Source organism: Staurois parvus, unplaced genomic scaffold (assembly GCF_062004578.1).
Source record: "Staurois parvus isolate SC_StPar_1 unplaced genomic scaffold, SC_StPar_1.0 ptg000096l, whole genome shotgun sequence".
Taxonomy (NCBI): domain Eukaryota; kingdom Metazoa; phylum Chordata; class Amphibia; order Anura; family Ranidae; genus Staurois; species Staurois parvus.
In genome coordinates this window covers 6,415,053-6,559,231 of record NW_028317892.1, presented here as the reverse complement: position 1 = coordinate 6,559,231, position 144,179 = coordinate 6,415,053, and the positions used below count along the sequence as shown (strand labels likewise).

Here is a 144,179-nt window from a genome sequence, read left to right as displayed (position 1 = left end):
AGCCAGTGGCCGGAAGTGTTGGAGACATAATCTGCATGTTTATGGGAATCTAACCAATCCCAGGTTTGGAGGCCCTGGTAGAGTGGTGAGACCAACCCATAAATATGGGAGAGTGAGGCTGGCAAGGGAGTGGGGTGGAATATGGAGTTCTGAGGAGACTGTCAGTGGCTTGGGAGGAGTCCCCTAGGTCTAGGGGGGATGGACTCCAGGCTGAACCTGGGCTGGCTCAGTAGGGTCCATTCAGCATCATGGCATGAACCAGCCTGGGAGCAGTGGGAGACCTTCAGAGCAGCAAGGAGGGCTGGTAGTGTCTGCAGGCTGTGGAGCTGGGAGCAGTTCTACAGGGGAGAGGAGACATCTCTGTATGTAGTTTACAACAAACTAAGCTAACATTCAGGGGGGCTGCGAGTCCCTAGCCTGTAAGGTTCAGTTGCTACTGATCCATAATGACTGACCACTTTCAAGGAAAAGAACAGTACAGAATCTGTTTCTGTAAATAGGAAGGAAGTTGTCCCCATGCATTGATTCAGTCAAGCTGGACATCCCATAATCCCTATTACCCTTTCCAAGTTACATCCCCTAATAAAATAACAAAAAACCAAGCTCATGGACTGTTCACTGGCTGTGAATGTAAGGGTGGAAAATGCATGTGGCCTGGCTGTGTGAAGATTAGAGGGGTCCAGAAACACAGCGACCCTCAAGAAGTCTACACATACTAGGTGACTGAATACATGGATATAAGGGAGTTGATTAGTCATGACAATACAAACTGCAGTTACAACATGCGATCCATCATTACAAGGTAAGGCATACGGAATGTAGCTACCCTAGTACCTAGTTAAAACAACAAAATCATCTAAAAGTGTAAAATGCCTTTAATGGCTGTACAACTACTTAATAGCAAAGGGACTAACACTTAAATAATGCATGTATTTCTGCCATAAACAGATAGCTGAGTCTTCATGTACCCCTACATACAGAAATGAAAAGATGAAGACCCGCAAAACTGATTTTATAGGAAAAGAACACTCTTTAAGTCTACCTATGAAAAATGAATTTCTGCAAAGAAGACAAGGAAAAATAATTTTCAGAACGAATAGCGGTCTTCTTCCCAACTACTCTGGATATACTCCTGGTATTGTATTTATATGTATCTCCTTGATTCTCACTGTTTAGAATCTCTTTATTTTTAATGCTAAATCACAAAACTGTATTATTATAATGCTAATGTGTGACCATGTGCTACCCACTAAACTTCAAAACTTCCTAGGTGCATGTAAATATACACATGAAATAATGGGTGGCAGCAACCAATTGACAAACAAGGGAAAGTATGATGTGAAAATATGAGGTGCCTTACATCTAATACAGAAGGTAGTAGTGAATACTATTTTTCACTAAAACAAACAAACAAACAAATAAATAAATAAAAACTAGGTAAACGTAATAAAATAATCCTGGGACATGTTTTAGAGCAAAGTATGGGTGTACATTTGGATACTTTGGATATTTGGATTACATGTAGGTGTAATCTGGGGCGGACTGACCATTTGGAAACTCGGGCACTGCCTGAGGGCCCGGGGTCAGTAGGGGGCCCCATGAGATGCCCCTGGTACCTTTTTCATAGGCTTTTTTTGAGTTTGGGCAAGGACACAGGGGCCCAATGATCCCCAATTGCCCGGGGGCCCCATGAGTTGTCAGTCCGCCCCTGGGTGTAATATCTTATGAACAATCTTATTTATTTTTAAGCTGCATAGTAATGCATTGCTTTACACCTGTACAGGAAAAGGGCAGATTTCAGCTGTGCTTCCCATATGTTGCTATAATGCCAACTTTCTACCGACATTCTGTAACTTTGCTGCTTTTATTTTCTGGTTTGAATTGCCTTACCCTAAATCCGTGGCCTATATTGTAACTGTATAATATAATGTATCACATACGTATATAAATTAGCTATATCTAATATATATATACATTTTTATTTATTTTTTGTTACAACAGGACAAATGTTTCTTATTGGAAACACGTGGGGAAGGAGCAGCGTGAATGCCCTAGGAAAGCTTAGAGAGCAGAAATTTCAGTGGACATCTCTCTTTTAATGTTTCCAAAATGATTTTGTCAACTAATACCCAGTGTTCTGTATAAAGTCTTCCAGAAATGATTTACTGTTACTGCAATGGATTATTTTGTTAAGACTTATCATTTTAAATTTGGATTCCATCACCAAGCATGTAAATAAAGTACTGATTGTTTTGCAATTTGTAACGAGTTTAACTTAAAAGCCTGGTTCACACTGATGCGGTGCGGAATTTGCAGCATTTTCTGTGCAAATTCCGCACTGCATCAGAATCGCACCCCATTCATGCGAACCGCTGTGGGTGTGTGTTAAGTTAACAACATCTCGAAAGCGGTCCGCAAAACGATCCGGTGTAATGTGCAGAATTGGATTACATAGGTGTGAATACCGATGCCATCCGATTCTAGTGCGGACCCAAAAAAGGCTCCAATCGCAGCGCACACAAATTGCATGTGATTTGCACAGGAATGTGGTGTGGTTCCTGTGCGAATCACATGCGATATACTGCATATATATGAACACAGGCTTAAACCCAAAAGCAAACATATCCCTGGATGTGTCTGTAACATGGATCATTATTTGGCATTGCTTGAAGATTGGTCAAAAATTGAAAATTTCAGTTCAATGTTTCTAAATGTAAAATAATGCACCTAGGGAAAAGAATCCATTGAGAGTGTACAACATTGGGGGTACAGTGTTTACCAGCATTACAGAGGAAAAGGACTTAAGGTTACTTATTTCAGATGATTGTAAAATGAGCAAACAGTGTGACCAGGCAGTGGGGAGAGCAAATAGAATTCTAGGATGCATCAGTAGAGGGGTCTCCAGCAGGAGGAAGGAGGTCCCGATTCCCCTATATAGATCTTTAGTTAGACCTCATGTAGAATACTGTGTCCAGTTCTGGAAATCTCACTTACAAAAAGATATTGATAAGATAGAATGAATCCAGAGACGGGTAACAAAAATGGTGAAAGGTCTGGGGGATAAAACATAGCAAGAGCGACTTCAGGAACTTAACATGTACAGTCTGGAGGAAAGAAGGGAAAGGGGAGACATGATTGAAACCTTTAAATACATCAAGGGGGTGAGTAAGGTTCAGGAAGGCAGTATTTTCAACACAAAACCAAAATCAGGAACACGGGGACATGACCTTAAACTAACTGGAGGAAAGTTCAGAACTAATCTCAACAGAATAAGCTGTTCTGCACATGTAGCAGTTAGAGGTTTGAGAAAAAACATTTACCACTGGCAGGGGTACAATGGTCAGCATTTGTTTATTTATGCAAAACCTTTATCCCAAAAGGAAAACAATTGTTACTGTAACTGCTTAAAAAGTGTTGGCTGGAGTTTGGCCTCAACTTGTTAGTGTATCTAAATCTGCTAGCACATCTAATGCTGCCCCTCCAGGCTGACAAAACTGCTGTTCAAATGTCTCTGTTGCTTAATCCAGAGTGGGGGCACTCTGGATGAGGCGTGCTACTCACCTCATCAGATCATCAGGTGAAAACAGAGGAGTAAAAAACTAAAAAAAAAAAAAGAAAAGAAAACGAATGCAGCCACATCTACTGACTGGTAAGTTGCAATGTACTACATTTTTAATCTGGGGTTTAATACTACTTTATGAACTGACTCAATGGTGTTAATATACTAAAGGAAAAGAGACCGTTCACTTACACTTTACTAAGCTTAGTAAATAAAGGTAAACTGTGTTCACTTCAATCAACCAGTCATGTGCTAGCAAAAATCCTGTTATCTAAATCGTACAGTACAGGACTGGCATTCATAGCTCCATTTATTATTGGCACCTACCTTCAGGTGATTGTACAATGGCAAAAAAACATGCTAGGGCTGCCCCTAGTGCAAACTCATATGCAAACTAAGAATTCTGTGAGACTTCTGTTTCTTGCTAGTGTCCTTAGGTCATTGACCTGTTCTCTTCTGGAGAAGTATTTTTCTTTTTAGACATTTCAATTTTTTTTTTACATCTATCAAGATCTAACTGACTATTGCCCTGGGCTATCTTGTAGTTTCTGGGTCAGTTATTCTTGGTGTGTACCTTGGGGACCATACATGGACTTTGTGTGGGGATGGCCTGTAATATTTGCTTTAGGCACTGGATGCTGCGTTAGGTGCTAAGCTTGGTACAAAGTTCAACATGTGGAGTTAGCCATAGGGTGCTGTACAGGTTCAGGACTGTGGTCCAATTCTATGGTTCCTAGACCCTGAAGACCCCTTTGCGAGTATGAACACCATAACAGGCAAAGCATGAACCTACAATAGGCCCAGCATCATGGATAAGGTAAGGCAGGGTTTCCTTGTATGTTGGCTCCAGTTCCTGACTTTTAATATCACAATCCTCAGCATGTAGCACACTATGCGGTTTTATAGGCAGAGGATTTGGTAGTCATTCCCTTTATCGTGATACCCCCTGCAATTTTGTTCCTGAAGTAACTGGTCCATGCCTAATGGATGATGGATTTTTTTGCTGCCATCCCTTCAGAGGCTGATCACAGGTGCAAGGTATCTGGAACAAAAGGGTAGAAGCTTTGCAGAAAACCTACAGGAGACTTGAAACACCACTGCAGGTGATAGCGGTTTCCTTGTCCCAGAGAAATGTCCTATTATGGCATCATTCCCTGCCTCTGACTCTAGCTCCTTCTCAGGCATCCATCATGCGGCCTCTCAGAAAAAAGTAGATTTCTCTGCCACTATGTCTGAATCCTTTAGAAACATTTTCGGCACTTCTTCAATATTTGGTTTTCAGAGGCCAGAAGCACTTCACATCTTTTGTTCCCCCTCACCCTGTTCAGAAATCAGAGTAGGAACCTGTTGCAAAAACTGCGCAAACCACAGTGGAGTATGCAGTTCAGCCATTTTGTAGGCACCTCCATCTTGTACCGAGTATATATTGTGTCTCTCATTTCTCATTCTCCTTCCCCCTCCCTTCCTGAGAGGCACAGTGACAGATGTGTGTGTGTGAAAAGTGTCACTGGCAGGTAGAGCAGCAGGGGGCCCAGAGCTACAAAGCCCCCCCAGAGAGACAGAGCCTAGTTGTCCAAGAACATGTGTAATTTCTCACTTCGTAACTGAGATAAGACAGCTTTTCCCAGGAATTGAAAGAGATTGTAACCTCATAAAACCTAGCAGCATAGGTGACAAAATTAAATGAACATTCCTCAAGTCAGTTTGTCCCCTATGTTTCATATCATGGATTATGACAGATGTTGGTTCTAATTCAGAGTCTGCCGGACGGTCCCTCCCTAAACAGAGTATTGGTCAGTTACTCAGAGCCACCCCCTGCTGGGGGACTTTAAAACACAGGCTAGCAGGCCTAAAAAGTGAAGTTGAAGACATCTCCCAATTGTAACATCAATATATCACCTGGGGAGACCCTTTGCTCTGAAACTTGGATCTGCTTACGGCTAAGGCTTAATTGGCAAGTAACTTAACCCTTTAACTTCCTCTCTGATATCTCTTTGCTGTGCTATGGTTCTTTGTATGTATATATATATCTTAGTTACATCTTTTTCTGTAAATATTTTATTGCACCTGTTTGACTCTTTCAGTAATAAATCTTTCTTTCTGAAAGTGTTAAACTGTTTCTAAAGCGCTTAATTGCAATTTACGAATTCCTGCCTCTAAAGAGACGCTACTGTGTTTGTTTAATCCTCTGCCCAATCGGCCTGCGGTGACCGTAATGGACAAACGACTTTTCAACCATTACAGTGTATATTTGATAAAGAGAGTTTCCCCTTTCTCTGTACAAAAAGCGGTGGTGGCAGTGAAGGGTTAGTTGCGTAATTAACCCGACCCAGTAACAAGCGCATCCAGGCTGCAGGCACAGATTGAAATCCATTAGCTTGAAAATCGCTGTGTAGGGTGCAGCTGGGTGTGGCATTGTTACGCATGTCACATCGCGGTTTTAGATCGGCTGGTCCTTCGGTCATGAGTTTGGTGAGAAGGTCTGGGGTCTGACGCCGCGATCGTGACATATTGGTGGCAGCGGTCGTGAGATTGTCGCATGTTGGTGGCGGCGATCTTGCGCCCGTGACACAATCTTCTTTACTTGAGGATATTATCAAGGAGCCTAACATTGCAAACGGGCATATTTACCATAAGGCAAACAAGGCATTTGCCTAGGGCAGCATTTTTCAGGGGGGCAGCAGCATTTGTTAGGGGGCAGTGCTGCCCCCCTGAAAGAAGGGTTGGAAGACAGGACACACACAGTATGGGGAGCAGGTGGGATCTGAGAGAGGCTGTGGGCTGCTTGATCGTGTATGCAGAGCCTGATTGGGGGTGGTGGTAGTGGAGGGCTCTCTTGGGTGTAGGGGGGTGGTGCTGGGGTGTTGTTGGTCAATGTCATGCTCTTTTTATGGGGGAGGGGGGTGTTGGTCGGTGTCAGGGTCTCTCCGTGGGGATGGGGGGGAGATGATTTTTGTATTGCCTAGGGCTGCAAGAAACCTAAATACACTACTGATTGTAATCAACAATATAGGGACTTGTAGAGTGCAGGTCTAGTATCTTGTTCATTCACTACTTATTCAGTATCTTTTTACCACTGTAGTTCTGTTACCCTTATAACCCTTGAAGACACAAGTGATTTTCACATTTTGAACATTTTAAAACAAGTTCTCAACAGGACAACAGCAAGTACAACTTTAAAGTGCTTCAACTGATGTACAGTCATGGCCGAAATTGTTGGCACCCTTGATATTTTTCCTGAAAATCAAGTATTTCACACAAAAAAGGTATTGCATTAACACATGTTTTGCTATACACATGTTTATTCCCTTTGTATGTATTGGAACAAATATAAAACAGAGGCAGAAAAGCAAATATGACATAATGTCACACAAAACCCCAAAAATGGGCTGGACAAAAGTATTGGCACCCTTAACTTAATATTTGGTTGCACACCCTTTGGAAAACATAACTGAAATCAGTCGCTTCCTATAACCATCAATAAGCTTCTGACACCTCTCACCCGGAATTTTGGACCACTCTTCCTTTGCAAACAGCTCCAGGTCTCTCTTATTGGAAGGACACCTTTTCCCAACAGCAATTTTAAGATCTCTCCACAGGTGTTCAATGGGATTTAGATCTGGGCTCATTGCTGGCCACTTCAGAACTCTCCAGCGCTTCTTTGCCATCCATTTCTGAGTGCTTTTTGACGTATGTTTGGGGTCATTGTCCTGCTGGAAGACCCAGGATCTTGGACGCAAACCCAGCTTTCTGACACTGGGCCCTACAGTGCGACCCAAAATCCTTTGGTAATCCTCAGATTTCATGATGCCTTGCACACAGTCAAGGCACCCAGTGCCAGAGGCAGCAAAACAACCCCAAAACATCATTGAACCTCCACCATATTTTACCGTAGGTACTGTGTTTTGTTCTTTGTAGGCCTCATTCCGTTTTCGGTAAACAGTAGAATGATGTGCTTTACCGAAAAGCTCTATCTTGGTCTCATCTGTCCACAAGACGTTTTCCCAGAAGGCTTTTGGCTTACTCAAGTACATTTTGGCAAACTGTAGTCTTGCTTTTTTATGTCTCTGTGTCAGCAGTGGGGTCCTCCTGGGTCTCCTGCCATAGCGTTTCATTTCATTTAAATGTCGACGGATAGTTCGCGCTGACACTGATGCTCCCTGAGCCTGCAGGACAGCTTGAATGTCTTTGGAACATGTTTGGGGCTGCTTATCCACCATCCGGACTATTCTGCGTTGCAATCTTTCATCAATTTTCCTCATCCGTCCACGACCAGGGAGATTAGCTACAGTGCCATGGGTTGCAAACTTCTTGATAATGTTGCGCACTGTGGACAAAGGCAAATCTAGTTCTCTGGAGATGGACTTGTAACCTTGAGATTGTTGATATTTTGCCACAATTTTGGTTCTCAGGTCCTCAGACAGTTCTCGTCTCCTCTTTCTGTTGTCCATGCTTAGTGTGGCACAGACAGACACACAATGCAAAGGTTAAGTGAACGTCTCTCCTTTTTATCTGCTTTCAGGTGTGATTTCTATATTGCCCACACCTGTTACTTGCCCCAGGTGAGTTTACAGGAGCATCACATGCTTGTAACATTCTTATTTATCCGCAGTTGTGAAAGGGTGCCAATACTTTTGTCCAGCCCATTTTTGGAGGTTTGTGTGACATTATGTCGAATTTGCTTTCTTTCCTCCCTTTTTTTGTTTTGTCCCAATACACACAAAGGGAATAAACATGTGTATAGCAAAACATGTGTTAATGCAATACGTTTCGTGAGAAATACATGATTTTCAGGAAAAATATCAAGGGTGCCAACAATTTCGGCCATGACTGTATATTAAAGTGAAAATCTAGCACCACAGCTTCTCAAAAAATATAAATTTATTTAATCCATCACATAAAAGAGGAAGCAATGCCAGTGCATATTGACACATTTCAGCCTCCTACAGAGATCTTATTCATAATAAAATTCAACTGATGTATGTATTGTGACTAGTATAACATATTTTGCTTAGAATAAAGAGCCCATGTAAGGTTTTCATGGACATTGGAGCTTTGTCACAAGAAGTCAGGTAATTGTGGTCATAGCCCATTCATGCCTGGTGTACTGAAAATGATGCATAGTAGATGCTAATAGGTTAGCTGGAGGCACAAAGAGGCTGTATATATTATAGATCCATTACATATAAGCCACCTTGTAGTGAAATATTGCACAATATTGATGGGAGATAATATGCAACTTGTACTTAAATCCTATATGAACCTGAGTATGTGGATGAATAATAATAACTGATGAGCCTAACATTCAAAGCATTAAGAGATATTGCTGTACAAGGATGAAGAAAAGTAAATCTCCTTCTTTGTTGTAAGAAAAGCTTAATATATTCATGAAATCTCATAATAGTATTAGAGAAGAAGAGATGGCCATTGTATCCTCACATATATGTTTGTGCAATGAAAGAAATAAAGAAGTATAAAAAATAGAGGGGTTTATTTACTAAAGCTGGTTTATTCAGAATCTCATGCACTTCTGCACAGAAGCCAATCAGCTTCCAGGTTTTATTGCTAAATCTCAGTTGAACAAGCTGAGATTAGAAGCTGATTGGCTACCATGCACCCCAGAGTGTTGTGGAAGATTGTCTGTCTTGTAAAGGATACAAGTATCATGTAGCATTGTGGGTTTCAATATTATACATAGCAATATTACGATAGCCTAGTAGCATATGCTTGCAGTATGATTGTTGGGAACCCCATGGGTGGCTTTAAATGACAGATCTGTCATTTAAAGCCACCCATGGGGAGGGTTATTAACCTCCCTGGTGGTATTCCCGAGTGTAGCTCGGGGTAAAGTTTCAGTACCACAAGCGGTAACCCCGAGCTACACTCGGGAATACCATGCGGTGCTGCTCCACGATCCCTGTATCACTTACCTTGTCCTGAGCTCCCACGATGTCCCTCCTGCAGTGTCCCCGGCAATGTAATCCGGCGGATGCCGGCATCTGTCATCTGGGTTCCGTCCCCTGTGAGCGTCGAGACGTACGGGGGACGGAACGGCGGGAAATTCAAAAATGACAAAAAGTGACATTCACTAAAATCACTAAAATCTCATAGTATTCCATTACTGTGTCAAACCATTTCACATACATTTTGTCCCGAGTGCTTTGTCCGGCGCTCTGCCTGCATTTTTACTGTTCTTATTGCCTGGAAACTGAGAAACGTCCATGGTGTCCAAAAAGCATCCCTTTAGGTCAAAAGCGGTTTTAGACCAGCTAGAGAACAGCGATAGTAAATCAGAACCACTTGCAGAATTGAGTGATAATGATTTGTGGGGAAATTCGTCATCAAACAGTGAAAACAATTTTGCGACTTTGCTCAGTGATGTGCGAACTTGGCGCTATATTTCAAATTTAAGTGTTTTTGGTTTGATTATATTATTAAATTAAATTTATTTATTATATCTCGCAGTCCGACGTCCCATTCTCCCACGGGATCGGCTTCTCGACCTCCGCCGCTCCAGCCTTTGTGGACTACTCCATCGTCTAAGAAGAAGGGGTCCCGGAATCCGCCCGGGTGGACTTCTTAAACTTTTGTGTTCTTTTGGGGACTTTTCGCTGGAATATGTTCGTTGATGGCGGCCTTTCTGTGGCTCTTCGGAGCATTGGCCGCTGTTGTTATATTGGTTTGGGGGGATGGGCTGGGGGTGGGACTTAAGATGTTAATTACATTTGTTTGCTGAATATCATTTCAGTGGCTCTGATTGCTTTGTTTTTTTGTTTAATGCACTGTGCGTTTGATTTATTGTTATTGGGTTGTAACTGCTGTTAGTGCCGGAGAGTGTCTTTGCGCTCTCCCTGATTGGAAGACTCTTCCCCGGGAATGTTTCTCTGGGCAGACCTATTCCACCGCAGGGCTATGGCTCTGTATTTCCTGGTACATTGTTTCCTTCATTTTCTGATACTGTTTTGTGTACCGCGGTCACTTGGCATTTGGACTTTTGTGATCCGAATGTTCTCTTTTCTTTTTTCTGTTTTTTTCTGTCTTTTTTCTTTTTGTTGTTTTCTGATTTTTTGGGGGGTCAGCTGGCGACATTTAGGGACTTATAGGGATCTTCTTACTTTTAAGGAACGAGGGGTCTTTATTCTGCTTAGTTCTATAATTATTTGTCATGTCTTCCGTACGGTCCACTAGCGGAGAAATTCGCTTCCTTTCTCATAATGTTCAGGGGTTCAATTCCCCATCCAAACGTATACAGGCTTTCAGCTCATACTACTCCCTTGGGGTGGATATAGTTGCCTTACAGGAGACTCATTTTCCACCCTCCTTCTCTCCACGTTATATTCATAAAAATTACCCTCTCTGCTTTTTTGCTAATGCCACAGAGAAAAAGCGGGGGGTGGCCCTTTGCTTTTCTCGTCGAGTGTCCTTTGTTGACTCTAAAATTATCCGGGACAAGGAGGGGAGATATCTTTTGGTGAAAGGCCACTTGGGAGGCGACCTTATCACTTTTATAATTTATTATACCCCCAATACCAATCAGGTTGAATTTTTCCAATCTTTGCTAAGCACTCTGGTAGGAGAATTTGAGGGTGAAGTTATTCTAGCTGGTGACTCTAATTTAGCATTGGATCAGACTCTGGATCGTTCCCAAACCGCCACGCTTCAACCTCCTTCTAGACGGAGCCGTAAATTGGCTCAACTTTTATATCGCTATGATCTTATTGATGCATGGAGGGAGGCTAATCCTACTTCCCGAGACTACTCCCACTACTCCAGGGCTCATGATAGTTATTCTCGCATTGACCATATTTTTCTTCATACATATTCACTCCCCAAACTTGTCACTGCTAAAATCTTTTCCACGCCCTGGTCTGACCACGACCCAGTTTCTATCACCTTTTCGTCCGAGACTCTTGGTAAGACGGCTTTTCATTGGCGTCTTAATGACTCTATTTTGGGTAATCCATCTCATTGTCGGGAAATTTCATCGCACCTACAAATGTTTTTTGATTTTAATAAAGCAGAGGACACGAACCCGGCGATTAATTGGGCAGCTCATAAGGCCTCAGTCAGGGGCTATATTATTCAACTCTCTTCTCGTTTAAAAAAAGCCCGAACTGACCTACTTGCTACTAAAACTCAGTTATATATTGACCTGGTTGCTCAACATAAACAACATCCCAGTTCTGATTTGTTACTTAAACTTGACCAGGCCCGACTGGAACTTAATTTATGTCTTACTACCACTGCGGATAAACAACTTCGTTGGTCTAATCATAAATTCTTTACGTGGAGGGACAGACCTGGCACCTTGTTGGCACGCAAGCTGACTCCTAGACACTCCCAGACGGCCCTCCCCAAGCTCAGACTGGACAATGGTTCGTTATCCCAGGACCCGGGTAAGATCCTCCACAAATTTCAGTCTTTTTACTCTCAGCTTTATAGTTCGCCCACGGGGGGCTGTTCTTCTTCCTCTCTGGAGGCTTTTTTGGAGTCTATCTCCTTTTCCCCCCTCCAGGAGGCACATAGGGAGCTAATGGAACAACCTATCTCTTGTGAAGAGGTTGGGAATGCGGTGAAATCCCTGGCCTCTCACAAGGCCCCGGGACCGGATGGTCTTCCTAATACTTACTATAAAGCTTTCCCGGACATTCTGATACCCCATATGGCCCTGTACTTTAATTATTTGCGGGAGGGGGGTGTGGTTCTCCCAGAGGAAAAAAAGGCATTCATTAGTGTCATTCCCAAGCCTTTCAAGGATGCCGCTATGGTCTCCAATTACCGGCCTATTTCTTTAATTAATTGTGATTTAAAGATTCTTACTAAAATCCTGGCCTTACGGCTCCATAACTTCTTGGCCTTATACATTCATGATGACCAATCAGGATTCATAAGTGGTCGACAAACATCGGACCAAATTAGGCGGACTATAGCTTTGCTGTCAGCTGTGCAGTCCAATTGGGATGGATCGTCGCAAAGGGATATTTTTCTACTGTCACTGGATATTCAGAAGGCATTCGACAGTCTGTCCTGGGATTATTTGTTTAAAACGTTGGACAGGTTTGGGTTTGGCCCTTATTTTACGACGTTGTTGCGGGCCCTCTATTCTACCCCGTCAGCTCAGGTATCCATTCGTGGACATAAATCAGTTCCTTTTTCGATAGAGCGAGGAACTAGACAGGGATGTCCTCTTTCTCCGTTGCTCTTTGCATTGGCGATGGAACCTCTTGCGATTGCTATTCGCGCTGATTCCTCTATATCGGGTGTTATCTGTGGTCAAAGGGTTCATAAATGTGCCCTATTTGCCGATGATGTTCTTATGTATATATCTGATCCTCAAACGTCTCTACCTGGTTTCTTCCATCTGTTTCATCGTTTTTCTGAGGTCTCCGGTCTTACGCTCAACTCCTCTAAAACTGTTGCTTTGAATATCTCTTTACCCGATTCAGAGGTTCGCTACTGCCGGGAAAACTTTGCTTTTCAGTGGGCTCCTGGTTCTCTCCCCTATCTGGGGATTCTTCTTACGAAATCTGTATCGACGCTATACCAGGCCAACTATATCCCGCTTTTCAAGCGACTTAAGAATGACTTATTAGCCTGGCAGGATCTTTCTCTTTCCTGGTTCGGTAGAATTAATTCTATTAAAATTACCTTCCTACCTAGATTATTATACTATTTTAGGACGTTACCAATTCTGATTCCCAAACGAGAACTAGTCTTCCTGCAGGCTGCAGTCTCCAGATTTGTTTGGAGGGGAAAGCGCCCTAGGCTGAACAAATCTACCTTGTTTTCTTTGAAGAGGCATGGTGGTTTGGGACTCCCTAATCTTTTCGCATATTTTCAGGCGGCCCAAATAGCACAACTATCTTGTACTACGGCCAGGGGATATGTCCCCCAATGGGTTGGGATTGAGGCTCTTTCGTGCCGTCCATATGCTATTGGTACTCTCATGTGGCTTCCCAATAGATTGCGCCCTCCTATTTTGTGTCCTACTCTATCTTATTCATTGTCAGTGTGGGATAGATGGCGAGCTCGTAAACCTTTTTTCTCTCCGCATACTCCGTTGGCTCCGGTGTTTGGTAATCCTGAGTTTGTTCCGGGTTTGTCTTTCGCGGGGTTCCAATGGTGGATTAATAAGGGTTTGCTACGTATTGGTGATTATTTAGATGGGATTCGCCCTCGGTCTCGTCAGTATTTTGTGAATTTTTGTGGGATGCCTCGTGGAGAGATATTTCGTTACCATCAACTTCGCTCTTTTATTGATAGCAAACTTAGACTACTCACAGAACCTTGTGCGCTTACTTCCCTCGAGGTCTCCTGTGGGGCGAGTGGGGTAATGCGGGGTCGCTTGTCCATTGTTTATGCTTTGTTGGTTGATCCTCTAACAAAATTGTCTTACATGACTTTATGGGAGCGGGATTTAAATAGTTCATTGGATTTGGATACCTGGCGGACGGCGGCCCATGCCTTATCGAAGATTTCGATTAACACTGATCTTGTTGAATCTAATTACAAGACGCTACTTCGGTGGTATTTGGTCCCTGCTCGCCTAGCCATTATGTATCCTTCCGTTTCTTCTGCCTGTTTCCGACGCTGTGGTCAAGAGGGTACTATGTTCCATGTCTGGTGGAAATGCCCAGTCATGAGTAGGTTCTGGATCCGCATATTTAATTTTCTTTACTCAGTGACAGGAATTAATATCCGTAGATCGCCGGAAGTAGCCTTGTTTAATATACTACCCTCTGATGTTCCCAAAAGATCGATTAAATTAATTGTATATATCTTATTGGCGGCTCGCATTACTATAGCTAGGAGTTGGAAGCAATCTTTGATCCCGCTGGATAGGGTGAAACAAAAACTGAACTGGATAATGGTTAATGATAAACTGACGAGTATCGTCTCTGATGATGTGTCCAGATTTGAGAGGACTTGGGATCCTTGGATTGCTTATATTACTGTATCGTGAGTGTCTGGCAGCTGACCCCCCCCCCCCCCCCTCCTTTCTCTATTTTTCCTCTTTTTTTCTCTTTTCCTGCTATTTGTTAAACATTTTTATTTTTCTTTGTTATTTTTGGTCTATTTTGCTATAATTGTTGTTTATTGATCTTTGAAACTTGTATATTTTGATGGCTTTGACTTTTTTCATGTGCATTGTAATGCTATTATCTGCTAAATTTCTTTTTTTTTTTTTTTTTTTTTCCTACCAGTATTATGTTTATGATTCTGAATCTGGTTCCATTTTGTTGGTGGGCCCTTTCTTTTTTTTTTTCTTTTCTTGTTAGCCATCTTGTTTTAATATGTTTAGTTCTCAATAAAAATATTGAAATATAAATTAAATTTATTATTATAATATTATTATTTTTATGATTATTTATTAAATTATAATTTATGATTTCATGTTTCAAGTTTTATCATACTCGGGATGTTTACTAGACTCTTGTTCGGACAGATTTCAGTGAGTTATTCCTAAAAATTACAGCCCTACATTAAAAAAAAAGATATTTCCATGCAAAATAATGGTACCGCTTTCAGCACCAAAAATCTGAAATAATCATACCGCCGAGGAGGTTAAGTGTTGTGTGATGTCTGTAAAAATAAACATTTTGTAGTCTTTTTATATTACATTAAGGAGCATTATTTTTTGGAAACAGGAACTTTTCAAGCACCACAATTTGACAACAAATATTTTAAAATGACAATTTATTGAATTCAATATTAAAAAGCCGTAGAAGAATTATTTTTACATGACATGACAATATGGTATCAGCAAGTAAAATTGACAAAGGAAAGAGCTTTGGCTGTATTCAAGAAAAAGGGTAACCCCTTTTCAGAGTATCAGTTCACCATGACCAAATCATCCACATCTATGGTGGTGAACTCTGCACATGAGAGGATTATCCATATCAGGGGGAAACACTTGGCTGAATCCCATATGCCTAATCATTTTCAGTTCCCCATGGCGTATTATTGTCTACCACTACCTATTTAAATCCTGAGGGATCACTAGAAGGTCCTTTTGTTCACGTGACACCAGAGGATTACTAGCAAGGCTTTGCTTTTAACTGACATATGGTTATAAGTTTTTTATTTTTGTTTAATTTTGTATTCTGCTGCCTACCCTGAAGAAGATTCAAAATATGAATTCTATGAATTGAAACGCATCGGGGTTACCCTTTTTCTTGAATACAGCCAAAGCTCTTTCCTTTGTCAATTTTACTTGCTGATACCATATTGTCATGTCATGTAAAAATAAATCTGCTACGGCTTTTTAAGATTGAATTAAATAAAATGTCATTTTAAAATGTTTTTTTTCAAATTGTGGTGCTTGTAAAGTCCCTCTTTCCAAAAAAAATGTATGCTCCTTACCGTTCTGACAATTGGGATATAAGCACCATATTTTTTTCATTAGGATTGACCAGTAACAAATACACATCTTTTTATATAGTTTTTTGAGTTTTTCCTTATTTTTCAGTCTTTGTCCTTAATTAAGGACTTCCCCATCCTGAAGCACCTGGATCTAGGAGCATGGCCCCTACATTTGGGGGTGTTGGGCTTTATTAGTTTGGCTTTTTTTTTTTGTTTAGTTGGGGGATCTAAATCTGTGTTAACAGCTTGGAGGTTTACTTCCTGTATGATCTATCAATGGATATGGAAGGTGTACTTCACTTGGTATGAGTCTTTGGGTTTCCACCCTTGAAGTTTTCTCTGTGGGACGAATCCTCTCTTTCCTGAAGCTGGGTATGGTTTCTACCCATTCTATCTTTTATGAGAGACTGATGCTCTTCACTTCCTTAACCACTTGGGCACTTTTACCCCCTTTGTGCCCAGGCCAATTTTCAGCTTTCAGAGCTGTCGCATTTTGAATGACAATTGCACGGTCATGCAACACTGTACCCATATGACATTTTTATAATTTTTTTTCACACAAATAGCACCTTCTTTTGCTTGTATTTAATCACCACTGGGCATTTTATTTTTTGTTGAACAAACGAAAAAAAGACTGAAAATTTTGGGGTAAAAATCCATTTTTCTTAGCTTCTATTATACGTTTTGCAAACAGGTAATTTTTCTCCTGCACTGTTGTGCATGGTGAAGCTGCACTGATGGGCACTGATAGGCAGCACTGATGGGCACTGATGAGGCAGCACTGATAGGCAATGATGTGAAAGTGGAAAACCCAAATTCTCCTGCGCTTAGGGATGGACTCTATGTCATAGAGATCACACAACGAATGTCTTGGAATATGTACGCCTTGCTGCCCTCAAAGAACTGGGGAGTCCAAAAGTACTAATAGAGAAAAACAAAATAGAGGGCGCACCAGCCTTGTGCATTACCTTTAAAAGTATGTTTATTCAATTTAAAAGAAGGTATTCTACTCACAAAAGTACATGAATATAAGCACATCATATGAGACCGCTCTGTCTAATTCACACTGCGTTTCTGAATGGTGATGAGAATGATGGACATCCAAAATGGCTGACGCGTTTCAAGGAATAGCCTCTTTCTCAGAGCCTAACCTAGCGGTCTCATATGATGTGCTTATTTTCATATTTTCAACATATTTTAAAGGTGCGCCCTCTGTTTTGTTTTTCTCTATTAGCACTGATAGGCAACACTGATGGGCACTGATAGGCTGCACTGATGTGGTTGCTCTGATGAGGCGGCACTGGTGGGCATTGATGAGAAGGCACTGATGAGGCTGCACTGATTTGTGGCACTGATAGGTGGCACTGATGGGCACTGATAGGTGGCACTGATGGGCACTGATAGGTGGTACTGATGGGCACTAATAGGCAGCACTGATAGGTAACACTGACTGGCAGCACTGATGGGCAATGATTGGCAGCACTGATGGGCACTGACTGGCAGGACTGATGGGCACAGAATGGCAGCACTTGTGCCACTGATTTTCAGCACTGGTTCATCCTGATTGGCATTGTTGGGCAGCACTGATGGACACTATTGGGGCTGCACTGATAATCGGGGCACTGATTATCAGTGTAGATGTCTCCTTTCAAACTTGCCGATTAACGGCAGTACTTTCCTCACGCTGTGACAGTGAGAGGAGAGTACTGCTGATAACTGGCAAGTGTGTTTACATCGTGGTCAGCTGTGATTGGACAGCTGATCATGTGGCTGATTGGCCCTTTACTGTGACTTGTGAGCAGCTGTGTCTGATCACATAGATCGCCGGTTGTGGTTCTGGAAGGACATCATATGAAGCCTCCCAGAACTGGATGACTGTGCTGTAGCTATCATTTGGCTATAGTGCAGTCAACAAGTGGTTAATTTAGACCTTGTACAGGGATTTCCTCAATGCAGCTCTCCCTATTTATTCCCCTGTAACTCTGTGGGATCTGAATTCTAGTTCTCTCAGTGCTTTAAAGGTCACAGTGTGAACCCATCAGAGTCACTCCCTTCTCTACTCTAGCCTCTACAAGGTCAGTGTTTGAATTGGTGGATTTATTCTGAAAAGAACCTCTTCTTTTTTTGCACAAGGACAAGGTGGTGTTGAATGCCGGGACTTCTTTCTTGCGTAATGTAGATTCTGCCTTTCCCCTCAACCAGGACATTGTTCTCCTGTTCCTCAACAAATAGAAATGTTCTTCCATTGTCTGTATGTAGTTTGGGCTGTGGGAGTCTATTTCTCAGCCACTGCTTTTTCAGGAACACTGATTCCTTTTATATTCTGGAGGGATCCTATAAGGGCACACCAGTTTCCTGGTCTGCCATCTCTAGGTGTCTTTGGCAGACCATCATCCAAGCCAAAAATGGTCTGAAGGATAGGGTTCATACAGTATCTTTTCTGTCAGGGTGCACGCTCCTAGATCTGTAAATGCTTCTTATTCTTTTCTGCATACTGCAAGTTTCCCCAGTTTGCAAGAATACTTGGTGTTCTATTTTCATGTTTTCAAATTATACTAGGTTGGATATTCAGGCCTAGTTTGATGGCTGCTTAGGGCATTGATTCTTCAGGCAACTCTTTGAGATGCGGTTAATCTATAGTTTTCTGTTGTTTTTCTAGCACCTGTTAGCCTTTGTTGCTGTGCTGCCCATCCTTTTGTACTGCTTTTGCATATTCCAACAGTCTAAGGATTCCTGTGCCCAGGGGCGGACTGACCATTTGGAAACTCGTGCACTGCCCGAGGGCCCGGGGTCAGTAGGGGGCCCCATGAGATGCCCCTGGTACCTTTTTCATAGGCTTTTTTGAGTTTGGGCAAGGACACAGGGGTCCCATGATCCCCTATTGCCCAGGGACCTCATGAGTTGTCAGTCCGCCCCTGCCCGTGCCCGTGCCCGTGCCCCTTGATGAATAAGGAAAAAAAAGGATTTGTGTACTCTTTCCTCAAAGCAGTATTAAACCCAAAAACAAAAATGTATTTCTACCAATTCTTAGTACCAATTCAGTAATAAAAATTATACCAATTCAATACCAATTCTTAGATGTGGTGGTTGCATTATTTTTCTATTATTAGGCTTTTTTCTTTTATTTTCACCTGGTGATCCAATCTGTTAAAATAGGTCGAATAACAACAGACTTACCCCCGGTTCACATATATGCGGCTCTGTGGGCCGTGTTTTGCACGGCATGAGAGCCCATTCATTTGAATGGACTCCCGTGTCCGTGACACGCAGGGAAGAAGTCCCTGCACTTCTTTGGAAAACACAGCCTGCATGGGAACCTCGGTTCCCAGTACAGTTGCGTTTTCCAGTGAACAAATGGCACCCGCCCGCGGGTCCGCATTTCTCGTGTGGATCTGCAGCGGCACCACCCGCACAGATGTGAACCTAGGGTAACTGAACAAGTTGTGAAGACAAAGTAGCAGTTGGAGAAATGAGACAAACCATTTAACACTTACAGGGGTGGTTACAATGATCAGCTTTTATTCATTTATGTAAAACCTTTATCCCAAAAGGGAAAAAAAAACAGTCTGCTGTAATTGCTTATAAAGTGTTAACTGGAGTTCAGCTTACATTTGTTAGTCAAGTACAGTTAAATCTACCCTCTCCTCAGACTGACAATGCTACTGTCCAAAGGTATCTGATTTACTACTTCATCCAGAATGCAGATACACTAAGGCTAGGTTCACACCTATGCAGTTTGTGTTTGATCCGTTTCTGCAGTGCTTTTTGCAGTGCGTTTTTGCACATGCGTTTTTGATGCATTTTGCTTTTTTCCAACTTGTTGCTGGGCAGATTAAAATGCAAAACGCATAAAAAAATGCATAAAAACGCACTACATGCATTTCTGCAATGTCTCCATTCAAGTCTATTTAACCAAAACATTTTGCGTTTAAAAAAGGTCCCTAACCCTTTCCAAAAAACTCACTGGGTGAAAACTTTGAGACGTGAACGTGTCCCACAGGAAATCATGTTAAATGGACTGTAGTGCGTTTCTGCAAAATGCTTAGGTGTGAACCTAGACTTATGCTAGGTTCACACCTATGCAGGTTGTATTTGAGCCGTTTCTGCAGTGCTTTTTGCAGTGCGTTTTGCGTTTTTGCACATGCGTTTTTGATGCATTTTGCTTTTTTTCCAACTTGTTGCTGGGCAGAATAAAATGCAAAACGCATAAAAAAAGCATACAGAATGCACTACATGCATTTCTGCAATGTCTCCATTGAAGTCTATTTAAACAAAACACAACATTTTGCATTTAAAAAAAGTCCCTAACTCTTTCCAAAAAACACATTAGGTGAAAACTAGAGATGAGCGAATTTTTCAAAAATTCGATTCGGCTGATTCGGCGAATTCCAGGAAGAAATTCGATTTGATGCGAATTAATTCGCTACGAAGTTAACTTATAAAAAGGGTTTCTAGGCTTCAGAGAGCCTTTAAATTAGTGCAGAACACTGTACCTTTAATTTAAATGCCCGTGGAGATGAGGAAGGAGAAGGAGAAGGATGAGAAGAAGGAGAAGGAGAAGGATGAGAAGAAGGAGAAGGATGAGAAGAAGGAGAAGGATGAGAAGAAGGAGAAGGAGGAGGAGAAGGAGAAGGAGAAGGATGAGAAGAAGGAGAAGGATGAGAAGAAGGAGAAGGATGAGAAGAAGGATGAGAAGAAGGATGAGAAGAAGGAGAAGGATGAGAAGAAGGACAGTTCTGTGACAGTTTCTGTCTATTTCTGACAGTTCTGGGACATTCACTCCATACAGCGGTTGAAACATTGTATCTATTTGTTTCCATAAATGACATTCTGCAGATACACTTAGAGGAGCTCTGCAGATACACTTTTTGCCGGCTTGGAATTATTCTTATTTTCATCCTACTTCTTCATCCTCATCCTCTTCTTCTTCTTCTGAGGATGAGGATGAGGATGAAGAAGAAGAAGAAGAAGTAGGATGAAAATAAGATTAATTCCAAGCCGGCAAAAAGTGTATCTGCAGAGCTCCTCTAAGTGTATCTGCAGAATAGAGGAACTCTGCACATACACTTTTTGCCGGCTTGGAATTATTCTTATTTTCATCCTACTTATTCTTCTTCTTCTTCATCCTCATCCTCTTCTTCTTCTTCTGAGGATGAGGATGAAGAAGAAGAAGAAGAAGTAGGATGAAAATAAGATTAATTCCAAGCCGGCAAAAAGTGTATCAGCAGAGCTCTTCTAAGTGTATCTGCAGAATAGAGGAGCTCTGCACATACACTTTTTGCCGGCTTGGAATTATTCTTATTTTCATCCTACTTCTTCTTCTTCTTCTTCTTCTTCATCCTCATCCTCTTCTTCTTCTTCTGAGGATGAGGATGAAGAAGAAGAAGAAGAAGAAGAAGAAGAAGTAGGATGAAAATAAGAATTCCAAACCGGCAAAAAGTGTATCTGCAGAGTTCCTCTATTTCTGACAGTTCTCTGACAGCTTCTTCACATGTACAGCGGTTGAAACATCTGTATCCTAAATGGAAACTAATAGATACAATGTTTCAACCGCTGTACATGTGTTCCTTCTGTCAGAGAACTGTCAGAAATAGCGGAGCTCTCTGCAGGGACACTTTTGCCGGCTGATCGGGAAAAATCCGATTCGCGCACCCGAAGTAGGCAAATATTCGGATTCGCCGCGAATCGAATTTTTCCTGAAATTCGTATCGAATTCCGGTTCGCCTGGTTCGATTCGCTCATCTCTAGTGAAAACGTTCAAATGTGAACGTGTCCCATAGGAAATCATGTTAAATGGACTGTAGTGCGATTCTGCAAAATGCAAAATGCTTAGGTGTGAACCTAGACTTAGGCTAGGTTCACACCTATGCAGGTTGTATTTGAGCCGTTTCTGCATTGCGTTTTGCATTGCGTATTGTGTTTTTGCATTTGCGCTTTTTACGCTTTTTGATGCGTTTTGTTTTTTTCTTTTTTTTTTCATTTTTCTTGTTGCTAGGCAGATTTAAAAAGCAGCAAAAATGCAATACATGCTTTTCTGCAGCATTTCCATTGAAGTCTATAGAAACAAAAACGCAACTTTTTGCATTAAAAAAAGTACCTGAATCTTTCAAAAAAATGCATCAGTTGAAAACGCGGAGATGTGAACCTGTCCCATAGGAAATCATGTTAAATTGACTGTACTAAGTTTCTGCAAAATGCTGCAGAAAACGCTAAGGTGTGATCCTAGGGCAGGACACGAAGTGTGTTACTGGTAGGATCACCAGGAGAAATAAAGGGAAAAAAGCCTAAAATAAATAAATGCAGCCACAACATCTAAGGATTGGTAAACTGCAATATATTACATTTTTGTTTTTGAGCTTAATATTGCTTTAATGTTATTTTATTTAAAACATTTATTTTCACTTTTTAGAGGTTCTTCAACTGATGTTGTATGCAGATCCCATTTTTGATCTACATATATGAAATAGTAAATACAATGTAACAATATATCATCACACTGTTTCGACATCTACTCCGGCTATGTAAGGCCCCTTTCACATGGGACTTCTGTTTTTTTCATCAGTTCAGTCACATTTTTTCCTAGAAAAAATGAATCAGTTCACATCAGTTTTTCATCAGTTTATGTTAGTTTTTCATCAGTTTACATTTGTTTTTCATCAGTTTACATCAGTTGTTCATCCATTTTTCGTCTTTTTTCATCCATATTTTCGTCTCTTTACATCCATTTTCGTCCAATTACATCCGTTTTTCGTCCATCTACATATGTTTTTGGTATCCGCCCTCTGAAGAAGTGTGTGCACATGAAATGCGTTAGGAGGAGCCAAAGACGCTGTGACGTCACGCCGCCGGTGCCACGTGGAGGCCCGGCGGCCATCTTGGTTACTGGATGGTCAGTCCTTTGCACGCTTACTGCTGCTCACTCTGCTGTATTTGGATATTTTAAATGATTGATTTACCCTGCTGCTTACTCTGCATATATGAAAGCCTATGCTTGATTATTTTTAACCCATAAATACAGTTATATATACATACTATAATATGGGCTTCTTCTATGGTCTCCAGCATGGAGCAATATTTTTTTTGGGCCATCTATGATCCAGCCTCCTTAGTATCCAGAGAGGGGAGTGCCTTTTCCAGGCTTCCATAACCCGTCCATCCCTTCAAGGGATCTCTGGCTAGCTGGACCATATCCCCATCTGTGAGCTCCTGAAAGCACCACCATACCCCAGAAGGAGGACAGCCCAGGATTAAGACCCCATCCAACATCTAGGCGAGACCTTTGCAGAGATATTTTATGCGTATTTACTTTACACATCTGGTGAGTGCATAATTCTTCCATACGATATTTGGAGCACGGTTTGAAGACTCTACAGCTTTTGCACACCCAGTCCCTAACGGATTACATCAGTCACTTTTTAATTTTGCATACTGTCACTTTATCTATACATGGACAATTTATTACTTGGTTTATTTTAGCGCTACACCTTTGCATTTATGTTATATGTTTTTGACCGTTTACATCCATTTTTTTGTCTGTTTACATCCATTTACATCACTTTTTGTCCGTTTACATCCAATTTTCATTCATTCCATTTTCTTTAACGGAAGAAAAATAGGGTTTCCTTCCAATCCAAAAAACAGATGTTAATGAATGCAGACATTAACTGATGTAACAGATGATCATCCGTTTACATCCGCTATTCCATAGAAATACATGGGTATCTGTTTTTCATCTGTAAATGAACAGATGAAAAACGGACATACAGAACGCCCGTGTGAAAGGGGCCTTTAGACACAGCAATTCCCAGCTGTCGGTAACAGCGGCACTGAAGTGGCAGCAGAGGAAGAGGATATGAAGGGAGAAGATACATCCTAGAAACTCTTTCGAAGTTTCTCAGGATGTAGCTTCTACTTTTCAAATCCTGAAGTGGATTTTTCCTCACTTGAGCTCTAAACCTTAACACAACCCCTAAATTAACACATACCCTTCCATCTAACACTTACAGCTGAACTTCAGGCAAACAGCTAAACACACAATTGAAATTCATGTATCAGTGATGGTTTACCTGCAAATTATACAACCTTAAAAAGTGATAAGTGAAACACATGCAAAATCCAGAGAAAAAATGTAAATGTTCTGTTCTATCCAGTTCTTAGATTTTCAAAGGTCTGACACCGAGCACATCCCTGTCTGGCAGGGCAGGGCCCAGGGGACCTGATTTTTCAGTGCCATAGTCAAATAACACTTACAGGTCTTGTCCTTTTCCTAGCCTGTGACTCAACCATAAATGGGGAAACAACAGACTGATAAACTAATCTACGCTAATTTGAAAAAAACAAAACTATCCCCTTGCTCATTGCAAAAATACCATTTATAAAAAAATATAATTAACAAATACATATATACAGCATATGTCATACTAGTGATATACATGAACAATCCATTAATCCAGACAAGTATGGACTTAACAAAAACAAACAAACATTTATACTCACCTAGGTGGAGGCAGCATCAGTATGATGCTGCATCTGTTCCCCGCTGGCTCTGTAGTGAGAACTGAGCGATCAAACACCGCTGATTGCTCAGTTCTCCTCTCTGCTCTGAGCAGAAAGTTGTGACTGTTAGTTACGACTCTCTGCTCTGCCCCTTCAGTGCTCACTGGAGCACTGGGCTGTGGAGGGGGCGAGGGGGCTGGCTCAGGCTCTCGACGGATCATTGAGAGGCTGAACCAGCTGCCGGTCCAGGCTTCACGGTGGATATGGTCAAGATTTTTTCAGAACCTGTGCCGCCAGAGTTACATCAGCTGACAGTGGACTTTAGCCCGCAGTCAGCTGAAAATGAATCACAGGAGTACAGAACGAACTGCTCTCCTGTGACCTACAGGAGCAGTACAGCCAAAATAACTTTGGCTATACTTCTTTAATTATACAACCTTAAAAAGTGATAAGTGAAACACATGCAAAATCCAGAGAAAAAATGTAAATCTCACACAGTTCTTCATAAATCCACAAAAAATCTTTCAATGCGTCACAAGTGTAATTTCCTTCACAACATGATCCACCTCCATGCTATACAGTGCTTTCAAAACAACTCACTCACCATTTGTGCAAACTGTGCAGCTGCTCAGGCAGAGGCGTAGCTAGGATATCTTGCACCCGGGGACGAACTATAAAATTGGCGCCCCAGCCCCCCTTCCCGTTTAATCACATCAGTGACACCAATGATGGGGCACTATTCCTCCCACTGATACCAATGACAGTTACCTTGCTGATCCCTGCTCCAGCCTAGGCTCCTTCCCTCTCCCATCCACAGCCACCATACCTGGTTGCAGCAGCACCATGTGCACGGCACACTTACCGGTCAGCTGTCTTCTTCACTTGCTCCGGCCGCTCCCTCAATCGATCTTCGCCCTGTCGCTCGGCTCCTCCTCTCCAAGCTCCACCTTCTCGCAGATGATTGGCTGCCTGTGTGCCTTTCCTGAGCTACAGTTCTGGGGCCCAATCACTGGTGAGGAGGCGGAGCTTGCAGAGGGAGGTACAAGCTGCCATAGGCTGTCCAGTGCTCCCAAGAGTGTGGCCAGATGACAGGGGCGGCATGTCATCCCGCCCACACATCGGGTCCAGGGAAAAGAAGACACCGGACCTGCGGACGTCTTTGCCCCTCCTCCAGCAGCACCTCCTGAACTGGATTGTCGTGGGACTGGGACACGGAGCCAGGTAAGACACAGCAGCCCGCTGCCCGCCCCTGTACTAAGTGTCCCTTCCATTGGCAAATATGCCCCTGGTTGTAAGCCTTATTTTGGCGCCCCTGTACCTTGGCGCCCGGGTACATATGTCCTGCCCCCCCAAGCTACGCCTCTGCTCAGGTTCCCTCTATACTAGATGTGGGTCAGATGGGTATTGGGACCTACTGTATTTCACTGTTGCAAAAATATGAAATAATTTCAGGGATAGATAAGAAGCCAGATGCATTCTTTATGATATCCTAACTGTTCCAGTTTGTAAGGTCCAAGTGGTTTTGGACAGAAAGCACTTTCTTCATGTTGTGCTTGACTGGTATTGAAAAATACAGACTGCCTTTCTCATTTCCTCTTCACACCATTTAGACTAGTGTTTCTCAACGGGGGGTTCCACAGAACCCTAGGGTTCAGCAAGAAGTCCCCAGGGTTCTGTCGCAATCTACCTGTCAGTCACAGACAGCTGATGGGTAGATCAAGTCTCAGCCAACACATGCAGAGTAGCGTGGGGAAGCGGGTGTCATAAGACCTTTCTCATAGTTCGAGCCTTCCCTTTGGCCCTCTATTCCTTCCATCCACCTCAGGTGTTGGGGCCTGTTGTGTGCCCAGTACTCTGCTGTGTCTCATGCCTTGCTGTTTGTCCCATACCCTGCTGTGTGCTCCATGCACTGCTGTGAGCCCCGTGCCATGCTGTTTGCCCCGTACCCTGCTGTATGCCCTATGCACTGCTGTGTGCCCCATGCCCTGCTGTGAGCCCTTTGATGTGCCCCATGTTCTGCTGTCAGCCACATGATGTGCTCTATGTTCTGCTGTGTGCCCCATGATGTGATCCATGTTCTGCTGTGTGCCGTGATGTGCCCCATGTTCTTTTGTTTGCCCTATGCCTTGCTGTATGCCCTATGATGTGCCCCATGTTCTGCTGTGAGCCCCATGGTGTTCCCCGTGTTCTGTTGTGTGACCCATGATGTGCCTCATGTTCTGCTGTGTGCCTTATGCCCTGCTGTATGCCCTATGATGTGCCCCATGATGTGCCCCATGTTCTGCTGTGAGCCCCATGATGTGCCCCATGTTCTTCTGTGAGTCCTGTGATGTGACCCATGTTCTGCTGTGTGCCCCATGATGTGACCCATTTTCTACTCTGTGCTCCATGATGTGTCTCATGTTCTGCTGTGTGTCCCATGCCCTGCTGTTAGCCCCATGATGTGCCCCATTTTCTGCTATGTGCCCTGTGATGTGTCCCATGCCCAGTTGTGTTCCCTATGCCCTGCTGTGAGCTCCATGCTGTGCCCCATGTTCTGCTGTGTGCCCCACATCCTGCTGAGAGCACCATGATGTGCCCCATGTTCTGCTGTATGTGCCATGATGTGCTCCATGGTCTGTTGTGTGCCCCATAATGTGCCCTATGTCCTGCTGTGAGCCCCATATTCTGCTGTGTGCCCTGTGATGTGCCCCATGATCTGCTGTGTGCCCCATGATGCACCCTTATATTCTGCTGTGCGCCTCATGATGTACCCCATGTTCTACTGTGAGCCCCATGATGTGCCCCATGTTCTGCTGTGTGCCCTGCTGCCCCCCCCCAAGTAATGTGCAATATTGTGCCCCATAATGTGCCCTGCTGTGCCCCCCCTATAATGTGCTCTGGTATGCCCCATAATGGGCCTTGCTTTCCCCCCCTGTATTGTGTCCTCCTGACCTTCTGTGGTCTGTCCTGCTGCCCTTGTACACTGCCTATCTCAAAAACACAAACAGAGTGCAAATGCCCAGTGCATTATCTTAAGCACTTTATTAGGTGAAATGAATAAAATTATACTTCACAAGCCCTATAGACTGAAAGCATCTAAACACACACAGGCACGGTACACAGATGTCCACTATCCATCTACCAATGTGAGCTGGATAGCGGACATCTGTGTACCATGTCTGTGTGTGTTTACATGCTTTCAGTGGATAGGGCTTGTGAGTATAAGTTTATTCATGTCGCCTAAAAAAGTGCAAAAGATAATGCACTAGGCGTTTGCGCCCCATCTGTTTGTGTTTACTAGCATTGAATTTCCCCTATTCGAGGAAGGCTGCACCACCTACCCTTCCAGTCTGGTTTGCATGACTCTGGCACACTATGCAGCAAAGGATGGGGTCCTCCACCGCTTTTGAATGCTGAAGTCTCAAGTTCTTTGTACATCTATACTGCTTAGCTCAAGTTAAACCCAGAATTGATCATCTGTGCATAAAAAAAAAAAAACAGCACAAGTTTCACATAAAATAGGTAAGTTTTATTATTCTTTTCAATTATTTACTGCTATTTCTTAAAATAATTGCTGGTATATCACAGCTCGCTGATCACACCAATGTTCCGTGAGCTGCAAATCTGAACATTATTTCAGGGGTTCCCTGAGATCTCAAACTTTTTGCCAGGGGTTCCTCAAAGGTAAAAAGGTTGAGAAACACTGATTTAGACTGTGTCCTAATTGTGCACCTGCATTGTCACTCTGTCATATTGACATCTGTTGAAGTAAGCTGTAAGTTAATGCAACACACTTTCTGCAGCCATGGTCCACTGTTGTCACCACCAGGAAACCTGCCCTGGAAAATACCATGCAGCCATCATTAGAATGCATGAATGTAGACAGCAAGTGGCTGCAAAGAGGCTGCAAGAGATTAGTAGCACTGAAATGCAACGAATATAACAAATTAAAACAAAACAAGGGTGAAAATTATTTTACTTTGCAAAAGCAGTTGTTAATCACCCGCAGCACTTTAGCAAATTAAAAGCCACTCAGCTGGGATTTCTTCTAAATTAGTCCTACACGTGGCATTATTCTGTTTTCACAAACAACTTCCTAGCAACAAAGAAAGCTGTTGGTGGCAAGTTGCCGTCACTTGATTTTAGTTTATGCAAGTGGCTGAGGCCACCTACAAATTGCTGTCTGTGCATAGCCAGCATTTTGAGCAATATTACAGATTTGCATATAGGCTACAGTTCTGAAATCTACAAAAATGTACAATATGAACTGATTCTCTTACATCATGTATGGTCTGTGAGAGTACAGCACTGAAGAACTGTCAAATACTTTCCTAAAAGCCCAATTCTTTGTCCAACTGAGGTATTCTAAATTACTAAAAGACTAATGCCACGTACACACGATAAGAAAATCGTACGAAAAAGTTTGCGGAACCACTGATCGAACGATTTTCTCTTCTTTGATGAGTAGGATGTTTTAACTGATAACGATATTGTGAATGAAAAAATCCGGTTGAACAACAGTGAAAAATGTAGTCGTTTCGCATACAAATGACTGATTTTCTATGCAGTGGTATGATGGTCGTACGAAAAAAATCTATCAAGCGCTATCATGCATGAGCGGAAACAGAAGATAACCCGGATGTTTATGTCCAAGGAATCTTCGTAAACACGAACAAAAAAACCAAATGTTAGAAGTAGATTGGCCTAATGAGATAATGAAAGCAGAATTCTGCATATTATATTTTATGTATCACTATTTATGTATATAGGTAATGTAATAAAATATATTATACTCATTGCTGGTAATTGTTGTGTATATTGCTTGTTCTGGCCGGAAGGGCGTGGCTACAAGGTCACATACACACTGCATCACTTCCACATGTACAGAAGATATCAACACTACGTATTGCCCGACTAACAATTTTTTTTAGATTGGTTAATGTAGGCCATGATTTCGACCAAAAAATCAATGCCTCTTGGTCGTTGGATTACCAATTGGTCGATTTTCTAATCGTGTATTCCCACCTTGAAACTGAACTCCAGGCAGATATAATTATACAAATTAGCACAGCTCTGTAATACATCAATAAATGTGCTGCTTCTCCTTTCACTGTGCAGTCAGAGATTTATGAAGATCCAGGGCAACCAATGTCAGAGGAAGTGGTATGAATGATGCTGAAAAAATGTACTGCAAAGGAATTCTCTGGATTGAAGTGAATATTGGAGCAAAAGCTAGTTTTATTTTATCTTTTACCTGGTTGTTTATTTTTATCTTGGTATTTTTTTGCTGGCATTCTGCTTAAGACTCCATGCACACTGGGTGTTTTGATAATGCTGGTAACGTTAGCTGTGTAAAGTCACATTAAAAACATGAGGTTTTCAGCTGTTTTTTTTTAGCATTTTTGCATTAGCATTTAGCTGTGTTTTGCTGCATTTAGCGGCATTTTCCCAACTTTGCATTTTTTTAGACAAAAAAAAAATTTTTTTTGATCAAAAAAAGTCCCAGAATTCCGGTTTGCAGTGTTTTACTGCATTTTTCAGCATTAGAGCATTTTTACAGCTAAAAACTCCTCTAGAAACCCACTAGTACTGAGTTTTTTTTCCAGCCAAAAAACGTCCCTGCCAAAAAACATTGATTACAGTTTATGTGTGCATGGATACATAGGATAACATGCTGGGGGGTTTACTGGCTCTAGAAAAAAATGTCAAAAGCCAAAAACAGCAGCTGTAAAAACGTCCAGTGTGCATGAGGACTTATTGTTAGTTTAAACATTGTGCTAGATGCAATATGACAACAGTCTGAAAATATGAATACAATCAGAAATATTTTTTTATAAACACAAAATTACATTATTATTGACAGAAGACAGTCAAATGTCTATGAATGCAGATATCATTCATTTCAGTGGGTCATTATTCTATCCCTGGAAGGAGGGGAATCCACATTGTCCCCATAGATGGGATGCATGCTTGGGAAAAACGGCGAGGAGCTGTAGTAATGGGATGGAACAACAACCTCATCTGGGTGGAAGTAAGCCACGGTCTGTAGAGTGAAAAAAAATAGTGTGTTAGTAGAGTTATAATTACTAACATTCTTTCTCTGTCATCGAATTCTTTGCATTTAGACAAATGCAGCAGGAAATCAATAGGAAAAAGGGTAAAAGTATTACAGTCTAACTCAAGGTTTCTCAATCAGGGTTCCTCCAGAGGTTGCCAGTGGTTCCTTGAGGAATAAGCAAATTCTGCCTCTCAGATAAGTTCTCCCTGACATCAACTGATCTTTTTAGAAATCTGTAAGGGGGTTAATCTTCCCAATGATCGCAAATGTTAGGAGCCATCACACTAATGTATCTTCAGTTGTAGTTATGGTAACTTTTATCAGGGGGTCCCTGAGGCCATAAAGTTATTTCAAGGGTTCCTCCATGTTGACAAGGTTGAGAAAGGCTGGTCTAACTGCTTGCAGTCTTGTTGAAAGGCACTGCACTCAAAACAAATATCAGTAAACAGTATAACATGCATCATGAAATTTCAAGATACAGTCATCAAAGGAAAGTCATTTTACAATATCAAGATCATTATTGTAAATTGATTATTGTTTTAACATCTAAATCTATGCAGGATTCTAGCTGCAAGAGTTCCTTCACTCTTTACAACTGTCACAGCTAGTGTTATACAGTTTCAGCCAAGTAACTAGTTAAACCCTTTTAGAATTTTCTATGTATTCCTTTTGAAAGCCAGTTGTAAGGGGTATGTATAACTTTCTAGTTGAAAAACAGAACCTTAACCTCCCTAGCGGTTTGATTATGTCCATATTTCTGTGCTCAAAGCGGTACATTTTTTTGCATGGAAATATGTAGTTTTTTTTATTGTAGGCCTGTCATTTTTAGGAATAACTCACTGAAATCTGTCTGAACAAGAGTCTAATAAACATCCCGGGTATGTTACAATTTGAAACACGAAATCATAAATTATAATTTAATAAATAATCATAAAAAATAATAATATATTGTAATTCAATAATATAACTAAACCAAAAACACTGAAATTTGAAATAAAGCCCAAGTTCGCACATCACTGAGCAAAGTCACAAAATTGTTTTCAGTGTCTGATGGCGAATTTCCCCACGAATCATTATCACTCAATTCTGCAAGTTGTTCTGATTTACTATCACTGTTCTCTAGCTGGTCTAAAACCGCTTTTGACCTAAAGGGACGCTTTTTGGACGCCATGGACATTTCTCAGTTTCCAGGCAGAAAGAACGGTAAAAATGCAGGCAGGGCGCAGGACAAAGCACTAGGGACAAAATGTATGTGAAATGGTTTGACACAGTAATGTAATACTATGTGATTTTAGTGATTTTAGTGAATGTCACTTTTTGTCATTTTCAAATTTCCTGCCGTTCCGTCCCCCGTACGTCCCGACGCTCGCAGGGGACGGAACCCAGATGACGGCATCTGCCGGAGGACATTGCCGGGGACACTGCAGGAGAGACATCGCGGGAGCGCAGGACAAGGTAAGTGAAGAAGAGATCCCGGAGCAACGCTGCATGGTAAGCCCGAATGTAGCACGGGGTTACCGCTTGTGGTACTGAAACTTTACCCCGAGCTACACTCGGGAATACCGCCAGGGAGGCTACGTCACCGGTCACACTGCTGTGATTTAAAATTGCACAATTTGTGTGTAATTTCAGCGTGACTTCATGTGCGATTTGTGAAGACTTTATTGCTACTTGTGAAGATTTTCAATGATTTTTTGCAATTTGCAATGTGATTTCCATTGCAGACTGTAAAGGTTTAGATCTCTTGCTGGGCTGCAGTACTGCTAACCTGCTAATACTGCTAAGACCACTCAATGGACAGAGCTTGTTAGCTGTGCTAAGATCTTGTGTCACTGTACAGAGCCAAGACCCACTGTTTGGAATATTATGTGATAAACTATTGGCAATTAAAGCTAGATTTTAGGCAACCAGCCAAATATACCGTGGGAATTTACATAAATGAACTGTCTTAGGAAATTGTACTTCTGTCCAGTTACTAATTTGTACACCTCTGCCAGATAGCAAAGGGTGACAACACCCTGTTATAGTTTAAAGCTGGTCATACATTATACAATTTTCTTGTACAGTTATCCTTTAGATTTACCAAAACCATATAATATGAGTTCAAACTGATACACTTTCAATTTGTATGTAATCAGGCAGGCCCTTGCACTACACAGTTGAAGGTAAATCTAAAGGAAATTGAACAAGAAAATCGTATAATGTAAGGCCAGCTTAAGAATACAGTGTTGTCACTTTCTAGCCCTCAGGCAATGGAGGAGCAGCAGCATACTGATAAGCAGCATACTGATAAGGCTGTGCATAGCCTGCTCTCTCCTCCTGTCAGTGTGTTTCATGTAAATATATGTGCATTCAGGAGCAGAGCCTGCACTCCAGTTTTAAGTGGTGTTTTTATATTTATTTTTATTTAAGCTTATGAAATGGAAAATATCCTCCAGCCCTTGTCCTTAGCTTCCTAATACACTAACCTGTGTACCCTTTCCTTTTCCAGGTCATAACTTAGCTCCTTTGGCAGCTACGACCTCCCATGCCGTCTACAGCCCAGATGGTAAAAACCTAAGGCCATCTTGCCTGTGCCTGTGCACTGACATTCCATAGACTTAAATGGAAGATAGCTCTGGTAGTATGGACATGGCCCACTCAGGTCTAGGGACATTAGTGTACAACTGTGGGCAGCCTGACACTAAATTCTTTGAGAGCATGGGAGGCATCAGCTGTCGGAGTAAAGGCCTGCAGGTAAGGAGCGGGATGGATTGTCACAGATTAGTGTACTGAGGAGGTGAGCTTAGGGAAAGGAGCTGGGGGATTTTCTCCAGTTCATGAACTTGGCCTTTAATGAAGAAGTATCATGCTGCACATGCATTGTGGTGAACAGTACTTCTACAGCTGAATTTGACTTCCACTGAACAGATACCATCATGGCAGAAAACTCTATACTGCAAGGTCAAGGCATAACACACACAAGCACTATAATGCTCCATCAGCACCAGGACTCAAGAAACCTCCTACAAATTGTTAACATGTTGGTATGCTACACCAGACAGGTTAAAGAGGTGGTTTCCCCAGACATCATGCTTATGTTGGCGCTGTGAGTCAGCTGAGGGCTCCTTGTTCCATGTCCAAGGCTTAAGGCATTCTGGGATGAAGTTCGAGAGTTGATCTACTCTAATATGGAGACTGCATTGCCCTTAACTCCTGAATGTTGCCTCCTCCATATTTCTGAGTGCTCGTTGAAATCGTACAAGAGATCCTTGGAGCGGCACCTTTTGCATGCGGCTAAGTCCTTAATTCCCAGACATTAGAAGACCACTCACACTCCCTCGATTCAAGACTGGATTAGAGAGGTTAATGTTATTACGGAATTGGAATGGACACTGACTATGACTGCTGACTTGGTTCCCAGGTTTCACAAATTGTGGTCCAGTTGGTATGCTTTCACTTTTTCGTAAAGATATAAAGGGCTGATGGGCAAATAGCTCTTTTTCTCTTTTGGACGTGTGGGTCATGCTGGTGAATTCTGGGTATCTCTTGTGGAGATGGATCTGTCCCTACTTATGCTATTTTCTTGCTTTCTTTCCTAGCTTTGTTCCTCTGTTGTTACTTTTCTTTCTATTAGACTTGATGATTGTTCCTGCAAATTGTGAAACGTTTTACTATGTGAATGCTTTCTAATGTTTTGATTATGCTACTGAGTTTGCTCTGAAACTAATTTGTAAACTGTGTACTACATCAGGGCTTAAAATTTCAAGTCCTGAGCTACTAGCCAGGCCTTAGAGTTACTCGCCACCAACAAACACACATAAACAGAGACACCTGTACACACACACACAGACATGTACACACACATACACACACAGAAACATATACACACACGCACAGAGACACATGTACACACACATACAGACACATGTACACACACACAGGCACGTACAGACACGCATACACACAGATACATGTACATACACAGAAATACACACGCACATACACACAGAAACATGTACATACATACACAGACACATGTACACGCAGACACATGTACACACACACACGGACACATGTACACACACACATACATGCAGACACATGTACAGATACACACATGTACATACACACAGACACATGTACAATTGTACACGCATACACAGACACACACAAACACACACACATGTACACACACACACCACCACCCCCCCCCCCATAAAAAGTTGCAGTACTTCGTTGTTCACTCACAGAGCTGGGTACTGCACTCTAGGGGGAGGCAGAGAGCACAGCACACACTCCTTGCTTTGCTTTCACTGCGCTCAGCTATTGAGCAGTCTGATGGCTCCCAGTGCCAATGACAGATCTGGTTTGAGCTCCGAGCCTGCTCAGCAAGACGGCCCTGGGGGACACACTCGCCCCAACCATAATTTCCACTCGCCATTAGAGAGCAGGAAAGTGGAAATTTCAAGTCCTGTACTACATGATATGATAATATGCTATGCTTTCTTGTAGCTCACTCTTGTTCATATATTCTGCTTTTTCTTTCTGAATAAAAGCCAAATGTTTTAAAAAAAAAGCACTATCAAATTTTTACATAAAAAACCCAGAAATATTTATTTATTATTATTATTTATTACAGGTACTTATATAGCGCCATCAATTTACGCAGTGCTTTATATATATATATATTGTACATTCACATCAGTCCCTAACCCTCAAGGGGTGTACAATCAGGCAAGATGATCTCTAGCACAGCAAGGGGTTGGATACTTTTGGGCTACATTTTAAAGTGACCTTCTGCTCTCAGCTGAGCTTCTGAAAAGTTACTTTTATGTAGCCTCAAAGCTGCAGTGCTGAATGAAGGGGATCTTGTAAGTACTCTGCATGTGACTGACATTTTTGTTTCACACAATTTGGACAAATGTAAATTATTTAAATTAATTTATCAAAGGAAGGTGGTATTCATATTTACTACACATATTTGTGTTATTTAATAGACAGAAAAGTTATGATGGTGTGTGGGACTTACCAGTGGAGGGTATTTATAGAATACTGAGTTGTTGATGTCAATGGGGTAAGTGCTCTGTATGTCTGCATCCCTTGCATTAACTAGGCGAAAATACAGCTCTGCATTTTCCAGCTAAAAAATAATAAATATATATTTACCATAATATAATGTAACAAAACAAAGTTCAAAAACAAGTTACAATTAGTGTATCTTTGTAAACTACTGTATATTCTGTCAGCAAAAAAAAAGACACAGATGGCTTACAAAGTATTAAATTAATTACCTGAGGCACCCCATTCAAGGCTCCTGAAGTGAGCGATGGTTTCACAGGAAGTGTACGAATTGGAACTTTCCATTGCCCACTGATAACCCTGTTCTGATAATCAAAAATGTCTACTTTTACCCATCCCCGAGGTATTAGACGACTGACTTCTTGCCCATAAGGATCATAACCACCAGATGCCTGTAGTTCAATTATTAGTGAAATACTTGGAGAAGGACGTACTCTGTCAAAAGAAAACAGTTTGGAATGCATAGATATTGATAATCAATTTACTGCTAATTTCACTTTATGTTTTCAGTTTTCAGCAGCAGGAAACATTTTGTTTTTATATGTCACTTACTTTTAACAGGGAAAGATCTATATGGTTTACAAACATAAAAACTCATACAAAACTAAAAATGCACCTAACCAGTTCTACTTCCTTTCCATTTATTGCTAGCACATCTGGCTTTTGTTCACTACATACTGTACTCTTGCTTTTTGGTCAATTGTATTTTATTTTATTAAAATGCTTAAACATTTATAAACTGATATAATTGTTACTTTTATTTGTAAAAATTCCTATTTTACAACTGAGCATTTAATTTAGTGAGCTGTCATGCTTGATCCTTCTAGGTCACAAGTTTATTTGTTATATATCTCATTAAGTAGGGGAGGGAGCATACCACACCTCAATACCTCTACCCAAATCACTTTTTCAACCATTGTATAGAAGTAAAAAAACATTGACAGATATCATTGACATACAAAATACTTCATTTATTAATTAAAATTACAAAGAAACACCCACAAAAAAAGTGATTTGGGTAGAGGTATTGAGTTAAATCGATTTTTTCCTTTTTTCCTACATACTGAGGATCTAGAGGGAACCATCTATACTTGATATATTTAAAAAATGGACCGCGCTAAGGTCACAAATAGACAAAATAAACCGAGCAATCTTTAAAGTGATAATACTGAGCAAGATACAAATAAAATATTGATATTCAGTCCCAACATGTGAATAATTGGTGCAACGGTGCTGTATCTTTAATGGTGATACTCCATACTGAAATGACAAGTGCTTCACTGTGTTCACACTGGTGCCCCACATAGATGTAAACTCACCGTAATTTCATGACCACCTATCTCTAGGTAAGTTACACTCGTTTTTTGGGACTATCCCAGTTTGCAATCCAGTCCTGATGGCCGATATTCCTTTGCCTTATAACCGTGGTTGCTGGTAATAACCAACAACTTTCCACTAGATTTGCATCAATGTTAGGCAACTCCTCTCCTCCACAGGCAGTATTTCATATTTTCAGCATAAATCAAAACAAAACCAGACATCCCATAGTGTAAAACTGTATAAAACATTAATATGGGGTCAAACAATAGAAATGCCACTCACAAAAAAAGTGTCTTTCCTGGCACTAGGTGTATTCAGCTTTGTATATTATGAATGGGAGTTAAGATGGCCTCCACATTCCAGCATGTGTTCCAAATCCCGGAAGTGACCTCAGCGGAAGTTGTGTCAAAAGCCCTCGACTTTTTTTTTGTGAGTGGTATTTCTATTGTTTGACCTCATATTAAAGTTCTATACAGTTTTACACTATGGGATGTCTGGTTTTGTTTTGATTTATGCTGAAAATATGAAATACTGCCTGGGGAGGAGAGGAGTTGCCTAACTTGATGTACATCTAGTGGAAAGTTATTGGTTACTACCAGCAACCACGGTTATAAGGGCGAAGGAATATTGGCTGCCAGTCAGTGCCGCCTATCAGTGCCAATCAGTGCTGCCTATCAGTGCCAGTCAGTGCCGCCTAACAGTGCCAGTCAGTGCCGCCTGTCAGTGCCAGTCAGTGCCGCCTATCAGTGCCATATTAGTGCTGCCTTTCAGTGCCCATCAGTGATGCCTGTCAATGCTCATCAGTGCCTCCTCATCAGTGCCACCTATCAGTGTCCATCAGTGCAGCCTATCAGTGCCCATCACTGCAGCCTCATTAGCGCATATCAGTGAAGAAGAAAAATCACTTATTTACAAAATTTTATAACAAAAACTAAGAAAAAAACTTTTTTTTTCAAAATTTTCAGTGGTTTTTGGTTTGTTTAAGAAAAAATAAAAAAACAGAGGTGATTAAATACCACCAAAATAAAGTTCTATCTGTCCCAAAAAAATGATAAACATTTCACATGAGTACAGTGTTGCATGACCGCACAATTGTCATTCAAAGTGCAACAGCGCTGAAAGCTGGAAAATGGCCTGGGCAGGAAGGGGGTATAAGTGCCCTGTAGGCTAGCGGTTAGAAAAGATCAAATCTTTGGTGAAAACATTGATAAACAGACCCCATAGTAGGTTAAGAAATTAGGACTGCAAAAATATTTTTGAGAATGGACTGTAAAACCATGTTTGCAGACATAAAAATACAAAGTCTTTAAAACCATCTGAAAGAACATAATTTAAATTTGAAAGTACCTGGGGACAGCCTGCTTTGTAGCCAAAATAGCGATATTCTGTCTCTTGTTGTCATGGAACTTGGATAAAGCAGTCTCACAATAAATGGGAGGGAGGGCTGAAGGATTTCCCATCTCCTGCCCCCCATTGCAGAGACTCACTACCGTTCTGCATACTCGATAAGATGGATCAAGGCCAAGAAGATAGTCGTAAAATACCACAAAGCCAGCACTGTAACAAGAGGAACACATAAAACTGTTAAGTTGCAATATGTTCTCCATGCTGCTTTATGTCCTCCATACTTATTCTTTATGTTTTACGGACATTTTATTATATTTGTTATCTTTGCTGAACTTGCACATTTGACTTTGGTGCAATAGTGTTTTTAACCTTGATAGTCCAAGCAGAAACGAATAAGGAGAGAAAAGAGAGAGAAAGCAGAATTCCCAGGAAGCCCAGGAAGAAGTTTACATTTTTATTTGTTACAATCCTTAGATATTTCTTTCATATTTTATTATGTTCTTTTTTTATCTTTACTTTATTGTACTTTACTTTAATCTTTATTGTATCTCATATGCTGCGTAGATCACACCTTATTAGTCAGTTAATAGAATTTAAATAGTATTTATACTGTATATTTATATAAGCAGCTTATTGACTTCTTGTGTTTTTAAAGAAAATCTTTTAGAATATATCATATTTATTTTTATACAGTACCACAGGTATGCCATATACTGACTAATGCACAATTCTGATGTATTTTTATATAGTATTGTTAGCGAGGATGAAGAGGGATCAATTAGGCCCCTAAATTGCGTTGACTATCATTCTTAGTTTCATTATGAAAAAATATGAACTGGACACTGAACCATATATCTGTCAATCCGCAGACTAATGCAGTGTTAGGTGAAGATATCCTCTAGAACATTTCACATCCTCAGGAAGACTGCATTAGGTATTCTGTATCATTTAAAGAGTGGCTAGACTGTAGAAGAAGACTGTTCTGAGGGCAATCAAAGGGAATCTGTGATTACAACAATCCTGATATTTCTTGTGTGATGTCAGCTCTTCTAGACTTGGGTCTTCACAGGGGTGAGGAACAATGGAAACTTTTCTAACCCTTAAAGTGGTTGTACAGGTCAAGGTTTTTTATCTTCATATATTCTATGCATTATGGGGGAAAAAACTTGTGTGCAGCAGCCCCCCCCCCAGCCCCACTAATACTTACCCAAGCCCCTCTGGATCTAGCGATGTGCACAAGAGCCTTGGCTGATCATGGACTCTCTCTCCTCATTGGCTGAGAAGCAGGAGCCACTGGCTCCTGCTATTGTCAATCACAGCCGGTGAGCCAATAAGTAGAGGGGGGGCAGGGCGAGCCACTCTCTGTGTATGAATGGATACACAGAGTAATGGCTCGGAAGCTAGCTTGCTTGGGTGCTGGGGGGGGGGGTGCAGGACCGCCAGTGAGGGACCAAAGAAAAGTAGGATCAAGGCTGCTCTGTGCAAAACCATTACACAGAGCAGGTAAAAATTACATGTTTGTTATTTAAAAAAAAAACCTTTACTATTACTTTAATAGTACAGCAATCAGTCTGTGTTATATTTACATAGTATTCAAGGATACCCAGCAGGGATCTAGTTTTCTAATAGTAATCATCCATGGCCACTTTTTGTTATATAGAAAAAGACATGATTCCTGCAAACATGAAAATCCGGTACTTACATGGGGTCATATGGTGCTGGCTCCAGATTATGACTGAAGGTGAAATACACTTTACCAAGATTGGGGGAGTCTGGTTTGTTCAATTCCTGCAACATTATTTAATTATGTCATTTTTTTGTATACAATATGTTTACACAGCTATTCTGACAAAAAAATGTTCCATATACACTTTTGTTACCAGTGGAATTACTGTATCCATCTGAGGTTTCGCTCGGTGAACAGAGGTTTTCAGACGACGTTTTAGTTTCTGAATTTCCATTTCCTGCTTCAAGACTTCCAGTTCGGTATTTAAGGTCTTTATATTTTGGGAGGTGGGCTCTTTCCTGAATCTAGGGAACTGCAGACCCTTCTCAAAATTGGATGCAAAATCTAATGCAAATAAACAGAGAAAAAAATTGAGCTATTTCAAGTAATAATATACAATGGAATGTTTGTACCTAACAAGGAAACGTATTTATAAAGTATAAAAGTATATCTAAAACCAAAACCAGGTGCAATCATTGGAAAATATCTCCACTATTTCTGTTGTGGAAACAATTGTGAATGATGACATTTTCCAAGTGACAGTGGTCATGGGGCACATAGCTTAAACATTTTTAGCAAGAACACAGACAGTAATTATTCTTATTATTATTTCTTTTTTAGGGAGCACTGAATCATCCAATATAATTATGAAGACTGAATTATACTAAGCATTAGCATTTCACAAGTTTTAAATTATACTCTAATCATGAAAAACTGAATAGTATTCTGAATATTGCATATATTACAGTATTGTACAGAATAGCATTTTACATTGAAAAATGTATTTTTATATAATAGCCTAATCATGAGAAATTGAATGTTACAATAAATATAGCATACACCACAGTATTGTGTAGAACAGTGATGCATGTTTTGCCACATACGGTGGTGCCATTAAGGGTTAACGATAGCCCCAAGTTTCTGCTAAAGAGCAGCACATTTTATCAGCAGGTCAGAAAGGCACGCAGTTTTGTGAGCATTCCCCACCGGCACAAGTGCAAACCAAGGTAGGGTTCTTACAGCACCCTGATGACCCCTCCCACCAGCCATGATCTGCCTGTATTGCACAGAAAAAGTTGAGACCTACTGATGCTATCATTGGGTCTAATATAAGGTATGTAAAATGTATTTAGTATGGGGGTGAAGAGAAGGAGGAACCAGGGAAGGTAAAGTTTCAGCTTTAAACTTCAACTTTAGGGCTTAAAACATTCTATGTTTCATATTTATCCATGTTTTTAAAACTCCTTTTTACAAAAAAACAGATTATAAATATTATGTGAATGACCTTTAGTGATCCTTCAATAAAAGTATTTTATGTAACAATGGCATACTAAGAGCATTTTGGGTGTCCCTGGCTACACAAGACGAACAACACTGAAATTGATATTTTGTTTGTATTTACAATCCAGGAGATATGTTGTGGTTGGACCCAAATGATCAAAATTTCAAACAATGATGGAAATGTTATGTTTGGTGGGATGATCATATTAACAAAAAATCTGTAAATAAAATCACAATGCAACTCGTAATTGCATACCAGAGATGCTAGTACAATTGTCTGGTTCAGCTGTATCTTGCACTTTTCTTAGTAATTCATAGAACAGTAATACATTTTGGAGTAGCCACATTTGTGTGCTGCACGTTATAATTACAGATAAATGTTTTGGTGCATTTCACTTAAACTTTTTTTTGTAGTTTGCACAGAGTGGAGAGGGATTACAACACCTGTCAGGATTTTATTACTCTATGTGCCCCCTAGAGAGATTCATTCACCTTATCCATTTTTTTTTTTGAAGTCCGCAAAAGTGCGAAAAACGAAAACCCGTAAGTGAACAAAAAACGTGCTAGTGCAAAACCAACACAAAAAAGTGCACTTGGTGTGCTTTGTCCACCCCCGAAGGGGTAAGATCTCTTCCCTGATCCCCCGAGGCACGAAGCTCCTGACAGGGACTAAGGTTCCCATGTGGTCCTCCTAGCCAAAAGGCCTAGTGGACCCCTTTCCTTGTGGCTAACCTAAGCCAGCCACCAAGTACCAGGTAAGGGGGCTTTTCCAAAGAGAAACCCCCTAGGGACAGGGGAGGAAGGAACTAAAAGGCCACACATCCTCCCCCTAGACTTCAGGGCAGGCCCGAGGACCCACACCCTACCATCCGTGAGAAAAAAAACACACACATAATTGAAAGTTAAACAAACGTGGAAAAAAAAATTAATTAAATAAATAAGTAAAAAATAAAAAAGTGGCCGTGCAATTGTGCACTGGCTAGGCCCTGAGGCCCGTAGCATAAAAATTGCCCTGGATTTAGCCAAAAGGTCTAGCCCTAAAAGGCGCAGTGCAGAAAAAGTGTTTGGAGCAGTGACCATGTGCACGTTTCACACACGGGATCCCATCCCCATGTTCTACTAAGAGCACCCCTGAGGCGACCACTCAGGGGGCACTGTTCTGCGGACTCTCTGCCTCCCTGGCCCCTGGCCAGACAAGGTAGATCACTTCAAACCAGGAGTAACTGGGCCGCTCTGGCGTTCCTGGGGGGAATTACTCCCGGGCTCCAACTGCCTGTGGGCACCTCGGTTTCTGTTCCGCCCTGTATTAACCATCAGGACCCGCATCCTACCAGCAGGGGTACTATACAACCAAACATCCCCGCTGGTCCATTTGTCATATTTACCTTTATCACCAAAAAAACAGAAGTCAAGGAAACTCCCAAACTTTGAGTTGTCCTGAGGAAAGAGGGAACATCTCCCATTAGGGACATTAGTTCTGGCAAACTTGTTAATAACCAGAAATTCCCTTAACTTGGAGTGATTTCTGCCCACTTATTTTATGAAGGAAAGTCTCCACAATGGAAAACAGATGGCGAAAAAAACCTTGACAGGATTTATAACAATCCCTTTCTTTATCTAAAATGAAAAATGTTTTTGCCAGTCAGTTCTACTTTAAATTTATGCAAATTTTGCAAGGTGAATTTAAATATTGTCTTTCGTATACTTCTCATTATCAGTTGTAACTACGGGAGTGCCTCACCTATGTTTGTATACACTATACCAAGTGTTGCTCTTATTGCGCCACTTTTTTTGAAACATTAACAATAACTTGAATTAATCTGCAGTAGTCACTAAGCATAAATAAACACTTCAACCATTTGATAATTTCTTTATCAGGACATTGCAAACACATGCTGGTCAACAGCCAACAGAGTGCTCCAAGGGAAATCTTAAGGCATCTATAGAGAATCTGTGACTAAGTAAAACACCTATGTACACTATCATTCTGTACCACCTGAGCTTCATATTTATTGGAGTATATTATGTGATAATAGTTTGCAGGAGAGTGTCAGAAAATGGTTACTTCCATCATAGAGATATTTTGTTAAGCGACTGTTTCATTTAATAGAGAATGTATAGTAAGCACAGTGGGTTGGTGGAAGTGGCAGCAGAGGAGCTTCTTCCCCTAGGAGGATCCTTATACTGGTTTTGTAAGCCCCTATTCTGGAGAAGTCCAGTCCCTGCTCATGGCTTTCTGAGATCCCTCACAAGGATCAGCACAAATGCTACTATACCAGTGGCATTCTGATGAGTGCACATCCATAAAAGGTGGTGGAATTCCATCCTGGATCATGAGCACTTTTGAATATCCCACTTGGTATTGCTGCACCTTGTAGTACCACAGATTTTTTCACTAGATGAAGAGCACTTATATACCACCAGGCATTTCTGTGATTTATAGTACCATGGAAAATTTATATTTATCACATAATAATTGATGATATTTGTAGTGACACAGATATTTTTATTATTTGATTTATAAGATTTGATATGCTTTATTAGGTCCATGGGCGGACTGACCATTTGGAAACTCGGGCACTGCCCGAGGGCTTGGGGTCAGAAGGGGGCCCCCATGAGATGCCCCTGGTACCTTTCTTAGGCTTTTTTTGGTGTGGTTTGAGTGTGGGCAAGGACACAGGGGCCCCATGGTCCCCTATTGCCCGGGGGCCCCATGAGTTGTCAGTCTGCCCCTGATTAGGTCCATATCACATTGATATTGTATGCTCACTTTATTCACTTAAGCACTGTATGATTGTATTGGAGATTTATATTTAGCGCTGCACTTTTATCTGTATTTAGTATTATGGGTTTCGTTACCTTTGCCCAATTTGTGCTAGCAGCTTTTATACTTTCTGCGCTTGCCTTACATCTTGGGAAAAATAATGATTTGATCCCCTGCAGATTTTGTAAGTTTGCCCACTTACAAAGAAATGAAGGGTCTATAATATTTATCATAGGTGTATTTTAAATGATAGAGACAGAATATCAACCAAAAATCCAGAAAAAACACATGATATGTTATAACATGAGTTGCAGTTCAGTGAGTAAACTAATTATTTGATCCCTATGCAAAACATGACTTAGTACTTGGTGGAGAAACCCTTGTTTGCAAGCATAAATTTAAGACGTTCCTTGTAGTTGTTTACAGGGTTTGCTCACATCTCAGGGGGGATTTTGGTCCACTCTTCTTTACAGATCTTCTTTAAATTCTCTGTCGCTTGGCAACTCGAAGTTTCAGCTCCCTCCCTACATTTTCTACAGGATTAAGGTCTGGGGACTGGCTAGGCCACTCCATGACCTTGTGCTTCTTTTTGAGACACTCCTTTGTTGCCTTGGCGGTATGTTTTGTATCATTGTCATGCTGGAAGAACCATCCATGACCCATCATCAGTGCTCTGGCTGAGGGAAGAAGTTCTCATCCAAGATTTTACAATACATGGCCACATCCATTGGCCGCTCAATGTGGCAAAGTCGGCCTGTACCTTTAGCAGAGAAACAGCCCCAAAGCATAATGTTTGCACCTCCGTGCTTGACTGCAGAGATGGTATTCTTAGGGTCATAGTCAGCATTTTTCTTCCTCCAAACACAGCGAGTCGAGTTAATGCCAAAGAGCTAAATTTTGGTCCCATCTGACCACAGCACTTTCTCCCAATCCTTCTCTGAATCATTTAGATTAGACATGTGCAAAACAATTTAGTTTCATTTCAATTCGAAATCTAAAAAAATTTGTGTAGTTGGATTCAGTAAATTTGTCCATTTTGTTTTCGGGATTCCTTTCGGTAATTCATATTCGAATTCAATTCAATACATTTCGAGCAAATTCTAAAAGTAGTTCACATTCGAAATTGGTTCAACCTAATTCGAAATTGATTCAACAAACTTCAAAAAGTCTTTCAAAAATCGAAAAGATTTTAACCGAATTCGAAAACATTCTACCAAATTCGAAAAGTAAAACTGGCCATACATGTGTAGATTTTCATCTGAGAATATTCACTTCAAGAATATTCTTCAGGTTTTCTTAGTGAGATTTTTAGACTGATCATTTCTTTGTGAGTAGGCAAACATTCAAAATCAGCAGGGGATCAAATACTTATTTCCTTCACTATACAGCTGTACTCAAAGCTTTGTATACCCTGGCAGTAATCATGAAATTTTACATTGATATTGAACATATGACTGCTCATGCCAATACAATGTCTTTTATATAAGGATATTGATCATATAAGGCCATTTATTATCACATAGTTGTTTGGCTACTTTTCAAATCAAAATGATAACAGAAATCACATAAATGGCCCTGATCAAAAGTTTACATACCCTGGAAGGTTTGACCTTGGTACATCCACACAAGGTGACAGACACGAGGTAAAATGGCAACTAAGGATTAGTTTTGCACATATGAGGCTTTTTAAGTTGCAATTAGTGTCTGTTTATAGTCAATGCTTTGTTAGCTCTCATGTGGATGCACTGAGCAGGCTGGATACTGAGCCATGGTGAGCATAAAAGAACTGTCAAAAGACCTGTGTAACAAGGTAATTAAACTTTATAAAGATGGAAAAGGATATGAAAAGATATCCTATTCCAAAGCCTTGAATATGACAGTCAGTACTGTTCAATCATCTATTAAGAAGTGGAAAATTCCGGGATCTTTTGATACCAAGCTAAGGTCAGGTAGACCAAGAAGGATTGCAGCAACAACTGTCAGAAGAATTGTTCGAGACACAAAGAAAAACCCATAGATAACCTCAGGAGAAATACAGGCTGCTCTGGAAAAAGACAGTATGGTTGTTTCTGGTTTAATATATTTATTGAATTTTCCAAAACAAAAACAACAAGCTCATGGTTCGCTCTCACAGGGGCAGAGCAAAACAGTCACATTTAACAACTATTACCAGTAGGCAATGAATAATGTTAAATCTGCAGAGGTGTGACCATATCCAGTGAGGACCAGTGGGAAGCCAACATTGCTATTATCACCAAACTGTCCTCTAAGAAGTGACAATCCCCGCTGACAAATATCAGCCAACGCAAAGGGGTGTCAGTCCTTAAGGATACTAGACATCTGCATGCTGACCATCATAGCAGTCATTTGGATTTTCACACCCTGAAATACAACCAAGGGAGTCTCCAAGCTTGAGCTATAGTGTGTTTGGCAGAGAAAAAAAGATAGAAATTCAATTGATGTTGGGATATGAAAAGGCCTGGAATAGGGTAATGCAAAAGAGCCAACCTGGCATCCTTGTGCACTGTCACATGAAACAAAGTCTGCAGCAATCCGAAGACCCTGGACCAAAAGACTATCAGCCATGGGCACGACCACCAAATGTGCAGGACATCCCCATGCTGACTGCAGTTCCTGAAACACCTGTCGCTGATGTTTGCATATGCATGAGCAATCTGAGCCGGGACCCAGTACTACTGCAGGAGAACTGTATAGGCGGCCTACAGGGTAGTGGTGTTGAATAAGCATTTTGCCACCATCTTCCAAGCTTTGCTCCAGTCCTCTCCCTCAATAGGTGACCCAAGATCTTGCTCCCATTGAGCTACATAGGAAAAGGATGTCAAGAAAACCCTGCAGTTAATTGAGGAATAAGGTGTGGTTGTTTCAAGGAGCACAATGTGACGATACCTGAACAAAAATGAGCTGCATGGTCGAGTTGCCAGAAAGAAGCATTTCTGCACCAATGCCACAAATAAAGCTTGGTTACAATATGCCTGACAACACCTTGACACACCTCACAGCTTCTGGCACACTGTAATCTGGAGTGACAAGACCAATATAGACTTCCGGTTCCGGCGCCGGATGCTGTAGAACGCGGGACCCGCGGCTCCCGGGATCCCGGCTCTATAAAGCCTGCCTACTGCCTCGGGGACCCCCAATATATAGCCTTGGGGTGCCCCTTACCTTCCTGCAGCGGCCCCAGCATGGAGCGGTACCTTTTGTCCGGCCATGAGTTGGCGGCCAGAGCAGAGGGATGCGGCTCTCCCCCTTCTGCAGCCAAGATGGCCGACGATGCCTGTCACAGCATGGACACAGGCACAGAGCGGGATCGCAACGTGGGAGCAGGTATGACAGTGCCTCTCCCCATCATCCTCACTGCCTCTCCACTCTCTTCTGGCATTGATAACACTCCTGAACAGTATGTAAAAATAGCTCAGGCAGTGTCCTCCATCCTGCTCCCAAACATTACACAGGCTGTAGATAGAGCTGTCAGCTTTTGCATGGAACAGCTAAGAAAAGATTTAGGCGATCATTCTAAACGTTTATCTGAGGCTGAGCAGTGCGTATCGGATTTAGAAGATGAAGTCCATTCAATGCAAGCGGTTACATCACAATCCAATCGTGTACAGCAAAGTATATTGGATAAAATCGACGATCTGGAAAATCGATCACGTAGGAATAACCTACGCATTGTGGGTCTCCCAGAATCCTTTAATACAGGTTCTCTCCCCGATCTCTGCTCAGCACGGATCCCTGCAGCTTTGGGCCTATCCTCCTCTTGCCAGGTAGAGAGTGCTCATCGCCTGGGCCCCCCATCTAACGAGCGTCGTGCGCCACGCTCTGTGATTGTCCGCTATCTCAACTATGCTGACCGCGTAGCGATCCTCACCTCTTTCCATAACTCCCGTTCTTTGCAAATTGAGGGTCACAAATTACTAGTATTTGCGGACTGCTCACAGGAAGTATCACGTAAACGGAAAGCATTTCAGCATGTTTGTGCCACTCTTTACCAGAAAGGAATAAAGTTCACATTAGCATATCCGGCCACGCTACGTTTCACTGCACCATCTGGGGCTTCTAAATCTTTCGTTCATCCTGAAGAAGCCCACCAATATCTGCAAGACCAACTAAATGACGGGGATCAGTTGCCGCAACCCGCGGGTAGAAATTTTGGTCCCAGAGACCAACGCAGCCCTTGCAAAGACCCCCCTAAACGTCAATGCACCAATCCAGGGTCCTCCAAATCTCGCCTGCCTTGAAGGTCTGAGAGGCCATCGGTCTCTTCTCAACTTCTTCAAGCCTTTCTCCTGGTCCGATTGGTTCATTTGGAATTGTTTTACTTTTTTTTTTTGAGTGGATTCTCTTGCTATTTTCTGATATGCTAACACACTCAAAAGTATGAGTCTATTGGCTGTTCAGCACGAGCTGTTTTTTTTTTATACTATCTGATGTTGAGGTGTTTCCTCGTACTCACCTGTTTCAATGTTACTGTTTAATTTACCTATATGTCTGATTTTACTACTTCCTTACTCCTGCATGTGCCTGGTTCCATATTTCAGCGGTGCTGTGGATGGCGGGGTGCTGGAGCCATTGTTGGGAATAAGTTTGAGGGACGCCCTTCCTCATCTCAACAATTCGTCTCTGGTCCCTGGGGCAGGCCCCTCCCCTGCTATTCCCGGTTACGCGGGTATTGGTGGAAACAGCATGCGGAATGACGTGAAGTCCTGTATACTGTACTGGTATATTGTATGCTTTGATTTTTTGTTGGGCTCACTCAGGGCCCTTGATCCTGTCTCTGTCTCCTCTTCTCTTCTTTCTTATCTCTACTTCTTGGGAGAACTCCTTTGTCCTTTGAGACCAGATTCCAATCACCCCCAGTAGTCCAACACAACCGCGCCATTAGTTCCTACATCTCTAATTGGTACGACTCTTATCCTTTTATTATATATATCACAACAGTTAAAATGACACGTATATTTTCTTGGAATGTTAAGGGCCTCAGATCTCCTCACAAACGCATGGCGATACTAAGACACTTGCGGCGATTACGCGCGGATATAGCTTTGCTCCAAGGAACTCATCTTACCCAATCGGATTTTGCCCGTATGCGTAAACTCTGGGTGGGTCATGTCTTTGGCTCCTCCTCCTTAAATAATAAGGCTGGGGTACTTATTCTTATACACAAACGGCTTAATCCTGAATTAATTTCCATGGACGCTGACACTGAGGGCCGTTTTATAGCAGCACATATTAAACTCGGATCCCAAGAGCTGGTTCTCTCCAGCTTTTACGCACCCAACTCCCCGACGAGACAGGTTTTCCAAGCCCTATCGTCTCGGCTGGCGGCCTATATTCACAAGCCACTCGTCATGGGAGGGGACTTTAATTCCGTTATGCAGGAGCAGGAGGATAAATCACAGAGTGTTGAACGTGGACTTCGCTCCTCTCAGGTCTCCCGTCCAACACCTACTTTAATATGTAGCTTCGTTGAAGCAATGCAAATTACAGATATATGGCGCTTAACCCATCCGGACGGCAAAGAATACACTTTCTATTCTCCCGTTCATCATTCTTTATCTAGAATCGATTATATTTTCGGTAACTCCGTATTACTGCAACATGTTGTATCATCTACCATACATGACATAGCCATATCGGATCACTCTCCAATTTCTATTACTATAAATTCTCTAGACCCTACGCCACATCCTAGGATATGGCGCTTTCCTTCGTTTCTGGCGAATAATCAGGAGCTCTCCTGGCAGTTACAAGACACATGGGCAGACTTCCAAACTACTAATGCGGCCCATATTTCCAATCCAAATTTGTTTAGGGATGCGGGGAAGGCGGTGTTACGTGGTAAAATCATTGCTTTTACGTCCGCTTATAAAAAAAGAATTTTGCACAATTTTACTGAGGCTAGTAACCTTCTTAGACTGACACAAAGAGTTTTGGCAGAATCCAATACGCAGGAAAACAGGAAAGCTTGGGCGGGTGCTAAAAACCAATTTGACACATGGGCGGCAGCTCAGGAAACACTATATCACTCACACCTTGACTTACAATATCATAGGTTTGGTAACAAACCAGGCAAACTACTGGCGCGCCTGTGTAGGAAGCCTTTCACCCCTACACAATTCACCTCTCTTAAAGGCTCCCAGGGGGCACTTAAACAATCTCCGGAAGAGATCATATCTATTTTGGAAAGCTTTTATGCAAAGTTATATGGGCCGGATCCTATTGACCACGAACAAGCGCACTCCTTTCTGGACAGTGTAAATCTACCTCAAATAGATCCAGTAGCACTGCAATCTCTAAATGCCCCTATATCACAAGCGGATATTTGTCTAGCTATTAGATCTTTAGCTAATGGCAAAGCTCCGGGTCCGGATGGGTACACCTCTGAATTCTTTAAACTTATGGACAAAACCCTCTCTCCTACTCTACAGCTGGTTTATCAGTCCATTCAGGAGAGTGGGCTTTATCTCCCATTGGCTTCGCAAGCCCATATTAAATTAATAGCTAAAAAAGGCAAAGACCCTTCGGATCCTGGATCATATCGTCCCATTTCCCTCCTTAACCTAGATGCAAAGATCCTTTCTAAAATCATAGCTAACCGTTTGGCCATTATTTTACCCTCGCTTATTCACCCTTCTCAAGCGGGTTTTATAAAGGGACGCTCGGCCACGTCAAATATCCGCAAAGTGCTTACAGTTTTGCATCAGGCTAAAAATAATCCTCTACAGGATCTAGCGATTGTCTCTCTTGACGCTGAAAAAGCCTTTGATAACGTCAGTTTTCAATGGCTCAAATTAGTTCTCGCTAAATTTGGCTTTTCCAATCCATTTACACAGTTAATTCAGGCTATGTATACTGCCCCAATGGCCCAGATAGTAGCGGCGGGAAAAATATCCAACCCTATTCTATTACCTAAGGGAACAAGGCAAGGGTGTCCATTATCCCCCCTGCTTTTCAATCTTGCATTGGAACCTCTAGCCCGTTTCTTGTTATTTCAATCACACCTCCATGGTGTTCCAATTGGTCAACAGGATCTTCGCTTAGCTTTATTTGCTGACGATATATGAATATTCACTTCCAACCCGACTCTAGATTTACCATATATCCAGACGGTTTTCTCAGAATTTCGGTGCTGTTCGGGCCTCCGTATAAATTTTGCGAAAAGTGAGGTTCTTCCCCTATACCATGCTCGACTTCCTGATTGAGCCTGCAACTCTCTCTTTAAAATTAATACTAATCATATTACTTATCTGGGTATTAAAATTGGGAAATTAGCCTCGGCCCTTTATTCTCTGAATTATTCGCCAGTCATTCAAAAAATTTTAGGGGAATTGGAAATGTGGAAAGACCTGCCGTTATCACTCATGGGTAGAGCCCATCTCTTCAAGATGACGAGTTTTCCGAAGCTTTTATACCCTCTCCAAACTATCCCACTCCTGCTCAAACATACGGATATAGTCAAGCTAAACAAGGTGATTTCTAGTTTCTTATGGAGGGGGCGCCGCCCGCGCATAGCTATACATAAGTTGTTTCTCCCTAGATGTGAGGGCGGACTGGGCCTCCCCAACATTAGACTTTATAATCTATCTTGCATTTTACGGGTGTGTATAGATTGGCTCTCCCGAACGTCTGTGTTCTCCAATTACCAACTTGAATTAGCCATGGTGAGCCCGTTCGATCTGTCAGCCCTTCTACATTCTAATTCCAACTCACTACCGGAACATCTTAAACATAATCCACTCATACGGGACACACTCTTTACATGGAGGGAGGTCAGACGTAGACTAGGAGTTTCTCCCTGGCTATCTCGTTTTCTTCCCATTCATCACAATCCTTCCTTCTCTGTCTCTCAACAACATGCAGCTTACGATCTGTGGTACAACCAGGGTCTTAGACTTGTCAGCCAATTGTATGACTTTGCATCAGGATCTCCCCTTCCAACAAATCCTTAGCTCGTTTGAGTTGCCTTCTCATCATTTTTTGTACATTTTACAAGTCAGGAATTTTGTGCAATCCATAGCACGGAATAAACCCACTCGTTTCTGCACAACTGTGATAGAGGTCCTTGTAAGGAATCAGAAATATAACATATCTAATATTTATAATCAATTGTCTATGCAATACGCAACACCGCTGGAATCCTCCACTTTCATCAAATCGTGGATCCGAGACTTTGACAACGCTTTCACTGCGGAACAACTACTCACAGGCTTTAACATGACCTGTGCGTTCAACACAAACAAATTTTGGCGGGAGCAGCAGTTCAAAATTATGCACCATGCTTATATGCCCTGTCTGTACTCACGTTCAGACTCAACGATCTCTACGTGTCCGCTCTGTGGTTCATATAAGCCGTCACTTCAGCACAGGTTCTGGAGTTGCCCATTGGTCTCTACCTTCTGGAACCAACTTTTGAACTTTATGCTCTTCATCACTACTCTGCCGTTACCTAGAGACCCACTGCTTCTTCTTTTCGGTAACTTGGAGGCTTCCGTCTCTGCTGCTCCACATCAGCACATTGCTATGCTCAGAACTGCCAAACCGTGGCTGTCCACATGTTTGATGGCTGCGAGAAGGTCTATTCTAAAAAAATGGGTTTCCAACTGCCCGCCAACCATCTCGGATGTCAAATTGGAACTTAACTTCATACTTCGTTTGGATCGGCTCAGCATCCATATCTCTCCATCCACATCAGGAGTGGAAAAGTTCAGCCGCAAGTGGGGTCAATATGTTTCAAGAATATTTCCTACCTCGGAGATCCAGCTCCCCTCCCAAGGTTTTCTAACCTTGTCCTAACTTAGTCTCTAGGCGATTCCTGATGCACTGTGTTTTATTTGTATTAGGGGGCAATTGATTGCTAAATTACCTTCTCTAAGTTTTCCTGGAACTTTACTCAACTATTTTGGCAATCTGCCCCTTTTTCCACCTTGGCTTCTGTTTTTTATTCTCTCTCTCTTTCATAATCTCGCTTCACTGTTGACTCTTAGTGAAGCGTCCCCGTAATAGCACATTTTCACACATAATGTAGAGCTGCTTCCTATTATATTATCATATTATCTTAATATCCTACCACCCTATTATCTTAGTCTCCTCATTTCTATATTCCGGCTTGTCCTCTTGGTCTTCTAGTCTCTGATCTTTGGTTACACAATTCCTTGTCCTCCTTTTCTCCTTCTTTTCTTTCCTGTCCGTATACTCCTTTCTAGGCTGGTTCCCTCAGCTCCTTGTTCTTTTCTCTTCACTGCTCTATCTCGATTTTCTATTCTCATTTTTCCTCTACTTCTTACCCATATACACGATGACCTTCCTCTTGGTCATTTGACAAATGGTCAACATGGAATACATGTGCGGATCTCTATTTTGCTCATACATACAAAGGTATATACATGTACCTTTCTAAATCCTGGATACTCTATTCTTAAGCCCTTGCAACCTGATACATCATACGATGTCTCCTTTCCTATAAGTAACTTTCTCCTTCCGAAATTCATCTGATTCCTCTTTGTCTCTCTCGGGGCTTGGGCAATTTGTTTATGAGAACAATTGTTATTTCTTGAATTTTTCACCTGCTTTGGCATGTTGCCACGCTATGAATACTGCATAAATTCACCGTTGGTTAATGTGTGTATACAATAAAACTAAATAAAGTTTATTTAAAAAAAAAAAGACCAATATAGAGCTTTATGTTCACAACCATAAGAGCTATGTTTGGAGAGGGGTCAACAAGGCCTATGGTGACAGGAATTCCGTCCTCACTGTGAAGCATGGTGATGACTCACTGATGTGTGAGCTCGAAAGGCACAGGGAATCTTGAGAAAATTGATGGCAATATGAATGCAGCATGTTATCAGCAAATACTGGCAGACAATTTGCATTCTTCTGCACGAAAGTTGCGCATGGGACGCACTTGAACTTCCCAGCATGACAATGACCCTAAGGACAAGGCTAAGCTGATACTCCAGTGTTACAGCAGAAAAGGGTGAAGGCTCTGGAGTGGCCATCAGAGTCTCCTGACCTTAATATTATCAAGCCACTCTGGGCAGATCTCAAACATTCATGTAAGACGACCAAAGACTTTGCATGACCTGGAGGCATTTTGCCAAAACGAATGGGCAGCTATACCACCTGCAAGAGTTCAGAGCCTCATAGACATCAATTACAAAAGAATGCACGCTGTCATTGATGCTAAAGAGGGCAATAGACAGTATTAAGAACTAAGGGTATGCAAACTTTTGAACAGGGTTCATTTAATTTGTGTACTTGTTGCCATGTTTTGTTTTATGATTGTGCCATTTTGTTATGACCAACAGTTTAAAATGAATCTGATAAGAAATAAAAGAAATATGTTTTGCCTGCCACTCATGCTTTCTTTAAAAATGGTACATACTGTATCCTGGGTCGGCAACCCGTCGATCACAGTCTACCTGGCGACTGCAGGCAGGTGACAGGTAGACCACGAATAGGTCCCTGCGCCACCAACCCCTACCTTTTAGGTGCTGGTCCCTCTCCTCCCTTACCCCAGCCTCCTCCGCTGCTGTCATCCTCAGTGTACAGAGGAGAGCGGTAGGCAGCACAGCTCAGGACGGAGGGCAGGAAGGGGAGCTGGCCAAATGAAATTTTTATATTAACCCGTAGGTGATTGGTTGCTAGGGCAGTCCTAGCAACCAATTACCAGCTTGTTAATATGAAAAATTAGTTTGGCCAGCTCCTCCTTCCACCCTCCTTTCTGAGCTGTGCTTCCACTCTCCTCTGTGCACTGAGGATGACAGCAGCGAAGGAGGCTGGGGGAAGGGGGGAGATGCCATCAGTCCAGAACTGTGCTATCTTCCACTCTTTTCTGTACAGAGTTAGGATAATGCTTGGGACACTGCTATACGAGGGAAGGGGAAGAGGCAGAAGAAACTCCACCCCCCCACTAGTGTCACCTGCCCTCCTTCCCCTCCCATGGACAAGTATTTTGAAAATCTGAATTCCCAGCAAGTGGCTAGGGATTGGGATTTTACTGCCCCCCTACCCTTGTGCCCTAAGGCAGCTGCCTAAGCAGCCTTATGCTGGCGCCCTGGGTGCCTTAGGGTGCCAGGGTGGGGGGTGGGGGGGAATCCAAATTCCCAGACACTTGTTGGGAATTCAGATTTTTAAAATACCTGTCTTCAGACGATCCCATTTATTGTCCTCCCGGAGTAGCTGAAAGTTAGCATCTCCTCTCCCAACCACCAGCGTACAGCTACTGCAGGAGGAAAATCCAGGGGATTGGCTCTAGTAAATGCCTTCCCCGCTGCCCCTCCTGTCCTTGTTCATCATTTTTTCTGCTGCCTTGCCCCTCCCCTTTCAACAGGGCTTCTAAAAATATGGTGAAAAAAAATAAATAAAATTGTAAAAATAAAAATAAAAACTACTGACACCATCCACTGCCCTACTGACACTGTCCACTGCCCTACTGACTGACACCATCCACTGCTCTATTGACACCATCCACTGCTCTACTGACTGACACAAACCTCTGCCCCACTGACCATGTCCACTTCTCTACTGACTGACACCATCCACTGCCCTACTGCCTGACACTGTCCATTTTTAAGGTAGGCTAGGCTTGTATTTTTTACAGTGACATTTGTTTTATTATAATGTTCTATATTTTCCTTACTTTTTAGTTAGGCTTTGCTAGTTGATTTTTTTTGATACTTTTTTTTTAAATGTACTTCGGTAATCTTTGAGCTCTTTCATGTAGTTTAAGTGGATCTCCACCTCTCAAAAGTTGCCTACCCCTGCTGTATACTGCATTACCCATTCTCCAAGGGTATGCAAACTTTTGAGCACAACTGTGTGTGTATATACAGTGAGGAACAGAAGTATTTGAACACCCTGCGATTTTGCAAGTTCTCCCACTTAGAAATCATGGAGGGGTCTGAAATTCACATTGTAGGTGCCTTCCCACTCTGAGAGACAAAAAAAAAATTCAGGAAATCACATTGTATGATTTTTAAAGAATTTATTTGTCTTGCACTGCTGAACATAAGTATTTGAACACCTAAGAAACAGCAAGAATTCTGGCTCTCACCCCACAGTCAGTCAGACGCCAACTACTACCATGGGCAAGTCCAAAGAGCTGTCAAAAAACACCAGAGACAAAATTGTGGACCTCCACAAGGCTGGAAAGGGCTACGGGGCAATTGTCAAGCAGCTTGGTGAAAATAGATCAACTGTTGGAGCAATTGTTAGAAAATGGAAGAGGCTAAAGACGACTGTCAGCCTCCCTCGGACTGGGGCTCCATACAAGATCTCACCTCGTGGGGTATCACCGATGATAAGAAAGGTGAGGAATCAGCCCAGAACTACAAGGGAGGAGCTGGTCAATGACATGAAGAAAGCTGGGACCACAGTTTCAAAGGTCACTGTCGGTAGAACACTACGCTGTCATAGTTTCAAATCATGCATTGCACGGAAGGTTCCGCTGCTCAAGTCATCACATGTCCAGGCCCATCTGAAGTTTGCCAATGACCATCTGGATGATCCAGAGGAGGCATGGGAGAAAGTCATGTGGTCAGATGAGACCAAAGTAGAACTTTTTGGTCTAACTTCACTTGTCGAGTTTGGAGGAAAAAGAAGGATGAGTTGCATCCCAAGAACACCAACCCTACTGTGAAGCATGGGGGTGGTAACATCATGCTTTGGGGGTGCTTTTCTGCGAAAGGGACAGGATGACTGCACTGTATTAAGGAGAGGATGAATGGGGCCATTTATTGTGAGATTTTGAGCAACAACCTCCTTCCCTCAGTCAGAGCATTGAAGATGGGTTGTGGCTGGGTCTTCCAACATGACAACGACCCGAAGCACACAGCCAGGATAACCAAGGAGTGGCTCCGTAAGAAGCATATCAAGGTTCTGGAGTGGCCTAGCCAGTCTCCAGACCTAAATCCAATAGAACATCTTTGGAGGGAGCTGAAACTCCGGGTTGCTCAGTGACAGCCCCGAAACCTGACAGATCTAGAGAAGATCTGTGTGGAGGAGTGGGCCAAAATCCCTGTTGCAGTGTGTGCAAACCTGGTCAAGAACTACAGGAAATGTTTGACCTCTGTAATTGAAAACAAAGGCTTCTGTACCAAATATTAACACTGATTTTCTCCGGTGTTTAAATACTTATGTTCAGCATTGCAAGACAAATAAATTCTTTAAAAATCATACAATGGAGTGCGCATGCGCGGCCGCCGGGATCGGATGTCCTGGCACTAGCTCCGCACATCTCCGGCACTAACAGCAGCCCATAAAAGGGCATAGTGCCGCTTCACCCCCAGGGCCCCCCCCGCCTCTCTCCGGATCTCGGGCATCTGCTTATATGCCCGGAAAGACGGCGATGAAGAGCCGTGGAGGCTCCCAGCTGCGGCTCTCTGCGGGGACTGGGAGGTCCAAGATGGCGGCCAGATCGGCCCCTGCGGGTCCTGGTGTCTCCTCTGCCTCTCTTGCAGCAGCACCTCTCCCTCGGAGGGAGAAGATGGGCTCCTCATCCCACGCTGGTCCAGGGAGGACTGCAGCAGCATCATCAGCTGGGGTGAGTGACTCCCTGCAGCCCCCCCAGTCACCCTCCAGCCCTGTGCCACTAGAGTCCCAGGCTTCGACCTGTTCATTGAGCCATGACTCCCCTGCATCCTCGCCCTTGAGCAGCAAAATAGCTGCCATTTTTTCAAGCCAGCATAGCGGTCCTGAGCCCGTGGATGATAGCCCGGCATCCTCGCCAATGATTCCTCCTGACCCGCCTCTATACTCTGGTGATGCGACTTTGATAGCTTGGTTCGCAGATTTGCTGCAACGCGAATTAGACAGAGCTACCTCAAAACTGGCGGCTGATTTAAAGCAGGATTTTCAGGCCTTGGGCCACCGTCTAGACAGTATTGAGGCTAAAGTTGATGCGACAGTCCAAAGTATCTCCCAAAATTCTAACATGATCACCGACTTGCAAGATCGCCTGGAGGAGGCGTATTCTAAAATTGATGACCTGGAGAATCGGGCCAGGCGATACAATTTTCGCATTCAAGGTCTTCCTGAGTCGGTTAAGGAGCTTACTAGCTGCGCACACACCCTCATGCAGTCTGCTATGCCTGCTATTGATGACCTTCACCTTGAGATTGATCGCATTCACCAGGCACTGATCCCCCCCCGGCAAGGGGGGCCTCCTAGAGATATCATCGTCAAGCCTCATTTTTTCCAGGTTAAGGAAGCGGTTATGCGGTTTGGCAGGGAGAATCCGGATATAGAGCTTGCAGGGCACAAGGTACAAATCTTTGCTGATGTCTCGTCGGCCACTATCCAGAGATGGCGATCCCTCAAGCCACTTCTCTCTCACTTGGTTCAAAAGGGCATTAAATATCGTTGGGCCTACCCTTTTCGTCTACAGTTCACTCTTAATGGAAAGTCCTATGGGTTTGCTACATTCCAGGATGGCGAGGAGTTGCTGCTTCAGCTGGGTATTATATCTCGCAGTCCGACGTCCCATTCTCCTACGGGATCGGCTCCTCGACCTCCGCTGCTCCAGCCACTGTAGACTACTCCATCATCTAAGAAGAAGGGGTCCCGGAATCCGCCTGGGAGGATTTCTTGAACTTTTGTGTTCTTTTGGGGACTTTTCGCTGGGATATGTTCGTTGATGGCGGCCTTTCTGTGGCTCTTAGGAGCGTTGGCCGCTGTTGCTGTATTGGTGGGGGGGGATAGGCTGGGGGTGGGACTTGGGGTGTTAATTACATCTGTTTGCTGAATACCATTTTCAGTGGTTTTAATTGCTTTGTTTTTATGTTCAATACGCTGTGCGTTTGATTTATTGTTGATGGGTTGTAATTGCGGTTGGTGCCGGAGAGTGTCTTTGCGCTCTCCCTGATTGGAAGACTCTTCCCCGGGAATGTTTCTCTGGGCAGACCTATTCCACCACAGGGCTATTGCTCTGTATTTCCTGGTACATTGTTTCATTTATTTAATAGTACTGTTTCGTGTACCGCGGTCACTTGGCATTTGGACTTTTGTGTTCCGAATGTTCTCTTTTCTTCTTTCTTTTTTTTTCCGATTTCTTTCTCTTTGTTTTTTTCTGATTTTTTGGGGGGTCAGCTGGCGACATTTAGGGACTTCTAGGGATCTTCATACTTTTAAGGAACAAGGGGTCTTTATTATGCTTAGTTCCATAATTATTTATCATGTCTTCCGTACGGTCCACTAGCAGAGAAATTTGCTTCCTCTCTCACAATGTTCAGGGGTTCAATTCCCCATCCAAACGAATACAGGCCTTTAGCTCATACCACTCCCTTGGGGCGGATATAGTTGCCTTACAGGAGACTCATTTTCCCCCCTCCTTCTCTCCACGTTATATTCATAAAAATTACCCTCTCTGCTTTTTTGCTAATGCTACAGAGAAAAAGCGGGGGGTGGCCCTATGCTTTTCTCGCCGAGTGTCCTTTGTTGAATCTAAAATTATCCGGGACAAGGAGGGGCGATATCTTTTGGTGAAAGGCCACTTGGGAGGAAACCTTATCACTTTTATAATTTATTATACCCCCAATGCCAATCCGGTTGAATTTTTCCAATCTTTGCTAAGCACTCTGGTCGGAGAATTTGAGGGTGACGTTATTCTAGCTGGTGACTCTAATTTAGCATTGGACCAGACTCTGGATCGTTCCCAAACCGCCACGCTTCAGCCTCCTTCTAGACGGAGCCGTAAATTGGCTCAATTTTTATATCGATATGATTTTATTGATGCATGGAGGGAGGCTAATCCTACTTCTCGAGACTACTCCCACTACTCCAGGGCTCATAATAGTTATTCTCGCATTGACCATATTTTTCTTCATACATATTCACTCCCCAAACTTGTCACTGCTAAAATCTTTTCCACGCCCTGGTCTGACCACGACCCAGTTTCTATCACCTTGTCGTCCGAGACTCTTGGTAAGACGGCTTTTCATTGGCGTCTTAATGACTCTATTTTGGGTAATCCCTCTCATTGTCGGGAAATTTCCTCACATCTACAAATGTTTTTTGATTTTAATAAAGCAGAGGACACAAACCCGGCGATTAATTGGGCAGCTCATAAGGCCTCAGTCAGGGGATATATTATTCAACTCTCTTCTCGTTTAAAAAAAGCCCGAAATGACCTACTTGCTACTAAAACTCAGTTGTATACTGACCTGGTTGCTCAACATAAGCAACATTCCAGTTCTGATTTGTTACTTAAACTTGACCAGGCCCGACTGGAACTTAACTTATGTCTTACTACCACTGCGGATAAACAACTTCGTTGGTCTAATCATAAATTCTTTACTTGGAGGGACAGGCCTGGCACCCTGTTGGCACACAAGCTGACTCCTAGACATTCCCAGACGGTCCTCCCCAAGCTCAGACTGGACAACGGTTCGTTATCCCAGGATCCGGGTAAGATCCTCCACAAATTCCAGTCTTTTTACTCTCAGCTTTATAGTTCGCCCACGGGGGGTTGTTCTTCTTTCTCTCTGGAGGCTTTTTTGTAGTCTATCTCATTTCCCCCCCTCCGGGAGGCACATAGGGAGCTAATGGAACAACCTACCTCCTGTGAAGAAGTTGGGAATGCGGTGAAATCCCTGGCCTCTCATAAGGCCCCGGGACCGGATGGTCTTCCCAATACTTATTATAAAGCTTTCCCGGACATTCTGATACCCCATATGGCCCTGTACTTTAATTATTTGCGGGAGGGGGGAGTGGTTCTCCCAGAGGAAAATAAAGCATTCATTAGTGTCATTCCCAAGCCTTTCAAGGATGCCGCTGTGGTCTCCAATTACCGGCCTATTTCTTTAATTAATTGTGATTTAAAGATTCTTACTAAAATTCTGGCCTTACAGCTCCATAACTTCTTGGCTTTATACATTCATGATGACCAATCTGGATTCATAAGTGGTCGACAAACATCGGACCAAATTAGGCGGACTATAGCTTTGCTGTCAGCTGTGCAGTCCAATTGGGATGGATCGTCGCAAAGGGAAATCTTACTACTGTCACTTGATATTCAGAAGGCATTCGACAGTCTGTCCTGGGACTATTTGTTTAGAACGTTGGACAGGTTTGGGTTTGGCCCTTATTTTACGACGCTGTTGCGGGCCCTCTATTCTACCCCGTCAGCTCAAGTTTCCATTCGTGGACATAAATCAGTCCCTTTTTCGATAGAGCGAGGAACTAGACAGGGATGTCCTCTTTCTCCGTTGCTCTTTGCGTTGGCGATGGAACCTCTTGCGATTGCTATTCGCGCTGATTCCTCTATATCGGGTGTTACCTGTGGTCAAAGGGTTCATAAATGCGCCCTATTTGCCGACAATGTTCTTATGTACTTATCTGATCCCCGAACGTCTCTACCTGGTTTCTTCCATCTGTTTCATCGGTTTTCTGAGGTCTCCGGTCTTACGCTCAACTCATCTAAAACTGTTGCTTTAAATATCTCGTTACCCGATTCAGAGGTTCGCTACTGCCGGGAAAACTTTGATTTTCAGTGGGCCCCTGGTTCTCTCCCCTATCTGGGGATTCTTCTTACAAAATCTTTCTCGACGCTATACCAGGCCAACTATCTCCCGCTTTTCAAACGACTTAAAAATGACGTACTAGCCTGGCAGGATCTTTCACTTTCCTGGTTCGGTAGAATTAATTCTATTAAAATTACCTTCCTACCTAGATTATTATACTATTTCAGGACGATACCAATTCTGATTCCCAAACGAGAACTAGTCTTACTACAGGCTGCAGTCTCTAGATTTGTATGGTGGGGAAAGCGCCCTAGGCTGAACAAATCTACCTTATTTTCTTTGAAGAGGCATGGTGGTTTGGGACTCCCTAATCTTTTCGCATACTTTCAGGCGGCCCAAATAGCACAACTATCTTGTACTACGGCCAGGGGATATGTCCCCCAGTGGGTTGGGATTGAGGCTCTTTCGTGCCGTCCATATGCTATTGGTACTCTCATGTGGCTTCCCAATAGATTGCGCCCTCCTATTTTGTGTCCTACTCTATCCTATTCATTGTCAGTGTGGGATAGATGGCGAGCTCGTAAACCTTTCTTCTCTCCGCATACCCCGTTAGCTCCGGTGTTTGGTAATCCTGAGTTTGCCCCGGGTTTGTCTTTTGCGAGGTTCCAATGGTGGATTAATAAGGGGTTGCTACGTATTGGTGATTATTTGGATGGGGTTCGCCCTCGGTCTCTTCATTATTTTGTGAATTTTTGTGGGAAGCCTCGTGGAGAGATATTTCGTTACCATCAAATTCCCTCTTTTATTGATAGCAAACTTAGACTTCTCACAGAACCTTGTGCGCTTACTTCCCTCGAGGTCTCCTGTGGGGCAAGTGCGATGATGCGAGGTCGCTTGTCCATTGTTTATGCTTTGTTGGTTGATCCCCTAACTAAATTATCTTGCATGATTCTATGGGAACGGGATTTAAATAGTTTGTTGGATTTGGATACCTGGCGGACTGCGGCCCATGCCCTATCGAAGATTTCGATTAACACTGATCTTGTTGAATCTAATTACAAAACGTTACTTCGGTGGTATTTGGTTCCTGCTCGCCTAGCCATAATGTATCCTTCCGTTTCATCTGGCTGTTTCCGACGCTGTGGTCAAGAGGGTACCATGTTCCACGTCTGGTGGAAATGTCCAGTCGTGAGTAGGTTCTGGATCCGCATATTTAATTTTCTTTACTGAGTGACAGGAATTAATATCCGTAGATCGCCGGAAGTGGCCTTGTTTAATATACAGTTGCAAGAAAAAGTATGTGAACCCCTTTGGATTACGTGGAGTTTTGCATGAATTGGGCATAAAATGTGCTCTGAACGTCATCTAAGTCACAACAATAGAAGAACACAGTCTGCTGAACATAAAACTACACAAACATTAGATGTTGCTATGGTTTAATTGCACATAACATGTAAACATTCACAGTGCAGGGAGGAAAAAGTATGTGAACCTTTGGACTTAATAACTGGTTGACCCTCCTTTGGCAGCAATAACCTCAACCAAACGTTTCCAGTAGTTGCAGATCAGACCTGCACAACGATCTGGACTAATTTTGGACCACTCCTCTTCACAAAACTGTTTCAGTGTAGCAATATTCTTGGGATGCCTGGTGTGAATCGCTCTCTTAAGGTCATGCCACAGCATTTCATACGGGTTGAGGTCAGGACTCTGACTGGGCCACTCCAGAAGGCGTATCCTGTGCTGTTGCAGCCATTGTTTTGTTGAATTACTTGTATGCTTTGGGTCATTGTCCTGTTGCATCACCCATCCTCTGCGGAGCTTCAGTTGGTGGACAGATGGTCGTACGTTTTCCTGCAAAATGTCTTGATAAACTCTGGAATCCATTTTCCCATCAATGACAACAATCCGTCCAGGCCCTGAGGCAGCAAAGCAGCCTCAAACCATGATGCTTCCTCAGCCATGTTTTACAGTGGGGATGAGGTTTTGATGTTGGTGTGCTGTGCCTTTTTTTCTCCACACAGTGTTGTGTGTTCTTCCCAAACAACTCAATCTTGGTTTCATCTGTCCACAGTATATTTTGCCAGTAGTGCTGTGGAACATCCAGGTGCTCTTTTGCAAACTTCAAACGTGCTGCAATTTTCTTTTTGGACAGCAATGGCTTCCTCCGTGGTGTCCTCCCATGTACTCCATTCTTGTTTAATGTTTTCCTTATTGTAGATGTGTCAACAAAAATGTTAGCATGTGCCAGAGATTTCTGTAGGTCTTTAGCTGACACTCTGGGGTTCTTCTTTACCTCATGCAGCATTCTGCGCTGTGCTCTTGCAGTCATTTTTACAGGACAACCACGGCTAGGGAGAGTAGCAACAGTGCTAAACTTTCTCCATTTGTAGACAGTCTGTCTTATCATGGACACATCAAGGCTTTTGGAGATACTTTTTTAACCCTTTCCAGCTTCATGCAAGTCAACAATTCTTGATCGTAGGTCTTCTGAGAGCTCTTTTCTGCGAGGCATGGTTCACATCAGACAGTGCTTCTTGAAACCAGTAAACCCAAAACAGGTGTGTGTTTTTAAGGGCAAGACAGCTGTCAGCAGCACATCCAATATCTTTACACTGATTGGAGTCAAGGTTGGCTCACTCCTGACTCCAATTAGCTCTGGGAGAAGTCATTAAGCTAGGGCTTCACATACTTTTTCCTCCCTGCACTGTGAATGTTTGCATGTTATGTGCAAATAAACCATGGCAACATCTAATTTTTGTGTAGTATTATGTTCAGCAGACTGTGTTCTTCTATTGCTGTGACTTAGATGACGTTCAGAGCACATTTTATGCCCAATTCATGCAAAACTCCATGTAATCCCAAGGGGTTCACATACTTTTTCTTGCAACTGTACTACCCTCTGATGTTCCCAAAAAATTGATTAAATTAATTTTATATATCATTTTGGCGGCTCGCATTACCATAGCTAGGAGTTGGAAGCAATCCTTGATCCCGCTGGATAGGGTGAAACAAAAACTCAACTGGATAATGGTTAATGATAAACTGACGAGTATCGTCTCTGATGATGTGTCCAGATTTGAGAGGACTTGGGATCCTTGGATTACTTATATTACTGTATCGTGAGTGTCTGGCAGCTGACCCCCCCCTCTTATATTTTTTTTTTCTCTTTTTTCTTTTTGTTTCAATTAAGAGTACTTTCCTTTTCGTCTTTCTCTTCCTCTCTTTTTCTACTATTTGTTGAAACACCTTTTTTCTCTCTGTTATTTTTGGTCCATTTTGACTTAATTTTTGTTTATTGATCTATGAAACCTGTATGTTTTGATGGCAACGACATTTTTTATGTGAATTGTAATGCTATTGTCTGCTAATTTTTTTTTATTTATCTATCAGTGTTATGCTTATGATTCTGAATCTTGTTCCACCTTGTGGGTGGGCCCTTTCTTTTTCTCTTTTATTGTTTGCCATCTTGTTTTACGTTTTACTATGTTTGTTTCTCAATAAAAATATTGAAATATAAAAATCATACAATGTGATTTCCTAAATTTTTTTTTTGAATTCTGTCTCTCAGAGTGGGAATGTACCTACAATGTGAATTTCAGACCCAACCATGATTTCTAAGTGGGAGAACTTGCAAAATCGCAGGGTGTTCAAATACTTCTGTTCCTCACTGTATATATATAGTATATATATATATATATATATATATATATATATTATACATATATACACACACAGACACATACAGTACTGTGCAAACATTTTAGGCAGGTGTGAAAAATGTTGTAAATGAAGAATGCTTTCAGATATAGAAGTGATAATAGTTTATTCGTATTAATTAACAAAATAGAAAGTAAAAGAACAGAAGAGAAATCAAAATCAAATCAATACGTGGCGTGGCTAACTAGGAACTCGGCAGGTAAGTTGTTTCAGACATCTTGAAAAACTAACCACAGATCTTCTGTGGATGTAGGCTGTCTCAAATCTTTCTGATTCTTCATGTAATCCCAGACAGACTCAGTGATGTTGAGACCAGGGCTCTGTTGGGGGCTAAACTATCACTTCCAGGACTCCTTATTCTTCTTTACACTGAAGATAGTTGTTAATGACATTGGCTGTATGTTTGGGGTCATTGTCCTGCTGCAGAATACATTTAGGGCCAATAACATGCCTCCCGGTAGTATGGCATGCTGGATAAGTATGTGCCTGTATTTCTCAGCATTGAAGACACCATTGAGCTTAACCAAATCTCCAACTCCATTTGCAGAAATGCAGCCCCACACTTGCAAGGAACCTCCACCATGCTTCACTGTTGCCTGCAGACACTCATTATTGTACCAGTCTCCAGCCCTAAGGCAAACAAACTGCCCCCTGTTACAGCCAAATATTCCAAATTTGGACTCATCAGTCCAGAGCACCTGCTGCCATTTTCCTGCACCCCAGTTCCTGTTTTAGTTCATAGTTGAGATGCTTAGCCTTGTTTTCACATTGGAGATATTGCTTTTTGGACGTATTCCTTCCATGAAGGCCACTTCTGGCCAGACTTCTCTGGACAGTAGATGGGTGTACCTGGGTCCCACTTGTTTCCGCCAATTCTGTGCATATGGCACTGCTGGACATCTTCCGGTGTGGAAGGGAAGTAAGCATGATGTGTCTTTCATCTGCTGCATTAGGTTTCCTTGGCCGACTACTGTGTCTATGGTCCTCAGCATTGCCTGTTTCTTTGTGCATACTCAAAAGAGCTTGAACAGCACATCTTGAAACCCTAGTCTGCTTTGAAATCTTTGCCTGGGAGACACCTTGCAATATAATTACCTTGGAGGTTAGTTGCTAAAACTGCATGGTGCAAAATCTGGTGCAGCTCTGCATATAAACCAACCAGCTTCCAAGTTTTATTGTCAAAGCTTAACTGAACAAGTTGAGGTTAAAAGTTGAATGGCTGCCATGCACTGGTGCACCAGATTTTGAGTTCAGCAGTTTTAATAAATCTCCCACCTTGTGTCTTGTTGCTGTTCTCAGTCTTGCAATGGTGTATGACCCGTGACATGAAACTGTCTTTCACAAGCTCACCTTAGTAGCAGAGTTTGGCTGTTTCTTATCCTGTTTTAAACCACCTACACATCTGTTTCTGTGTCAATTAAAGACTGTGTTTCAATATACATATGAAATTGATGATCATTAGTACTTGCTTGTATAATTGGTTAATCATACACCTGACTCTAATGCTACAAAATCCCTGACTTTGTTCATGTGTACAAATTGTGCAAGTGTAAGAATTCATTTGAAGCCAAAGGGTAGTCACACCAAATACTGATTTGATTCAGATTTTTCTTCTGATCGCTCACCTTCAGTTTGTAAATTGATAAAAATAAACAACTAAAATATATATTTCTGAAAGCATTCTTACTTTACAGCATTTCTTCACACCTGCCTAAAACATTGGGCACTGCTGTATATATGTATGTAAGTACAATATATTGTATAAGTCATAAAAAGTAAAATGTCCGATGATGAACTTGGCATCTGCTTATAATACCTTATTTTTGTTTTGCAGGTACACTTTTCCTGCATACTCCCCTGAACAAATTAACTTGGATTTGCAAAACGTGTTGAAAAGTGCCTATTTTTTTGGTGGTATTCACTAAGTAATAAAACAAATATACAGTATTAACATGGGTGTTGGATGATTATGCAAGTTGAATATGTAGGACAATATTGAAATGTGTACATTGTAATCAACTCCTAACAATCAGCCGTACTCGGTTTCTTTTTAGAATATTGTTTTTGTCCATAAATGAGTAAACTGATGACTTAACTTAAAAGTGAAGTCATAATATGTAACTAAAAAGTCTTGATGGTGGTGTCTGTATGTCTTTAAGATTTTAAATGAGATGTTGCCACATTCTCATGTAAATCTAAAAGTGATTTAATATGGTTTAAACGTAAAAGAGTTGAGAGTTTCCTCTTGAGACTGGAACACCTGTGATCACCGAGGGTTAACTGGAATTTGGCACACAACCACATGACAGTTGGAGATTTGGAGTCTAGTTACTGCACATGATTAATCAAAGTGGATGCTTATGAACAGAAAATGTCCAGTGGATTTGTAAAGACTTTGTATTTCAAATTAAGGGATTTTAAGGTGTGCTCAGGAAGCTTTTGCATTGTATTTGAAAAATAAAAATGTACCTCCATTTGTTGTCTTGGGAATCCTGTTATTCTTCTGTCGTTGAAGTTGAAGTTTGAAGAGTTCATCTTCTAACTGCTGATTTTCAATTTCAAGTGTAATTAATTTTTCATTCAAATGCCATTTCACATTACCATGTCCCTCTAAAAATGTAAAAAAGGATTATAGCGTTACTAAACCCAGGACCCTGTATCCACTCTATGTGGTCTCCCAGAGTACACACTACATGAAAATGCAATTATTTTAGTAAATATAAACTGATAAATACCTTTTCTCATCAGCAGTTAGAGCAGTCTTGTGACTTCTATCAGTGTTCAGCAGAGCACTGGTAAAGCTTCTAGGAGTTCTTATTGTGCTCTAGGAAATTGCGGAACCCCTGACCTCTGTCTGCACAGTACTGATTGGCCCTGTGATGAGCACATGCACACTCTCAAGAAAAAAAAAACCTCTCTAAAAAACTGAGCATGTGCAGAGTGTCTCCACCCGATATGTCTTATCAGGAGATAAGAGGGGGACACTGGAAGAAGGGGAGGATCAGAGAAGTCAAGATCAAACAGCCTTTTTACACAATGCAGAGCCCTTTAGGTTCCACAGTGCCTATAACAAGCATGCTTTACTGCATATACAGACTGATTTTACTGTTGTGGTTTAAATAACACTTTAACAAATGAACCCAACAAAAATATTAATGTGGTTGGACAAAAATTCAAAGCAAGAAACAAACTGAAAGTGACAATCGATGCAACATTTCCAAATGTCTATAATCACAACAATGATAACTGTCCAAAGAATTCTGCGAGGCAAATATTGTTTTTATGCTATAGATACTCTGAATATCGAACCATAAATAATCTTTCTATTACATACAGGTGGTTAATACCTCTGAAATAAACAGCACACATGATTCATTAAAAAAGAAGTTTGACAAAAAAACAGAATCAGCTGGATAACAACGTATACACATTTATTTGATAAAAACATATGCACTTTAAAACAGATGGGCTCTCACATTCTGATGTAAGCAACTGAACAACTGTCATAGACATCATATAACACAGCTGTGTTCCAGTAACCCAATATCCTGAATATAATGGACCTAATAATTAAATCTAATGCATATGGTCTTATTCTACAAAGTGGTGGAGTTCATAGTTGTCTATTTACAAATAGTCCAATGAACAAATATATTTTACCAGGATCAGTGAATATATTATTATGCAAGCCAGCACAGTGCTGGTAGGTTTAGCATGTCTGCAAATCTTAGAAAACTAACATGTAACATTATACAATCAAGTGCATGATTAGTTGAATTAATTCAACACTTTGTATGCCAGCACATGTGTATAAAGCATTGAACGTAAGTTAATACCATGACATTCACTTGGTAAATAGGAATATTCACCAGAAGTTTTACATACTATTGCTCCTGTAAAAGGCAAGTGTGAGATAAATCACTCATAGGTGTATATAGCATAAGTTATGTGAATCTACAAAGTATGCAAAGGTCTATCCAATTTGATACAAGACAGTTCAATAGGCCTCTGTCTTAATTGTATACAATAGTCCAACCAACTCATTTATTAACAAAACTAGATACAAATCAGAGCCATCATGAATTGGAACTGATATAGAAAATGGGGAACCACGTAGGTAGGGGAGATTGGATGTGTGAGAATCACAATGAATTGTTGAATCCAAACAATCTAAATCATGTTGGACTCTTGCGTACTAGCACAGTGTCACAGGAAGTTGAGTCCAGCTCACATAGATTTCATCAAAAGTTTGAAGGCCATCAAGCAAATGGAAACTCACTGGCAGTAGCTGTGTCTCATAAGATATGGCAACATGTGAGATGTGTAAATGCTGGAAAAAATATTGAGATCTCACCCAGTTCATAGGATTCTCAACCTCCTAGTGTTGTGGTCTCAAAGGACATGGCCCATGCAAAGGTCCAAAATCCATGAATGAGTATGTGTCAGGGGCTCTTAAACATTTTGCATTAGGTTTCATTGTTGCACCCACTTTATCCAGGATATTGTGTTACTGGAGCACAGCTATGTTAAGCTGGCCATAGATGGATTGAATCTCAGCTGCTTCAGCAGGGACTGGCTGAGATTCGATCCATCTATGGGCAGGCTAGTTGTACCCGAGTCAATCCATCAATCAACTTAGGCATAACCAACCTGTCTGATTTCTTACATGTGATTACTGGTGGCAGCTATAGCTGCTAGCTGTAATCTTTGTGTTCTGCTGACCGGGAAGGCTCCCCATCGGCAGAATACAGTAGTGCTGCGGAATGGATTCCCCCATCAGACTGAGTTGATGGGGAAATTGAGAGACTTTCCTTTCTTCACCCCTAGTGGAAAGAAAGAAATTGCATAATCTATGGGCTGCTTAATTTGATGCCTATGGCAATTGTTCAGTTACAATTCACAACTGTCAGACTGTCCGTGAAGAGGCTGTGTTGCACCCATTGTTTTGGATTGTGGACATGTAGGTAAATGCTGAGGGAGGATGAGCAACAGAAATTTCTATTACTGAGATGTAAAATAATATTCTTACTTTATTAAAATAGCCAGCTATTTGAGTCTTAAATCATGAATTGATCAAGCACAAAGCCTGTACCGCCTATTATTGCTTCACCAGCAGGTGTGTTAAAAAATCAGCTAACAAAAAAGAGAATGGAATAAACTATTACAGTACAGAAATGTCAAATGACTATTGTTCAGTTAGTTTATTATTTCTTATGATCCTTAGATTAAGACAGAACACATGATAGGAATTCTTAACAAAGGCTTCTTACCTTGTAGAAATTCTATGCTAATGATGGCTGGCCTAACTAAATGCATGAACAATTAACTGTCAAATTATTGTTAATCTATTGTGTAAGTCTTATATTCACGTATAATACATTGTCCCAAAAATAATGTGAAATGTTTTACTATGCACTTTTTGTAATAGAAAAGGAATGTAACCTACTTTTAGTTTTCTTCTGTATTGATTGGGCATGTTTTTCTTTTTGTTCTATAAGTTGTGCTTCAGTCAAAAGGTCTTGTAAATGCGCCAAGATCATCTGATCATTTCCTCCATTTTGCAGATAAGTCATGCGCAATGCACTGTGTTTGTGGGAACAAGTGATTATGACATAAAACATAACGGTCAAGGCAAATAAAAGAAAAAAAAACATATTTCAAGCATTACAAGCCAAAGTCTGGAAAGTGATCACACAGGATTCAGTATGCCAAAACTGTTGGGGATGAAAAAAGCTGTGAAAGAAAATAAAGCAAAAATCAAACCAAACCAAAGTTTTTTTTTTTCTAATGTTGGATAGAGGGGTAAGGTTTAAGTCTGTGAGGTTTTTTTTTGCTGACTGTGAGTCACAGTTTACTTGTGTGCACCAAGCCTCTTGGAAGATTTTTCTCTTGATCAGCCGGAGGTACAAGTACTAATGAATGTATGCTGATGGTGGATAAATCTCTCCACTGCCACAATGCAAAAGCGCTGCAGAAGGGATTCCTCCATCCACACTGAATGGGTGGATGGAAGAATCGAGTATTTTTTTTATATTCAACTCACTGGTTGAACAAAAAAAAAAAAATGACTTGTGTATGGCCAGCCTTATGCAGGCCATAGATGGGTCGTTTATCGTCCGAACGAAAAATCAGCCGATATTCACACCGTTAGTGAGCCAATGGCGATTTTCATGGTTCTTCTCGTTTCTTTTTATCAGTCATGCTGGAAAATCTATGGAAAACATCCATTTTAAGTAAGCATTGGTGACAGCATTGGTGGCAGCAACGACCGAATTTTCGTTTATCGGCCGACAATTCGGCCGATAAACATCCTGTCTATGGCCTGCATTACTCTTTAAAAAGCATGTCGGTAGATAAGAAAGTAATTGTTCACGTGGTTGTTTTATTTCTATTGACAGCCCAAGCTCAAGCAGTGTGACTCCAAGTACATGTCTGTGTACCAACTAAAAATGATTTTGAACCAACCATACTAATACTGCAAGTTAGAGAAATGGAGAAAACAGCTTATAAAACGGCCTGCAGTGACCCAATTACTATGTTGGCCCGGGGCTACTAATGTGGTTGTCATTTCAAAATTAAAAGGCTGCTATGGGTAGTATGAAAGTCATACACTGTCTCTTCAATTAGTACTTTCATGCTTGCAAATATTATTTTTTCTGTTTTTGGATCTTGCTTGCATGAAAATTAAAGGATCCTAAACTTTGGTTAGGTACACATCAATAGTTAATTCAGTCATCCTATATAGACACAGTAGTCTGCAGCTACTACAGGTCGATACCTAAGCCACAAGAAGCCATGCAGTGCAAGTCATGTAAAATGATACTTCTTTATTAAATCTCAAGGTTAAAGCACATAAAAAACTCCCCCCCCCCCCCCCCCATTATGCAGGATATAGTTTGTAGAGTATCATGTATAATTGAATATTTGTCACATGCATCCATCAATAAAGAGAATAGTAACATACAGTATATTGCATCAATAAAATGCTGTAAACTGTCCCACAATAGAAGCATCAAGTAATAGTTGAACAGATGATGAATAAGTAGAGTTCACTCCCGCTGTCAAAAAGTAAAAGTCAGCAGCTACAAAAACTGTAGCTGCTGACTTTTACAAAACAGCCACTTACCTGTCCCTCGGTCCCGCGGTGTGTCCCCTGCAGCCCATTTCTCCGGCCGTCCTGTATTCCAGGAGGCCAGTGAGCCACTCTGAAACATAAAACCTGGGGCAGTGACTTTGGCACCAGCTTAAAATGAAACATAGGCAAGGTTTAAAAGATAAAGAGGCTGCATACCCAGTGAGTGATTAAATCAGTTGCTGAAAGTGAAAGTGAAAATTGAGGGTTTAATATCACTTGAAAGCTGCTCATGGCGTTATGAAGTTCAATGTAGCCTTTTAAAACTGACAGTACAAAACAAACAAATGAAAACAAAAAAAAACAGTGTGGGTTCCCCCTAAAATGCCACTCAGACCCATATTATTATTATTATACAAGATTTATATAGCGCCAACAGTTTGCTCAGCGCTTTACATATTCAAGCATGTGGCCTGGTTGGCCAGGAAAGTATAGACAGCAAGCATTTTCACCCCCCTTCCTTCACCAGACCAGCCTACATGACCTTCAACATACCTTGAAAGAGTAAAGAAGGGTGGCAAAACCCTCCATTGCTAGGCAACTTGCCCCAGTTTTGAGGGACAATTGTCTTTTCCACACATTTTTCTCCCCAAAACATATCTAGGGGTTTGTGTGTGGGGGGAGAGAGGTGGACTTATGGAAATCTTGAAGCCCTCTTTGAAATAATAGCAATGAGTACAGGGGAAAAAGTGTCTGCGGCAGCGAACAATATGACTTCCCTTCCTGTACCATACCAGGCTACATTAGTACATCATTCTCAAAAAAAATGAAAAGTAGAAAATAAATATATGAACATTGCAGAAAAGTAATTTAATGGCTAAAAAAAAATGTTAATAATGTCCCCTGATATATATCCATCATCAATCATGTCATTTAGCAATGTAAATCCATATCAAACATTGTCTGGCAATGTTTACCAGCCATCACAAAGACCCATCTTCTAATGATTTCTCCATACAGGACTCCCTTCACTAAATGACAGTTCCCTGGTGTTGCTGTAATGTAAACACAGGTCTGGGAAGTGTTGTCTTTGACTCCATATAAGGTTATGAACAAATATGGTCAACTACATCATTCAGGATCTCTGGTTATCTGTTTACATTACCACACCAAACAGGGATCTGTCATTTATTGACAGTAGTATGGTGGGGAAACACACCCATAAAACGGGTTGTCATGGTGGTGGGAATCATCATGTGGTGGGGGATCATCAAGATTGATGAAGAATTTACATGGAAGGATCAATTTTTTCTTTCTGTAATGGTATTTAAGGGTTTTACCATGGTGTCTATGTGTTCTAATTTTTGGGGAATGAGTAATAAGTGGTACAAGTACCCCTATACATATTTCCATGGGGAGGAGTGGATATCTGGGGGCTCTCCTATTTTAAATGGGCTTCCTGATTCCTAAAATTCCCCCTCACATACCCTCACATCATTTTGGGGGAAATGTGGGGAAAAGGCCCTTGTCCCTCAAAGCTGGGACAAGGTGCCCTTGCAAAGAGGGGAAAGCCTTGCTGCCCTCTCTTAAAGTTACCCTCCAATGTTGAAAGGCACGTGGCCTAGGCTGGTACAGGAAGGTGGGGGGGGGGGTTTGTGGAGATGCACATTTGCTCTTTCATCATCATGGATAATGATCTGCTTGGGATATTGAGGAGAACTATAAGCCTTTTTTAGGAGAAAAGGTTTCCTTGATAAAATCTAAACCCAAGATCAGAAATATAATACTCTTCAGCTTTTTTCTCCCTTTATATTCACCTGTAATCCTTCAGTAAAACAATTCCTAGCCTAAGTTCACAAAGCTCACCCACTGTACAGTATATATGGAGAAGTGTTGTCACCCAAGACAGAACCACAGAACACCCCCTTTCCTCTTCATAAAGTAGCAGTGTTTCAGTTACAAAGATAGTTGAGAACTGTGCAGCACAGGCAGAATTCTGCAGCGAATTATCAGCTCCAAAGATTTCTGGAAGGATTATCAGGTATTTATGTATTTATTGAACAGATATTACAAATACCTTTCAAAGGTATATTTAACAGACCAAAAGGGATTACGTATGAGATGTTCAATGCTACAGTAATAAGAATCTTGGTTTAGGGAGCCAATACTCTGTGTGAGTTTCTGACTCTGGAGTCATTAAAAGAGCCCCAGAGCATCATGCTTTCTCCTCCATATCTGACGACTGGTGAACCACTGAAGAGCCACTTAGAAACATCAAAACCCTACTTGATGAACTGGAGATTCCAAATTTTGATTCATCGGTTCATAAGATCTTATATTAGTCTTCAGCAGTCCACTGGAGCAGATTTTTATTTTTCTTATTTTGCCATTTTATCAATGACTTTTTAGCAGCCACTCAACTTATCAAACAAGCAATTTAAAGTCTTCACAACTCAAAGAGAGACCTGTACCATACCAGGCTACATTAGTACCCCTTATTACTCATTCTAAATTTTGATTCATCGGTTCATAAGATCTTATATTAGTCTTACTTTGACCACTGGTAAAGTGACACTAAACTTTGGTTTAACTTAACTCTGTTAAAAAAATCTATACAAGTAAATATTTTTACTTCTTCAAATTCCTTTCTTTTGCTGCTGTGATCCGACTTCCTACTAGAAGGTGGCTACATTAATTCTCCACGGTCTGACTGTATGTAGGAATATAGCCAACATGCACTGCTCGTTCCAAACAAATAGAACGGAGAGGGAAAAAGGAGAAGCTTGAGAGCTTACTGAGCATGTTACAAGGGGGCAGAAACAAAATTTGTGAAAAATAGATTACAGGGCCATTAAATAGTGGATGTGCATGGAATATTTTTGGAGAATAACTATTTTGTTTAGTGTCCCTTTAAGCTGTGCTTGAAGTTATTGTCCTGTGAAGTTCCTACGATGCAAACTGTTGACTTTTAGAAACTCGTCTTCTGATTCCATTGTGGCTTTGGGTCTGTCAGACCTGTTTTTGAATTTCCTCTAGTTTCCTTTTCAGTGCATTTTTATGATATAGGAAGCTGCAAACATTGGCACTTTGCCTTTCTTTAAAAATTCTCTTTAATTTGAAAATTTCACACCATTATGAGAGCAATATAATATTTCCTGTAGTGCAATACTGTTCAAAAAATACTTCAAAGGTTGTAGTAGTGCAGCTTGTTTCAACATTGCTTTTATATAGACAGGGTTTGCAAATCAGAAAGGTTGGGATGATTGTAGTAGTTGCTTGCATCAGCTTTCAGGTTTTAATTTCCTTTTACTGCTGCAGAAAATCTGTAATATATCAACCCAGTATTTTCTCTCTTCCCAGTTCACCATACCTTTGTACCAAGTCAGGTTATCCAGTGGAACTTGAACTGCTTAAATTTCAATAAAACCTGGAAAAAACTGCGCTTTTCCTAAAATTTTTACTAGTTGCATATGTTTAATTTATTCATACGCTTATAATATTCATTAGTGTAATGTGGCAATCTTGTATATTATTAACCACTTGCCACCCACCGTATATTCAATATACAGCCTCAGAGCAACTTTCTAGTTCTGGGAGGGCATCCCTGGATGTCCTCCCATGTGTGCGCTTCCCACTTGGGGCGCGCATTCGGAGCTCTCTGTGACCACTGTATGCCTTGAACATAGCAGATCCCAGATTGAGGTAAAGGGCCAATCACAGCGTCCCTTTACCATGTGATCAGAGGTGTCTGATCACAGCTGTCACAATGTAAATAAACAAAAGATCCTTTGCTGGTTACCAGCTCTCCTTTCCTCACACAGAGGCGCTATATTTGTGAGTCTGTTTACATACAAAGATTCTTACAGTGTCAAACATCAGTTATCCACACCAGTGCAGCCACATCAGAGCCCTAATCTGCCACACCAGACATCCACACTACTGCAGCTACATCAGAGCCCTGATCTGCCACACCAGACATCCACACTACTGCAGCTACATCAGAGCCCTGATCTGCCACACCAGACATCCACACTACTGCAGCTACATCAGAGCCCTGATCTGCCACACCAGACATCCACACTACTGCAGCTACATCAGAGCCCTGATCTGCCACACCAGACATCCACACTACTGCAGCTACATCAGAGCCCTGATCTGCCACACCAGACATCCACACTACTGCAGCTACATCAGAGCCCTGATCTGCCACACCAGACATCCACACTACTGCAGCTACATCAGAGCCCAGATCTGTCATGCAGAGTACAGATGTGCCAGTGCAACCTCATCAGTGTCCTGATCAGCCACCAAAGTGCAGCCTCATCAGTGTCCTGATCAGCAATGTCAGTGCAGCCTCATCAGTGTCCTGATTAGGCACGCCAGTGCAGCCTCATCCGTGTCCTGATCAGCCCCGCCAGTGCAGCCATGCCAGTTTCCTGATCAGCCACACCAGTGCAACCTCATCAGTGTCCTGATCAGCCATATCAGTACAGCCACATCAGTGCAGACTTATCAGTGTCCTGATCAGCCACACCAATGTAGCCACACTAGTGCAGCCACATCAGTGTCCTGATTAGCCATGCCAGTGCTGGCACACTAGTGCAGCAACATCAGTGCACCCACATCTGTGCACCCACATTAATGTCATGATCAGCCACACCATTGCAGCCACACTAGTGCAGCCACATCAGTGTCCTGATCAGCCATGCCAGTGCAGCCACACCAGTGCAGCAACATCAGTGCAGCCACATCTGTACACCCACATTAATGTCATGATCAGCCACACCATTGCAGCCACACTAGTGCAGCCACATCAGTGTCCTGATCAGCTACTCCAGTGCATCCACACAAGAGTAGCAGAATGTGTTTTGGGGTGTAATTCTTAGTATGTCCATGCTGTGTGTTAGAAATATCTTATAAATTGACAAGTTTGTTTAAAAAATAAAAGTTTTAATTTTCTTTCCACATTTTCCAAAAATTTGTGGCAAAAAATGACATGTTCATAAGACTCATTATGCCTCATAGACATGGCCACCATTGGGGGGGGTACTGCCCTGACACTTATATGGGGCATGGGCATCCTGAGGGGCCCAGGCCCAGGGCCACGCCAGCATCATATGACAGCTGTTAGGACACCAGAATGGGCTAGCCACCCAAAAAGAAAAAGACCGTGGCCGCAGTGAGAGAGAAACACAAGCCAGGGATAATGATTCCTCCCTCTACCTTTGCTCCAGCAGCTGATCGAGCTCGCACTTTTGGAACATCCCGGAGGTGGAGCCTGATGGTAGGCTCGCATTTTGATTGGCTGACACTTGGGGAGGGGGTGTGGCCAGTCTTGGAAGTAAAAACAGCCAGCTCACCTTCTTTGGTGCACATGCAGGACTCGGAGGGCAACACAAGGGAGGCTGTGCAGCCTGTGGACTTTAACAGACTGTACTAATCTGCAGTGTCCTGACCTCATACCACATTACACTACAGGTCATACATCCTGACATCAGGAGAGTCTCCTCTGTTATAAGGAATGAGGGGAGGTACAGTACAGGGTCAGGGACGAAGAAGATGATGGTAAAAAGGATGGTGGGGATGAAGATGATAAGGTGTTATGGATTATGGATAGGGGCTGCTGGAGGAATGAGGATGATGATGGAGAGAGGGATGACTGAGGAAAGAGCACACAGAGAATATAAGGATGAGGATGATGACTGGGTTACAAAGCTGAGAGGGGTAAGGATGATTATCCTATTCAGGGGCGGACTGACCATTTGGAGACTCGGGCACTGCCCGAGGGCCCGGGGTCAGTAGGGGGCCCCATGAGATGCCCCGGTACCTTTTTCTTAGGCTTTTTTGAGTTTGGGCAAGGACACAGGGGCCCCATGATCCCCTATTGCCCGGGGGCCCCATGAGTTGTCAGTCTGCCCCTGATCCCATTACATGTTTAATAAGAATCCAGGGATGAAGATGATTTGGGAACAGTGTGGAGAAGGAGAAGGATGATGATAATGGAGAGTGAAGTTGGAGATGAAGATGGTTATGGATAATAATGAGGATGATTCTGGAGAGGGATGAGGATGATTCTGGAGAGGGATGAGGATGATGGAATTACATTATGGAGAGGGATGAGGATGATTCTGGAGGGGGATGGAGATTAGGATGAGGATAATGGAGTTACATTGTTGAGAGGGATAAGGATGATTCTGGAGGGGGATGAGGACGATTATGAAGAGGGATGAGGATGATGGAGTTACGGTACATTGTGGAGGGGGATGAGGATGATTCTGGAAGAAGATGAGGATGATTCTGGAGAGGGATGATGATAATGGAGTTACATTGTGGATAGGGATGAGGATGATTCTGGAGGGAGATGAGGATGATTCTGGAGAGAGATGAGGATGATGGAATTACATTGTTGAGAGGGATGAGGATAATTCTGGAGAGAGATGAGGATGACTTTGGAGGGGGATGAGGATGATGGAGTTACACTGTGGAGAGAGATTTGGATGATTGTGAAGGGGATGAGGATGATGGAGTTACATTGTTGAGAGGGATGAGGATGATTTTGGAGGGGGGTGAGGATGATGGAGTTACATTGTGGAGAGGGATGAGGATGATTCTGGACAGGTATGAGGGTGATTCTGGAGAGAGATGAGGATGATGGATTTACATTTTCAAGAGGGATAAGGATGATTCTGGAGGAGGATAAAGATGATGGAGTTATTTTGTGAAGAGGGATGAGGATGATTCTGGAGAGGGATGAGGATGATTCTGGAGGGGGATGAGGATGATGGAGTTACATTCTGGAAAGGGATGAGAATGATTTAGGAGAGGGATAAGGATGATTCTGGAGAGGGATGAAGATGATTCTGGAGAGGGATGTGGATTATGGAGTTACATTGTGGAGAAGGATGGGGATGATTCCGTTGGGGGATGAGGATGATTCTGGAGAGGGATAAGAATGATGGAATTACATTGTCAAGAGGCATGAGGATAACTCTGGAGGGGGATGAGGATGATGGAGTTGCATTGTAGAGAGGGATGAGGATGATTCTAGAGAGGGATGATGATGATGCTGGAGGGGGATAAGGATGATGGAGTTAGATAGTGGAGAGGATGAGGATGATTTTGGACAGGGACAAGAGTGATTCTGTATGTACTATCCTGACATTTTATGGCCTCATAAAATTAGATAGGTAGTCAGTACATTAGGACTAATCAATTTTCAAATAAATGTACTATAGCTTGTAGACTCTATAACTTTCACACAGACTACATATTATACACTGAGGGTTATAATTACCAAAGCAATGTAGCAGATTAAATTTTAGCCTAAATTTTGGAAGAAAGATTACTTAATTGGAAAACAGAAACTAAGAAAACTTTTTTTTAAACAACAAACAAAAATAGTGAGCACTCAGAGAAAAAAAGAGCTGCTAGCACTTACGAGTAAACCAACCCAAAAAAAACCCAAATATAATGATAGTGCAGTGCTGAAGAAAACAAAATAAAATTCAAATATAAATATATACCTGTGACAAAATATATATAACTGAAAACAGTGACCAAAAAGTCAAAATTAAAACCTATGAGTAATACACCCAATATGGTAAATAAAGTGCTATGTGCAAAACAAATAACTAAATCTGAAAAATTCATAAAGTGTTTAAATGTGCAAAATAAGTAATAAATAATAATAAATAAACAATCAGTGCATAGTGAGTTTTTTTTTTAATTTTTGGAATTTTTCATTTATATAGCAAAAAATAAAAAACACATTGGTGATTAAATATCACAAGGGGTGAAAGTGTCCAGTACTGAAGTGGTTAAAATTGGTTAAAAAATAAAGTAAATGTATAAATCAAGATATAGTTTTTTTTAACTTACCTAATTTCAGAAGATAAAGTTCCTCGTCCATAAAATGGAACAAAAAGCTGCTGCAAGGAGAGTGGGCCTTTTTCTGCTTTTCGGGAGCCTGGGGATTGGCTGTGTCTGCTTATAGTTCCTCTTTTCCTGTAGCATTAGCAGAACAAAATGTAGAGTGATTGTCTGGGGCTATCAATGGTAGCTCATATGTATACCAGAGGTGAACTGACAACTCATGGGGCCCCCGGGCAATAGGGGATCATGGGGCCCCTGTGTCCTTGCCCAAACTCAAAAAAGCCTATGAAAAAGGTACCAGGGGCATCTCATGGGGCCCCCTACTGACCCTGGGCCCTCGGGCAGTGCCTGAGTTTCCAAATGGTCAGTCCGCCCCTGATGTATACACCAAAAGTTTCTAAGTAAGTTGTAAACAAACCTTTCCTTGATTTTGCATCATTTTTGGAAAGGTACTATACTGGCTTCTGTCACACAACGCTCACAGCACCCTGCCTTTATAGAACGGTATCTTTTTGATAAGATAATATGATATCTGTGTGTTCTGTAACAGAATACAGGACATTTTCAGTTTCTATAGCTGCTAGAAAGAAACATTTACATTTTTTGTTAGTTGAAGAAAATTGTAGCTGGCTGCAGACTGAAACTGAAAAAAAATTGTAGCAGCACTACATGTCAAAATGGCTAATAAAGGAGTTGTGTATGTACATATTTTTTTTTTAGCAAAGTGGATTTCTTTGTGGATATTGCTGCAACCTACCATCAAAAAAAGTAGTATTATATGGAGGGAGAGTGCTATGAGCATTGTGTGACAGAAGCAGGCACAGCACAAAAAAGGAACATAAGAAAGTGCATCCAAAACAACTGAATTAGTGCACAGCCAATAATTTATCCATGAACCTGTATTAAAATAAAAGTCTCCTCCCATGTCCAATTTTTGTACAAGTGCACTTTAAGGGCCCATTCACAAAATGTGCTGCATTAACACACATGCGTTATGGCATTCCATTCATTTATATGGGTCGGCAGCACATCTTAATGCTAATAAAAAAAAGACATGCCCCTCCATTTTTTTGCAGTGTAACACAATGCATGTGTGTTGCGGTGTGCTACAGTGTAAATGCATAGCCCATTACCATAGTAGTGCACTGCGGTACCATTCAAAATAAATTACTGCTATAGTACTGCAAGGTGAAATTGCCCAATATGACAACGCATCAATGTCTTTGGGCCTGAGAAAGAAATGGAAGATAATATTTTCACATACATTTTCAAGGCTTTGATCAATGCTGTTGGGATTTAGTAGAGTTTTAGAGATGCAAATGGGAATATTTTTTAATTTTATAGGATGCCAGGCCCTTTTTTAAATTCGATTTAGCAATGCACCGAGACACAAAAAATGTGTGTGTATCCTCTAATAAAAAGAAACCCTAACAGTGTTAGAAAACAAGCAATGCACACTATAAATTAAACAAAAATTCAAATAAAAAATGTAAATGACATGCTTTACATTTACAGTATCTATGTTTATGAAAAGGATGGACTGAGCTTCATCAAAACGTCGACAATAATGATGCTGATGTTTTGAACTCTACCCTGCATGACCCCTGCCTATATACCAGTTTTTGATTTATATATATATATATATATATATATATGTATGTATGTATGTATATATATATATATATATATATATATACCGTATACCATGGCAGTAAAATAGACAAAGTGGGTTTCTGGAGCCCAACCAGGGGCAGACGAATAGTAATCAATCACCTAGACCTAGAGTACTGGAGTCAGCTTTCTGGTCTGTGCAAAATAAATGCCAGACCTCTCACCTTTCTTTTAGAGAAGAGAGCTAGCATTATTAAAGAATGACAATTGCAGTGACTCATAAAAGATAATAAAAAATAATTGATGAACTCAACAATGCTACTGCAAATTAATGCATTCAAGCAGTATGAAATTCACTTAAATTTTGGATTTGTACATGGTGCCATATCCACATATCTCCAAAAATGATCAAATGATGGTGTTCTAAATTTGGGTCAGAGTTTAGACTGGCCAATGTTACCCTGCAGAAAGTATCAAATGACTAGGGCTAGGCTTTGGTTCACATGATAAACCCTGGGGCAAGTCTGGACAAAAATGTTCTATTGGAAAACTATTTTTCATTCTTCAAATTAAAATGGAGCTCCACCCAAAAGGGGACGTTCCGCTTTAAGGACTGCTCCCCCGCTCCTCATTAAGGATTGGCACCTTTGCGGGGCGGGGGGGAGCGGGTACCCGAATTTCACAGATCAGAAGTGGAAGTGGAAGGTGTCCTCTCTCCCTGTAGTCTTTTGAGACACATGATAGGTCCCAGATGACTACAGGACCATTCATGAAGTGCAGTGCTACTCGCGCATGCGCAGTGGGAACCCGGCTGTGAAGCCGCAAGCTATCACAGCCGGGTGCCCACACTGAAGATGCTGGCCTCCTGGAATACAGGACGGTCGGTGAAATGGGCTGCAGGGGACACACCGCGGACCAAGGGACAGATAAGTGGCTGTTTTTTAAAAGTCAGCAGCTACAGGTTTTGTAGCTGCTGACTTTTATTTTTTGACAGGGTGAGTGGAACTCCGCTTTAAGATCCGATTTACTACCTGTCTCTATACAACAGTCATTCTTAACCAGGGTTCCATGGAACCTTGAGGTTCCTCCAGAAGTTGCTAGTGCTGAGCTGTGGCTGATTGACCTCCCATTTGATGGTGCTTGCATAATTCTGGGGCCAGTGGCACTGGGAAAAGCCAGCTGCTGGACACCAATGATCTTTTTATCTGTTTGTAAGGTGGGCATTTTTTCCACGGGCCACCAATGTAAGGGGCATTTTTCCTACTGACCCCAATGAATTAGTTTTAGCAGGGGTTCCCCAAGACCTTAAATTTATTTCACGGGTTCCTCTGGGGTAATAAGGTTGAGAAAGGTTGCTCTAAGGGATCATACAAAAGAGCTCTACTGCACTAATGTTTAGTCCCATATGCAAAAGTATGTCTTAGTTCTGGAAAGGTACATCATGATCATGTAATAAAATGTTATTAGCTAGTTTGAAATTCAAGAACTTAATAACCTTACAGCGATTCAACTTGTAGGAGGTCTATTTGTTGTTTCATGGCACTTAGAAGCTGTTCATTCTTTTGTTCTTGAGCATTCAAATGTCTTATCATTTTTTCTAGATAACTCGTATTCTGGCTCTGCGCAGATATTTCATTCAGCCGCTGCACAATATCTGAAATTGATCAGGTTACATTCATTATTCATCAGCAGCAAAACAGTAATAGGCATGTACAGTATGTATTTCATCGGTTGTTTCATTTTTATGTAAAGTAAATGAGACAAATTTAGCTGTGAATAATGTATATTAGAAAGTACGAGCAGGGCCCTCTGTTTCCTCTTGTACCAAATTGTATAGTAACTGTAATGTCTACCTTCATTTTGTAAAGCACTGCGCAAACTGTTGGCGCTATATAAATCCTGTATAATAATAATAATAGCCCAAGCTTTGTGTGTTTGTGTAAAGATGTGTGCATTCCAGGATAAGGTTGGGTATATTACCCATAACCAATGTGAATAAGGTGTTTTATATCCACAAATGTCAATAAGAAGTAGAAGAAAATGTGTAGAATTTGAAGTGAAGGATGAAATTAAAATCAAAAGGACAAAATTGGAAAGGAGTGACAGCCAGCAGTGACAGCTAACCAGGAAACCTTGCAATGGTCAGAGAAAGCCAAGTAGGTGCTGACCAGGGAGGAAAGAGAAGGCAGATGGTGAGTACCATGAGTGAAGATGGACAAGGGAATGAGAGAAGAGGCAGAGAATGAGCTGACCAAGTACCAGGAAGGGTGAGAGAGAAGGCTGAAACAGTTTATCATGGACAGGAGGAAAGGAGAGAAAAAATAAAGAATGTAAATGACTGTGGATGATGTAAGACAGCAAAGGTAGTAAGATCTAACTATGGACAACAGATAGAGAAGACTAAGAATGATCTGATCATAGACCACCCAGAAAGTAGTTAGGATGGGGCTGAGCATGGTCGGGGGACAAAGAATAAGTAAGGAAGTAGGGCAGGAGATGATCATTGACAGGATAGGATGGGATTTTGCACATGTTCACATGCTACACCAATGTAAATGCAGCCTTAGACCTTGTTCTTACTGAGTGTATGCATCCGTGCCCCGATTGATAGCTATGGGACTGCCTGTGAAGGGATATACAGAACACCTGTGCGGATATTTACAATTGTCACAAATGAGGCCTTACAGCTTAGAAACAACTGCTTTTGTTTAGAAGCCTGATAGGCTACCATAATTCCGGTGCAAAAAAAGTAATAGGTAAAGAGCTAAACTTTTAAAACTGTGTTGTAAACTTTGAGGGCTGGTTCACACCAGAACGTGTTTAGGGAAAGTCCCATTCCGTATGTGTTTCTCACATTGTGCCCAAAATTCATTGCCTTTAGGATCTGCTGCTGATACCAATGTGATGTTAATGGCACCCCAATTGCAGATCACAAATGCAGTTCATTTGTGGGCTGGAAATCACTACGATACTGCAGTACTGAGATTTGGTGCACCACATTTTAAAACAGTAGTGTATGCACTACTTTGTCTGCATTCCAGTGAGACTCCAGCCCATTCGAACCACATCAGAATATGTTGCATCCCAATGTGAACTGGCCCTAAAAATTACATTTCTCCACAATACCTACAGATGCAGAAGGCTTGTTTTAATTTGGTTTTATTGTTGTTCAGAATATGCAGGGCCGGGACAAAGGGTGGGCAGGAGGGACATTTGCCAAGGGTGCAGCTGTAAGGGAGGGAGACCCTTCACCACATGCAAGCTACAGATCAGTGTCTTGCAGCCAGGGGCTGCAGTTTCATGTCTGTTTTGACAGCTACTGGTGTCACATCATGCTCCAACATACCTGATCTCCACCCCATTTGGCCACAGCTGACACAAAAGCACACCATGCATGTGCAACTGCCTTCTAGCCACAATAAAGCAAGTGATTAACCATGCACACTGCATGCCAACCATGGGCAGTTGGAGCAAGGGGGCAAATAATGTGCACAATGTGGTATACATTTCTACAGAATGCATTAGGAGGTGTGTGGGGGGGTGTATCCTTGTCCTGGGTGCTGGACAAATCTGTCCCGATATTGAGAATATGTAAATACTTGATCTGGGCACAAGCTCACTTTAAGTACTGACCATCTAAAACCTTCTGGTAAATTTACAGTCATGACCAAATATATTGGCACCCCTTCATTTTTGTTATCAGTTTACATACCAAACCGTCATCCTGATCATCGCCATACTCCATGCCAGCGTCCTGATCACCACCAAACCCTACACCAGTGTCCTGATCACCACCATGCTCCATACCAGCGTCCTGATCACCGCCATGCTCCATACCAGCGTCCTGATCACCACCATGCTCCATACCAGCGTCCTGATCACCGCCATGCTCCATACCAGCGTCCTGATCACCGCCATACAGCATATCAGCGCATTAATCACAGCCATACACCATTCCAGTCCCCTTATCACCACCATACACCATACCAGCGTCCTGATCACCACCATACATCATACCAGCGTCCTGATCACCGCCATACACCCTACCAGTGCCTTGATCACTACCATACCCCATGCCAGTGTCCTGATCACCCCATATGCCATACCAGCATCCTGTTCACCACCATACCCCTTGAGAATTGTGAATGGCACTGCTATTGTTATTATATGCAGTGTTATAAACATTTTTTGAGGGGGGTGACACCATGTTTTACCGGACCAGTTGACACCAACCATAGTGACACCATTGCACACCACTGACTCTGCTCTCCCTCCCGTACTCCTTTGAGCATAAAAACAGGTAGAAGAGCTGTGAGTACACCCAGCTCTCACACCGGTCCAGTTCTAGCCCTGCAGCTTCAGTACAGATGCCTCTGTGATCCTTCCCATGGTCTCCCTTCTCTTCTCGCTGTGCTTGGTGATGGAGCTGAAGTAAGTTTCAGCCAGCTATTTCTGCTTGTCTTCCAGCCACAGCAGGATGCCTCTCTCATACTTTCTGTGCTCTCGTCCCTCCTCTACTTGGGTTTCATAATTGAGCTCCTTTAAGCACCACAATAGGAGAGGGGACACATCAAGAGCACCTGTCTTACTCAGCAGTAGCCTGGCCTGTCATCACAATTTCTGGCCCTGCTACCTGCACTATATTGAACCTGTTATTTCTCAGCTTTTCCGGGCAAGAAGGAAAGCGAGTGATGAGTACATCTGACTCCCTTGGAAAAAGCCTCCTTGTTACTTCCTTGCCTGGCCACCTGCGACTTATGAGCAGAGTGGAATGTACCGGTAGCTTAAATTCACACAATCCACCGCACAAAGTGTTTAACCGCCAGCCGCTCATGAGTTGTGGACAGGCCAGAAGGTATTTAAAATGGGGCACTCTGGAAGAGCAGGGCATAAGGGGGCACTAAGGGATACTCTAGAGGAGGATGTAAGGGAACAGTCTGGAGGTACTAACTTAATACCTCCAGAGTGCCCCAGAGAGCTTCTAGAATGCCTCTTTACATCCTCCAGTGTGCCCCCTTAGTACAGTATTACTAAGGGGACACTCTGGAGGATGTACATGGGCACTCTGAAGGTAATAACTTAGTACCTCCAAAGTCACCCTCCTTTCCCCTCCTGCCAACAATAGCTCCAGGTAAATCTGTATTTACTATGCTTCAGTTTATGAATAGGCAGGAGCCTCTGTCTTATGTTCATTCATCTGCAGTGCAGCTGAGTCTCAGAAATTAGACTTCAAGGATCTGTTTAGACCCCTGATATTTCAAGAAAGCCCCCTCCCCAACAGCGTTGTACAAAATTATTAAATTAAAAATCTAAATTAAAAAAAATAAAACTATAAAAAAAACTGAAAAATTTTAAAAAATCAGACTAAAATTTCTAAGCAGATTAAAAAGTCACACCCAATATGTGGCATAATTTAGCCACACCTATTGTATGCTCAGCACAGGTCACCATTTCCCTGGTAGGGGCCCCAGTGCATTACTTTTCCAAGAGGCCCATGATGCTGTTAAAAGTGGTACTAAACCCAGGACCCTGCATTCACTATATCTGGTCTTCAACAGTACATAGAACATGGAAATGCAATTATTTTTAGTAAATAAAAACTGGTAAATACCTTTTCTCATCAGTAGTTGGAGCAGTCTTGTGACTTCTATAAGTGTGCAGCAGAGCACTGGTTAAAGCTTTGTAGGAGAAGTTTTCATTCTCCTCTCACTGTCATATGAGACTGCAGGACCCCTAAACCTGATCACATGCACCCTTCCAAGAAAAAAAAAACTCTAACAATACACACCAAACAGAGCATGTGCAGCTTGCTCCCAAGGCTCTGTTCTATCAGGAGCTGAGTCAGGGACAGTAGAAGAAGGAGAGGATCAGAGAAGACAGGATCAAACAGCCTTTTTACACAATGCGGAGGATTAACCCCTTAGGTTCCGCAGTGAGCATAACAAGCAAGCTCTACTGCATATACAGACTGATTTTACTGCCATGGGTTTAGTAACACTTTAAGATGGCACTACCCATGAAAGGCTCCTAGTACCTTAATTGGGTCACCAGCTTTCATTCTCCTGCCATTCTGCATGTCGCTGAGCACGGTGCCCATCCACGAGGGCCTGCTGCATTAATATTGCGTCATAAAAATGGCTGCCACACGGTGACCATTTTTAAACCTGGGGGCCCCATTATCTCCTTATGCCAGGGGCCCCATGAGTTGTTAGTCCGCCCCTGACCTAAAATATTGTTTTCATCATCCCTATGTATGCCAACTGCTCACTCTCAGTCCCGTGATGACAGATTGAGCTCTGCAGTCACTTTTGCAGCAGTTTTTTTTTATTCCTGAGCAATATCATTGTGTCTCTCTCACTCAGTTGACCATGCTTATGCTTATCAGATGACGTTTTCACGGAAATTGTACCTAGTGACACAGCAAATACATTGGCAACTTATAGTCATAGAGGCGCCAGCTAAGCAGTCAAAAACAATTTGCCCTCTTTGAAGTGCCGTAAGCTCTGACACGACTCGGTACTACCAGTATCGCACACAGTGAATGACAAAAGTAAGGCTTCCCACTTGAAAGCTAGGTGTCTCATCACACAGTGGAAGCAAAAGAATGTTACATCACTTCTGCTTTCAACACAAAACATGTCACTTTCACACCTGAAAATAATGTTGTGTTTCCATGTTTTGTCCAACCTCTGTACATTAGATTAACTGCTAAACTAGATATGAGCCCTTACCACACGATGGGGTTGATTTACTAAAACTGGAGAGTGCAAATCTGGTGCAGCTGCGCATGGTAGCCAATCAGAGTCTAATTATAGCTTGTTCAGTAAAGCTTTGACAAAAAAAACTGCAAGATCATTGGTTTCTATTGCAGAGCTACACCAGATTTTGCACTCTCCAGTTTTAGTAAATTAACTCCAGTGTATTTCTCATTCACTGGTCACTAACTGATGACATGAAACACTGTTTCTTTTTTCGATCCTTGTTTATATTCTTGAAACATTAATAATAATAATTTGTTTCTTACCATTTAGTTGCTGCCTAGTATCTATGATACATAATTATATCATGAGATGCTTGCACAAAAGCACTCACAACACAGATAAATTCTATGGTAACTGTTGTCTACTCAAGGGATATTAATATCAACCCCTTGACGCTGACGTAACACAAATATGTGGCTCACAGAACTCGGCTTTTTTCTGTGGGACACCATATTTGCATACCTGTCTTTCTGCTGGGAGCGCGCCGCACAGCGCGCTTCCAGCACAAAGACAGTGGTGTCACTGAGAGCCCCAGGTCCTGTTCTAATGATCGGGATCCGGGACTCCCGATTCCGGGTCACATGATAGCTATGATAGCCTCTGATTGGCTATCACTGTGATCAGTCACTGTACAGCCCGACCCCCTTGTGTTTTTTTTTTCTCTCGGTATGAATGGAGGAGAGAGATACATCGTATCTCTCTAACTCTTGGCACAGAGGGGGGAAAAAATGTTTGTAAAAAAAATAAATAAATATATATATATATTAAAAAATAAAATAAAATAATAAAGAAATATACCTAGATCAAGGCTTTATCTAGTTCAGTGCTAGGTTAACTGTTTGGGTCAAGGCCAGGGTCAAAGGTCAAGGTCAAAAGGTCAGGGTCAAAGGTCTGGTTTAAAAAAATTGGTATCAGTCAGTGTCAGTTAGTGTCAGCGTCAGTAATGTCAGTGTGTTTTAGTTAAAAAAACAAACAAAAACAAAACGTGCACTATTGTTTATGGGCTGTACTATGGGAACAAATAACATACACATATATGGTATCGCTGCGATCGTCAAGAGCTGGAAAATATATTTTGGGTTGTTCTTTGATGGTAGGTTATGGTAGTGGCAAGAAACACACAGCTAAATTTGTAAAAAGTTATTTTACTATTTTTTTACTATTACTATTTTTTTACTATTTTGAGCCAGTTTTCCTTTGATAATAAAAAAAATCAGGAGCTATCCATTACTATTTACCACCAAATGAAAGCCCAATTTGTCCTGAAAAAAAACAAGGTATAATTCACCTGGATGTACAAAGTAGTTGTGATGATATGTACGGTTTTACTAACACATGTCCACGGTGCACATTTGTGCTTGGGCATTTAGATTTGTTTTACCCTTAGGCGTGAAGGGGCTAAGAGACGCTGCAGAGGTTTGGTAAACCAAAGACCACGTGGACCAAGATGGCGACAGAGCAACACAGCATCCCTGAGCTCCATCGCCGCACTGCCTAATCCGCTACCATCCGGGCGGCAGCGGACACTACAGGGCCCCCGGCCCCTAATGAACCCATTAGGGAGGGGTACTAACCAATCTGGGCCCCCTCCGGAATCGTGGCCTACTGTGGCCTATGAAGCCGTGGCCTCGCGTAAATCGCGGACCGAATCACGCCGCCGCTGCCGGATCGCGCCGCCGCCGCTCCGTCCCTCAGCCCCTGCCCTCTGACACGCTGTGAGGTGGTCCTACCCTTGCAGCCCCTGGCCCTCTCCACTGGCTCCGGGGGCCACAACAGGCAGGCAGCAGCCTAACAGCACTCCAGAGACCACAGCAATCAGACAGCAGCCAAGCAACGCTTCTGAGACCACTGCAGGCAGACAGCAACCAACGACGCAAAAGGCTCCAAGGACCAACCCGGGAAACCTGCACAGCAGCAGCACCACCACCTAGGCAGCGGCGGCCCGCACGACAGCACCACCACCCGCACGGCCACCACCACCAGAACGGCTCCCCTGCTCCTCACTGTGTGTCACACAGCTGCCCCCTGTGCCCCGCCACCGCGCAGCCCCAAGCCCCATCACGCGAGCCTGCCACGCGGCTTACAACACCCACAGGCACCGACCGCTCCCATAGACGCCGGGCCCTATAGCACCCACAAGCGCTGGCCCACAGTACCTACAAACGCCGGCCCATAGCACCTTCAAGCGCCGGCCCACAATACCCACGGGCACCAGGCCCTACTGCACCTACCGACGCCTAACCTATAGACGTCGGCCTCCAGCCACTGGGCCCTACAGTACCACCAGATGCTGGGCCCTACAGCACCTCCAGACACCGGGCCCTACAGCACCTCCATACGCCGGGCCATACAACACCTCTAGACGCCGCGCCCCACAGCACCTCCAGATGCCGCACCCTACAGCACCTCCAGACGCCGCGTCCTACAACACCTCCAGACGCCGCGTCGTACAGCACCCCCAGACGCCGTGCCCCACAGTACCTTCAGACGCCGTGCCCCACAGCACCTCCAGACGCCGTGCCCTACAGCACCTCCAGACGCCGTGCCCTACAGCACCCACAGACTGCCGTAACTAGCCAGCAGCAGGCCCAGCTGCCCACCACTTTCCCTCCCCTCTCACTGATGAACTCCTCCGCCACTGCGCGATAGACTCTGCGCATCTATACGCCCTGGTGTGAAACTTTTCACCTCCCTCATTTGACCAGCACTCCGCTCACCCTCTTAATATGCCATCTGTCCTCCTCCTCCTCGCACTCCTCTCCTCCATTCACAAAATCTCCTCCCTCTACCCCCCTACCCCCCCAAAACAACTTTACATCGGACCCTCACTACTTCCCTCTCCCCACTATGGTTCTCACCACCTCCTCCTGATACTCCACTCTCCCACCGACCCACACGCCACCACTAACAGACCCACACGCTCTTGTACATCCTGCTCCCATGCCACGTTTCTGACCCTCCTTCTCCTCCTCAACACTGGGGACATCTCCCCGAACCCTGGCCCCTCACCACCTCACTCACCCACTAGGCACCCTCCTACTCACACAAACCGCCGCAACCCCCTCAACCTTATACCTGTCCCCCTCCTCCCCGCACCCACACCTCCACTCTTGGTTGCACTCCTGATCTCCCGATCGGTGTGCAACAAGCTCACTGCCATCCATGACCTCTTTATCTCCCACTCCCTCAACCTCCTAGCGGCCACCGAAACCTGGATCCAAGTCACTGACTCCACCTCCCCTGCGGCACTTTTCTATGGAGGTCTCGTCTGGTCCCATTCACCCAGACCGAGCGTGGTGGGGTCGGCATGCTCTTGTCACCGCTGAGCAACTTCCAGGTCCTCCCAAACCCCCTCTCTCTATCCTTCTCCTCCTTTGAGGCCCATTGCATCCGACTCTTCTCCCCCACCCCTCTGAGGATTGCAGTAATCTATCGGCCCCCTGGACCTGTATCCCGCTTCCTTGACGACTTTTCCGCCTGGCTGCCCTTCTTCCTCTCCTCTGAGCTCCCCACCATCATCCTTAGTGACTTCAATATCCCTCTCAATGTCAACAACCCGGCTACATCCCAACTCCTCCACTTAACCTCTTCATTTGCACTCACACAGTGCACACAGTCCTCCACCCACACCGACGGGAACACCCTGGACCTCGTTTTCTCCCATCTCTGCACCCCCCACAACCTCACTAACACCCCTTTCCCTCTCTCTGACCACAACCTCATTACGTTCTCCATCTCCCCGTCCTCTAACACCTCCCCCCCAAACGTCAAACCTTCACCAGCCGTAACCTCTGCAACCTTAACCCAGCCCCTCTCCACTCTGCAGCTGACTGTCTGTACGACAGTATCCTTCCACTGTCATGCCCTAACCTGGCCACTGCTGCATATAACAACACGCTATCAGCTGCCCTAGACTCCTTAGCACCCCTAACCACACGAAGCATTAGACCCCGACCGCTTCAACCCTGGCAGAAGGACCACACTAAAAATCTCAAACGACGCAGTTGCGTGCTGGAACGATTATGGCGCAAAACCAAATCCCCCCGTGCATTCTCCCTCTACAAATCCGCCTTCCTCACCTACACCTCCTCCCTCCACGCCGCCAAACAAGCCTACTTCGTAACCCTCATCAACACCCTCTCCTCCTGTCCTCGCCGGCTCTTTTCAACCTTCAACTCCCTACTCTCTCCCCACCCAGTACCTCACTCACCGCCCATGAGATTGCCATTCACTTCCAAAATAAGATCAATGCAATCCATAAGAACATTGCCAATGCTTCACCTACCTCCCCACCTAGCCTCCCTCCCACCATAACCCCTCCAACTCTCCCCTCCTCTGACCTCACAACTGCCCTGCCCCCCACCACACTTAACATCCCGTACACTATAACCTCCCCAACACTCCGCTCCTTCAGCCTTGCCACCACTGAGGAGGTCACCAAGGTCTTCTCAGAAGCCCGCCTTACCACTTGCCCCCTTGACCCTGTCCCCACACAACTCCTCCGGGCACCCTCCCCCTCCATCCTACGCTCCCTCACCCACATCTTCAATCTCTCCCTCTCTAGTGGCGCATTCCCCTCCCCCCTAAAGCACGCGCACATCACCCCCATACTCAAAAAACCCTCTCTGGACCCCACTGACCTGAACAACCTTAGACCCATCTCCCTGCTGCCATTCACTTCCAAGCTTCTTGAGCGCTTAGCCTACAATCGCCTAAGCGCCCACCTCACTGACAACAACCTCCTCGATCCACTACAGTCTGGCTTCCGTCCCCTACACTCCACCAAAACCGCCCTACTCAAAATCACTAATGACCTGCTAACCGCCAAAGCTAATAACCACTACTCAGTCCTCTTACTCCTTGACCTCTCCGTGGCCTTCGACACAGTTGACCACCCCCTCCTCCTTGATCAACTACACTCCCTCGGCATCAGAGACTCTCTCTCCTGGCTCTCCTTCTATCTCTCCCAACGCTCCTTCAGCATTACCTATAACGCTACCACCTCCCCCTCTCCCCCCCTCTCTGTTGGGGTCCCCCAAGGCTCTGTCCTCGGGCCCCTTCTTTTCTCCATCTACACCTCCTCCCTCGGCAAACTGATACACTCCCACGGCTTCAACTATCACCTCTACGCCGATGACACGCAAATTTACCTCTCCACCCCTCAACTCACCACTTCAGTCTCCACCCGTATCACCCACCTGCTGAACGACATATCAGACTGGATGTCGCTCTACTTCCTCAAACTGAACCTTTCCAAAACCGAGCTCCTAATTTCCCCCCAAGCCCGTGCCCCCCTCTCCATCATGACCAACAACACCACCATCAGTCCCACCCTGCAAGCCAAAGTCCTAAGTGTCACTCTAGATTCAAACCTGTCCTTCCAACCCCATGTCCAATCATAAGCAAGCTCATGCAGGCCCCACCTCCGCAACATCTCCAAAATATGTACTTTCCTAACCCCAGACACTACTAAACAACTCGTTCACTCCCTTATTATCTCACGTCTGGACTACTGCAACTCCCTCCTTACTGGCCTACCTCATCACAGACTAACCCCACTTCAGTCTATCCTGAACTCAGCGACCAGACTCATCCACCTTACCAACCGCTCCTCTTCTGCCACCCTCCTCTGCCATTCCCTCCATTGGCTCCCGATTACCCAACGCATCAAATTCAAATTACTAACACTGACATACAAAGCCATTCATAACGCTGCCCCAAACTACCTCACCGACCTGATACCCAAATACCACCCAACCCGTAATCTTCGCTACTCACAAGACCTCCTACTTTCTAGCTCCCTGGTCTCCACCTCCCACGCCCAACTGCAGGACTTCTCCAGGACCTCCCCCACCTCTGGAACTCACTACCCCAATCCATCAGACTGTTACCTTCCCTCCTCACCTTTAGGCGCACCCTGAAAACCCATCTCTTCAGGGAAGCCTACCCCACCCTCATTTAACTGCCGATCTCCTCCACTCCTACCACTCCATCCCCCACAGCCACTTCCTCCTGTGCCACTATCCCCTCCCTCCTAGATTGTAAGGTCGAAAGAGCAGGGCCCTCGAACCCCTCGTGTATTGTTTGTTGCTGTATTGTCTCATGTTCTGTCCCCCACTATAATGTACAGCGCTGAGCAAACCTTTTTGGCGCTATATAAATACTGTATAATAATAATAATAAACCAATAGTAAGATCAAAACTGCATATTCAAATATACCGAAATATACCGATTAACCTAGTAAAACTAGGACAAAGTGAGGACGATAGTTGGGCAATGATAGTTCCAGATTAAAGTGAACCTGTGCTTTTTCATGCAAGCAACAGGTTCCTTTAACTGCTGAACCAACATTCCCCCCATAGTTGAATAAACTTGCTTGGTTCAGCCACTAGGAGGTAAAACAAACACCCAGTACTTCAGGGTATGGGAAGCATGTAACTGACTCCCCTTCCTCCCACATTGCAATGCTAACTGTCTTAGTGACCAGTCTGCATCCACCCGCACTATCACAAGGGGATGAGGAGAAAGCCATTGCCCTTGTGAAAGCTCAAAGTTGTAATTTTTTTATCCTGCAGGTGAATAGAGGTAACGAAAAGTGTAGAGGGAGGTATCTGAACTCACTGCTTTACCAATTTCGTCTGAATATAAATTAGCTTGCATTGTGATGGAGGTTAGAAATATTAGATTTTTCTTTTGTTTTATGAAAGTGACTATCTCTAATCCAGATGCAGTGTTTAACAAAGTCAACTTAACTGCATAATTTAGTTTGTGAGTCCCTGTGTCCTCAAGGGAGGTAGGACACCAGTAATTGTATCCTGCTTCAGGATAGAGGCAGACAGCTCGGCACCACGAGGTCTTTGGTTGAATTAAAAGTGCGAGATAACAAAGAAGATGGTTGGACTTTTCTGAGGTTACTCCTGTGATGTTAAATTGAGAAACCCTGCACAGAGAGAAGATTAGGCTGCTGCTAGCAACTAACACAAGTGGGTGTGATAATAAATCAATGAGGATACTGCGCTGCCACTCCTATAACTGTGAAAAAAATATAATTAGAAATGAATGTGTGAACCCCACTCTGAAAATAAACGTGATGGAGTTTGTGTGACGTGCTACAATACAACTCCCTCCACAATGAGTGAAAGCGTGGTCACATCACTAATAATTAAATGTGAATATCAATAACAAAAGTATTGTGCTACAATGCACCTCCCTCCTCCATGAGGATGCCCATATAACACTCTATGATTAATTAAAAACATAACTCATGTGATAAGAAACCTAATATGCAAATATATACATGGTAATACTTGTACCCATGTACCCCCCCCCCCCCATTTTTTCAACTGGGGGCTCGTCGGGGTTTGGGGTGTTAATTTTTCCCTAAGCCTTCTCCCCCCTTTTATTTTTTGTTGGTGGTTGGTACAGGGGGCAGGGAGCCTTTCTTCCATACCTTGGGAGGAACAGTTCATTGTTATAGTTTATATCACTGAAAACAGTTATAGTGGCTGAAAGGCCGGTTCAGGGATGTTTGCTTCCCCCCTTGACCCAATGTGCTTTGGTTTGGTACCATGACTCAAGATACAGTCCGCCACTCAGGTGGACACAAAATTTTGGTTTGTGGACAGTCAGATGGGCTGGTCCCTTCTTATTCTCCGGATGCTTTTTTTGATTTTCTGCTTTGCACTGTTCTCTTTTCTCATTCTCTTCTTGTTTTCCTCCCTTTTTCTCTTCGGACCTGAGACACACATTCCTGGTGTTGTCATTGAAGGCACTGGCTGTGGAGGTCCAGAGGGTGGTTGAGTCTGTTATGACGGCGGAGTGGTTGAAGGTAAGCCATCACCAGAGCGTGTTTCCCCGCAGACCTATCATTTTGAGTCCTAGTAGTCATTTAGTCTCATAATATTCAGCGGCTATACTCACTTATTAAGCGTAGGAAAGCCTTTCAGAGTTACAACTCTCAGCATGCAGATGTTCTTCTACTACAGGAGACACACTTCCCCTAATGCCCCTAACTAGACCAGGGGTGTAGCTATATTTTTCTCTAAAAAAGTAGCTTTTTCTCTACTGCAAGAAATTAAAGACCCAGACGGTCAATATTTACTTTTAAAGGGCACAATAGGGGGTCAGTTATACACCTTTATCATGTACTATGCGCACAAACAGAGGCACAAACAGGGGCAACTTGCTTTTTTTTTTCTAACCTCTTTCGAGAGCTAGCCCCACATTCAGAAGGGACATTATATATGGAAGAGACTCCAATATTGCTTAGTCTCAAATGCCCTTCTAACATGAGTTTATCTATAGCCAAGTTGCCACACACCCTAGATCTAATGGATATCTAGAGGGAAACGTACCCACCTGCTAGGTATTATACCCATTACTCAGCCTCACATATGACTTATGCTAGAACTGATCACCTTTTCATTTCTAGTGCCAGTGTTCCTTTGGTCAATAAAACCTTCATAAGAGAGGTGGCTTGCCTGGTGCTCTTGTATCCAGGGGACCCCAAGGGCTGATTTTTTGGCAGATGAATAAAACGTTACTTAGTGACCCGGTACGGCGCACGGAAATTACAGCAGCTATTTCAGAATATTTTCAATTAAATGACTTAGAAGAGGTTTCCCCATCTACTATATGGGCAAAACATAAACCTACCATATGGAGGAAGCTCATTCAGATTTCCTTCCAAATTAAGAGGGAGCATCGGGTGGACCTGGAGAGATTGGATGTAGAATTACAATCTTTACGTAAAGCACACAAACGTAAGCCTTACCCAGACACACTAGCCAAAATTGACTTGACTAGGCTGGCCCTCAATTTAGCTTTTACCACTAGAGCTAAGAAGAGTTTGTGGTGGAGTAATGCTCATTTTTATTATCAACGAGACAGAATTGGCCTGATGTTAGCCTCCAAGCTGACCCCAAAGGTCTGATCCTTTACATTACCTAAACTTTGGGCTGACAAAATCTATGCAAGATTATGGAAGCATTCCATGCTTTCTATTCTCTGCTCTACAAGTCAGGCACCATGGCAGACGAAGAGATGCTGGATGCCTTTCTGGAAGGGTTACCTATCCCAAAACTGAAGGCAGCACATCGAAATCAGCTATAGGCCCAATCTTCATCAAGGAGGTCCTGAGAGTGATTAAGCAGGCAAAGAGGGGATCCACACCTGGCCCAGATGGTTTCTTGACTTTGTATTATAAGAAGGTTGCTGCACAACTAGCCCCATAACTGGCAGATCTTTTAGTTCATTGCGAGATGCTGACCCTTTGAACGCAGCTTTCATCACAGTGATACCTAAACCCTCAAAGGACCCAGGGGAAATGGGTAATTATTGATCAGCAATGATCTGAAATTTATGATCAAAATTTTAGTGAATCGACTGTCCTCTTTCATTAGTTTATATATTCATAAGGACCAGGTTGGGTCCATCCCAGGCAGGCAAAGCCCTGACCAAATTCGGAGGCAATGGACATTGTATCTCTGTTTCGGTCTGGATGGGCAAGCGGGACTCCTCCTAAATGCAAAATGCAGTTAATATGATCTCCTGGCCATAACTCTTTAGAATATTAACCCAGTGGGGCTTCAGCCCTCATTTTATGGGAGTCTTGCATACACTCTATTCTGCTCCCCAAATTCAAGTGTGACTCAACGGCTATCTTTTCTAGGCCAATATCAATTTGGCGGGGTACGAGACAGGGCTGCCCTTTCTACCTGCTGCTTTTCATAATTGCGATAAAGACATTAGCCGTGGCCATCCGGACTGGCTCAGACATTCATGGGGTGCACTGTGGCCTACAGGAGCACAAGTGTGCCTTGTTTGCAAATGATCTCCTCCTCTTTGTGATATCCCTTTCTGTGATATCCCCATTGATTTCCATGCCCTATATTCTAAGATTACTTAAGGAGTTCGGGGTGGTCTCTGGGCTAGAAATGAATGCATCCATATCTATGGCATTAGATGTGATGGCCCCCTCTGTACTGCTTGATTGCCTTAGAGGTCATTTCCCTTTCACTTGGAGCGAAACCAATATCCAATATTTGGGAATTCAACTTACCACTAATATTAACTCACTATACGCCTATAATTATCCACCACTATTTAAGAAAATGGAGGCTGATTTGAGACAATGGTCTTTACATAATCTCTCCTGGCTAGGCAGGATCCATACTGTCAAAATTATCCTATTACCCCACCTCCTTTATTTTTTTCTCTCCCTCCCGATTCCACGCTCAATTTTGGATAAATTCCAATCTAATCTCAATATTACCAGGCCACACAGCTGACACAGATTTCTGTAGTTTACTCCCACCTTGCTAAGCCAGGTTGGGTCCAGATGGAGAGGCAGGCTGTCCCAGGTTATACCCTGAACTATTTGTTATGATGCCTTCCTGTGAGACAACCTTCCATACTGGTGCCTACCCTTTTGCATTCCTTTGCACTACGGGACAGGCTACGGGATAATCCCACTTTAGTTTCCTCTTTCAGTCCCCTAGCACAAATTTTTTAATAAGCCACTTTTCCCGTGGGGACGGGATAATAAGGGATCCCAGTGGTGGCTTGATAATGGGCTTTATAAAATCAGAATCTTTTTTACTCATTGGGGACCATTTTCACTTGCCTCCTATGGAATGTTTTCGATTTATCTCTTACTTCCTAAGTTCCATCCGGCTGGAAGAACAGGTTCCCTATAGAGTCACTCCATATGAGAAATGGCATACACAGGACTCAGGTCAGCAAGGGGCATATCTCTAATTATGGTCTACTTTTGGGTACCCCTCCTAAATTTTTGTCGGTTCCACAAACACTCCAAACCTCCTTTCTTAATGTACCAGTCGACCATGCGCCCAATAAAGGTAAAGCGCTTGATTTTCTTCATCTTCTTGGAAGCCAAAATGACAATCGCTAAAGCTTGGAAAGAGCCTCTGTGTCTCTGGCACAAGCAAAGAAAAAGATTTCTTGGATCATACTACATGAAAATCTGGCAAGCATCCTACACGACAGAGTTAAGAAATTTAAAAATACCTGGGAACCTTGGGCAAAATATTAAAATATTCCATTTGAATCTTAATGTAGCCTTAGAGGTCTGCTCATTCCAACACTTATTCTGTATCTTCTACTATATTTCTTGACTTTCTACTCTTCTTGTCTACTTTTCTTTTTCCCTTTTATTTTCTTGTTGATCCTGGATATTGGGGTCATGGTCAGTATTCTGAAGACTCTCACCTGAGGGCTTAAAGCCTTACGTATGGTATCCGCTATGCCAGGCCTTGAAATTTTCACTCCCCTCCTCGCATTGGCGAGCGGAAATTATGGTGGGGGCGAGTGTGTCCCCCAGGGCCGTCTTGCTGAGCAGGCTGGGAACTCAGGGCTGGCTCTGTCACTCGCACTGGGAGCCGTCAGACTGCTTAATAGTTGAGCAAAGTGAAAGCAAAGGAAGAAGTGTGTGCTGTGCTATCTGCCTCCCCGTAGAGTGCAGTACCTGGCTCTGTGAGTGAAGGAAACGAGGTACTGAACTGCAACTCTTTATAGGGCTGTGTATGTACGTGTGTGTGTGTATGTAGATGTGTGTGTATGTACATGTGCGTGTGTACATGTGTGTGTACATGTGTGTGTTTATATACATGTGTGTGTATGTACATGTGTGTGTGTGTATGTACGTACATTGTGTGTGTGTGTACATGTGTGTGTGTGTGTGTGTATGTACATGTGTCTGTCTGTGTGTATGTACATGTGTCTGTGTGTGTATACGTTTGTGTGTATGTACATGTGTGTATATGTTTCTGTGTGTGTGTGTGCATGTGTCTGTATGTGTGTGTTTAAGCATACATATATGGCTGGTTTGGTCAGGTTCAGGATTATGTGGTTATTATGGGTGGTAGAGTATGGGGCATTTAAGGTACTGTTGGGTTGGATAGAAGGTAGGATATGCTTGGTAGAGTTATGGATTGGTGAGTGAGAGATTATGGTTGTATGCGGTGCATGGTCTAAGTATGATGTAGTGCTTAGGACAACATTGGAGTCCCTGATGTAATATGGGGGGACTTTTGGGACCCTGATATAATGTGGGGGGACTCTGGGGACCCTGATATAATGTGGGGGGATTCTGGGGACCCTGATGTAATGTGGGGGGACTCTGGGGACCCTAATGTAATGTGGGTAACATTTAACAGTGTAATTTCATGAGATAATTTATGAGGGCATGTTTAAGGGCAGAATTAGGGGCGGGGCAGGGTAGGGAATGGGTGGGGCAACTGGTGGCGAGCAACTCTTAAGGGCTGGCTAGTAGCTCAGGACTTGAAATTTTAAGCCCTGTGTTATGCTATACTTATTGAATAATGTTATTTATATCCTTTGTCGATATCCTAAACTTGGGAGATTATTTTTAATGTTGCATGTGTACTGGAGGGGCGACGATGCCCCCAGGGCCGTATTTCATTCTTTTGTCTGGATGATGTCTATGTTGTATTTCATTTTGTACAAAAAGTCTCTTTATATATAAAAAATAACAACGAGGTACAAAAAACACCAAAAAAGAGTAAAAAATATCAAAACATACCATCTCTTTGTTTCTCCAAAAGTTTATTTTGTAATAAAATATCATTGATTTGCTTGCTGTGAGCATCGGCAAGATAGCGTAGATGGGTTTCATTATCAGGTGCAGGTTCTAATCTGGCATTTCCATTTATCTGTAGAAAGTGTTTTTAACAGAAAACACATTACAGGTTGTAAAGCAAAAATACAGCACAAGCCTATGTTGCTTGATAAAACTCCATTTTGTATTCATAAATATTACAACCACTGAACTCACATTTTCAAAATCTGTTTTCTCACTGGAATCCAAAAATCTGTAATCTATGAGAGGCCTTTTAAAATTATTTGTCTCCTTAGTATGTTCATCCTTGCTTCGTCTTGACTTTTTCAGTCTGTTAAGCTGAGATAGAGATATATACATTATGATTGATTTGTATTTGAAAAATGGTAATTTTTAACACTGTTTATTTATACTTTTGTAGATACAATGAGGGGAAATTACTAAAACTGGACCAGATAGAATCTTAAGTAGCTGTGAATGGCAGCAAATCAGCTTCTATATTCAGCTTGTTCAGTTAAAGTGAAATTAAAGGCTGTGATACTTACCTTTCCTTCAACAGTCCAATGTTCCTTACCGACATCTCCTACTTGACATCTTCTGGATTGCGAGCTGCAGCCATCTTCATTAGCTGGTGCAGGATGATAAATGTGGATATCCTCCTGCGCTTATTATGGATGACGCAAACCTAATTGTAGCTGCTGCCACTCAACTTAAACCAATAAGTGTGAACACAAATTATAAATATCTAGTAAGGCGCTATAAATCAAATCTAACATGCGCAATATTCTCGTGCTATATAATGCTAGCCGTGCCAACACAATAGTGCTCAGTGGAAAACATTGCAAAAAATACAATTAAATATTCAACAATATAAAGTGAAAAAAACATTAAAAAATGTGTATAATCCTAAAAATTGTGTTAGTGGTTCTTAAGAGAAAGGGAATCACATCCCGTGCTGGTTTATCAATATCTAGTATAAACACACTGTATATTAATAAACATTAAATAATCAAAAAAAGGAAAACATCTGTGTAATTTTGAAACATTAAGTCCATGCAAGTGAAACTGTGCCAACGTGATCTTCATTCCAATGAAAAAGAAAAGAGATCCTCAAATGGCAGCAATGCCTGCTCACCTCCACACATTGACCCGCACAGGGCCAAAAGGCTATGATTATCAATACCAGATCCTCTCAATTCCACTCCTCATCACAGGGACCATGGGATTGAATATAGACTTCTCCCCAGCGCACCTTATCCACTCCACCTCCACTTAAGGCCACATACATGAGATACAAAACAAAGATCCTTCCATAGTACAGTAATCTTTTTATTTGAAAGTTGATAAACTTGATATTGCACTCACATGTATTCCCAGTAAGAAATGCCTGTCACCACATCCTATGGGTGTACTGCATGGTTACTGGGTGTAGCAATATGGCCACTGCGTCCGGAAGTGCGTCACCTTGTACCGGAAATGGCGTACCCATATGGTTGGTACGCCATTTCCAGTAGCCTTTGGCCCTGTGCGGGTCAGTGTGTGGAGGTGAGCAGGCATTGCTGCCATTTGAGGATCTCTTTTCTTTTTCACTGGAGTGAAGATCACATTGGCACAGTTTCACTTGCATGGACTTTATGTTTCAAAATTACACAGATGTTTTCCTTTTTTTGATTATTTAATGTTTATTTATATACAGTGTGTTTATACTAGATATTGATAAACCTGCACGGGATGTGATTCCCTTTCTCTTAAGAACCACTAACACAATTTTTAGGATTATACACATTTTTTAATGTTTTTTACTTTATATTGCTGAATATTTAATTGTATTTTTTGCAATTTTTTCCACTGAGCACTATTGTGTTGGCACGGCTAGCATCATATAGCATGAGAATATTGCACATGTGTTAGATTTGATTTATAGCGCTTCACTATATATTTATAATTGGTGCAGGTTGATGTCACTCCTGCGCATGTGTTCGTTATTGCATGTCTCTTCTGCAAAAAAGGGCCTGCTTGTTTGTAGTCTTTAAAATTGAGACTTTAGCTCCTCGAAAGCTAGAAATTACAGCTCCTGATTCAGACTTCTCCGGTCTTAATAAATTCCCCTCATTATGACTAACTCTTGAGTGTACTGTGCTTAATAGTCACATGTAGAAATTTTTTGAGCTTTATGTTAAATCATACAAAACCATGGTAACCAACCAGCATATCTGTCTCTTTGACAATTAAAGAAAAATCTTAGTTTTCATTTCCCATCTTTAAGTTTTCCAAACACCTACTGTATATGTAAATGCTAATAGATTTTCAGATTCCTAGTTAGCAATGAATTCTTGCTGCAAGAATAAGGCTTCTTTCACAAGGGTGATTGCCTGCAGACACTGAGATCCAGCAGCAAAAACCAACTGTAATGACAGATGTATGAGAATAGTGGCAGCCATTCAGCCCATACAAAGTAACGGCAGACTGACAGCAGCCATCGCTGTTCTCATGTAACCGCACACAACATGGTTACCTGCAGTTAGGGACTGATGTCCGAGCCGTAGTCGTAGACAAGTTCCCAGCTCTGATTCAGAATCAACCAGCAAGTAAATATTTAATGCATAACAAAAGATTCACAGAGCACTATAGCTAAGTAGAGAGAACATTGGGAGATGTCTGCTTTGGGGATCGATTGACTTGAGTCCAGTAAGGTATGAGTCCACTGACTCATTCACTTAGAAACGTAGAAAAGTGACAGCAGAAAAAGACCAAATGGTCCATCTAGTCTGGCCTTTTTCATGTTTTTTGCTTGTTTTGGTTAACTTTTTTGTCTGTGTATAGATCTATGGTTGTCCCAAGCATGTTTGAAACCACTTACTGTTGACAGATTCACTACCTCTGCTGGGGGTCTATTACAAGCTTCAACTACCCTTTCAGCAAAATAATACTTTTTAAGTTTAGTTTTGAACTTTCCTCCAGTTAGTTTGAGGACATGTCCCCATGTTCTGGTTCTTGGTTTCATATTGAAAATACTACCCTCTTTGCCCCCTTTGATGTATATAAAGGTTTCAGTCATGTCTCCCCTTTCCTTTCTTTCTTCCTGATGGTACATATTAGACTGTACGCATTCATGCATGTAAACTTCAACTTGAGCTATTGAGCTCTCTAAACAAAGGACTTTATTTTACAAAAAAGAAGCACAGAATCCAAAGGAAAGCATGTTAAAAAGAGCCTTAAGCTCCACCTGCTAACTGGATTGAAGGTCTACATGATATCTTTATGATTATCTTTAGAGATGAGCGAATCGAAGTATCCGAAGTGGAATTCGAGTCGAATATCGGAAAAATTTCGATTCGTGCCGAATCCGAAAAACAGCCTAATTCGGACGCGCGAATCGAAATTTTTCCGAAAATGGCGGCTGACATGTGCGGCGACGGAGCGGGGATGTCGGGGAAGGCGCGCAGACAAGGCGCGCTGCCCCATAATGCATTCCTCAACGACATGTGATCGCATCAGCCAATCAGCAGCCAGCCAGCCAGCACTGTGTAATGGTCGAGGTATATATAGCGGCCATTTTGGAAATCTTCATTTGCCTGCAGTCATTGAACAGAGGCAGACCGCTCTGTACTAGGGACAGGGACAGAGTTAGGGCCACAGAAACGAGAATTGGGGACAGAGAGAAGTTACTTAGGGACAGAGAACCATTACTCAGGGACACAGACTTGTTAATGAGGGCCACAGAATCGTTATTTAGGGACAAAGAAACGCTAGTTAGGGCCACAGAATTCATACTCAGGGACAGACAGAATTTTCACTCAGTGCCAGAGAATTGTTACTTAGGGCCACAGAAACGTTATTAGGGCCACAGAATTTTTACTCAGGGACAGACAGAATTGTTACTGAGTGCCAGAGAATTGTTACTCAGGGACAGACAGAATTGTTACTGAGTGCCAGAGAATTCTTACTCAGGGCCACAGAATTCATTCTCAGGGACAGACAGAATTGTTACTCAGGGACAGACAGAATTGTTACTGAGTGCCAGAGAATTGTTACTCAGGGACAGACAGAATTGTTACTGAGTGCCAGAGAATTGTTACTCAGGGACAGACAGAATTGTTACTGAGTGCCAGAGAATTGTTACTCGCACAGACACAAAATTGTTACTTGCACAGACACAGAATTGTTACTCGCACAGACACAGAATTGTTACTGAGTGCCAGAGAATTGTTACTCAGGGACAGACAGAATTGTTACTGAGTGCCAGAGAATTGTTACTCAGGGACAGACAGAATTGTTACTGAGTGCCAGAGAATTGTTACTCAGGGACAGACAGAATTGTTACTGAGTGCCAGAGAATTGTTACTCAGGGACAGACAGAATTGTTACTGAGTGCCAGAGAATTGTTACTCGCACAGACACAAAATTGTTACTTGCACAGACACAGAATTGTTACTCGCACAGACACAGAATTGTTACTCAGGGCCACAGAATTCATACTCAGGGACAGACAGAATTGTTACTGAGTGCCAGAGAATTGTTACTCAGGGACAGACAGAATTGTTACTGAGTGCCAGAGAATTGTTACTCAGGGACAGACAGAATTGTTACTGAGTGCCAGAGAATTGTTACTCGCACAGACACAAAATTGTTACTTGCACAGACACAGAATTGTTACTCGCACAGACACAGAATTGTTACTCAGGGCCACAGAATTCATACTCAGGGACAGACAGAATTGTTACTGAGTGCCAGAGAATTGTTACTCAGGGACAGACAGAATTGTTACTGAGTGCCAGAGAATTGTTACTCAGGGACAGACAGAATTGTTACTGAGTGCCAGAGAATTGTTACTCGCACAGACACAAAATTGTTACTTGCACAGACACAGAATTGTTACTCGCACAGACACAGAATTGTTACTCAGGGCCACAGAATTCATACTCAGGGACAGACAGAATTGTTACTGAGTGCCAGAGAATTGTTACTCGCACAGACACAAAATTGTTACTTGCACAGACACAGAATTGTTACTCGCACAGACACAGAATTGTTACTGAGTGCCAGAGAATTGTTACTCAGGGACAGACAGAATTGTTACTGAGTGCCAGAGAATTGTTACTCAGGGACAGACAGAATTGTTACTGAGTGCCAGAGAATTGTTACTCAGGGACAGACAGAATTGTTACTGAGTGCCAGAGAATTGTTACTCAGGGACAGACAGAATTGTTACTGAGTGCCAGAGAATTGTTACTCGCACAGACACAAAATTGTTACTTGCACAGACACAGAATTGTTACTCGCACAGACACAGAATTGTTACTCAGGGCCACAGAATTCATACTCAGGGACAGACAGAATTGTTACTGAGTGCCAGAGAATTGTTACTCAGGGACAGACAGAATTGTTACTGAGTGCCAGAGAATTGTTACTCAGGGACAGACAGAATTGTTACTGAGTGCCAGAGAATTGTTACTCGCACAGACACAAAATTGTTACTTGCACAGACACAGAATTGTTACTCGCACAGACACAGAATTGTTACTGAGTGCCAGAGAATTGTTACTCAGGGACAGACAGAATTGTTACTGAGTGCCAGAGAATTGTTACTCAGGGACAGACAGAATTGTTACTGAGTGCCAGAGAATTGTTACTCAGGGACAGACAGAATTGTTACTGAGTGCCAGAGAATTGTTACTCGCACAGACACAAAATTGTTACTTGCACAGACACAGAATTGTTACTCGCACAGACACAGAATTGTTACTCGCACAGACACAGAATTGTTACTCAGGGCCACAGAATTCATACTCAGGGACAGACAGAATTGTTACTGAGTGCCAGAGAATTGTTACTCAGGGACACCTAATCGTTGAATTAAATAGTATGTCAGACAACATGCAGAGGAGTGGCAGAGGAGGCAATGTTTTAGGAGCGAGCAGACGTGGCAGCAGAGGAAGGGGTCGAGGCAGCAGTATTCGCAGCCAGAGGCCAGTGCTCCCGGTGTCATCCAGCGGTCGTGTCTCCACCGACAACCCTGCCGTCATTGATTGGTTGGCTCGGTCGTCTTCCTCTTCCCAGGTCACCTCTGACACCTACAGCCAACGGTCGGTGGGTACGTCAGACACAACCGTTAGTTGGCATGGCCCGGGAGCAAGCCCACTGAAATCACGTGTCCTCTACCTGCCCCTGTCCTTTGCTGTTCCCTCACCAAGCGAAGTATCGCATGCTGTGGGCTCAGCCCCACTGTACAGTGAGGAAGAGCTAACAGAGGGCGGTCAGGAACGGGGGGAGACATCGGCCTTTTCAGCAGCCAAGCGAACAAGTACTGGCGAGGAGAGTGGCTCGGTAGCCGGTCTAGAGACAGGTCTGTCTCCTGACCCAGACGCAGCCGAGGGGGCTAGTAGTGAGGCGGAGACCCTACTTGATGATGAGGAGGTTGATCGCACTTGGCAGCCTCGTCGTCATCAGGCAATTTCTTCCGCATCATCAGGAGAAGAGGGTGGCAGCTTGGCAGCGAGCAAAACAGTCGGTGGGTTGCCCAGGAGACAGCAGCAGGGTCGCATCAGTGTCAGTGGAGCCAAACGTCCACGGAGTAGAGCACCAGCTCCACTGCAGCCTACCACCACGGCCAGTAGTGGTGCCGGTGCGCACGGAGGAAGTAGCAGTCAGCCAGTGAAGAGTAGCGGGGGCAAAGTTTCCTACTCGGTGGTGTGGCAATTTTTCCTCAAGCCGCCCGAGGAAGTAAACGTAGCCGTATGTCGACTATGTGGCCAGAAATGCAAGCGTGGCCAGGGGGCCCATGTTGGGACTACAGCGTTGCGTCAGCATATGCAGCGTCACCATTCGGTGGCCTGGGAAAACCGTGATAAACATACGGCGGTTCTGCCTGCCCCAGCCCCCGCTCCATCACCCGCTCCGTTACTTGCTCCGTCACCCGACGTCGTCAATCGCCCTCTATCAGCCAGTCAAGGCTCCAACACCTCTGCTGAGGGGAGTTGTCGCTCGTTGGCATCTTCCGCTCGTTCAGATGCTCCTTCTCCTGCTACTCCTCTTCTCGGATTCCGTCAACAGTCTTTCTTGGAATCCGTATCCAAGAGACAACAGTTTGCGAGCACGCACCCGACGGTGCAAAAGCTGAACGTCCTCCTGTCCAAGTTGCTGGTGCTGCAGTCCCTCCCTTTCCAACTGGTGGACTCAGCACCTTTCCGAGAAATGATGGCTTGTGCCGCGCCGCGGTGGAGAGTGCCAAGCCGTCATTTCTTTGCCCAAAAGGCAGTGCCAGCCCTGCATTCACATGTAGAAGAGATGGTGGGCCAGTCTTTGAGCATGTCGGTCTCTGCCAAAGTGCACGGCAGCGCCGACGTGTGGAGCTGTAACTACGGTCAGGGACAGTACATGTCATTTACGGCCCACTGGGTGAACGTGGTGCCGGCACAGCCGCACCAGCAACTTGGACAGGTCACGACGCTTTTGCCTCCACGTTTGCACGTCCTTGGTCCAGCAAGCATGTCCGCCTCTACCACCTCTTTTTCCGCCGTGTCCTCAGCCGCCACCCCCGTGCCAAGTCCCATTACCCGACCGGCATATCACATGTGCAGGGCGCAACGGTGTCACGCTGTGCTGCACCTGGTATGCCTTGGCGAACGTAGTCACACAGGGGAGGAACTGCTGAGTGTAATGAACAGAGAAATCGACAGATGGCTGTCTCCGCGCAAACTAAAAATCGGAACCATGTTGACTGACAACGGAAAGAACATGGTGTCTGCTCTGCGTCAAGGAAGGTTGTGCCATGCGCCATGCATGGCTCACGTGTTCAATCTGGTTGTCAAGCGGTTCCTAAAATCCACCATCCCACTGCAAGACATCCTTAAAATGTCACGTAAACTGTGCATGCATTTCAGCCATTCCTACACCGCAAAGAACACCCTCATTGAGCTGCAGCGGCAGAACGGAATTCCACAGCATCGCCTGATCTGCGACGTTGCAACAAGGTGGAATTCAACCCTACACATGTTAGACCGCCTTTACGAGCAGCGAAAGGCCATCACCGATTTCCTGATGTTACAAGCGGATAAAGGTACTCCCCTGTGTAACTTAGATGTCAGCCATTGGCAGCTCATGCGTGACACCTGCCGCTTGCTCAGGCCCTTTGAGGAGGCCACGCTATTCGTGAGTCGGCAGGACTATGGGATGAACGACGTCATTCCTCTGTTGCACGTCCTGGAACAAATGCTGTTAACAATGGCTGGTCAGGGTGCGGTAGACGTGGCGCACAGATCTCAACGCCACATGACCCCTGTGGGGGCAGGACAGGAAGAAGAGGAGGAGGTAGAGGAGGACATTTGTGCTCAGGAATTATTGAGTGAAATGGGTGGTTTTTCCACTCAGCGGACAGGAGTGGAGGAGCAGGAGCATCTGGTAGAGGAGGAGGAGGAGGAGACAGAGGACCCAGACGCACCGTGGCAGTATGCTGTGGAGATGGAGGCAGGGAGTCCCTCGCATTCCTTGGCACAAATGGCCCATAGCATGCTCGGTTGCTTGCGTAGCGACAGCCGAATAATAACCATCAGACAGAGGGATGACTTTTGGCTGTCCACCTTGTTGGACCCTCGCTACCGGTCCAAAATGGTGGCCTTTTTCACACCTGCTGAGAGGGAGGCCAAAATTACGTACTATAAAAACCACCTATGTAGTCAGTTGGTCTCTGCCTTTGTGCGCCAACGTCCATCCTCAGACACTGTGGGCCCTGTGCGCTCGCGTTCCGCTGGCATGGCAGCAGGGGAGGGGTGGGGTGGTAGGAGCAGTGGCAGCTCCACCAGCAGTGGCTGCCTCAGTCTGCAGTCGATGATGAGTAGCTTTCTTCACCAGCGCAGTGAGGAAACTACTAACCAGCCGCAGCAGCAGCAGCAGCATCAGGTGGACCTGGAGCAGGAGCTCAAACAACAGGCTTGGGCCTACTTGGACAGCACCCTGCCAACCGAGGTAGACAATCCCCTTGACTACTGGGCAACGAAACTTGACCTTTGGCCCCAACTAGCTGAATTTGCCCTTGAAAGGCTGTCATGCCCGGCCAGTAGCGTGGCATCGGAGCGCGTGTTTAGTGCGGCAGGAGGTATTGTAACTCCGCGGAGGACACGACTGTCCACCCAAAGTGTGGAGAGACTCACGTTTGTGAAAATGAATCAGGCGTGGATTAGTCTGGATTTCAAACCACCAGTTCCTGACACAACTGACTAAATCCGCCATGAATCATGCCTCAAACATGTGCCACTTTCAGGTCTCCTCACACTGCTGGTGTGTTTAATTTTTTGACATAGGGTGCTGGCAGATTACGGGCCTCCTATAGCTGCTGCCAGGCCCCTAATCTGCCATAGGCCCCTATATACCGCCTCCTCATGCTGCTGCTAGGTCCAGAGTCTCTCATGGGTCCCTGTACGGCCTCCCATTGCTGCTGTCTCCATCGCCACACTCTGCTGCCATGTGCCACTTTCAGGTCTCTTCACACTGCTGGTGTGCTAAATTTTTTGACATAGGGTGCAGGCAGATTACGGGCCTCACATAGCTGCTGCCAGGCCCCTAATCTGCCATGGGCCCCTATAAACCGCCTCCTCATGCTGCTGCCAAGTCTAGAGTCTCTCATGGGTCCCTGTACGGCCTCCCATTGCTGCTGTCTCCATCGCCACACTCTGCTGCCATGTGCCACTTTCAGGTCTCTTCACACTGCTGGTGTGTTAAATTTTTTGACATAGGGTGCAGGCAGATTACGGGCCTCACATAGCTGCTGCCAGGCCCCTAATCTGCCATGGGCCCCTATATACCGCCTCCTCATGCTGCTGCCAAGTCCAGAGTCTCTCATGGGTCCCTGTACGGCCTCCCATTGCTGCTGTCTCCATCGCCACACTCTGCTGCCATGTGCCACTTTCAGGTCTCTTCACACTGCTGGTGTGTTAAATTTTTTGACATAGGGTGCAGGCAGATTACGGGCCTCACATAGCTGCTGCCAGGCCCCTAATCTGCCATGGGCCCCTATATACCGCCTCCTCATGCTGCTGCCAAGTCTAGAGTCTCTCATGGGTCCCTGTACGGCCTCCCATTGCTGCTGTCTCCATCGCCACACTCTGCTGCCATGTGCCACTTTCAGGTCTCTTCACACTGCTGGTGTGTTAAATTTTTTGACATAGGGTGCAGGCAGATTACGGGCCTCACATAGCTGCTGCCAGGCCCCTAATCTGCCATGGGCCCCTATATACCGCCTCCTCATGCTGCTGCCAAGTCCAGAGTCTCTCATGGGTCCCTGTACGGCCTCCCATTGCTGCTGTCTCCATCGCCACACTCTGCTGCCATGTGCCACTTTCAGGTCTCTTCACACTGCTGGTGTGTTAAATTTTTTGACATAGGGTGCAGGCAGATTACGGGCCTCACATAGCTGCTGCCAGGCCCCTAATCTGCCATGGGCCCCTATATACCGCCTCCTCATGCTGCTGCCAAGTCTAGAGTCTCTCATGGGTCCCTGTACGGCCTCCCATTGCTGCTGTCTCCATCGCCACACTCTGCTGCCATGTGCCACTTTCAGGTCTCTTCACACTGCTGGTGTGTTAAATTTTTTGACATAGGGTGCAGGCAGATTACGGGCCTCACATAGCTGCTGCCAGGCCCCTAATCTGCCATGGGCCCCTATATACCGCCTCCTCATGCTGCTGCCAAGTCTAGAGTCTCTCATGGGTCCCTGTACGGCCTCCCATTGCTGCTGTCTCCATCGCCACACTCTGCTGCCATGTGCCACTTTCAGGTCTCTTCACACTGCTGGTGTGTTAAATTTTTTGACATAGGGTGCAGGCAGATTACGGGCCTCACATAGCTGCTGCCAGGCCCCTAATCTGCCATGGGCCCCTATAAACCGCCTCCTCATGCTGCTGCCAAGTCTAGAGTCTCTCATGGGTCCCTGTACGGCCTCCCATTGCTGCTGTCTCCATCGCCACACTCTGCTGCCATGTGCCACTTTCAGGTCTCTTCACACTGCTGGTGTGTTTAATTTTTTGACATAGGGTGCTGCAAGATAACGGGCCTCACATAGCTGCTGCCAGGCCCCTAATCTGCCATGGGCCCCTATATACCGCCTCCTCATGCTGCTGCCAAGTCCAGAGTCTCTCATGGGTCCCTGTACGGCCTCCCATTGCTGCTGTCTCCATCGCCACACTCTGCTGCCATGTGCCACTTTCAGGTCTCCTTCACACTGCTGGTGTGTTAAATTTTTTGACATAGGGTGCAGGCAGATTACGGGCCTCACATAGCTGCTGCCAGGCCCCTAATCTGCCATGGGCCCCTATATACCGCCTCCTCATGCTGCTGCCAAGTCTAGAGTCTCTCATGGGTCCCTGTACGGCCTCCCATTGCTGCTGTCTCCATCGCCACACTCTGCTGCCATGTGCCACTTTCAGGTCTCTTCACACTGCTGGTGTGTTAAATTTTTTGACATAGGGTGCAGGCAGATTACGGGCCTCACATAGCTGCTGCCAGGCCCCTAATCTGCCATGGGCCCCTATAAACCGCCTCCTCATGCTGCTGCCAAGTCTAGAGTCTCTCATGGGTCCCTGTACGGCCTCCCATTGCTGCTGTCTCCATCGCCACACTCTGCTGCCATGTGCCACTTTCAGGTCTCTTCACACTGCTGGTGTGTTTAATTTTTTGACATAGGGTGCTGCAAGATAACGGGCCTCACATAGCTGCTGCCAGGCCCCTAATCTGCCATGGGCCCCTATATACCACCTCCTCATGCTGCTGCCAAGTCCAGAGTCTCTCATGGGTCCCTGTACGGCCTCCCATTGCTGCTGTCTCCATCGCCACACTCTGCTGCCATGTGCCACTTTCAGGTCTCTTCACACTGCTGGTGTGTTAAATTTTTTGACATAGGGTGCAGGCAGATTACGGGCCTCACATAGCTGCTGCCAGGCCCCTAATCTGCCATGGGCCCCTATATACCGCCTCCTCATGCTGCTGCCAAGTCTAGAGTCTGTCATGGGTCCCTGTACGGCCTCCCATTGCTGCTGTCTCCATCGCCACACTCTGCCATGTGCCACTTTCAGGTCTCTTCACACTGCTGGTGTGTTTAATTTTTTGACATAGGGTGCAGGCAGATTACGGGCCTCACATAGCTGCTGCCAGGCCCCTAATCTGCCATGGGCCCCTATATACCGCCTCCTCATGCTGCTGCCAAGTCCAGAGTCTCTCATGGGTCCCTGTACGGCCTCCCATTGCTGCTGTCTCCATCGCCACACTCTGCTGCCATGTGCCACTTTCAGGTCTCTTCACACTGCTGGTGTGTTAAATTTTTTGACATAGGGTGCAGGCAGATTACGGGCCTCACATAGCTGCTGCCAGGCCCCTAATCTGCCATGGGCCCCTATATACCGCCTCCTCATGCTGCTGCCAAGTCCAGAGTCTCTCATGGGTCCCTGTACGGCCTCCCATTGCTGCTGTCTCCATCGCCACACTCTGCTGCCATGTGCCACTTTCAGGTCTCCTTCACACTGCTGGTGTGTTAAATTTTTTGACATAGGGTGCAGGCAGATTACGGGCCTCACATAGCTGCTGCCAGGCCCCTAATCTGCCATGGGCCCCTATAAACCGCCTCCTCATGCTGCTGCCAAGTCTAGAGTCTCTCATGGGTCCCTGTACGGCCTCCCATTGCTGCTGTCTCCATCGCCACACTCTGCTGCCATGTGCCACTTTCAGGTCTCTTCACACTGCTGGTGTGTTAAATTTTTTGACATAGGGTGCAGGCAGATTACGGGCCTCACATAGCTGCTGCCAGGCCCCTAATCTGCCATGGGCCCCTATATACCGCCTCCTCATGCTGCTGCCAAGTCTAGAGTCTCTCATGGGTCCCTGTACGGCCTCCCATTGCTGCTGTCTCCATCGCCACACTCTGCTGCCATGTGCCACTTTCAGGTCTCTTCACACTGCTGGTGTGTTAAATTTTTTGACATAGGGTGCTGGCAGATTACGGGCCTCCCATTGCTGCTGCCAGACATGTAATCTGCCATGGGCCCCCGTACCGACTCCTCATGCTGTGACGTTGCAACAAGGTGTAATTCAACCCTACATATGTTAGACCGCCTTTACGAACAGCTAAAGGCCATCACAGATTTCCTGATGTTAAAAGCGGATAAAGGTACTCCCTGTGTAACTTAGATGTCAGCCATTGTCAGCTCATGTGTGACACCTGCGCTTGCTCAGGCCCTTTGAGGAGGCCACGCTATTCGTGAGTCGGCAGGACTATGGGATGAATGAGGTCAAATCGGCCATGGGCCCCCGTACCGCCTGTTCACGCTGATGCTGGTCCCACAGTGTGACCTGGGTCCCTGTACGGCCTCCCATTGCTTCCACTCTGCCATGTACCTCTTTGAAATCTCCTCACACTCCTGCGGTTGTCCATTTTGTCATAGGTTGCTGGCAGATTAGCGGCCTTCCATAGGTGCCGCCAGGCCCCATATCGACCATGGGCCCCCGTACCTCCTGGTCACGCTGCTGCTGAGCCCACAGTGTGACCTGGGTCCCTGTACGGCCTCCCATTGCTTCCACTCTGCCATGTGCCACTTTGAAATCTCCTCACACTCCTGCGGTTGTCCATTTTGTCATAGGTTGCTGGCAGATTACAGGCCTTCCATAGGTGCCACCAAGCCCCATATCGGCCATGGGCCCCCGTACCGCCTGGTCACGCTGCTGCTGGGCCCACAGTGTGACCTGGGTCCCTGTACCGCCTCCCATTGCTCCCACTCTGCCATGTGCCACTTTCAGGTCTCCTCACGCTCCTGCTGGTTTCCATTTTGTCATAGGTTGCTGTATGGCCTCCCATTGCTGCTGCCTCCACCGCCACACTGTGGCTCCAAACACTGGTTTTGGCCCCGTGACTGGCCAAAGGAGTGAAGTGTGCAGTGATTCTAAGATCGACGGCACTCATCTGCATGTCATACTGACAGACAGTATTATTTCTCTTCCCCAGCAGACTCCAAGGGCATTTAAATTAAAGGTACAGTGTTCTGCACTAATATTAAGTCTCTCTGAAGCCTAGAAACACCCTTTTTTAAGTTAAATTCACAGCGAATTTATTCGACTCGAATCGAATATTGTCCACGAATTCGCCGAATCAGTCGAATCGAATTTTTCATTTCTTCGCTCATCTCTAATTATCTTTATTAATGCATTGTTACATATTTACTAATATTTTTTAGACACAAAACTACTATACATTCCAAAATCACTATATGTTCCAAACTAAATTCCATGTAAGTCAGTTTTCTATCCATTTATAGGTTAACATGGTTCCTCATAGGTTGCTAACAAAAGGTCAGTATAGGTTTAGAATTCCAGATACTGGTCCTGACTGGAGAAAGGACATCCATACTGGCTACATGTTATTATAATATTGCAAATATTATATATATTATAATTATTATATTAGATTATTGCAAATACTTCTGGATTTGCTTCATTAACACCCCTTACATTTTCTTCTTTACAACAGAAGTTAAATGGACAGGTCTATAGGTACTGTTGAAGACTTTAATCTATTTTAAAATGTAGGTGCTCAACTCCCGACAGATTTAAAAAACATCAATATTTGAAATATACTAATTACTGGAAGAATAGGTGGCCAAAACAATACACTCTAACAAAAACAATATAAAAAGGTTTGCCTTTACACCAATCAGGTGACTTGTATACACATGTGCTGACAAAGAACATGCTAGCAAGGAGGAAAAATTTCCTTCTTGGTCTGTTGCTGCTTCCTGGAAAGTCCAGTCACAGGAGTGAAGGTGACCTAGTTGTGTTACTCAACTGCAGATTTATACGTTTTCACCAACCTGGAAGTGCTTTTTGCAGGGCTTTGTAAGTCCCAGGACTGGCTAGAAAAAAATAGAAGTCTAAAATCCTTTGACAGGTACAACAACTACATATATTTTTGCAGCTATGTATTTGGGTTTATTGGAGTTTAGCTTTCAAAAGTCTGTAAAATTGGAAACAATTGCTAGGATATACTGAGCTTAGTTCTGTAAGCACTTATGGCACTAAGCCATTTTAACCCAACAGAAGCCAGCAGTCCAGGTGCTCTATTCACATGTACTTTGTCTACTTGTTTCTGCACCACAAAAGCACTACGTTGTTCCACTTTGTATATAGTTAAATAGGATATTTAATATGTTTTCTAACTTGTGGTTAGTCTAGTATGTGGTGCTATTATATGATACCTTGGGTAAATAATCTTTCAAAAACAATTTTTTTTTTTTTTTTACAGTTAGCAGGTCATTTTTAAATTTTCACCACTAAAAACTCACAATTACAGTTTTTGATATTCTGAACCATATGAAGGAAAAATACTTTTCTTGGAGTACAGTACAAGACACAGGATCCTTAGTCTTAACCACAGTTAAATGCAGCTACAGGGACATTCACTATGTAACCCATCCCACTCCCAGCAAGTCTCAGTTTTGTAGCAAGCAATAGAGAGACCATACAGGACAGAGTGGAGGGACCAGTGTCCATGTACTACGTCAAAAAATTATATTTTCTTAATCCAGTTGCTGAGAAGAGGCTGTAACCAAGGGGTAGATTCAGAGAAAAATTTCCTTGGGATATTTCAGAGTAGGGAATAAAGAGGGAAGAAAAATATCCTGGTTAAGGTGGAAGGAGGAAATGGCAAAGTGATAAAGGAGGCCTTAGAACAACTTTATCCGTGTGTAACATTAAAAAAGGCTCTAATTCAGATCCCACTGCACAATAGCAAAGAGAAAAAACACCTTGCGAGTGGGGGTCAGCCAAGGAAATGCCCAAATTACAAATAAAAGCCTTTTTCTAAAGAGCCCAAAAGAACCAGGTTAAGATCCCTGTGTAGCACAGAGGAATGCTCAATGAATGTGGCACCCTACACAAAAGCCTTAATAAAGGAATGAATAGCCAACAGCCTCTGAAAGAGATTGGCCATGGTGGATTTGATGGTACTCCACATGCTGGTTCAGACTGGAGAAAAAAGAAGACGCATCCCACAAAGTACTATCTAGGAAAGAATTTCCTTGCCTTCCACCATGCAAACTAGAACCTCCATGTGTAATAGTAGACTTCCTAGCCTTTAGGAGGATGACCTTACGCCCGTCCCTTAAAACGTGAGCTTCAACAGTCATGGCGTTAAAGCCAGCAACTGAGAGGCAGGATGGTGGACCAGTCAGTATTACAGAGGTCTGGATTATCTGGAAGGGCCTATGGAAAGTTTGCCAAACGTCTGAGTATACTGGGTCAGACAAGGAAGGATCTGTAGGATGGAAAAGAGTAAATCAGGTTGAACTATACCTGTTAAAAAAAAATAAGGTTGAACTGATCCCACAAAGTCACCAGAGCATCCACTGTTAAGGCCCAAAGGTCCATAGACCTGGTAACTTATCTGGCCAAACTGTTGTTGAATCTTTATGCCAGAAGATCCATGTCCGGCATTACCCATTTGTGGTAAAGAGCTTGGTATACCTCCAGGTGGAGACATCATTCCCCTGGATCCAAACACTGTTGACTGAGAAAGTCCGAATGCTAATTTTCCACACCTAGGATGTAAATGGCAGAATATTCAGTTCCACTCATGTGAGAATTAGGTCCACTTCTCACTGAGTGGCATGACTTATGGTGCCTTCCTGATGCTTAATGTAGGCCACCACAATGGCACATTGTCAACTGGATTGTGGTTAAGTGCCCTCGCAGCAGAGAGGTAAAGCTTTGTAGGGACAACCAAATTGCCCTGAATTCCAGGATGTTATTGAGAAGTTGAGCTTTCTCTGACAGCCAGTCCCCCTGTACTGAGATGGCACATGCATGTCCAGTAAGGAGAATGAGGCTGTGCAGGTGCAATGGCGACAGATCCTGCAACTTTTTTTTACAGTGTCCAATCACCTGAAGTTTGCTGCATATAACCCAAGGGTAAGAATACAGATCTTGTGTCCTTGGCTGTATGATTAAGGAAAAAAACACAACATACATATACTTTCTGTTATAAAAAATATAAAAAGAAAATACCAGAATAGTAAAAATACCCCCTTTTTGGAAAGTAGACATGATCTAAGAAGGAGGTTAGACAGCCAGCAGATTTTATCTTAAACCTGAACTCTAAGCAGCTAAAAAAAAAAAAAAGGGTGACCCTCCCCTCATGTACTGTATACTCATGAGTAATGCTTAGTCTAGTCTAGAGGGGTGTATTTAATATTTATTTCTTATATTTTTTATTTAATTTATTTTATTTAATTTTATTTATTTTATTTATTTATTTTCAGTTTATGAGTGTACACTGATTGTTCACATTTATATATATTTTTTTTATTTATAGTGTACACAGAGTGATTTCACAATTCACGCATTGCCCACGATTTGAATCTTGTTTTGATTTATTTTTGCACTTATTTTGTTAAGTATATACTTATTGTTTGATAAAGTATATACCAGTTGATATTGAGGTAATGCACTATTTAGTTTTTTCCATTTTTTTGAGGTACACACCTTATCTGGATTCATGGGAATGTTGAAGTTGGACACGGAGGATTAATTTATTTGGACTTTAATTTTGTTTTTTCATACATTGACTGACACAAAAAAGGTTTTTGTACAATAGAGGGGTGTATTGTAGAGGAATACTTACCTGGCAGTCAGTGAACTTCCTAGCTCTCACTCCAGTCCAAGATTATGGACAGGTTCTTAAAGTGGTAGTAAAGTCGGTTTTTGTCCTTGTACCTACAGGTAAGACTATAATAAGCCTCCTTATGCATCAGCAGTGGTTCCTTTTTTTTGTTTTTGGCTTTCTGATTTTTTTAAATTTAATTTCATGTAATTTGTTTTTGCCGCAGCATTATTGCTGTACACCCTATTTTTCTTTATTAAAAAAAACAGTTTATAGTGCACCAGGCACAAAAGTATTGCACCCAAGCACCAAATTCCCATCCCATGCTCCTAAATAAAAAGTTATAAAACTCCACGAAAAAAATCCCCACCATGTCCAAAAGGCCAACAAGGAGAAGCAGACGCTCAAAGGCAGCTAAAAAAGGGCAAGCAGCCTCTGTGTCCACAGTGAAAAGTGGTGGTCGTGGACATGGTGTATGCTCTGCAGGCAGGGCACACTTGTCCTTTTTTTCCGGTGCTGGCCGTATTATTGAGCCACAACATGCAGGCGAGGTGGTGGAGTGGATAACTAAGCCATCCTTCATCCTCTGTCACCCAGGCTCATACTAGTTCACCTTCCAGCGCAGCTTCCAAAGCAGTCTATTCCACAGGCTCCTTGTCCACAGCTACTCCTTCCGTAATTCCACCATCATGCATAGAGGAGTCACCTGAATTATTTTATCATAGTGTCAGTTACAGGCTGCTGGAGCATGCCCAGCAATTTGAATGCTCTGATGTTTGTTCCCAGGTTGAGGAAGGGAGTGACGTGAGCCTAGAGAGAGGGGGTGCCAATGACAGACAAGAAATTGGCAGTCATGTTCTCATAGCCACAGCATACTGCCAAGTTGGTTCCAGTGACAAGGAGGGTGGATATGATGAGGTCGCTGTACTTGAAAAGTTCTTTATTGAACAAAAAACAAAACAGTTTTTGACAAGTCCTTTATTAATAAAAAAAAAGGCCAAAAAAATGGTTCCATCGTTGTAATCCATCATCATTCATGGCGTTCATTGTTGTCACAATGACACTGACTTGTTGATATAAAAAAAAAACAACACCTGCTGACCCGTCCACACCCGCCAAGCACTTGCTGCATCTGATAGGTCTGGCAGTTGCCAGTCAGATGTAAGATGTGACCGCTAGTTCCATCTGCTAGTTCTGCCCAATTGTTTACATCTGACCGGAAACCGTCAGACCTGTCAGTGAGTCCATGTTGTCGTGACAACGCTGGACGCCGTGATTGACAATGGATTACAATGATGGAACCATTTTTTGGCTTTTTTTTTTTCTTTTAAAGGACTTGTCAAAAACTGTTGTGTTTTTGTTCACATTTTACACTTTTTGGGTGACTGGGTAGGGATACTATGCACCCCATACTCATTCACAATGGGGGGGGGGGGCAGGATCTGGGAGTCTCCATACCCCTTTTATGGCCAATAACTTGCATATAAGCCTTCAAAATGGGCACTTTTGAATTGAGTCCCATGGATTTGCATTATGGTCAAATGTTCGACTGTGAGCCAAACGGGGGTGTTTGGCCCATCACTAGTGTTGGGAAAGACTTTTGCATGTGCTACTACTGTTCAGCAAAAAATAATACAGCAAATTATTTTACAAGGTTCATGAAATGTGAGATGTGTGACATTTTTCTTTTAACTTGAGTGAAGTTTTTGTACAAATTCAGAATCTCTCTTGATTGTCTACTTTGTAATCCAAGATTTCTTAACTCTTTTTGAAGCAATTGTCTGCTTTCATTGCAAAATAACTCAACTGTGCTAGGACATGTTCAAAAACTGATGCTATATCATCATTGATCAGTCTATAGTCTCTGTAATCCAGTCTTTGTTCCAAATATAATACGCATACTCTGGCCATGTGGCATTATCTGTAGAGTTCGAACCAAGCATCAGACTCTCCTTACCCAATATATACATTGATGATTCAATGATCTTTCCTATGATACAGTGTTGGGCAGCAAAGTATCTTCATTAATCTCTGCTTTAAAAGAAGAGATAACGAAAAAAAAAATTTCCAACCAGCCAAATCTCTTAAGACCCTGAAACCATTCTCCAGAAGTTTGCTGTTTCATCTATTCATGTTCTATAGGTGCAAAGTAGATGAATGACTGAGCCTGGTGAGCAGAAAGCTGTAGGCCAGCAACTTGTTTGACCAGTGAGCAAACAATATGGCTGTTTTGCAGTGTATTCTCTCCTTGGTGATTAATCTCCATTTGTAGACTGAACGTTGTACTATTTTGATTCTTACTAAGCGCTGTTTTGATTCCAGGTGATTCAGCAACATACTTAGTTATATTTGCAGCTGTCAGCTCTGTTTAATACAGTTGAAAAAATGTAGTTGTATGCTGCAAATGAACATTTTAAGATGCACATTAAGGTAATTGTTTAAAGGAGAAGTATGGCCAAAGCTATTTTGGCCATACTTCTCCTATAGACCATGGGAGTGCCCTTAGTCTGCACTCCTCTGACCCACTCAGCCAGTCCAGGCTCTGGAGAGATCCCAACCATATGGTCAGGATCCACCCAGAAGCCTGATTGGCAGCTGGCTTAGTCTCTCAGTGAGCCGCTGAGAGCCTTAGCCAGCCCCTCCCGCCTCCTGTGCAGTCCAGTGCTCCTGTGAGTGCTGGGGGAGCAGAGCAGAGAGCCTGACTGACAATCACCATTCTCTGCTCACAGTGGAGAGGGAGAACTGAGTGATCAGTGGTTTTTGGTCGCTCAGTTCTCAGTGTAGAGCCAGTGAGGGACAGATGCAGCATCTGATTGATGCTGCATCCATCTAGGTGAGTATAAATGTTTTGTTTTTTTCCTAACCCCATACTTTTCTTTCAAAGCATCACTTTCAAGATAAGAAACAAAATGAAAGGGAAATTGTTATATGTACCTATAGCAGCTTTTTTTTTTTATCAGTATTCAATAAACTATGTAGCCAAGTTTACAGTATAGCAGAGAAACAGTGAGTGGCACAATAGTGATATAACCCAATCGATATTTACCAACTTTCTGAGAAGTAAAGAGGGACACCTTTACCAATAAGTATATAGGCAAGGGATGCCCCCAGTGACACAGAGCATGATGAAATAATGCCCAAAAAATAAATGATTACACCCACATATAATTAACAATAATAATCATATCCATGAATTTGGGGGCTGTTTAAGAAGTTTGGGACAGATTAACATTTTTAATAGTTACATAAGGACATATTTATTAAAATAATCGTAGATTGCCTGGCAAAACTGAATGTACGTTTGTTCTGTGTAAATGAGGGAAAATCGAATGTTATTTCACTATTTTCTTTCCAGGTCAAATATTAGTAATTCATAAAGAGTACATCATAAAAATAACGCATTATAGACACTAGATGAAGTTTACAATTCTAATATATAAATACTTGTTTACTATGATCATCAGCTCCATCTACTGGCCATAATGCAGTATTTTCCTGACTCACTCTATTCTTTGTAAATTAAAAAAATATGGCCTAGAGAAAAAACAGCTTAGTAATATTTCATTATGCCCCCATTTGCACACAATTAATGTACAGTACATGCAGTTTCTCAGGATGAATACCTCTGCAATTTTTTTGGCTGTATGACATGGGGGTGCCTAGGTGTGCTCCAATGTCAGGAAGTACACTGCTATTGTTCCTGAGGAATTCCAGACAAAAGGTACATTTTTCAGGCCACTTCTTCCACACAGTCAACACTTTTTAATGTTTCCTATAGCATAACAAACTTTACCGCACATAAAAATGCACTGCAATGGACTGAAAATACATCTTCAGCCTAGGTTCACACTACAGCGGTGCGGTAAATCCCATGTGATTCGCACAGGAACCGCACCGCATTCCTGTACAAATCACATGCTATTTATATGAAGTGCGATTGGAGCCATACATTTTGTATGGCTCTATTCGCACCGCACCCGCACCAAAAAGGTGCAGGACCCTATTTTTGGTCCGCACTAGAATCAGATCGCATGGGTAATCACACCTATGCAATCCTATTCTGCACATCTCATCTGTTTTGCAGACTGATGTTGGGGTGTTGCTAACTTAACATACACACCCGCATCGGTTCGTATGAATAGGGTGCGATTCTGATGCAGTGCGGAAATCACACTGAAAATGCTGCAAATTCCACACAGCATCAGTGTGAACCAGAGCTTAGTATTTTGAGAAGAGTTACATTTATATGCATTGGCATGCCTTTTAGGCTAGTTCACACATATGCGGCTCTTTGAGCTGTGATTTGCGTGGAAACGGAAGCCCATTCATTTGAAAGGGCTGCCATGCCTCCTAAAACGTAGGGAAAAGGTCCCTGCAGCATTTTAGGAATTCCAGTCCGCACAGGAACCGCATGTGCAGTGCAGTTTCCAGTGTGGGAGCAATTTCCATTGCGTGCAGTGTGCTGTTAGGAGTAATGGCAGCCATACGTATCCAGTATATTATGGTGGTTGCGGCTGTGGGAACAGGTGCGGACCACAGCGGGAACCACCCACGCAGATGTGAACCTAACCTTAAAGTGATATTAAAGTGCTAGTAAGCTCTCATTTCTATTTTTATAATGAAGCTTACCTGTAGGTAAAATTAATATCTCCTAAAAGTGCACCGCTTAGGAGATATTCTACAGAGCTGCAGCCGATGACATCACCGGCGCATGAGCTCTGAATAAATGGCATACCCGTGCCATTCCTTCAGAGCTGTGTGCCGTGACCGAAACTCCCCCACGCACGCGCGGGAGTGATGTTATCAGTGGCTCAGCCATTCAAGCAGCTGCAGCCCGTGAACTCGGAAAGAAGAACTAGTGAAGATGGAAGCCCCGTCAGCGGTGACAGCGCGCCACTGGAGTGCTTCATTTTAAGGTAAGTTTCACATAATGTGTTAGTATACAATGCATACTAGCACATTATAATAGTACTTTGCAGGGGGAAACTTTTTTGTTAAACAGGTTTACTATCACTTCAAAGTGTTACTAAACCCACAACAGTAAAATCAGTCTGTATATGCAGTAAAGCATGCTTGTCCTCGACTCATCTCCTGATAGAAATGAGCCTTGGGGGCAAGCTGCACATGCTCAGTTTGATGTGTATTGCTAGAGAGTTTTTTGTTTCTTGGGAGAGTGCATGTGATCAGCACAGAGCCAATAAGCACTGCCCAGACATCCTCTGTCTGATCAGGGGTCCTGCGACTGCATCATAGGATAGTGAGAGGAGAATGAAAACTCCTTCTACAAGCTTTAACCAGTGCTCTGCTGGACACTGATAGAAGTCACAAGACTGCCCTAACTGCTAATGAGAAAAGGTACTTAGCAGTTTATATTTACAAAAATAATTGCACTTCCATGCTCTGTGTACTGTGGGAGACCAGATAGAGTGAATGCAGGGTCCTGGATTTAGTAACACTTTAAAGACATTTAAAAAAAAATAACAAAGATGTTATACTTACCTGCTCTGTACAGTGGTTTTGCACTTCGATCCCCCTCATCTTGCCCCCCAGAGCAAGCAGGGGACACCCAAGCAGGCTTGCTCCTGAGCCGCTGCTCTGTATGTCCATTCAAACACTCAGCCGTGGCTTCACTCCGCTACCCCCCTCCTCATTGGCTCACTTGCTGTGATTGACAGTAGTGGGAGTGAATGGCTTCTGCTGCTCTCTCAATCAATGAGGAGGAGGCTCTCGTGCATATTGCTGGATTGCAGTGGGGCTCAGGTAAGTATTAGGGGGTGCTGCTGCATAGCATGCATGAAGTTAAAAAATCTTAAGCTTTACAACTGCTTTAAAGTATTATTGTAAACCCAGGACCCTGCATTCACTCTATCTGGTCTTCCTCAGTACACAGAGCATGGAAATACAATTATTTTAGTAAATATAAACTGCTAAATATCTTTTCTCATCAGCAGCATTGGTTAAAGCTTGTAGGAGGAGTTTTCATTCTTCTCTACCTGTCCTATGAGACTGTGAACCCCTGACCCTTTGTCTGGCCAGTGCTGATTGGCCCTGTGCTGATCACATGCTCCCTCCCAAAGAACAGAAAAAAAAATCAAACCAAACTGATTATGTGCAGAGTGACTCCTAGTGCTCTGTACTATCAGCAGATGGATTGGGGACAGTAGACGAAGGGGAGGATCAGAGAAGACAGAAATAAACAGCCTTTTTACACAATACAGAGGATTAACCCCTTAGGTTTCACAGTAAGTATAACAAGCATGCTTTACTGCATATACAGACTAATTTTACTGTTGTGGGTTTAGTAACACTTTAAGGCTTAGTTTGCACTTGCAGTTGGGAGTGGTAAAAACATATGTTTGAGCAGTATTTTCACTGCCCCCCAACCACTTCAGCTAAGCTGCAAAAGTAGCCGTATGTGGGTATACTTATGCTGCGGGCATGATTCTTTGCATTGCATTGGAACAAAAAATCTTCACTGTCCAGGGGTGTATTTTATCACAAGGCAAACAAGGCATTTACCTAGGGTGGCATTTTTCAGGGGGGGGGCAGCACTGCCCCTTGGGAGAAGGGACACACGCGGCTTGGGGACCTGGTGGATTCCGAGAGATGCTGTGGGTTTCATGGCGGTGTGTGCACAGCATGACTCTCGTTCATGGCGATGTCCGGAGCTGTGAAGGTTAGTTTATTTCTCTCTTTCACCATGGGGGACATTATGGGGGGCAGTGGAAGGCAGGGGTGCTCTTAGTCAATGTAAAGCTCTTTCTGCAGGGGGAGGGGGCAATTTTTGTGTTGCCTAGGACAGCACAAAACCTAATTGCACCACTGCCACGGTCCCATTTCTGTGATTAAAGCTATGCCACTGTTGCAGTATGGTAGTGTGGGCTTTTAGGGGTTAAAACAGTGGTGGCATATCGCCCCCTCACTGCCTGTCAAACACCTCTGAAAAGCAATTGTTCTTGGTCAACGGTTGTGTAACCAGGCCCTAGCAGTGGCCTGCTAGGGCAGCACAGTGGCTAAATGGTTAGCACTTCTGCCTGGCAGTAGTAGGGTCATTGCTTTGAATCCCAACCATGGCACCACCTGCCTGGAGTTTGCATGTTCTCCCTGTGCCTGCATGAGTTTCCTCCAGGTACTCCGGTTTCCTTCCACGCCCCAAAGACATGCTGGTAGGTGAATTAGCTCCTGTCTAAATTGGCCACAGTATGTGTATGTATGAATGTGAGTTAGGGACCTTAGATTGTACACCCCTTGAGGGTTAGGGACTGAAGTGAATGTACAATATATATGTAAAGTGCTGCGTAAATTGACAATGCTATATAAGTACCTGATATAATAAAATAGCAGTGCCCCCTTTGACATAAAAGCAGTTCTATTTTTTCCCCATTCTATCCAAAACAAAAGAAAAAACATTTGGCTGGATATACACTTTACATACAAACATTCATCTATAAACATGTACGGAAAGAGATGACGAAATCCTTCGATTGGTGCACAGTTGTTATTAGCGCATGTGTACATCTAAACATATCAGAACAGAAGCACTAAAGGAGCTATGGTGACAAGGTTGTAATGTAGTTACCATGTCCTGGGGTGTCTGTGTTCCTCTTATTCTTCCAGTGTCTGCACCAATACAGAATTTATCCCTGTGTTTTTCAAGTAATAGCGAAGATTTGAAAGTCATTTTGCAACTCGGGCAACGTAACAAGTCCGTCATTGTGGAAAATCAGTTGGACTTTCAAAGTTGAGTTTCTCTTTTTTAAAATTTCAGGGATTTCATCCTCCTTCTTCCTTGGCTTGCACTTTCCAGTAGTAAACTCACATGTTTGGCTTTCCAAATTAAAAAAAAATTAAAGTTGAAATGATATTCCTGCTATATATTAAAGTTATTTCAGGCCCTGAGTTACTTTACACTAATTGTTGGTTGAAATGTCCCAGCTTCTGATTGTAGCCTTGCCCCTCCCCAGGTTCTAACAATGACAAGTGGTTGGCAACCTGTGTTTGTATGTAACCATCCTGAACTCACAGCAAAGCTACAGCGACGGATTAGAAAGGCTTGGGAGTGACACCTACAGTTAGACCCATGCACTGCAAATCCTTCAACTTCATTGCTGTGTTTGCATAGAAGTAATTCTGTTAAGATTTTCAGAAGCGCAAGCTGAGTGAACAGAATGTTTCTTTGTTTAATTTAACCCGCTATATACCAATGTCCACTTTGATTTCAAAAAGAAAAAAAAAGCACATTGCTGCTCTTATCTATAATTTATCGCGCACCTTTGTTAGACGGAGTTTTGATCACAAAAGACATCACGAGGCATCACAGATGATTCCAGTTGCACGGCTTTTGCAGCCGCTAATGACGTAAAAATCATATGTGTTGTTGGTCTCTAATAGTAATGCGCGTATCTCAAATCTTATTTAGAGTCCATCTCCATATGCAAAGTGCAGAAACCCATAGCAACCACATTTAATTGGCTTAAGGTAATCAGATCAGCGTAAGATGAATGTCCCTCAGTTCTATGGAATATTGCACTTTGCCTTATAACATTAGCCTGACTGCCTTTTATTTAGTAATTAAATTGGTATTAAAACGGAGTTCTGGCCTCCGCCACCTCCCCCCCAAAAAATTAAAAAACAGCAGCTACAAATACTGTAGGGCATTTACTGTACCTGTCCATGCATCCAGCAGTGTCTTCACCCCGAGCCGATTCTTCAATCGGCTGTTGGGTGCTGGGACCGTCATTTTGACTAAGGAAAACCAGCAGTGAAGCCTTGCCTGTTCCCTACTTAACGTGCATTGCTCTTTGTGAATGGGCCGCAGTTCTCTTGTGATGGATATGGTAAAATGCCTATTCGGTTTCCTGTTGAATATATACATTTTTCTATACATTTTATACATATCTACTTTTATACTTTTTCATATTTCTAAATATATGTTGTGTGTATATCTTTTGTCTGCTGGGCTTTGCAGTCCTCCTTAACTCAAAAATGTTTGTTCAGCGATGTTCTCAACCCCTCCCATCGAGCTGTGAAGATCTTGTACCTAGGCCTTGAATATGTGAGGGAGTAAGAGATAACGGGCGACAAGCAAGCTTCAAGTTCCTGCCTTCTTTCTATATTTCTGCCAACCAAAATGTGCTTTTTAGACTATGACCACATTTACATAATAATGACGTATACTCTATTGTTCTCTGTGTATAAAAGGTTAAGCACCGCCCTGCAATGAACAGAGATGAGGACGTGGTTATACTGGACAGTTGTCAGTGTGATCATTTTCCGGCGTGCACGTGCAATTCATTTCTCAAAATTAGGAACAGCAGCAGACATCCAACCCTGAACCCAATTGTGGTTCTCACGACCATTGTACTCTGGGATCTTGTGGGGGGGGGGTTGCGAACTTCCGGCTCAGTTCACCGCAGTGAACTGCGCCAGAAGTGGGAATGAGTACCTGTCAAAACCAGTTACCTGCTCCCTCCCCAAAAATGTGCCAAATGTGGCAGCGGAGGGGGGGGAGGCAAAAAAATGGAGCTTCCACTTGTGGGTGGAACTCCACTTTAAACGCAAAAACAAAAACTTAACTGCAGCTTACCAATTCTTAGATGTGGTGGCTGCATTAGGTTTATTGCTTAGGTTTTTTTTCCTTTATTTTCCCCTAGTGATCTGGTCAGTACATCTGTAAAAGTTAAACTTTTACAGACCAAGCAAAAGTGGCAGTTAGAGAGTTGAGACAAACCATTTAACACTGGCAGGGGTGACACTGATGTACAAAGGGGGCTGTGATATGAAGAGGGGGAACAAGGACACAGATGTAAAGAGGGGCTGTCATATGAAGAGGGGGAATGAGAATACTGATGTAAAGAGGAGGCTGTGATAGAAAGGGGAATGAGGACACTGATGTAAATTGGGGGCTGTGATATGAAGAGGGGGAACAAGGACACTGATGTAAAGAGGGGCTGTCATATGAAGAGGGGGAATGAGAACACTGATGTAAAGAGGGGGCTGTGATAGAAAGGGGAATGAGGACACTGATGTAAATGGGGGGTTGTGATTAGAGATGAGCGAAGTATTCAAAAATTCGATTCGACTGATTCGGCGAATTCGTGGAAAAATTTCGATTCGAGTCGAATATATTCGCTGTGAATTTAACTTAAAAAGGGTGTTTCTAGGCTTCAGAGAGACTTAATATTAGTGCTGAACACTGTACCTTTAATTTAAATGCCCTTGGAGTCTGCTGGGGAAGAGAAATAATACTGTCAGGCAGTATGACATGCAGATGAGTGCCGTCGATCTTAGAATCACCGCACACTTCACTCATTTGGCCAGTCACGGGGCCAAAACCAGAGTGTGGAGCCACAGTGTGGCGGTGGAGGCAGCAGCAATGGGAGGCCATACAGCACCCTATGACAAAAATGGAAACCACCAGCAGTGTGAGGAGACCTGAAAGTGGCACATGGCAGAGTGTGGCGATAGAGACAGCAGCAATGGGAGGCCGAACAGGGACCCATGACACACTCTGGACCTGGCAGCAGCATGAGGAGGCGGTACAGGGGCCCATGGCAGATTACGGGCCTGGCAGCAGCAATGGGAGGCCGTACAGGGACCCATGACACAATCTGGACCTGGCAGCAGCATGGGGAGGCGGTACAGGGGCCCATGACAGATTACGGGCCTGGCAGCAGCATTTGGAGTCGGTACGGGGGCCCATGACACACTCTGGACCTGGCAGCAGCATGAGGAGGCGGTACAGGGGCGCATGACAGATTACGAGCCTGGCAGCAGCAACTTGGACAGGAAGACGTTCAGTTTCTGCACCGTCTGGTGCGTGCTCGCAAACTGTTGTCTCTTGGAAACGGATTCCAAGAAAGACTGCTGACGGAATCCGTGAAGAGGAGTAGCAGGAGAAGGAGCATCTGAACGAGCGGAATATGCCAACAAGCGACAACAGGGGCCCATGACAGATTACGGGCCTGGCAGCAGCATGAGGAGTCGGTACGGGGGCCTATGGCAGATTAGGGGCCTGGCAGCAGCTATGGGAGGCCCGTAATCTGCCAGCACCCTATGACAAAAAATGGAACCCACCAGCAGTGTGAGGAGACCTGAAAGTGGCACATGGCAGAGTGTGGCGATGGAGACAGCAGCAATGGGAGGCCGTACAGGGACCCATGAGAGACTCTGGACCTGGCAGCAGCATGAGGAGGCGGTATAGGGGCCCATGGCAGATTAGGGGCCTGGCAGCAGCTATGGGAGGCCCGTAATCTGCCAGCACCCTATGACAAAAAATGGAATACACCAGCAGTGTGAGGAGACCTGAAAGTGGCACATGGCAGAGTGTGGCGATGGAGACAGCAGCAATGGGAGGCCGTACAGGGACCCATGAGAGACTCTGGACTTGGCAGCAGCATGAGGAGGCGGTATAGGGGCCCATGGCAGATTAGGGGCCTGGCAGCAGCTATGGGAGGCCCGTAATCTGCCAGCACCCTATGACAAAAAATGGAACACACCAGCAGTGTGAGGAGACCTGAAAGTGGCACATGTTTGGGGCATGATTCATGGCGGATTTAGTCAGTTGTGTCAGGAACTGGTGGTTTGAAATCCAGACTAATCCACGCCTGATTCATTTTCACAAACGTCAGTCTCTCCACACTTTGGGTGGACAGTCGTGTCCTCCGCGGAGTTGCAATACCTCCTGCCGCACTAAACACGCGCTCCGATGCCACGCTACTGGCCGGGCATGACAGCCTTTCAAGGGCAAATTCAGCTAGTTGGGGCCAAAGGTCAAGTTTCGTTGCCCAGTAGTCAAGGGGATTGTCTACCTCGGTTGGCAGGGTGCTGTCCAAGTAGGCCTAAGCCTGTTGTTTGAGGTCCTGCTCCAGGTCCACCTGATGCTGCTGCTGCTGCTGCTGCTGCGGCTGGTTAGTAGTTTCCTCACTGCGCTGGTGAAGAAAGCTACTCATCATCGACTGCAGACTGAGGCAGCCGCTGCTGGTGGAGCTGCCACTGCTCCTACCACCCCACCCCTCCCCTGCTGCCATGGCAGCGGAACGCGAGCGCACAGGGCCCACAGTGTCTGAGGATGGACGTTGGCGCAGACAGGCAGAGACCAGCTGACTACATAGGTGGTTTTTATAGTACGTTATTTTGGCCTCCCTCTCAGCAGGTGTGAAAAAGGCCACCATTTTTGAACGGTAGCGAGGGTCCAACAAGGTGGACAGTCAAAAGTCATCCCTCTGTCTGATGGTTATTATTCGGCTGTCGCTACGCAAGCAACCGAGCATGCTATGGGCCATTTGTGCCAAGGAATGCGAGGGACTCCCTGCCTCCATCTCCACAGCATACTGCCACGGTGCGTCTGGGTCCTCTGTCTCCTCCTCCTCCTCCTCTACCAGATGCTCCTGCTCCTCCACTCCTGTCCGCTGAGTGGAAAAACCACCCATTTCACTCAATAATTCCTGAGCACCAATGTCCTCCTCTACCTCCTCCTCTTCTTCCTGTCCTGCCCCCACAGGGGTCATGTGGCGTTGAGATCTGTGCGCCACGTCTACCGCACCCTGACCAGCCATTGTTAACAGCATTTGTTCCAGGACGTGCAACAGAGGAATGACGTCGTTCATCCCATAGTCCTGCCGACTCACGAATAGCGTGGCCTCCTCAAAGGGCCTGAGCAAGCGCAGGTGTCACGCATGAGCTGCCAATGGCTGACATCTAAGTTACACAGGGAGTACCTTTATCCGCTTTTAACATCAGGAAATCGGTGATGGCCTTTCGCTGTTCGTAAAGGCGGTCTAACATATGTAGGGTTGAATTCCACCTTGTTGCAACGTCACAGCATGAGGAGTCGGTACGGGGGCCCATGGCAGATTACGTGCCTGGCAGCAGCAATGGGAGGCCCGTAATCTGCCAGCACCCTATGTCAAAAAATTCAACACACCAGCAGTGTGAGGAGACCTGAAAGTGGCACATGGCAGAGTGTGGCGATGGAGACAGCAGCAATGGGAGGCCGTACAGGGACCCATGACAGACTCTGGACCTGGCAGCAGCATGAGGAGGCGGTATATAGGGGCCTATGGCAGATTAGGGGCCTGGCAGCAGCTATGGGAGGCCCGTAATCTGCCAGCACCCTATGTCAAAAAATTCTACACACCAGCAGTGTGTGAGGAGACCTGAAAGTGGCACATGGCAGAGTGTGGCGATGGAGACAGCAGCAATGGGAGGCCGTACAGGGACCCATGAGAGACCCTGGACCTGGCAGCAGCATGAGGAGGCGGTATATAGGGGCCTATGGCAGATTAGGGGCCTGGCAGCAGCTATAGGAGGCCCGTAATCTGCCAGCACCCTATGTCAAAAAATTCTACACACCAGCAGTGTGTGAGGAGACCTGAAAGTGGCACATGGCAGAGTGTGGCGATGGAGACAGCAGCAATGGGAGGCCGTACAGGGACCCATGAGAGACTCTGGACCTGGCAGCAGCATGAGGAGGCGGTATATAGGGGCCTATGGCAGATTAGGGGCCTGGCAGCAGCTATGGGAGGCCCGTAATCTGCCAGCACCCTATGTCAAAAAATTCTACACACCAGCAGTGTGTGAGGAGACCTGAAAGTGGCACATGGCAGAGTGTGGCGATGGAGACAGCAGCAATGGGAGGCCGTACAGGGAACCATGAGAGACTCTGGACCTGGCAGCAGCATGAGGAGGCGGTATATAGGGGCCTATGGCAGATTAGGGGCCTGGCAGCAGCTATAGGAGGCCCATAATCTGCCAGCACCCTATGTCAAAAAATTCAACACACCAGCAGTGTGAGGAGACCTGAAAGTGGCACATGGCATGAGACACTGTGGACCTGGCAGCAGCATGAGGAGGCGGTATATAGGGGCCCATGGCAGATTAGGGGCCTGGCAGCAGCAATGGGAGGCCCGTAATCTGCCAACACCCTATGTCAAAAAATTCTACACACCAGCAGTGTGTGAGGAGACCTGAAAGTGGCACATGGCAGAGTGTGGCGATGGAGACAGCAGCAATGGGAGGCCGTACAGGGACCCATGAGAGACTCTGGACCTGGCAGCAGCATGAGGAGGCGGTATATAGGGGCCTATGGCAGATTAGGGGCCTGGCAGCAGCTATGGGAGGCCCGTAATCTGCCAGCACCCTATGTCAAAAAATTCTACACACCAGCAGTGTGTGAGGAGACCTGAAAGTGGCACATGGCAGAGTGTGGCGATGGAGACAGCAGCAATGGGAGGCCGTACAGGGACCCATGAGAGACCCTGGACCTGGCAGCAGCATGAGGAGGCGGTATATAGGGGCCTATGGCAGATTAGGGGCCTGGCAGCAGCTATAGGAGGCCCGTAATCTGCCAGCACCCTATGTCAAAAAATTCTACACACCAGCAGTGTGAGGAGACCTGAAAGTGGCACATGGCATGAGACACGGTGGACCTGGCAGCAGCATGAGGAGGCGGTATATAGGGGCCCATGGCAGATTAGGGGCCTGGCAGCAGCAATGGGAGGCCCGTAATCTGCCAACACCCTATGTCAAAAAATTCTACACACCAGCAGTGTGTGAGGAGACCTGAAAGTGGCACATGGCAGAGTGTGGCGATGGAGACAGCAGCAATGGGAGGCCGTACAGGGACCCATGAGAGACTCTGGACCTGGCAGCAGCATGAGGAGGCGGTATATAGGGGCCTATGGCAGATTAGGGGCCTGGCAGCAGCTATGGGAGGCCCGTAATCTGCCAGCACCCTATGTCAAAAAATTCTACACACCAGCAGTGTGTGAGGAGACCTGAAAGTGGCACATGGCAGAGTGTGGCGATGGAGACAGCAGCAATGGGAGGCCGTACAGGGACCCATGAGAGACCCTGGACCTGGCAGCAGCATGAGGAGGCGGTATATAGGGGCCTATGGCAGATTAGGGGCCTGGCAGCAGCTATAGGAGGCCCGTAATCTGCCAGCACCCTATGTCAAAAAATTCTACACACCAGCAGTGTGAGGAGACCTGAAAGTGGCACATGGCAGAGTGTGGCGATGGAGACAGCAGCAATGGGAGGCCGTACAGGGACCAATGAGAGACTCTGGACCTGGCAGCAGCATGAGGAGGCGGTATATAGGGGCCTATGGCAGATTAGGGGCCTGGCAGCAGCTATGGGAGGCCCGTAATCTGCCAGCACCCTATGTCAAAAAATTCTACACACCAGCAGTGTGTGAGGAGACCTGAAAGTGGCACATGGCAGAGTGTGGCGATGGAGACAGCAGCAATGGGAGGCCGTACAGGGACCCATGAGAGACTCTGGACCTGGCAGCAGCATGAGGAGGCGGTATATAGGGGCCTATGGCAGATTAGGGGCCTGGCAGCAGCTATGGGAGGCCCGTAATCTGCCAGCACCCTATGTCAAAAAATTCTACACACCAGCAGTGTGTGAGGAGACCTGAAAGTGGCACATGGCAGAGTGTGGCGATGGAGACAGCAGCAATGGGAGGCCGTACAGGGACCCATGAGAGACCCTGGACCTGGCAGCAGCATGAGGAGGCGGTATATAGGGGCCTATGGCAGATTAGGGGCCTGGCAGCAGCTATAGGAGGCCCGTAATCTGCCAGCACCCTATGTCAAAAAATTCTACACACCAGCAGTGTGTGAGGAGACCTGAAAGTGGCACATGGCAGAGTGTGGCGATGGAGACAGCAGCAATGGGAGGCCGTACAGGGACCCATGAGAGACTCTGGACCTGGCAGCAGCATGAGGAGGCGGTATATAGGGGCCTATGGCAGATTAGGGGCCTGGCAGCAGCTATGGGAGGCCCGTAATCTGCCAGCACCCTATGTCAAAAAATTCTACACACCAGCAGTGTGTGAGGAGACCTGAAAGTGGCACATGGCAGAGTGTGGTGATGGAGACAGCAGCAATGGGAGGCCGTACAGGGAACCATGAGAGACTCTGGACCTGGCAGCAGCATGAGGAGGCGGTATATAGGGGCCTATGGCAGATTAGGGGCCTGGCAGCAGCTATAGGAGGCCCATAATCTGCCAGCACCCTATGTCAAAAAATTCAACACACCAGCAGTGTGAGGAGACCTGAAAGTGGCACATGGCATGAGACACTGTGGACCTGGCAGCAGCATGAGGAGGCGGTATATAGGGGCCCATGGCAGATTAGGGGCCTGGCAGCAGCAATGGGAGGCCCGTAATCTGCCAACACCCTATGTCAAAAAATTCTACACACCAGCAGTGTGTGAGGAGACCTGAAAGTGGCACATGGCAGAGTGTGGCGATGGAGACAGCAGCAATGGGAGGCCGTACAGGGACCCATGAGAGACTCTGGACCTGGCAGCAGCATGAGGAGGCGGTATATAGGGGCCTATGGCAGATTAGGGGCCTGGCAGCAGCTATAGGAGGCCCGTAATCTGCCAGCACCCTATGTCAAAAAATTCTACACACCAGCAGTGTGTGAGGAGACCTGAAAGTGGCACATGGCAGAGTGTGGCGATGGAGACAGCAGCAATGGGAGGCCGTACAGGGACCCATGAGAGACTCTGGACCTGGCAGCAGCATGAGGAGGCGGTATATAGGGGCCTATGGCAGATTAGGGGCCTGGCAGCAGCTATAGGAGGCCCATAATCTGCCAGCACCCTATGTCAAAAAATTCAACACACCAGCAGTGTGAGGAGACCTGAAAGTGGCACATGGCATGAGACACTGTGGACCTGGCAGCAGCATGAGGAGGCGGTATATAGGGGCCCATGGCAGATTAGGGGCCTGGCAGCAGCAATGGGAGGCCCGTAATCTGCCAGCACCCTATGTCAAAAAATTCTACACACCAGCAGTGTGAGGAGACCTGAAAGTGGCACATGGCAGAGTGTTGCGATGGAGACAGCAGCAATGGGAGGCCGTACAGGGACCCATGAGAGACTCTGGACCTGGCAGCAGCATGAGGAGGCGGTATATAGGGGCCTATGGCAGATTAGGGGCCTGGCAGCAGCTATGGGAGGCCCGTAATCTGCCAGCACCCTATGTCAAAAAATTCTACACACCAGCAGTGTGTGAGGAGACCTGAAAGTGGCACATGGCAGAGTGTGGCGATGGAGACAGCAGCAATGGGAGGCCGTACAGGGACCCATGAGAGACCCTGGACCTGGCAGCAGCATGAGGAGGCGGTATATAGGGGCCTATGGCAGATTAGGGGCCTGGCAGCAGCTATAGGAGGCCCGTAATCTGCCAGCACCCTATGTCAAAAAATTCTACACACCAGCAGTGTGAGGAGACCTGAAAGTGGCACATGGCATGAGACACTGTGGACCTGGCAGCAGCATGAGGAGGCGGTATATAGGGGCCTATGGCAGATTAGGGGCCTGGCAGCAGCAATGGGAGGCCCGTAATCTGCCAGCACCCTATGTCAAAAAATTCTACACACCAGCAGTGTGTGAGGAGACCTGAAAGTGGCACATGGCAGAGTGTGGCGATGGAGACAGCAGCAATGGGAGGCCGTACAGGGAACCATGAGAGACTCTGGACCTGGCAGCAGCATGAGGAGGCGGTATATAGGGGCCTATGGCAGATTAGGGGCCTGGCAGCAGCTATAGGAGGCCCATAATCTGCCAGCACCCTATGTCAAAAAATTCAACACACCAGCAGTGTGAGGAGACCTGAAAGTGGCACATGGCATGAGACACTGTGGACCTGGCAGCAGCATGAGGAGGCGGTATATAGGGGCCCATGGCAGATTAGGGGCCTGGCAGCAGCAATGGGAGGCCCGTAATCTGCCAACACCCTATGTCAAAAAATTCTACACACCAGCAGTGTGTGAGGAGACCTGAAAGTGGCACATGGCAGAGTGTGGCGATGGAGACAGCAGCAATGGGAGGCCGTACAGGGACCCATGAGAGACTCTGGACCTGGCAGCAGCATGAGGAGGCGGTATATAGGGGCCTATGGCAGATTAGGGGCCTGGCAGCAGCTATGGGAGGCCCGTAATCTGCCAGCACCCTATGTCAAAAAATTCTACACACCAGCAGTGTGTGAGGAGACCTGAAAGTGGCACATGGCAGAGTGTGGCGATGGAGACAGCAGCAATGGGAGGCCGTACAGGGACCCATGAGAGACCCTGGACCTGGCAGCAGCATGAGGAGGCGGTATATAGGGGCCTATGGCAGATTAGGGGCCTGGCAGCAGCTATAGGAGGCCCGTAATCTGCCAGCACCCTATGTCAAAAAATTCTACACACCAGCAGTGTGTGAGGAGACCTGAAAGTGGCACATGGCAGAGTGTGGCGATGGAGACAGCAGCAATGGGAGGCCGTACAGGGACCCATGAGAGACTCTGGACCTGGCAGCAGCATGAGGAGGCGGTATATAGGGGCCTATGGCAGATTAGGGGCCTGGCAGCAGCTATGGGAGGCCCGTAATCTGCCAGCACCCTATGTCAAAAAATTCTACACACCAGCAGTGTGTGAGGAGACCTGAAAGTGGCACATGGCAGAGTGTGGCGATGGAGACAGCAGCAATGGGAGGCCGTACAGGGACCCATGAGAGACCCTGGACCTGGCAGCAGCATGAGGAGGCGGTATATAGGGGCCTATGGCAGATTAGGGGCCTGGCAGCAGCTATAGGAGGCCCGTAATCTGCCAGCACCCTATGTCAAAAAATTCTACACACCAGCAGTGTGTGAGGAGACCTGAAAGTGGCACATGGCAGAGTGTGGCGATGGAGACAGCAGCAATTGGAGGCCGTACAGGGACCCATGAGAGACTCTGGACCTGGCAGCAGCATGAGGAGGTGGTATATAGGGGCCTATGGCAGATTAGGGGCCTGGCAGCAGCTATGGGAGGCCCGTAATCTGCCAGCACCCTATGTCAAAAAATTCTACACACCAGCAGTGTGTGAGGAGACCTGAAAGTGGCACATGGCAGAGTGTGGCGATGGAGACAGCAGCAATGGGAGGCCGTACAGGGACCCATGAGAGACCCTGGACCTGGCAGCAGCATGAGGAGGCGGTATATAGGGGCCTATGGCAGATTAGGGGCCTGGCAGCAGCTATGGGAGGCCCGTAATCTGCCAGCACCCTATGTCAAAAAATTCTACACACCAGCAGTGTGAGGAGACCTGAAAGTGGCACATGGCAGAGTGTGGCGATGGAGACAGCAGCAATGGGAGGCCGTACAGGGACCCATGAGAGACTCTGGACCTGGCAGCAGCATGAGGAGGCGGTATATAGGGGCCTATGGCAGATTAGGGGCCTGGCAGCAGCTATGGGAGGCCCGTAATCTGCCAGCACCTTATGTCAAAAAATTCTACACACCAGCAGTGTGTGAGGAGACCTGAAAGTGGCACATGGCAGAGTGTGGCGATGGAGACAGCAGCAATGGGAGGCCGTACAGGGACCCATGAGAGACTCTGGACCTGGCAGCAGCATGAGGAGGCGGTATATAGGGGCCTATGGCAGATTAGGGGCCTGGCAGCAGCTATGGGAGGCCCGTAATCTGCCAGCACCCTATGTCAAAAAATTCTACACACCAGCAGTGTGTGAGGAGACCTGAAAGTGGCACATGGCAGAGTGTGGCGATGGAGACAGCAGCAATGGGAGGCCGTACAGGGACCCATGAGAGACTCTGGACCTGGCAGCAGCATGAGGAGGCGGTATATAGGGGCCTATGGCAGATTAGGGGCCTGGCAGCAGCTATGGGAGGCCCGTAATCTGCCAGCACCCTATGTCAAAAAATTCTACACACCAGCAGTGTGTGAGGAGACCTGAAAGTGGCACATGGCAGAGTGTGGCGATGGAGACAGCAGCAATGGGAGGCCGTACAGGGACCCATGAGAGACCCTGGACCTGGCAGCAGCATGAGGAGGCGGTATATAGGGGCCTATGGCAGATTAGGGGCCTGGCAGCAGCTATAGGAGGCCCGTAATCTGCCAGCACCCTATGTCAAAAAATTCTACACACCAGCAGTGTGAGGAGACCTGAAAGTGGCACATGGCAGAGTGTGGCGATGGAGACAGCAGCAATGGGAGGCCGTACAGGGACCCATGAGAGACTCTGGACCTGGCAGCAGCATGAGGAGGCGGTATATAGGGGCCTATGGCAGATTAGGGGCCTGGCAGCAGCTATGGGAGGCCCGTAATCTGCCAGCACCCTATGTCAAAAAATTCTACACACCAGCAGTGTGTGAGGAGACCTCAAAGTGGCACATGTTTGAGGCATGATTCATGGCGGATTTAGTCAGTTGTGTCAGGAACTGGTGGTTTGAAATCCAGACTAATCCACGCCTGATTCATTTTCACAAACGTCAGTCTCTCCACACTTTGGGTGGACAGTCGTGTCCTCCGCGGAGTTACAATACCTCCTGCCGCACTAAACACGCGCTCCGATGCCACGCTACTGGCCGGGCATGACAGCCTTTCAAGGGCAAATTCAGCTAGTTGGGGCCAAAGGTCAAGTTTCGTTGACCAGTAGTCAAGGGGATTGTCTACCTCGGTTGGCAGGGTGCTGTCCAAGTAGGCCCAAGCCTGTTGTTTGAGCTCCTGCTCCAGGTCCACCTGATGCTGCTGCTGCTGCTGCTGCTGCGGCTGGTTAGTAGTTTCCTCACTGCGCTGGTGAAGAAAGCTACTCATCATCGACTGCAGACTGAGGCAGCCGCTGCTGGTGGAGCTGCCACTGCTCCTACCACCCCACCCCTCCCCTGCTGCCATGGCAGCGGAACGCGAGCGCACAGGGCCCACAGTGTCTGAGGATGGACGTTGGCGCACAAAGGCAGAGACCAACTGACTACATAGGTGGTTTTTATAGTACGTTATTTTGGCCTCCCTCTCAGCAGGTGTGAAAAAGGCCACCATTTTGGAATGGTAGCGAGGGTCCAACAAGGTGGACAGCCAAAAGTCATCCCTCTGTCTGATGGTTATTATTCGGCTGTCGCTACGCAAGCAACCGAGCATGCTATGGGCCATTTGTGCCAAGGAATGCGAGGGACTCCCTGCCTCCATCTCCACAGCATACTGCCACGGTGCGTCTGGGTCCTCTGTCTCCTCCTCCTCCTCCTCTACCAGATGCTCCTGCTCCTCCACTCCTGTCCGCTGAGTGGAAAAACCACCCATTTCACTCAATAATTCCTGAGCACAAATGTCCTCCTCTACCTCCTCCTCTTCTTCCTGTCCTGCCCCCACAGGGGTCATGTGGCGTTGAGATCTGTGCGCCACGTCTACCGCACCCTGACCAGCCATTGTTAACAGCATTTGTTCAAGGACGTGCAACAGAGGAATGACGTCGTTCATCCCATAGTCCTGCCGACTCACGAATAGCGTGGCCTCCTCAAAGGGCCTGAGCAAGCGGCAGGTGTCACGCATGAGCTGCCAATGGCTGACATCGAAGTTACACAGGGGAGTACCTTTATCCGCTTGTAACATCAGGAAATCGGTGATGGCCTTTCGCTGTTCGTAAAGGCAGTCTAACATGTGTAGGGTTGAATTCCACCTTGTTGCAACGTCGCAGATCAGGCGATGATGTGGAATTCCGTTCTGCCGCTGCAGCTCAAGGAGGGTGTGCTTTGCGGTGTAGGAATGGCTGAAATGCATGCAAAGTTTACGTGACATTTTAAGGATGTCTTGCAGTGGGATGGTGGATTTTAGGAACCGCTTGACAACCAGATTGAACACGTGAGCCATGCATGGCGCATGGCACAACCTTCCTTGACGCAGAGCAGACACCATGTTCTTTCCGTTGTCGGTCAACATGGTTCCGATTTTCAGTTTGCGCGGAGACAGCCATCTGTCGATTTCTCTGTTCATTACACTCAGAAGTTCCTCCCCTGTGTGACTACGTTCGCCAAGGCATACCAGGTGCAGAACAGCATGACACCGTTGCGCCCTGCACATGTGATATGCCGGTCGGGTAATGGGAATTGGCACGGGGGTGGCGGCTGAGGACACGGCGGAAGAAGAGGTGGTAGAGGCGGACATCTTTGCCGGACCAAGGACGTGCAAACGTGGAGGCAAAAGCGGCGTGACCTGTCCAAGTTGCTGGTGCGGCTGTGACGGCACCACGATCACCCAGTGGGCCGTAAATGACATGTACTGTCCCTGACCGTAGTTACAGCTCCACACGTCGGCGCTGCCGTGCACTTTGGCAGAGACCGACATGCTCAAAGACTGGCCCACCATGTCTTCTACATGTGAATGCAGGGCTGGCACTGCCTTTTTGGCGAAGAAATGACGGCTTGGCACTCTCCACCGCGGCGCGGCACAAGCCATAATTTCTCTGAAAGGTGCTGAGTCCACCACTTGGAAAGGGAGGGACTGCAGCACCAGCAACTTGGACAGGAGGACGTTCAGCTTTTGCACCGTCGGGTGCGTGCTCGCAAACTGTTGTCTCTTGGAAACGGATTCCAAGAAAGACTGCTGACGGAATCCGTGAAGAGGAGTAGCAGGAGAAGGAGCATCTGAATGAGCGGAAGATGCCAACGAGCGACAACTCCCCTCAGCAGAGGTGTTGGAGCCTTGACTGGCTGATGGAGGGCGATTGACGTCGGGTGACGGAGCAAGTAACGGAGCGGGTGATGGAGCGGGGGCTGGGGCGGGCAGAACCGCCGTATCTTTATCACGGTTTTCCCAGGCCACCAAATGGCGACGCTGCATATGCTGCCGCAACGCTGTAGTCCCAACATGGGCCCCCTGGCCACGCTTGACTTTCTGGCCACATAGTCGACATACGGCTACGTTTACTTCCTCGGGCGGCTTGACGAAAAATTGCCACACCGCCGAGTAGGAAACTTTGCCCCCGATACTCCTCACTGGCTGACTGCTGCTTCCTCCGTGCACACCGGCACCACTACTGGCCGTGGTGGTAGGCTGCAGTGGAGCTGGTGCTCTACTCCGTGGCCGTTTGGCTCCACTGACACTGCTTCCACTGACACTGCTGCGACCCTGCTGCTGTCTCCTGGGCAACCCACCGACTGTTTCGCTCACTGCCAAGCTGCCACCCTCTTCTCCTGATGATGCGGAAGAAATTGCCTGATGACGACGAGGCTGCCAAGTGCGATCAACCTCCTCATCATCAAGTAGGGTCTCCGCCTCACTACTAGCCCCCTCGGCTGCGTCTGGGTCAGGAGACAGACCTGTCTCTAGACCGGCTACCGGGCCACTCTCCTCGCCACTACTTCTTCGCCTAGCTGCTGAAAAGGCGGATGTCTCCCCCCGTTCCTGACCGCCCTCTGTTAGCTCTTCCTCACTGTACAGTGGGGCTGAGCCCACAGCATGCGATACTTCGCTTGGTGAGGGAACACCAAAGGACAGGGGCAGGTAGAGGACACGTGATTTCAGTGGGCTTGGTCCCGGGCCATGCCAACTAACGGTTGTGTCTGACGTACCCACCGACCGTTGGCTGTAGGTGTCAGAGGTGACCTGGGAAGAGGAAGACGACCGAGCCAACCAATCGATGACGGCAGGGTTGTCGGTGGAGACACGACCGCTGGATGACACCGGGAGCACTGGCCTCTGGCTGCGAATAGTGCTGCCTCGACCCCTTCCTCTGCTGCCACGTCTGCTCGCTCCTAAAACATTGCCTCCTCTGCCACTCCTCTGCATGTTGTCTGACATACTCTTTAATTAAACGATTATGTGTCCCTGAGTAACAATTCTGTGTCCCTGAGTAACAATTCTGTGTCTGTGCGAGTAACAATTCTGTGGCCCTAAGTAACAGTTCTGTGGCCCTCAGTAACAATTCTGTGTCCCTGATTAACGTTTCTGTGGCCCCAAGTAACAGTTCTGTGGCCCTCAGTAACAATTCTGTGTCTGTGCGAGTAACAATTCTGTGTCTGTGCGAGAAACAATTCTGTGGCCCTAAGTATCAGTTCTGTGGCCCTCAGTAACAGTTCTGTGGCCCTCAGTAACAGTTCTGTTTCCCTGAGTAACAATTCTGTGTCTGTGCGAGTAAGAATTCTGTGTCTGTGCGAGTAACAATTCTGTGGCCCTAAGTAACAGTTCTGTGGCCCTCAGTAACAGTTCTGTGTCCCTGAGTAACAATTCTGTGTCTGTGCGAGTAACAATTCTGTGTCTGTGCGAGTAACAATTCTGTCTGTGCGAGTAACAATTCTGTGGCCCTAAGTAACGGTTCTGTGGCCCTCAGTAACAGTTCTGTGTCCCTGTGTAACAATTCTGTGTCTGTGCGAGTAACAATTCTGTGGCCCTAAGTAACAGTTCTGTGGCCCTCAGTAACAATTCTGTGTCCCTGATTAACGTTTCTGTGGCCCCAAGTAACAGTTCTGTGGCCCTCAATAACAATTCTGTGTCTGTGCGAGTAACAATTCTGTGTCTGTGCGAGTAACAATTCTGTGTCTGTGCGAGTAACAATTCTGTGGCCCTAAGTAACGGTTCTGTGGCCCTCAGTAACAGTTCTGTGTCCCTGTGTAACAATTCTGTGTCTGTGCGAGTAACAATTCTGTGGCCCTAAGTAACAGTTCTGTAGTCCTCAGTAACAATTCTGTGTCTGTGCGAGTAACAATTCTGTGTCTGTGCGAGTAACAATTCTGTGGCCCTAAGTAACAGTTCTGTGGCCCTCAGTAACAATTCTGTGTCTGTCCCTGAGTAACAATTCTGTGGCCCTAACTAAAGTTTCTGTGGCCCTAAGTAACAATTCTCTGGCACTCAGTAACAATTCTGTCTGTCCCTGAGTAACAATTCTGTGGCCCTAATAACGTTTCTGTGGCCCTAAGTAACAATTCTCTGGCACTCAGTAACAATTCTGTCTGTCCCTGAGTAAAAATTCTCTGGCACTCAGTAACAATTCTGTCTGTCCCTGAGTAAAAATTCTGTGGCCCTAAGTAAAGTTTCTGTGGCCGTGAGTAACAATTCTCTGGCACTCCGTAACAATTCTGTCTGTCCCTGAGTAACAATTCTCTGGCACTCAGTAACAATTCTGTCTGTCCCTGAGTAAAAATTCTGTGGCCCTAAGTAAAGTTTCTGTGGCCCTGAGTAACAATTCTCTGGCACTCCGTAACAATTCTGTCTGTCCCTGAGTAACAATTCTCTGGCACTCAGTAACAATTCTGTCTGTCCCTGAGTAAAAATTCTGTGGCCCTAATTAAAGTTTCTGTGGCCCTAAGTAACAATTCTCTGGCACTCAGTAACAATTCTGTCTGTCCCTGAGTAACAATTCTCTGGCACTCCGTAACAATTCTGTCTGTACCTGAGTAACAATTCTCTGGCACTCAGTAACAATTCTGTCTGTCCCTGAGTAAAAATTCTGTGGCCCTAAGTAAAGTTTCTGTGGCCCTGAGTAACAATTCTCTGGCACTCCGTAACAATTCTGTCTGTCCCTGAGTATGAATTCTGTGGCCCTAACTAGCGTTTCTTTGTCCCTAAGTAACAGTTCTGTGGCCCTGAGTAACAATTCTGTGTCTGTGCGAGTAACAATTCTGTGGCCCTAAGTAACAGTTCTGTGGCCCTCAGTAACAGTTCTGTGTCTGTGCGAGTAACAATTCTGTGTCTGTGCGAGTAACAAT

At 44.4% G+C, this 144,179-nt stretch overlaps 2 protein-coding genes across 2 annotated transcripts in view; one reads left to right on the top strand and one right to left on the bottom strand.

Moving 5' to 3' along the window:
* Positions 1-2,258, top strand: part of LOC149467976 (ciliary microtubule inner protein 2B-like) — a 12,326-nt gene extending 10,068 nt beyond the window's left edge. Inside the window, exons 4-5 of the mRNA XM_089670962.1 lie at positions 949-1,135; positions 2,002-2,258. Of these exons, the coding sequence (XP_089527088.1) occupies positions 949-1,135; positions 2,002-2,099 (285 nt within the window). The 3' untranslated portion in view covers positions 2,100-2,258. The remainder of the gene's footprint in view (positions 1-948; positions 1,136-2,001) is intronic.
* Positions 2,259-29,608: 27,350 nt separating this feature from the next.
* On the bottom strand, positions 29,609-126,653 carry LOC149467975 (coiled-coil domain-containing protein 17-like). The gene is made up of 13 exons (XM_089670872.1): positions 126,284-126,653; positions 101,289-101,411; positions 101,037-101,166; positions 83,213-83,366; positions 80,108-80,233; positions 70,604-70,740; positions 67,627-67,767; positions 40,067-40,257; positions 39,889-39,974; positions 38,187-38,396; positions 35,732-35,954; positions 35,470-35,580; positions 29,609-30,443 (listed from the first exon to the last, which is right to left on the bottom strand). The coding sequence occupies exons 1-13, from the start codon at positions 126,416-126,418 to the stop codon at positions 30,303-30,305; spliced, it is 1,908 nt and encodes a 635-aa protein (XP_089526998.1). The 5' UTR covers positions 126,419-126,653; the 3' UTR covers positions 29,609-30,302.
* Positions 126,654-144,179: the final 17,526 nt, after the last annotated feature.

What these genes read in the sequence shown, in the direction of transcription:
- LOC149467975 (XM_089670872.1), bottom strand. Translation starts at nt 126,418, where the DNA reads ATGACGGACTTGTTACGTTGCCCGAGTTGCAAAATGACTTTCAAATCT. An exon ending in CTCCTACAAGTTGAATCGCT is followed by an intron (nt 80,234 to 83,212) that starts GTAAGGTTATTA and finishes CTAATGCTACAG; the next exon opens with GAAAAGAGGAACTATAAGCA. An exon ending in TCCCAAGACAACAAATGGAG is followed by an intron (nt 40,258 to 67,626) that starts GTACATTTTTAT and finishes TATTTGCATTAG; the next exon opens with ATTTTGCATCCAATTTTGAG.